The 141,062-nt window shown below is 40.4% G+C and overlaps 2 protein-coding genes across 2 annotated transcripts; one reads left to right on the top strand and one right to left on the bottom strand.

Moving 5' to 3' along the window:
* The first annotated feature begins 19,461 nt into the window (after window positions 1–19,461).
* On the top strand, window positions 19,462–53,552 carry copb2 (COPI coat complex subunit beta 2). The gene is made up of 22 exons (XM_072255505.1): window positions 19,462–19,569; window positions 28,318–28,455; window positions 31,236–31,322; window positions 32,393–32,519; window positions 32,647–32,795; window positions 33,032–33,178; window positions 33,591–33,690; window positions 34,681–34,823; window positions 35,609–35,808; window positions 36,784–36,894; window positions 36,978–37,066; window positions 37,862–37,968; window positions 38,990–39,133; window positions 39,348–39,478; window positions 41,562–41,769; window positions 42,601–42,711; window positions 44,188–44,402; window positions 46,272–46,364; window positions 46,459–46,642; window positions 46,738–46,809; window positions 47,185–47,313; window positions 53,150–53,552. Exons 1-22 carry the CDS (start codon window positions 19,567–19,569, stop codon window positions 53,243–53,245), a joined length of 2,784 nt encoding a protein of 927 aa, XP_072111606.1. The 5' UTR covers window positions 19,462–19,566; the 3' UTR covers window positions 53,246–53,552.
* A 966-nt stretch (window positions 53,553–54,518) lies between these two features.
* mrps22 (mitochondrial ribosomal protein S22) lies at window positions 54,519–91,003 on the bottom strand. Its single transcript, XM_072254624.1, has 8 exons — window positions 90,850–91,003; window positions 83,001–83,164; window positions 81,845–82,009; window positions 75,245–75,388; window positions 66,445–66,528; window positions 63,546–63,691; window positions 57,710–57,818; window positions 54,519–54,832 (listed from the first exon to the last, which is right to left on the bottom strand). The coding sequence occupies exons 1-8, from the start codon at window positions 90,956–90,958 to the stop codon at window positions 54,713–54,715; spliced, it is 1,041 nt and encodes a 346-aa protein (XP_072110725.1). The 5' UTR covers window positions 90,959–91,003; the 3' UTR covers window positions 54,519–54,712.
* Window positions 91,004–141,062: the final 50,059 nt, after the last annotated feature.

The raw sequence follows: 141,062 nt of genomic DNA, 5'->3' as shown, positions 1-141,062 counted from the left end.
GGAGATGTCAGGGTTAAGTTTTTTACTCAGAGTAGTGAGTACGTGGAATGGGCTGCCAGCGACGGTGGTGGAATCAGATACGAAAAGGTCTTTTGAGAAATTCCTGAACAGGTATATGGAGCTCAGAAAAATAGAGGGCCATGGGTAACCCTAGATAATTTCTCAGGTAAGGACATGTTTGGTACAGCTTTGTGGGCCGAAGGGCCTGTATTGTGCTGTATGTTTTCTATGTTCTATATTCTATGTATTCTCTGAGAAATTTTTGGAATGATTCTCTTTCCTCCAGTGCTGTTGTGGGTGTGTAGGAATCACTAACTACAGGCTGGGAATTAGATTCCTGTTCTAATATTGTCACATACCATTCTGCTTGCCTGACTGAGAGATGAAACCAGGGTGGAATGGTTAACGAATTTCAGCACCCAAATGTTTGCATTAAAAGATATTGCAACATATGACAAGGGGAATTAGTTAGGTGGGAGTTAGATAGTTATAATGCTGGGTGCTGATTTGCGAACTTCAGTGAGTGAAGTGATAAGGCAAATAATCACCATTAACTCAGTTTAGTCATTAACAACCTAATGCTTATTTTATCTTAGTCTCCTGTATTATATCTCTGATGAAAGCAGTATATTAGCCTCTATTTATCATTATTCATGTGAAATACATTTCCTGGTAGCCTATAAAATGCTGGATTATCCTGAAGCTGCATCCACAGAAAGGAGTCCTCAAGCCCATAAACCTTACAGTGGTGAAGTATTTCTAACAAGTAAACCTGGTCCAAAAGCTTCAGCAATATTTGTCATGAACTCTGCAATACTGGGAGTTTGGTTTCTTTAAAAAAAACATATATTGATAGGACAGGTTGAAATTCTATAGTGATCTCTGTTTCGAACAGCTAAGGTATTCTAGAAATGTGGAATTAACCAGAATGTGTAATTTGCTTCAGGCTGCCTTTCCCCTTCCTCATTGAGTAAAACTTGATTTAAGAAGGTACAATAAGAATGTTTTATCACTTGTGTAACTGCTGATAAAATATTAAAAAAAGAAAGAGAAAGCTATGACAAATTTTGGATGTCTTAATATATAGTAACTAAAGTATCTCTAAAATACAGTCATTAAAACATTTGAAGCTATTCAAAATTAAACATAAATTATTTTAAAAAGTAAACAAAATATTTTAATAAACCCAATTAATGGAAGGTAGATTGCCTGAAACTTCCTTCCCTCCACCATTGCCATTCCTTGCTGTGAATTAAATGGAGTAGTTGAAACTGTACCAGGTCCAATTTAGAAATGGATGAATAGACAGATTTTCTAGCATAAGTGCTGGGAAACTGGAGCAAATCTTATTGTATTGCTCCACCTTACAGACAATCCAGCATCAGACTTGGAGATGGCATTCATCACGATGGAACGTAAGGACTTGCGTGTTGATGAAAACTTTTGCGAGACTCCTGAATCTCCACATTCCTTCAGAGAAAAATGCTCCCAGTTGATGTACTGAACTGACAGCTTCTCAACCAATAGATTAGGACATCAATTTTTTGTTTGGATTGAAGGTGATTGAGGGTCAATTCTGGCCAGGTCACCAGGGATAAGCAGCTTGCTCTTTGTCAGCAAGTCGTCTTTGTGATTATGTTTATGCCTGTTCTGTTTTTGTTTTTTTTGTGCTGGGAGGAGGGATTTGGGGGTTGAGGATCGTGCTGCCTCTCTTTTCTTGCTTGGTTTCATGGCTAGCTGGAGAAGAAGAATTTCACAGTTGTATACATTGATCATAAATGAACCTTTGAATCTTGAAATTTGAACTTTGATTACATGCAGACAGTAGTACCCCAGCAATGCAAAACATCATCAACATCATCTAATGGAATGAGACTCTGAAATAGAACCAATAAGAACATAAGACATAGGAGCAGAATTAAACCATTTGACCCATTGTGTCTGCTCCGCCAACCAGTAATGGCTGATCCTTTTACACCCTCCTCAGCCCCACTTCCTAACCTTCTCCCCATAACATTTGATGCCATAGCCAATCAAGAACCTATCAAGCTCTGTCTTAATACACCCAACGACCTAGCCTCCGCAGCAGCCTGTGGTAACAAATTACGCAAATTCACCACACTCTAGCTGAAGAAATTTCTCACATACCTCTTTTAAATAGACACCTCTCTATCTTGAGGCTGTGCCCTTTTGTCCAGGGCTCACCAACATGGGAAACATCCTTTCCACATCTACCCTCTCTAGGCCTTTCAACATTTGAAAGATTTCAATGAGATTCCCCCCTCATCCTTCTAAATTCTAATGAGTACAGACCTAGAAATATCAAACTTTCCTTATATGATAACCTTTTCATTTCCAAAATCATCCTTGTGAACCTCCGCTGAACCCTCTCTAATGTCAGCACATCTTTTCTTCAATGACGAGCTCAAAACTGTTCACAATACTCAAGGCCAGGCCTCACCAATGCCTTATAAAGCCTCAGCACCACATCCCTGCTCTTGTACTCCAGACCTCTTGAAATGAATGCTAACATGGCATTGGCCTTTCTCACCACCGACTCAACCTGCAAGTTAACCTTCAGGGTGTTCTGTGCAATGACTCCCAAGTCCCTCTGCATCTCAGATTTTTGGGTTTCCTCTCCAATTAGAAAATAGTCTGCACATGTATTTCTAGTACCAAAGTGGATGACCATGCATTTTCCAACATTGTATTTCATTTGCCACTTTCTTGTCCATTTTCCTAATTTGTCTAAGTCCTTCTGCAGTCTACTTGTTGCCTCAACACTACCTGCACCTCCACCAATTTTCGGATCATTTGCGAACTTGGCAACAAAGCCATCTATTCCATTCCATCATCCAAATCATTGATATACAGCATAAAAAGACGTGGTCCCAACATGGACCCCTGCAGAACATCACTGCTCACTGACAGCCAATCAGAATAGGAACCTTTTATTCCCACTTACTGTTTCCTAACAACCAACCAATGCTCTAACCATGCTAGTAATTTTCCCGTAAAACCACGGGCTCTTAACTTAGCAAGCAGCCTCATGTGTGGCACCTTATCTAAGGCCTTCTGAAAATCCAAATAAACAATATCCACTGCATCCCCTTTACCTATGCTATTTGTAACCTCCTCAAAAAATTCAAACAGGTTTGTCAGGCAAGATTTTCCCTTAAGGAAACCATGTTAATATTGTCCTATCTTGTCCTGTGTCACAAAGTACTCCACTATCTCATCCTTAACAATTGAATCCAACATCTTCCCAACAACTGAGGTCAGGTGAACTGGTCTATAATTTCCATTCTGCTACCTTCCTTTTTTCTCAAAGAGTGGAGTAACATTTGCAATTTTCCATTCCTCTCGCACCATGCCAGAGTCCAATGATTTTGAAAGATGATTAGTAATGTCTCCACAACCTCTACTACTACCTCTTTCAGAACCCGATGGTACAGTTCATCTGATTTTGAGTGACTTATGTACCCATAGGTCTTTCAGATTTTTGAGCACCTTCTCCCTTGTAATAGTAACTGCACTCACTTCTCTTCTCTCACACCCTTCAATATCTGACACACTGCTAGTGTCTTCCACAGCGAAGACTGATACAAAATACTCATTTAGTTCATCTGCCATCTCCTTGTCACCCTGTATTATTTCTCTGGCCCCATTTTTAGCAGTCCTATATCCACTCTCATCTCTCTTTTATTTTTTATATACTGTACTTGAAAAAGCTTTCACTATACACTTTCATATTGTTTGCTAGCTTGCTTTCATATTTAACTTCTTCCCTCCTAATGATTATTTTAGTTGTTCTCTGTAGCTTTTTAAAAGCTTCCCAATCCTCTGTCTTCCCGCAAATTTTTGCTTTGTTGTATGCCCTCTGTTGCTTTTACATTAGCTTTGACTTCCTTTGTACTATTTTGCCATTTGAGTATTTCTTCATTTTTGGAATACATCTATCCTACACTGCCCTCATTTTTCCCAGAAACTCACACCATTGCTGTTCTGCTGCAATTCCTGCCAGTTCCTCATTCCAATTTACTTCCAACTCCTCTCTCATACCATTGTAATTTCCTTTACTCCACTGAAATATTGCTATGTCAGACTTTACTTTCTCTCTATTAGATTTCAAGTTGAACTCAATCATATTCTGATCACTTTCTTCTCAGGGTTCTTTTACCTTAAGCACCCTAATCACATCTAGTTCATTACATAACAGCCAATCCAGAGTAGCTGATCCCCTAGTAGGCTCAACAACAAGCTGCTCTAAAAGCCATCTTGTAGACATTCAGCAAACTCACTCACTTGAGATTCATTACCAACCTGATTTTCCCAATCGACCTGCGTGTTGATATCTCCTATGACAATTATAACATTCCCTTTTTGACATTTCTTTTCTATTTCTTCTTGTCCACGTCCCAGCTACTATTGGCAAGCCTGTATATAACTGCCATGAGGGTCCTTTTACCCTTGTAGTTTCTTAACTCAACCCACAAGGATTTAACATCTTTTGATTCTATGTCACATCTTTCTATGAATTTGATGGCATTCTTTACCAGAAGAGCTGCACCACCCCCTCTGTCTACCTCCCTCTGATACAACGTGTAACTTCGGACGTTCAGCTCCCAACTACAACCATCCTTCAGCCATGATTCAGTGATGGCTACAACATCTGTACCCGACAATCTGTAAAAGTGCAACAAGATTACCCACTTTATTTCTTATACTCCGTGCATTGAGATGTAACATTTTGAGTACTTTATCTGCTACGCTTTGTGATTTTTCATCCCTAATACACTGATAGTTACCTTGCTGGCTGCAATTTTGTCCTATTGTCTGCCTGCCCTTCCTGACAGTGTGACTGCACACTGTCCTTGATTGTTTTTACCATCCGTCCTATCCTGAGTCCCTTCATTCCTGCTCCCACCTCCCTGCCCACGAGAATATTGGTACCCATCTGATTCAGGTGCAACCCATCCCTTTTGTACAGGGCATACCTCTCCCAGAAGAAATCCCAATGATCCAAGAACTTGAGGCCCTGCCACCTGCACCAGCTTCTCAGCCACGCATTTATCTGCCAAATTGTCCTGTTTCTACCCTCACTAGTGCATGGCACAGGCAACAATCCAGAAATTACTATCCTGGAGATCCTGCTTCTCAGCTTTCTGTCTAGCTCGCTAATTTCTCTTTTCAGGACCACATCGCTTTTCCTTCCTATGTCAAAACATCTGCATTTTTATTGATTTAACTATAGTGATATCCAACTATATTTATAAGGTTTGGATCATTATTGCATGACAGAAGAATTCTGAGTCCCTGTGTTCTGATGAAGTTTGTACTGGTCTTGCTCAGGTTGGATTTAGGTAGGAAGAATGTGCTTCAAAGCATCTCCACTTGTTTCTGTTATCTCTTGAGCAATCACAATTTCTTTCCTGAGTAAACTGCGAGGAGAAATATTTGTTAAATATCAAATACATTGGTGGCTTGATGATCTCTACACCTTCCCTAGTCATTATTTTACTCTTAATATCACTATAGGCTACCCTTTTTGATTCTGAATCCCAAATGCCCCAATACTCACTCTGCTGGCTGCAATTTTGTCCTATCATCTGTCTGCCCTTACTGACAGTCTGACTGCATGCTACCTTTGTTTTTGTAACCATCTGTCCTAAACTGAGTCCCTTCACTCCGGTTCCCATCCCCCTGCCAAATTAGTTTAAATCTTCCCCAGCTCTAGCAAACCTGCCCACGAGAATATTGGTCCACCTCGGGTTCAGGTGCAACCCGTCCTTTAGTACAGGTCATACCTCCCCCAGAAGTGATCCCAATGATCTAAAAACCTGAAGTCCTGCCCCTGTACCAGCTTCTCTGCCAAATCATCCTGGCGTGTGGCACAGGCAACAATCCAGAAATGACTACCCTGGAGGTCCTACTTCTCAGCTTTCTGCCTAGCTCTCTAAATTCTCTTTTCAGGACCTCTTTGCTTTTCCTTTCTATGCTAATATGTACCAAGGCATCTAGCTACTCTTCCTCCCCCTCCAAGATGCTGTGGATGCGACTCGAGACATCCCTGACCCTGGCACCTGGAAGGCAACGTATCAGTCGGGTGTCCCATTCACGTCCACAGAATCTCCTGTCTCTTCCCCTGACTATTGAACATCTGTCTTGATGACGAGGCTGGTACCAACTGAACCATGATCCTTACAACTTCTTATCTCAAGTACCTTGGTGACAAAGATTATGGAAGTCATTGATCATTCCTGAGTCATTGATAAAATTTCAGTTAATGTGATGACTAAATGATTTTGTCTATAGCAAAACTGCTCTTGTCTCATTTAGATTACCTTGTTGGCAACGCAGGAGCGTTGGACTTTGACTCGAGCAATACACATGGAGCAGCAACAGTATCTCGCAATGGACCATAAAATAAAACAGACAACTCATGAACAACTGAATGATCCACCTTGCTGGTGATATCTATTTAAGATCTCAAAAGAGAAAGCACTTGCTATTTGTGTACTACTAAGGAATACATTCATCTTGGTTGTATTAAACTGAAATTAGAAGCTATTATATATGCTGTGATAGACTTACAAAGGACTAAGGTCAGGTTACACATGAATTACCGAGCACAATTGTGAAAAGAGAAGTAACTTAATAGATTTCTGTAAAATTAAGCAATGTTTGGATTAGGAAATGTGAGGGAAGCATTTCCATGTGGACGAACCCATTGATAAAAGCTACCAATATTTAATATTTATAAACTCAGATTTTTGCCAGAGTGGTTAGAATGTAAAATTTATTACATCAGAGATTTAAAAGGAAAATACTTCAGCTTATGGGAGAAGTTGGAGTAGAAAAGAATGTTGAAAAATAATGTGTAAGTTTGTAAGGATTACAAGCACCAGAACAAACCGAATGGGGCAAATTATTACTTGACACAATATTTTGTTGTCTCTATGTTAAATTCCTAGACGAAAGAATTTAAACATATCTGTTTTATGCAGATTATTCACCATTTTCTTTTATGTGAAGTTCAGTTTTACTCTTATGCATAATAATTCTGAAAATTTGTCTTCATGGGAGAGTGATCACATCCAGTCCTACTGTTTTCATTGAATATTAAAGAAACTGTAGATGCTGGAAATATGAAGTAAAAAACAGAAATTGCTGGAAGTGCTCAGCAGGGCATGCAGCAACTGTGGAGAAAGAAAATTCGTTTTTGTTTCCATCATTTTATTGTCGTACAAGTTCCCTTTTGATCCTCTTCTCCTTGGCTTTGCTGTCCTGCAGATGTATTTGAATGATTTGTCATTCAAATCCCTCTATTATAATCATAATCCCTCTATTGAATTTTCATCCGACTGTTCAAGACAGGTAAGAAATAAAGTCATATTTCCCTGTACATATATTCTACATACAGATAAAAATAGCTCAGGGACGTAAATTTAATTTGTTGTTTCACTTGGGCCCTTTGGTTGGATAAATCACATGTGAAAGTTTATTAACAGAGGTAAATGATGGCCAGCATAATCAACATTGAAACAAAGGGATTGAAGACATCTGAGGTCATGATCTGAATACCAGATAAAAGTGATCTCAAATATGAGTTCAAATTTTAGATTCTTTAGAGTAGATTCCTGGAAACCTGGGAGCAGAGGTGAAACATTTTAGACTGTGGTGGATGGAGAGATAGGTATAACCAATTAATAAAACAATTCACTGTAATAGCAGGAAGCAAAACTTCATATGATGTAACTCTAAATTTGTGAAACCCAATTTTTTTTCTCTGGGGATATATATTCTGGTTACCCCAGATTATAGGTTTTTTTTATTTCCTCTTAATATAACACTGTTAGAATCACTGTGCAATCTGCATCTCTGGAAATAAAAAAAGTAGTGAGGTAGTGTTCACAGGTTCAATGTCCATTCAGAAATCAGATGGCAGAGGGGAAAAAGCTGTTCCTGAATCACTGAGTATCTGCCTTCAGGCTTCTGTACCTCCTACCTGATGGTAGCAGTGAGAACTAGGAATGAACTGGGTGATGGGGGTCCTTAATGATGGATGCCACCTTTTTAAGGCATCACTCATCAAAGATGTCCTGGATACTATGGAGTCTAGTGCCCATGATGGAGATGACTAAGCTTACAACTCTCTGCTCCTTATTTTGATTATTTGCAGTAGCATCCCCCCCACCCCCATGCTAGATGGTGATGCAGCCAGTTAGAATGCTCTCTACAGTAGGTACGTAGAAATCTGTAAGCATCTTTGGTGACATACCGAATACAAACTCCTAACAAAATATAGCTGCTGTGTGCTTCCTTTGTAGCTGCATCGATATGTTGAGTCCAGCAAAGATCCTCAGAGATATTGACACCCAGGAACGTGAAATTGTTTACGCTTTCCACTTCCGACACCTCTATGAGGACATTAAGGAGGTCAGTTGGATCTTCCTTTAAAAGTTTAAGACAAATTTAAGATGGTATTGAATTAAATCCTTAGTTGTATACAGTAAGTAGGCTCATATCTCTAAAATTGAGATCAGTAGACTTCCATGGACCCAGTTTTGAAAGCAGAATGTAAGAGGAACTTGGTCATATGCGTTGGTTAATTTGAATTAAAAATGAGCAAACAAGAAAGACTTTAAGTAAATTTGAACTGCCAACTAATTCAAATATAACATGGGAATTTGTTTACCAGTCCTATATATTTTAAAGCAAATAACCAGCATGATTATTTATCTCTACAAAGATAAAACTAGCTGAGAATAAAATGCAACATAGAGTGAACCTTTACTTCCATTTGACAATGTGCAGTACCTTTCTGTTTTTTGCAAATATGTATCTGCAGTGTTTCGGTAGACTGCAGTTGCATAATTCAGAATGCATTGGAAGACAGATCCCCTTCCTGGTTGACAGTGGTAGTACATCAATTAGCAACTCTGGAGCAATTCTTACTGGTAAGCCTGCAGTGTTTTCTGTACATTATGAGTCTGCAGAAATAGTCATATACATTTCAATTATGAAGGAAATGTCACAGGTGTTTTACAGAAAGTAATTTTCTTAAATGAGGAGATATATCAGGAGCAAAACCATTTGTTAAAGTCAGAGAGAATGTTAAATCCTATTCTTCAAAGTAATATTATCTTATATTTTGGATAGATTTATGATCCTTTAGTATGTTCCAATTATTCTTGGCAGGAATTTCAGTTATTAACATTACCAAGATACATTGCATCTAGAGGAAGTGTCATGATTTAAGTACTGCTTGTAGGTGCCTTTACCACAGTGGGCACTTCACAACTGAACACATTTCAGGAGAAGATGACCACTGGAAACCTACTTGAAGAGGACCCAGGGTCAAGGAAACAAATTAGGGAGGATTTAGTCTCCTTTAAGAAGTTGCCAAAACCTTTATGTTGACAAATGTCTTCCAGTGAGTTGCAGTCCAAAATCCAGAGTAAATCAGGTTACCATTCACCTCCAGGTGAAATTACATCAATCACGGAAGTGGAAGTGACATGTTGGATGAACATTTCTGGGTGCAGATGCAACTACAGGAACACACTCCAATGTCATTACTTTCTTAGAGGGTTAAGGAGATACAACATACCACCTAATACTCTAAAACTTCTACAGATGTACTCTTGAATGTATCCTGACTGGTTGCATCATGGGCTACTAGGGCAATTTGAATGTGTAAGAACCTGCAGAGAGTAGTGGACTCTGCCCAATAGATCATGAGTACATCCCTCCCCACCATCTGTAGTATCAACATGAGGCAACCTCTATCATCAGAGAACCTCACCATCTGGACCATGCCACCTTCTCACAGCCACCACTGGGCACCAAGTACAGATGCTTGAAGTCCTTCACCACCAGGTTCAAGAACAGCGACTTCCTGTATGACCCTAATCACCACCGGCAGTATAGCAACACAGTGGCCATTTAGGATACTTTGCACTACAATAAACTTGCCTTTTTTTGGTCTAATTGTACCTTTATTTTAAACATTGTGTATAATTTATGGCTAATTTTTACTTTTCTTGTGAATGCTGTTAAGATGATGATAATGTGCCTGTGATGCTGCAGCAAGTAAGCTTTTCATTTTGCACATGCAAAATGTACGTGTGCAAATGACAGTAAACTCAAGCTTGACACTACTCTCACTATAATCTGTTACTTCCCTGATTCATACAAGCTCCTAATGATATCAATCATAATTTGGCTCACAAGGCAACCTCTGAAACTCTGTTCCAACAAAAGCTACTTTTTGAAGAATGAGCTAGTATTAATTTTATGGAGGCCTAAATGGTCTCTCTTCCCATGACCCTCTTCTCCATCTTTGTTTGACATGAGAGGGCCTTCATCCATCCAGATGCTATCCGTATTTCTGAAAATCCTATTTCTTCCATCTGCAATATCAGCTCTCAGTTTTGAATTGCAATGTCATGGGTTTGAGTTCCACTTTGATAGTATGATAATGTAATTCAGGTTGGCACTTCAATGCAATACTGGGAGGATGCTGAATATCACAAAGAACTAAAATGTATCAGAACCAAGCCATATTCCCCACTAGCACTTTGTCTTGGGTTAGTCGGTGTGAATATACATAACAACAATCACTTGTGGTCTTAACATATGTGGTTGTGGTTGGCATTAGTCTGTCTCGAAGGACAATGGGTGATGATAATAATCATCACAAGCCTGGGTGAAAGGTATGGAGATCCTGAGGTGTCCAGTCTTCAAGATCCCCCTCTCAGCCTCACCAGTGTAGTCCAAAGAAAAGCTTATGAACCAATTTGTATTTAAAAACGCAAACACAAGGAATTCTGCAGATGCTGGAAATTCAAGCAACACACATCAAAGTTGCTGGTGAACGCAGCAGGCCAGGCAGCATCTCTAGGAAGAGGTACAGTCAACGTTTCGGGCCGAGACCCCTCGTCAGGACCCCTTCTCCTGTCTTCAACCCTCCTCCTCTTCATGGCACCCCGCTCTGGTATTCTGCCTGCTCTGGATCTCTTTATTGCTAATTGCCGACGGGACATCAACCGTCTCGACTTCACCGCACCTTGTTCCCATTCCAACCTTACTCCTTCTGAACGCTCTGCTCTCCACTCCCTCCGCACTAATCCTAACCTTACTATTAAACCCGCCGATAAGGGGGTTGCTGTTGTAGTCTGGCGTACTGACCTCTACCTTGCCGAGGCACAGTGACAACTCGCGGTAACCTCCTCTTATCTACCCCTCGATCGTGACCCCACTAAGGAGCATCAGGCCATTGTCTCCCACACCATCACCAACTTTATCCGCTCAGGGGATCTCCCATCCACTGCTACCAACCTTATAGTTCCCACACCCTGCACTTCCCATTTCTACCACCTACCCAAGATCCACAAACCTGCCTGTCCTGGCAGACCTATTGTCTCAGCTTGCTCCTGCCCCACCGAACTCATTTCTGCATAACTCGACACAGTTTTATCCCCCCTTGTTCAATCCCTTTCTATCTATGTACATGACACTTCTCATGCTCTTAAACTTGATTTTAAGTTCCCTGGCCCCCACCGCTTTATTTTCACCATAGATGTCCAGTCCCTATATACTTCCGTCTCCCATCAGGAAGGTCTCAAAGCTCTCCGCTTCTTTTTGGATTCCAGAGCTAACCAGTTCCCCTCTACCACCACTCTGCTCCGTCTAGCATCCTTACTCTTAATAATTTCTCCTTTGGCTCCTCCCACTTCCTCCAAACTAAAGGTGTAGCTATGGGCACCCATATGGGTCCTAGCTATGCCTGTCGTTTTGTTGGCTTTGTGGAACAATCTATGTTCCGTGCCTATTCTGGTATCTGTCCCCCACTTTTCCTTCGCTACATCGACGACTGTGTTGTTGTTGCTTCCTGCACTCATGCTGAGCTCGTTGACTTCATTAACTTTGCCTCCAACTTTCACCCTCCCCTCAAGTTTACCTGGTCCATTTCCGACACCTCCCTCCCCTTTCTAGATCTTTCTGTCTCTGTCTCTGGAGACAGCTTATCTACTGATGTCTACTATAAGCCCACTGACTCTCACAGCTATCTGGACTATTCCTCTTCTCACCCTGTCTCTTGCAAAAATACCATCCCCTTCTCGCAATTCCTCCGTCTCCGCCGCATCTGCTCTCAGGATGAGGTTTTTCATTCCAGGACGAGGGAGATGTCCTCCTTTTTAAAAGATAAGGGGTTTCCCTTTCTCCACCATCAACTCTGCTCTCAAATGCATCTCCCCCATATCACGCACATCTGCTCTCACTCCATCCTCCTGCCACCCCACTAGGAATAGGGTTCCCCTGGTCCTCACCTACCACACCACCAGCCTCCGGGTCCAACATATTATTCTCCGTAAATTCCGCCACCTCCAATGGGATCCCACAACTAGGCACATCTTTCCCTCCCCCCCTCTCTCTGCCTTCCGCAGGGATCGCTCCCTACGCAACTCCCTTGTCCATTCGTCCCCCCCATCCCTCCCCACCGTTCTCCCTCCTGGCACTTATCCTTGTAAGCTGAACACGTGCTACACATGCCCTTACATTTCCTCCCTTACCACCATTCAGGGCCCCAGACAGTCCTTCCAGGTGAGGAGACATTTCACCTATGAGTTGGCTGGGGTGATATACTGCGTCTGGTGCTCCCGATGTGGCCTTCTATATATTGGCGCGATCCGACGCAGACTGGGAGATCATTTCGCTGAACACCTACGCTCTGTCCGCCAGAGAAAGTAGGATCTCCCAGTGGCCACACATTTTAATTCCACGTCCCATTCCCATTTTGATGTGTCTATCCACGGCCTCCTCCACTGCAAAGATGGAGCCAACCTCAGGTTGGAGGAACAACACCTTATATTCTGTCTGGGTAGCCTCCGACCTGATGGCATGAACATTGACTTCTCAAACTTCTGCTAATGCCCCACCTCCCCCTCATACTCTATCCACTATTTATTTATATACACACACACACATTCTATCTCTATCTCTCCTTTTTCTCCCTCTGCCCCTCTCACTATCCCCTTGCCCATCCTCTGGGTTTTTCCCCGCCTCTCCCTTTTCTTTCTCCCTGGGCCTCCTGTCCCATGATCCTCTCATATCCCTTTTGCCAATCACCTGTCCAGCTCTTGGCTCCATCTCTCCCCCTCCTGTCTTCTCCTATCATTTTGGATCTCCCCCTCCCCCTCCCATTTTCATATCTCTTACTAGCTCTTCTTTCAGTTAGTCCTGACGAAGGGTCTCGGCCTGAAACGTCAAATGCACCTCTTCCTAGAGATGCTGCCTGGCCTGCTGTGTTCACCAGCAACTTTGCTGTGTGTTGCTTGAACCAATTTGTATGGCTGCAGGAGCTGCTGGAAGGATGTTCAATGACATCCAGCGTCTAGGGGCTCCACTCTGGACTTGCTGTCTGGGTTTACTCCCGTAGGCTTCGTCTCTCCCGAGGCTGCCCACGAGGCAGTGGGGCTACTTACCCATAGCTGGGCGATCTGGTTCACAAGCACCAGAGCGTGTCCACACACCAATGAGCAGGGGCCAGACCTCCTCCCCGTCCTCTGTAGAAGAACTTAACATACGTATCTCTCACATATTTATATTTCAAGTTAAACACAAAAAAAATTCAATTCAGTTCAGTGACATGCTCAAAAAACACAAGGTAAGACTTATTTATTTTGACTTACAGACTGTGATCAACAGAACATTGGATTTAAAAAGAGAAGGTGAACATGTCACTGATAAATACAAGTATTGGTGAAAATCAGTATTTACACGAGGAGTGAAAATTGGAAAGTACAAACGTAATTCCGCAGAGGCAAAGGGAATACAATTGGGAATCCACAATATAATACTTCTCTTTCACGGCATTTCAGCCATCTTGGAATCACATTATTGGAATCTTGAGATGCAATTTTGTTGAATTTAACATTTTCTTTGCAACACAAGGTCAAATTGCATGGTTATAATTTGGAGAAATGTGGTTATAGCAGGGGTAGCACAGAGTGAAGAGCATCAGCAACAGATCTTGCACTGAACTGAGAGCAATGGCTGTATATCTCTGGATTAGCATTGCGAATCTGCTGTGATCTGCAGTACAGACTGGATGATGGTGAAGTCCACAGCAGTGTCGGACAGAGTCCAGAGTCATAGGAACTTGTTAAAAAGTGTCAAAGCATTTGTTATTAAAATGATTATATTAATTTAAAAACAAAACACTTAAAAACAATTGGGAAAATTTCAATACTCAATTCAGATAAAAATTCAAAAAAGAAAAAGTTGTGGGGATGGAACTGGACTCTCTGACGGTGGTGTCTGAAAAGAGGATGCTGTCCAAGTTGCATACCATCTTGGACAATGTCTCTCATTCACTACATAATGTACTGGTTGGGCAGAGGAGTACATTCAGCCAGAGACTCAGTCCACCGAGATGCAGCACAGAGTGTCATAGGAAGTCATTCCTGCCCGTGGCCATCAAACTTTACAACTCCTCCCTTGGAGGGTCAGACACCCTGAGCCAATAGGCTGGTCCCGGACTTATTTCCTGGCATAATTTACATATTACTATTTAATTATTTATGGTTTTATTACTATTTAACTATTTATGCTGCAACTGTAATGAAAACCAATTTCCCCCGGGATCAATAAAGTATGAGTATGACCATGACTATGACTAAAAAGTTTGATTTGACTTCTCCTGACAGTGGATCTATCCAATTCATTGCAGTAGGCCTGTTATACTTGCTCAAAAATAACCTGACCACAGTTCAATGGGGACTTTTCACAGATCCTGGCTACTTGAAGGTAAATAGTGTTTGAGCAAGAAGTTCACTCTACCACCATCCTAAGCAGGACATTCCAAATACCCACCACTCACTGTGCAGAGAACTTGCCCTGTACAGCTGCTTTGAACTTACCCCTTCTCACCTTAACTGCATGACCTCTGGTGTTAAACATTTCAACCCTGAGAAGAAGATACTGGTTGTCTACTCTATCTATGACTCTCATTATCTTATAAACCTCTATCAGATCTCCTCTCTGTCTCTGTCTCTGCCTCCGCAGCCTCTCCTTACACGCTCTCCAAACCGTGCTTCATCCTGATAAACTTCTTCTGCACTCCCTGCAAAAGCCTCCACCTCACACCTGTAATGGCGTGACCAGAATTGTATGGAATACACCAGATGCAGCTCAGATAGCTATATACAGCTGCAACATATCTTCTCAACTCTTGAAATCAATTCCTTGACAAATAAAGTCAATCATGCCATATGCCTTCCTTATCACCCTGTCAAACTGTGTCATCATTTTCAGGGAGCTATGATTTGGACCCCAAGATCCTTCTGCTCTTCAACACTGTTAAAGGCCTTGCTAATAACAGAGTACTGTCTCTTTACATTTAATCTCCCAAGGTGCAACATTTCATGTCTGGCCAGGTTAAGCTTCATCTGTGATTTCTCTGCTCATATCTGCAACTAATCAATATCCTGCTGTATCTATGACACTGCCAATCTCTGTATCATCTGCAAACTTACTAACCTACCCATCTATACTTTCTTCCAGGTTATTTATATATAATTTATACATCGATCTGAGTATGGATCCCTGCAGAAAATTGTTTGTAACAGATCTCCAGCCAGAATAAATCCAGTCGACCATTACCTTCTGCTTGTAGGGGCAAACTGATTCTGAATCCAAGTGATTGAGTCAGAGTGGATCCCATGCATCTTTTAGTTTCTGGATGAGCCTCCGATGAGAGACCTTGTCAAATGCCTTACTAAAATCCATGTGGACATGCACATATTGATCTTAATTGATCATCTTCCTTACGAACATTGAAAAAGTATAATTAAGTTGGTTAGACATGACTTGCCCTGCACAAAGCTATTCTGATATCCTATAATAAGGCCATAGTTTTCCAATTGCTCATAAATTCTACCCATAAGCATCCTTTCCAATAACTTCCCAACCACTGACATATGGCTCACTTATCTAGTGTTTCTGTCACCAGGTGCGGACATGGCCTAACTGCGGAGTGAGAGACAGTGAAGCAGGTCGATAGTTCACAGACTTTAATGCGAACAGTGTTAAAGGGAAAAGAAAACAATAAACACTAGACCAAACAAGGCCGTTAACTAAAACTCTCAAATGGAAAATGAAGCCTGCACTGTGGCTGAAAAGAACAACTAAGAATTAAACGAATACTGCTAGTCTTCAGATGCAGTTGACTCAACAGTACAATTTCTCAAGCAAGGCGGAATGCAGGCAGCGGAGTGTTGCTGTGTCCTGGGTTCAAGTCTCGACAAACATTACGACGGAATGAATGCAATTAAGTACTATCACAATGAAATAATAATTAGCTGTAATGTACATATTCACAAGCACATTTGCCAAATCTGCTGCGCTGCCGAATCCGTGGTTGTGACAGTTTCTGGGATTATACCTATTTCTGTTCTTGAGTAAAAGAACAACATTAGCTACTTGACAGTCATCTGAGACCTCTCCTGTGACTAGAGAGGACAAGAAGGTATTGGCCAAGGTTCTAGCAATCTTGTCTCTTGTCTCTCTCAATAACCTAGCGTATATCCCATCAATCCCTGGGGACTTAATCACTTTAATGTTCTTTAAGAGACCCAACGCTATCTCAAAGTTCAAAGTAAATTTATTATCAAAGTACTGTATGTCATCTTATACAACCCTAAGATTCATTTTGTTGCAGGCATACTCAATAAATTCATCGTAGAATAATAACCATAACAGAATCAATGAAACACTACACCAACTTGGGCATTCATCCAGTGTGCAAAAGACATCACCTTCTTCCTGATGGCAGCAGCAAGAAGAGAGCATGACCTGGATGGTGGGGGTCTCTGATGCTGCTTTCCTGTAAGACCACTTTGTGTAGATGTGCTCAATGGTAGGAAGGACTTTACCTATGATGGACTGGACTGTATCCACTATTTTTTTGTAGGACACTCCATTTTCATACCAGGCTGTGATGCAGCTAGTAAATATACTTTCCACCACACATCTCTAGAAGTCTGTCAAAGCTTTAGATGTAATGCCTGCCGAATCTTCGCAAACTCCCGAGGAACTGCGTGCACTGCTGTGCTTTCTTTGTAATTGCCCTAATGTGCTGGGCCCAGAACAGGTCCTCCGAAATGATAACACAGAGGAATTTAAAGTTTCTGAACATCTCCATCTCTGGTTTCCTTCTCCTGAAGTCACTAATAAGCTCCTTGGTCTTGCTGACATTGATTAAGAGGTTGTTGCTGTGGTACAATTCAGCCAGGTTTTCAATCTCCCTCCTATATGCTGATTCATCACTACCTTTGATTTGGCCTACAACGGTGGTGCTATCAGCAAAATTGAATACAGCAGTGGAGCTATGCTTAGCCACACAGTCATAAGTATATGTGATTAGAGCAGGGGGCTAAGTAGACAGCCTTGTGGTGCATCTGTGCTGATGGAGATTGAGGAGCAAACATTGCTCCCAATCTGACCTGACTGGGGTCTACAAGTGAAGAAACCGAGGATCTAATTGCACGAGGAGGTATTGAAGCTTATAGATTAGTTTTGAGGGGATGATGGTATTGAATGCTGAGCTGTAGTCGATAAAGAGAATCCTGGTGCATTGTTTCTGTTAAGATATTCCAAGGTTGAGTGAAGATCCAATGAGATGGCTTCTGCTGTGGACATCTCCTTGTATTTGCCTGTCCTCCTGGTCCTTCTCCTTCATGAATACAGTACTCAGTTATGACCTCACTGTTGTGTGTTCAATATTTCTGTAATATTTGAGTAATATTGTAAATATAATGTTTGATTAAGCATTCTTTGTTCATTTACATTATTATTATGAGTTATGTGTAAGAAGTACATGGAAGGCATACATTATGTCACCACTTCATATGTGTGTGCCTCGCTTAAAGGAAAAGAAATTAAGCACACTCATCCCAACTCCCATGTGTTTCTTTCAATTGGTTTTTGGAAGTAGAAAACAGAACAATTGAGGCAGTTTTAAAATGAACCTGAGACAACTACCTACCTGTTGAACCACAGCACGTGCTTCAGAAGGGGAGACACTTGAGTTGAAAAAAAAGATGCAGTACATTTTTCTTCAAAAGTGGAGAAGTTTGAGTTAAAAACAAATTGCAACATGTTTTCTTTGGAAGGAGAGGGAGACATTTGAGTTAAAAATAGGTAGAAAAAGGAAAAAATTAACAAGCAACAAGTACGGCCATAGGCTCATAAACAGTAAGTGCTGGGTGATAACAATACTAAATTTTAAAAAAGTATTGGAACATTGGAAATATAGATGCATTTGATTACACAACAGATAATTGGATGGTGTATGCTGAACAAATTGAGCAGTATTTTAAAGCAAATGGAACTGCCCATAAAAAACGAGCACCAGTGCTGCTAAGTGTAATAGGTGGAAACCATATTGTTTGCTTAGACATGCAGCTGCTCCAACCAAACCAACTGAAATGAGCTTTGCTGTACTGTGAACATAATGCAGCAACATTGAAGGGTTCCGGCCCGAAACGTTGACAGATCTTTTCCACGGATGCTGCCCGATCTGCTGAGCTCCTCCAGTGTGTTGTGAATATTGCTTTGACCACAGCATCTGCAGATTATTTTGTGTTTAGAACGAAATGTTCTCTTTATGACCTTGTTCCTTACCGTCTTTCCACATTGCAGTTTCTCTGTAACCCTTTATTCTGCATTCTCGTATTGCTTTACTTCAGAAAATTGTTGTAATGTATTGATCTGTATATAAATCAGTGTTTCTTTTACTACACTTTGGTACATGTGATAATAATAAACTTATTTACCAATTTAATTAACCTCCATAATTTAATAACTCCAGAATAATTTCTAACATATTGACCAAAAAGGCATTAAGAATGTAATATTTTGCACTATGTTTATTTTCATATTTTTATTTGAGTCAAGTTTACAGTTTAAATATTAGAAAGATCTTTTTTTATGGCCCAGTGTCTGCACTGTAGGTTTTTCGTCTGCAGGTGGTGCTCTGGACGCAGTCTGGAGAAGACTATGGAGTAAACGAAAGCCAGAGGAGTACCTGGAGAGGCTGCTGTGTCTGATCTTGAGCGCAATGCTCAGCAAGGGTGCTGCCCCTTCACTGTGAGCCTTATGTGTGTCCGGAAACGGCGTTTGCCCATACTGTGCGTATTTTGTCCCCTGAAAGGTTTGGTGTTTCTGGAGAGTGCACCACTGCTGCACTGTGAGCGCTCCGCCTGCAGAGGGGGCTGTTTGCGGAGAATGCTCTACTTCTCCTCCATGAGCGTTGGGCCTGCAGAGGGCGATGTCACTGGAGCTTCTTTTCGCCGTGAGCTCCACACCTGCAGAGGGGGGTGTTTCCGGAGAGGGCCCTGCTCCCGCAGGAGGGAGTGTGTCTGGAGTTCGTTCCCAGGGCAACTCTCGCGAGGTTGCTGAAGTCTCGCCTTTCGTGGCAGAGAGGAAGCTCCACGTCAGAGACCAACCGAGTAAGCGAACGGCCCGGCGTCTGAACGCGGCGGCTCAGCAGCCGAGGACATGGTGAGTGTGGGACGGTGCACGATGTTGTTGCTGTGAGGATGCGCGGGTGCTGGAGTGTCTGCAGCCCGAGCTGTGCCTGCGGTGAGACAGCGGCCTGCCTGCTGTTCCCGGGGTTCAGGGCTGGACCCTTGGTTCCCAGGCTGTCCACTGGGGCCTGTGCTTACTGAGGTTTTGGGTGACATCTGAAGTCTAAATGTCGGAGCTTTTTGAATATACCTGAGGTCAAAAAATTGAATCAACGATCGCCAGTCCTTTTATTTTACATTAAACGGCCTTCTCCGGAGCAACAGGCTGTTAGAATCCTGGTCCGTATTGACAAGAGGTCTGAAACGCAACAGAGTTCCCTTACACGTCCTTTGTGAACCTACTTTGTGTGAAATTTAAGTACTCATTTATGGCCCGGAAATGTCCAGGTTCGTGCTGTAAGTTGGTATTATGAAGTGAGCTGTATATTTGATCATGTTGCTTATTACTAAATGTTACTACTGGCGTGGATGTGCAGTTACCTGATGCAAGGTATTCTACTTTGTATCAGTCCATTACCCTTTGTTGTTTCTTTATAAAGGTGTGATACTTCTATGGAAAACAAACAGGTATGTTTACTGTTTGCCGCTGAGTTCCTCCAGTACTTTGCTTTAGTTGTATTTATGTTTGATGGATGTTGCCTGAGATGCTGCTCTTTATATTGACTGATCAGGGTTGTAAATAGTTGTTCCAGGCAAGGAACATGTGAACCTTAAAGCATTACTGTAACTGACGCTCCTGATGTGGCCTCCTTTATATTGGTGAGACCGGATACAAATTGAGTGTCCACTTCGCTGAGCACCTTGAGCCAAGTGCCTTCTAAGATCTTGCAGTGACTGGTTTTTAAATTCTATATCCTATTCCCAAACCAATATGTTTGTCCACAAATGCAAATTAATGAACCAGCACCTTATATTCCATCTGGTGGCATGACATCGACTTCTCAAACTTTCGGTATCCATTTCTCCCCTACCCCTATTTTTTTCTCCTGGTCCACCTCACCTCTTATCTCCTTCCCCTTTTCACTGTCCTCCTGATCCACCTGGCCTCCTTTTACTTTCTGTCCCATCTGTTCATTGCCAACACAATCCTTCAACTGGTTCCCCTCCCTATCACCCTCTCTATATTTCACGCTCCACCTCCCAGCTGCTGAGATCATTCTCACTCATTCTCCTCCTTTATCTATACCTGCCTATCACCCTGACTTCCCTGGGTCCACCTATCACCTGCCAACTCTTGCTTCACCTCTCCTCTTTCTTTCAGTTCAAATGAAGGTTCTTGACCTGTAATGTTGACAGTTCACTTCCCTCCATAGATGTTACAGTACTGTGAGCCATTGAGTTCCTCCTGTACTTTGCATTGGTTGTATTTATGTAGAATCTCTCTCAAATTTTGCATGTCTCAAACAAGTCTTGCAAAATAGCAACTTTCCTGACATTTTAACTTTTACCACAGTTGGATGTGTACATAATTTTCTGCAAACAGTGAAATAATCCTTTTGTAGTGATGTTGGTTGTGATGATGTATGTTGCCAAAACATAGGGAAACTTGATGTAAAATTAGTGCAATAAGATCAAATGTCCTAACAGTCACAAGAGTAGAATCAGGCTATTCAGCCCAGCGAGTCTGCTCGTCCATTCGACCATGACTGGTTTGTTGTCCCTCTCGACTCTCTCTCTTGCCTTTTCCTTGTTTGATGCTCTTACTGATCAAGAATTTATCAACCTCCTCTTTAACTATACCCAAAGAACTGGCCTCCACAATCCTTTGTACCAGCCTCTGGCCAAAGAAAAATTCCTCCTCATCTCTGTTCTATAGGGATGTCCTTGTGCTCTGAGGCTGTGCCCGCTGGTCGTTGACTCTCCTATTTTTGGAAACATCCTCTTCACTTCCAGTCTCCAGCCCTTTCAATTTTCAGTTGTTTCAGTGAGATCCCAGCTGGTACAGGCCCCAAGCCATCAAACGCTGAATATTTCACGGATGGGTAAGGGGGAGTGAGAGGGCTGGAGCTACACTGATGACTGGAAACCATGTTTATGCTGCTGATGCAGCACTAAATGATCAAACTAGTAATCTTACTGAGGCCCAGGCTCAAGTCCCACCATTGCTACTGTGGAATATATATTTAGTTTTTGTTATAACCTACGCCAGCAGTTGATTCTTCAATACCCCCTGAAGTGATCTCCCAAGCATACTCTGACTGCTGTGGTAAAACAGAAAAAGAATAATGCTGCATGCAGCACCTGGCGTGGTTCGAGGGACTGAATTCAGTCATGGCAAAATCACTTGTAACCTGCAAGTTTCCTCAAACATCTGTTTTAAGTTGAGATAGCAGTCACACAGATTAGACAAGCTACAGCCAAGTGCAATCTAACTCACAGGATCATAATTAATATAGTTAATGTGCCAAACTCCTGAGCCTTTGTCCTACTAGCAGAGCTAGTGGTGACTACACAGTGGTACATAGCTATTCATGTGGTGACTACACAGTGGTAAAACAGGCTGGATGGAGTAGATAGGCTCTTCAGTGTTGACTCCAGACCTCCCAACTCCCCCACTAATCTGTCAGTTCCCCTCTTAGTTGAATACTACCTTGACATTATTTCTTTATCATCGCTGAATGTAAATTCTGGAGCTCCCTGCACTGGAGTACTGTGGGAATATCCTCACCGGTATGATGGAAGTGGATCAGGAAGTACTGTGGGAATATCCTCACCGGTATGATGGAAGTGGATCAGGAAGTACTGTGGGAATATCCTCACCGGTATGATGGAAGTGGATCAGTAAGTACTGTGGGAATATCCTCACCGGTATGATGGAAATGGATCAGGAAGTACTGTGGGAATATCCTCACCGGTATGATGGAAGTGGATCAGGAAGTACTGTGGGAATGTCCTCACCGGTATGATGGAAGTGGATCAGGAAGCTAGCTCACCATCACCATCTCAAGGACATTTAAGGCTGGGCAATAAATGGTGGTTTTGCCAGCAACACCAACGTCACGAAAAGATTACCGATTTAAAAACTGTTGACTGATTGCAGCATACACATCAGAACCATGAGCCTCTGACTTTGTTTACTTAAGGAGCCAAAGCTGACAATTGCAGCAGATAGTCGTAGTAAACTACAGCATAGAACCAGCTGTTTGGCCCATCTAATCTGTACCAAACTATTTGATCTGCCTACTCCCACCAACCGGCACCAGGACATAGCCCTTCATAGCTCTACCATCCCTGTACCTATCCAAACTTAGCTTAAACATTGAAAACAAGCTCCCACGGATCACTTGAACTGGCAGCTCACGACCCTCTGAGTGAAGAAGTCTCCCCTCCTGTTCCCTTTTAAACTTTCACCTTAACCTATGAGTCCTGGTTGTAGCCCACCCACCCAACCTCAAGTGGAAAGAGCCTGCTTGCAATTACCCGATCTATACCCTCGTTATTTTGTATACCTCTGTCAAATCTCTTCTCAATCTTCTATATTCTAAGGAATCAAGTCCTATCCTATTCAATCTTCCCTTGTAGCTCAGCTCCTCTAGGTGCAGCAATATCTTTGTAAATTTCCTCTACACTTGTTCAACCTTATTTACATCTTCCCTGCAGGTAGGTCACCAAAACTGCACGCAATACTCCAAATTAGGCCTCACAGTTCAAAATATTTTATTGTCCAAGAATGTAGAAGTTATACAACCTTGAGATTTGTCTGCTTGCAGACAGTCACAACATAAGAAACTGAAAAGAACCCATTTTTTAAAAAGTCCAATATACACCCAATGTGCCGAGAGAAAAAAAATAAAACACACCATGTAAACAATAAAAGCAAGAAACAGCATTCAGGGCAAAAGGCCCATTGCCTCGGCCTTTGTTCAACAGCCAGCGGAGCAAGTCATCGGGCAGCTCACAGACACGATGCTCGGAGCAGTGTCAGTCTTACCGCCGTGGAGAGCGAAGTGAATGTCGCAGCTCACAGACATGATGCTCGGAGAAGGTTCACAGTGTCGGTCTTAACGCCGCGGAGAACGGAGTAAATGTACAGTATCAGAACCATTTCGACCTTCACCTGGTACTGAGACACCCTGCTTTTTCAATCCATCTGGTCTGGTATTAACGCCGCGGAGAGTGGAGTAAATTACAGAGCAGTAAGAACTGGTCCGACCTTCACTTCTGGTACCGAGACACACTGCTTTTTCAATCCATCTGGCCTGGTATTTAAATTGTCGAAACATTTCCTTTCTAAATCTGCATTGGGTTGTTTCCCGCACCGGGACTCGGGCCTTGCCACGTCAATCTGCTCTGGGCCTGGACCATGCTGCCTGTTCTAGACCATACCCGACCTTTTCAAGTCAATCCAGTGCTCAGACCTCGCCTTTGCTTTTGGTGGATGTGTTCCGAATCTTCTCCAGTTTTTCTGGTTTCTCTCCATCTCACGTGCCCCGGTTCAGTCTTGCCCATGTCTCCCTCCTGCTCTGACCACTTTTCCTCAAACATTCCTCAACCACCAATGTTTTATACAACTTCAACATAACATAAACACAAAGATCTTCTTTACTTTGATTCTTTGCCGCCTTTGCCTTCAAACTAGTTAAATTACCTGCATGTTATGTAGGTGATTAAGTGTCCTAATGGAGTAGAGTAGGGGTCGCCAACCCGTCAATCGCGATCGACCGGTCGATCTTTGAGACTTTCCCAGTAGATCCCAAAAAAAAAGAAAAATAAATACGCAAATACTGTTGTAATGTGAGCATTATAAAAATAAGTAATACTAATTAGGACAATGGTAATACAGCAATATTTTCGCTATTGAAAACTATTTGTAAAGAGAGATTGTTTCCAGGTTGCGGGGTTTTAGTTCCGTTCTTTCTGCCCAGTGCTCATGTGTATAGCTCCCCCACCATGCACCGTGTTTTCAGCATAGCCTGTGCTGCATCAAAGCGACCAATTAAATTAGGTAAGAGTACACACTGTCGCAAACATCAATATGCGGCACTCGCTGGTGATATCCTGCATGGAGCTCGCTAGCATGGCGGAGGCTCCACAAAAGAAGGCGAAAACGTACAAGTTCCATCCAGAATGGGAAGAGCAATTTCTGTTTACCTTTACCTTGGTGAAAGACAAGTGTGTATGTATGTTGTGCTACCAAACACAAGCACTGACTAAAAGGGGGAATCTGGAGCGGCACCACAACACCAACCACCAGAAATTTAAATACACCTACCCCCCCCCCCCCCACTCCAAAGAGAGCAGTTCGTGTCAGGAAAGTTGAGGAGCTGAAATCGGAGTTGAAGGCCCAGCAATTGTTTTTCATAAACCATGCTGCTCAAAATAAGGCTGCTATTGAAGCATCATTTCGTGTAAGTCACCTTTTGGCTAAACACAAGAAGTCTTTTACAGATGGCGATTTATTCAAGGAAGCAATGGCCATTACCACAGAAACTGTTTTTAATGGCTTTAAAAACAAAAACAACATCACAACTGCAATACATAATATACCGCTTGGCTCTGCAACAATGACAAGGAGGGTAGAGTCACTGTCAGAGGACATGGATCGACAAGTGTTAAAGGACTTGTCACTGAATATTTTTCGCTACAGTTCGATGAATCCCTGGATGTAATGCAAACAGCTCAGCTTGTTGTATTTGTCAGAATGGCTTTCCAGGATTTTACAACAAAGGAGGACTTCCTCACTCTTTTGCAATTAAAGAAGAGAACGAGATATTTACAATCAATTTAAAAAATATATCTGTGAAAATGACATCCCCATTCATAAACTAATGGCAATTACTACTGATGGGGCCCCAGCAATGCGCAGTGTGCGCGTTGGTTTTATAGCACTGTACCGTAATGACCCTGATTTTCCCAGCTTCCTGGATTATCACTGTGTGATTCATCAGCAGGCCTTGGCTGGGAAGGTCGTGGACTTTTCTCATATAATGACACTGGTGGTCAAACTGATAAACTTGATTCGAGCAAAAGCGCTTCAGCACCGCTTATTCAAGGCGTTATTGGATGAACTCGATGCCGCTTACGGAGACATATTTCTTCATGCTGATGTTTGGTGGTTGAGTCGTGGCAAAGTGCTGCAACGACTTCTTGACTTGCTGCCTGAGGTAAAGACTTTTCTGTCAACAAGAAACAAGGAGCACGAAGAGCTGTCAGATAATGCGTGGCTGCTGGATTTAGGGTTTCTGACAGACATAATGGTTAAATTAAACGCACTTAACAACGAGCTCATGGGAAAAGACCAACACCTAACCCACATGATAAGGGCAGTAAATACGTTCAAGGCCAAGTTCGGTGTTTGGATTTCAAATTTAAAGAATGGGAGTCTGACACACTTTCCCAACTTGGGAAAAATGTTACAGGCCATCAAGGAAAAAAAAAATGCTTTTCGCCCTGAGCAGTACTGTGCTCACCTAGACAAACTGGCTATAATAGAGTTCGATCTGTGTTTTGGGGAGTTAAACGTCATGAAAAATATTGCTGCATTTATTTCAAACCCATTTCTGCCGATCGATATAGAACAGACAGCTGCCATATTCCAGCAAGTATTTGGTGTGCCATGTGATACTGAAATGGAAATAATTGATTTGCAAAATGACATCAAGCTTAAAGCACGATCAAGGGATGGTGACTTTTGGGGGCTTGTCAACAGGGAGAAGTTTCCTCATCTCACCACGTGCATTAAAAGCCAGTGCTTACTTCAGTTCAGCTTATCTATTTGAAATTGCATTTTCACAGATGAAAATTATTAAATCTAAGTACAGGATCTCTCCTACTGACAGACATTTCACAGACTGTCTCAGACTGGCTCTCTGTAGTTATGAGCCAAATTTCAGGGAACTAGCAGAAAGTATTCAGCCCCAGTTATCACACTGAGTGTAACTGTCAATTTTTATTCATTTATTTTTTGTGTTGAAATAAAACTAAATAATGAAACTTAGAATTAAAGGTGTGAAGTATTGTAATATTCTTAAAGACAGGTATGGTCTGTTTGATATGCTAGTTACAGTGTTTTCTTGTTTGAACTAATTTGAAAGTTTGACCAAAGTACTTTGTGTAACTCAAACACAATTAGCCCAAATAAAAGGCCTCAGATTGGAAGTACAATCTGAGCTGTGTTTTCTCTAAACGATTTAGTAGGTAGATCTTGCCTTTCACTAAGGTCGAGGTTGGGGATCTTGGGCTTAAAAAGGTTGCTGACTACTAGAGTAGAGTAAAATGTTTGTGTTTATTTTAGTGTATTTGGTGGTGTCCAGGGAGGTGTAGCAACTCTGGTGAAGGGGCTTGTCCAATCTCGGGCAGCTCCTTCACCTTTGCTCCCCACCAGACGCTAAGCCCTCACCTGTTCCTTCAATTAGCTGTTTGTACGTGACAGCGGCCTCACCCTGGTACACCACTTCGACAGGTGAGCTAAACCAAGTGAGGGTAGTCGGCGCCGACATACCCTGGTGAGATGGGGACATTCCTGTGCTAGCACGCGAAGTCAGCTCCAGTGGACCTGCCGAATGAGATCTGCAGTGACATCCAGCTGCTAGGAAGGTGGTACTGCAAGATTCTGTGGAGAGTGAAGGCATGACAAGGCACAGAAGTCAACACAGTCATCCACTGCGACCAAGCAAGATCCCAGTTTGTGATGCTTAACCACTGGACCTAGGCTTCTGAGGTAGAGAGAGTGGAACTGTCCCAGTGCAAAGCGCTTTCTTTTCCACTTTTAAAAACTATCCTGCACAGGTTTCCTGTTATCATTGGATGTGATGGACAACTACCATATTAACTGAAGCCTGTTCCTGCACAGAGCTTTATTTTAGCTAATGGAAGCCCAAACAACTATGGGGTTGAATGCCAAACAAGAGAAAATCTGCAGATGCTGGAAATTCATACAATGCACACAAAATGCTAGAGGAGCTCAGCAGGCCAGGCAGTATCTATGGAAAAAAGGTACAGTTGACATTTCAGGCTGAGACCCTGCTGAAGGATATAGAGGACTTCATAGAAAACTGGTTGCTGGGGCCCTGAGTGACCAAGCTTGGCCTGCAGAAACTTGGAACATTTTTTTTAATTGGAACCTTTTATCACTTTTATTCCTTTCAAGGTGGAGGGAGTGTTTTGGAAATCTTAAAGATAGGGATGCAGGTTTGTTGATAAGCCAACCAAAGTGGGCATGAATGAACATGGAGTTGCGTACAAGAGAAGGATGGCCTCGTGGCCAGTCCAAGATAGCATAGTGGATGCCAGGGTAATTCCAATACAGCGTGCCAATCAAGGCTCTAATTGGTAGCAAGATTGATCTGACCTAATGTTATTGTAACAGTATTATTTTGTTTTACACCTTATTTGCTTTTTGTGCAAGATTACACATTCACCTGTTTTCCACGTGGACTGTATTAATTAGGCTATTAAATCTTCCAGTGCCCATAGGTACTAATTAACTACTGAAAGACTGTGATACTGGACTTGTTTGTCATTCGGAAGGTGCACATACCCAGGGTAAATGGGTCAGAAGAACTGTAAGACTAGAGACTGAATTAAGTTTTGTAGATGAGTTTATTATACAGTTGCATAAATTAAACAATTATCATGAACTTCATTAATTGAATTATTTTTATGAATTTAAAATGCTGGAGAGTAATTTGTCTCATGGTTACTTTTGCCCTGTGCATTTAAAAAAAAACTGCCTACAAACCCTGTGCTTTGGCATAATATTATTTTATCTTTGTTTTTATAGCCTCTGAGACTCGACATCAAGCGTAAGCTGACCGCTCGGTCGGACCGAGTGAAAAGTGTGGATTTGCACCCAACTGAGCCATGGATGTTGGCCAGTCTTTACAATGGCAGTGTCTGCGTGTGGAACCATGAATCCCAGGTAGGAAGTTTTTATCCTCTTCCTGGTGAATGGATTAATTGTTCCAGAGTGTTAAATACAGTATTTCTTTTATGTCTTGTTAATTGAAAGTCCAAAGTGTATTTATTGTCAAAGTACATGTATGTCACTATACACAATCCTGAGATTAATGAATAATGACCATCACAGAAAGACTGCACCAACTTGGGTGTTTAACCAGTGGGCAAAAGATAACAAATTGTACAAATACAAAAAGTAATAATAATAAATAAGCCATAAATATCGAGAACATGAGATGAGGAGTCCTTTTAAGGTGAGTTATAGATGTAATAACAACATCTAGGTTTCTGCATGTACAGTGCCTATAAAAAGTATTCATTCCCCTTAAAGTTTTCATGTTTTACAACATTGAATTATAGTGGATTTCATTTGGCTTTTTTTGACTCTGATCACCAGAAAAGGATTTTTATGTCAAAGTGAAAACAGATCTCTATAAAGTGATCTAGATTAATTTCAAATATAAAACAAAAAATATTAGGTAATTGCACAAGTATTCACCCCCTTCAAGTCAGTACTTGGTAGATGTACCTTTGGCTGCAATTACAGCCTTGACTCCATGTGAATAGGTCTCCACCAGCTTTGCATATCTGGACACTGCAATTTTTCCCCATTCTTCTTTACAAAACTGCTCAATGTCTGTCAGATTGCATGGGGATCATGAGTGAATAGCCCTTTTCAGGTCCTGCCACAACTTCTCAATTGTGTTGAGGTCTGAACACTGACTTGGCCACTCCAGAAAATTAACTTTGTTGTTTCTAAGCCATTCCTATGTAGCCTTGGTTTTATGCTTGAGGTCATTGTCCTGCAGGCAAACAAATCTTCTCTCAATTCGCAGTTCTCTTGCAGACTCCATCAGGTTTTCCTCCCTGAATTTTGCTGCATTCATTTTATCCTCTACCTTCACAAGCCTTCCAAGGCCTGATGCAGTGAAGCATCCCCAGAACGTGATGCAGCATGCTTCACAGTAAGGATGGTGTGTTTTCTATGTTTGGCTTATGCCAAACATTTTATTTAGTGTGATGGCCAAAAAGGTCAATTTTGATATCATAAGACCATAGAACCTTCTTCCTGCTGATTTCATGTGAGGCTGTCTCTTCACCACTCTCCCATAGAGCTGTGACTGGTGAAGCACCCGGGCAACAGTTGTTGTACGCGTGGTCTCTTCCCATCACAGCCACAGAAGCTTGTAACTCCTCCAGAGATACCATGGGTCTCTTGTTGGTCTCCCTCACTAGTCCCCTTCTTGCATGCTCACTCAGTTTTTGAGGGCAGCCTGCTCTTGACAGATTTACAGCTGTACCATGTTGTTTTCATTTCTTGATGATTGACTTAACTGTACTCCAAGGGCTATTCAGTGACTTGGAAATGTTCTTCTGTCCATCTCCCAACTGGAGTTTTTGCTAGGATATGAATCACCAGCAGTTGGACCTTCCAGATGCAAGTGTGTTTTTACTATAATCAATTGAAACACCTTGACTGCATGCAGGTGATCGCCATTTAACTAATTATGTGACTTCTAAAACCATTGGCTGCACCAGTGATGATTTGATGTGTCATACTAAAGGAGCTGAATACTTATGCAGTCTAATATTTTGTGTTTTATAGTTGCAATTTATTTAATCACTTCCTAGAGATCTGTTTTCACTTTGACATGAAAGTCTTTTTCTGTTGATCAATGTCAAAAGAAGCCAAATGAAAATGCTAAGTTGCTTTCAATTATTCATCGTACCTCCATAATATTGCCTGTTTCAAAACCATATATATGTGTGTGTGTATGTTTAGATAAGAACATGGATGGGAGGCGTATGAAGGAAGATGGTCCCAGTGTGGGTCCATGGGTCTTAATAGAATAACCAGTTCAGCGTGGATTAATTTGACCAAAGGGCTTATTTCTGTGGTGTAGTGCTCTATGACTCCATATGGGTTATCATTCCCCTGTTATGCATTTTGAAAAATTACATGTTTTTATTTCCTGATATTCCAACTTAATTTTATCTGTATGTTCCAGTCTTGGTCACACCTTGTAAAGTGTTAAAAGTATTAGCAAATAAATTATACTTTCTTGTTGTTCTGCCTGTTGGAATTATTTAGTCAGATTGACTGTTCATCCATTGTGATAGAAGCATTGTTGGAATCAAGACATTTCTTCAAATTGATTTCTCATGTTGGAATAAGTGTAATGTGCTCATAGATCGAATCTCTTCTAGATTTTTAGAATCTTTTTCCTTCATTTTACCTTCCCCTCCCCCCAAAAAAAATCTCCTTTTGTGGAAAACGACTGAGCTTTATCCTTTTAAAGCTCTTATAAATGTTTTATGTGCAACTTTTATATTGAAGTTTTAGAATTAACCTTAAGCTTTAATGATTAATCAGTGAATTGTTAAATATACTGGAAGTAACAGATACTATATGAATATGATACTTATGAGACTTGTATCTCATCTCTGATGGAATCTTGTGTTATCATGAAGGCAGAAGAATACTGCAAGGTATTTTAATTCTCCAGAAATATTAGTCAAATAAATTTCACTTGAAAGTTCATGAATAAGTAATTCCATCTCATGAATCTACATAATTATCTTCTGATTTACTCTGATAGTGTGGTACAGAATTTGTATAATTTAGTTGAAGGTTATGCATACAGTCTATTGAAGTGAATGGACAATTAACATTTATCAATGAAAGTGGGTTTTAGATAGTTCATCTTTACATTTCTGTACTACTTGTGTGTACTTTTCCAGACTCTGGTGAAGACATTTGAGGTGTGTGATCTGCCTGTAAGAGCTTCCAAATTTGTTGCCCGTAAGAACTGGGTCATCACTGGAGCTGTAAGTATCTGTCATTCTGACTGTCATAATCTGCTACATAATTATGGTTCTAACAAAGATGTGAATGAGTCCTGACGAAGGGTCTCGGCCTGAAACGTCGACTGTACCTCTTCCTAGAGATGCTGCCTGGCCTGCTGCGTTCACCAGCAACTTTGATGTGTGTTGCTTGAATTTCCAGCATCTGCAGAATTCCTGTTGTTTGTGAATGAATTCTAGTGTTTCGGAGCAATATGGATCTTTGTTAAGCTAATGAACACGTTCGCCTCACAATATCCAGAGAGAGGAAAATTAGAAATGATAATAGGCGTTGTTTAAACTTATGATCTGACCTGGCTTAGCTCAAATATCATTTGGTTTTGTGCAGTTGCTAAGAAAATCCAGAAATGGTTGTCAATGAAGAAAACAGTTGCTGAGGAGATTTTTTTTTTCATGGTAGTTTGGTAATATCTTTATTGCATATTATTTTTTTGTGTTATAACACCTCATACTGCAGATGTGATTATTAGTGAATCAAAGATGTGCCCAGAGTTGGTGAGAATATCAAATAGAGTATGATAGGCTTACTGTTAAAGAGCAGGAACAAATGGAATTTCATTTGAGGTAATGAAGTGAATTAAGTTGTGATTTTATGGACTTGGATGGATGTGCATACTTTGCGTTTAATTGGGAAATTGAAATGTATTATCTAGTTATTGTGGTTTGTAACTATTGTAAATATGGACTTCAGAATTACGAATAAAAAAAAATTACATCTGGAAGTAAGTCTTGAAATTCCCCCCAAAGACAGATTCATAGTATTTAAACATCAACATGTAATCATCTTGTAAAAGTTGATCTTCTGTTACACATTGCAATTTATGTGATCACTGGTCTGCCCCTCTGGGGTAGAGGAAAAAGATTAAAAGTAATGCTTCTGGTCTATAGCATATTTTGTTGGATAAGCATCTTAATTTTATTCTGAGACCAGTGGTCATAGGCCTGCAAATCTTAAAATTTCAACAAGAACAAATAAAGCCCAACTTAAAGAAGCAAATAATTTTTGTTTTGGAATTTGTTCTCTTATAATTTAGGATGACATGCAAATCCGAGTTTTCAATTACAACACACTAGAGCGGGTTCACATGTTTGAAGCTCATTCGGATTACATCCGTTGCATTGCTGTTCACCCAACTCAACCATATATTTTGACCAGCAGTGGTAAGTGTTCATTATTTCAATTTTACGCTGGAGAATAGAATTTTTTTCTCTGAAGACTTATTTGAGTGGTTATAGAATGTAGCTAAATTTATGAAATGGTTTCAAAGATTAATATATTCTTTCTTAGATGACATGCTGATCAAGTTGTGGGATTGGGAGAAGAAATGGTCCTGCAGCCAAGTATTTGAAGGACACACCCATTATGTTATGCAGATTGTTATCAATCCAAAGGATAACAACCAGTTTGCAAGTGCATCTTTAGATAGGACAATTAAGGTATGTGAACACACGTTGGAAGGAAGAACTGAGAAACCTTTCATGTTGTAGTTAAAATTGTGGAGGATAAAGGGGTATCCAACTAACGCATTGAAAATAATAAATATTTATCTTGTAGCCTAATATGTGGAGATAATCATATTACATTGAAGAAGCGTCACACAATTTGTTCTGAAATAATTGTAGAGTTTTGTTTTTTTATTTTTATACAGTAGGTTGTGTTTGTATCAATCTAGGTATGGCAACTTGGGTCATCCTCACCTAATTTCACCTTGGAGGGCCATGAGAAAGGAGTAAACTGCATTGATTACTACAGTGGTGGTGATAAGCCATACTTGATTTCTGGTGCTGATGATCGCCTAGTTAAAATCTGGGATTACCAGGTAAATATAATTAGACTGATGAGTGTTTGATCATGATTATGCAATTTATTTTATTGTAAAACACTACTTTACATTTAATAACCAAAGTTTAATTCTGCTGAATCATATATACATTTGGAAAGTAAATTGCTTTTATGGTAACACCCAACAAATGTATTAAGTTTTTCACTTGATCAGAAAGCAAAACCTCTAACCATTTGAACCAATAACTGATAAAACCACTGAACATTCTACCAAAGCTAGGTAAAGCAATAAAGCACTTTGAATAAAAAGTTCTCAATGTTTTTCAGGGAAAACTGCACATTGTTCAGTCTGCAATGCCAAAATCACAGTTAACATGAATAGTATTTTTGGCCTTGAAATAAATAATAACCATTATAAGTTTTAACTGAACTATGACTGTCATTCATAGAATAAGACCTGTGTTCAGACACTGGAAGGTCATGCTCAGAATGTATCTTGTGTCAGCTTCCATCCTGAGCTTCCAATTATCATCACTGGATCAGAGGATGGTGAGTATAATGTTGGTAATTGTAATTAGTATTTACAATGCAACTTGTCAATGCCTTGTATAGCTTAGTCTATAGTCAGATATGTAAAAATAAATTTGTGTGGTAACAACAAGTCATATTGGTAATGTTCTAATTTGTTCACTATTTCATTTAAATATATCATTTGTTACTCAGTTAAATGGTAGTTCGTCTTTTTTTTTAATGCCTTTTAACTATATCCATGAAACTTTGGCTAACTGGGCAGCTGCCTAACTGGGCCAAAATGAACTGGCCCCAATCTCTGCCAATTGACTAGAATCCACAATATTACTGTTTAACATATAAAGAGGAGGAATTAACTGTGATAGAGTATTAACAGGACCATTGTCTGATAGTCCAAAGTTCTACTACAATGCCATCAAGGTTACAGATTATTGGAGATTTACTACATAAAATAGAATATTTAATTCTTATCCTTCCTTTAAGTGGACAACCATTTTCAGCAGCAAGGAAAGAGGCATATTCTCTTTAGATTATAATAATAACCTAATGGAGACATGCATCAGAATATTTTTAATGAGAATTTTGGTGGCTGTTGCTTTTTTTGGAAAACAAAAACAATAAAGTAATTTTTGAAAATACTTTCATTGTTTTTACCTGTTTTATATATTACAAAAAGGGGAGAGGGTGTTGAAGTAACCCTTTATTCCTTTACTTGTAGTCATTCAGAAAAGAAATGTGTTGTAAAGCCAAAGAAATGATTGAGGGAAGGATAGTGTATTTTGTGGCTTACTGAGGCAGCAAATTAGAGTAGCGTAATTTTTCTATTGATGGCATAGAGGAGAAGACAAGTTTAAAAGAAAGCTGAAGAACTGAATTAATTCCTAATAATGAGATAAAGGGGCTGAATCATGTTTATTTTTTAAAACAGACTTTTGAACGTATAGTTTAGATGAACCAAAAGTCTTCAGCTTGAAATAATCATTGGACAATTGCATTTAATTTTTAAAGGTACTGTCCGTATCTGGCATTCAAGTACTTACAGATTAGAGAGTACACTGAATTATGGGATGGAGCGAGTCTGGTGTGTGGCAAGTCTGAGGGGCTCCAATAATGTGGCCCTTGGCTATGATGAAGGCAGCATCATCATTAAGGTATGCAAGTCGTACATTTTTACAGCAATAATCTGCAAAGTGGAGTGCCGTTCTTTTACGTGCACCAGTCATTTAGTAGTAATCTGAAAGCAGTGATTTTGTAGGATAAAATACTAAACTGATAACAAAGTCAAATTAATTAGTCTTAAAAAGACTAACTTCACTGTCTCCAGATGTATACCAAAAGTCATGTGCTTGGAATAGCTGATGGATTCATAATGTTATCATAGATAGTAGGATTGTGATTTTTCATTTATTTCTAAAGTAAACAATTTAAAATAGTTTTGCGTGTAACCACCTATTTCTTTATGCAGCCATTTCAGTTGTGTACAATTTAATAATTATACACTTAGTGATATTTGTGCTCTTCAAAAGGAAAAATGTTGTGAATATAGCATGTGTTTATTTTTTACACCCAATACATCTATTAAGTATTTTCAATTAGTTAACGGTGCACAATAGAAATTTATAAATAAGTTACTTCAACATCAACTATGCTGGCCCATTACGAAATTTATTGTTGCAGTTACCGTGTTATTCTATCTTCTGGGTGATTAGCCAAGCGGTGTACTAAATGTGCAGAAGAAACAAATGTCAGATTTTTAAAAAATCTCATTACTCCACAGATCTTCACTCTTAAGCCACAGACAAATTACAAGCATTAGAGTATTTGTATTTTAATTAAAAGGTTTTTTTTTAACTATTTACTGCATACTCTGCCCTCTAATTGCTTTCCAAATACAAAGGAAGAGGCTGACACTTAATATAATTTGCTCAATTTTTAGCTTGGTCGTGAAGAGCCAGCAATGTCCATGGATGCCAGTGGTAAAATTATTTGGGCTAAGCATTCTGAAGTTCAGCAGGCTAACCTTAAAGCAATGGGTGATGCTGAGATAAAAGATGGTGAAAGGCTACCTTTGGCTGTGAAAGATATGGGAAGCTGTGAAATCTATCCACAATCAATTCAACACAACCCCAATGGAAGGTATGTCTTCAAAACGTTCCAGTTATATAAAAAAAAAGACATTGTAGAACTAAATTGATTAGAGTATTTTATGTACTGGTACTTTTGTGAACTGACATATCACAAGCATATTTTTAACTATTAGAGGAATAAATAATTTACTGCCAATTTAAATTCTAGTTATTTCTTGGTTATAATTTATGTAAGTTGGATCTTCTCACCTAGGACTCACTTTTCCTAGTACACCATTAGAAGTTATGTAAAATAATCATATTTACTGTAAAGATTTTCTTGTTAATAGGAAAAATTAATATTTGTGAATAACATTTGCCACCTTTTCCCTCCCTTTTATCAACAAAGGCAATTAAAACTGTTGCCCCTTCTAATGAAAGGGAATAATAGACTCGCTGGTCTTTAGAAAACTGTGGGGGTGATGTCGTTGAAAGCTATTGAATATTGAAAGGCTTAGAGTGGATGTGGAGAGGATGTTTTTCCTTATAGTGAGTGAGTTTAGGACCAGAGGACACAGCCTTAGAATAGAGAGACGTCCATTTAGAACAGATGATGAGGAATTTATTTAGCCAGAGGGTGGTGAATCTATGGAATTCATTGCCCTGGATGGCTGTGGAGGGTATATTTATAACAAATGTTGAGAGGCTGTTGATTAACAGGGCATCAAAGGTTATGGAGAGAAGACGGGGGAATAATAAATTGAGAGGGAGAATAAATTAGCATAATCAACTGGTGGAGCAAACATGATGGGCCGGGTGGCATAATTCTACTCCAGTGTTTTATGGTCTTGTATTTTCAATGCTGTCATTTGTTGCCTTTTTTCGGTGCTAACTAATTTGTACAGATTTTTTGAGGTTGAGACTTGTACCCTACCATTCCAAATACTTCAAACTTTGCACTGATATTTAATCTGTTGAGTATCTAAACTAAGTTTTCTTAATGTAAAATGTATGTTCATAAAATAATTTAAATTTTGGTATTTAGATTTGTGGTGGTCTGTGGTGATGGTGAATACATTATCTACACTGCAATGGCTTTGCGAAACAAGAGCTTTGGATCTGCACAGGAGTTTGTATGGGCACACGATTCTTCTGAGTAAGTAATATTCAAGGTATAAGATTACTTCAACCTTTGATCAAAAGTGAATAAAGAACTAATGGATTTGCTTCCCTTTTCAGATATGCAATCAGGGAAAGCAACAGTGCGGTAAAGATTTTCAAGAATTTCAAAGAAAAAAAGTCATTTAAGCCTGATTTTGGAGCAGAAGGTAACAAGTTGATATCTATCACTCGGGTGTTTTTAAGAGGATTGATCGACAGAGTAGTGAAGACCACATTTCTTGCAGAAATTAGAGAATTTTTCATTTAATTATGACCATATCATTGAACTTTTCCCTGTTACCTCGAGAGCAAACAGTTTCTTTGTAAAGTACTTTATAACCTACTGTTGAGAATAACCTCATAGCATGAGAATGAGTAAATTACGTCATCACTTTAATTCAGAATATAAGCAAAAGATTTAGCATTTTTCTCTGTGGTGTTTCAAATTGAAGATACGCCTGGAAATTGGTATATGTTTTATCATATATAGTCTGTAATGTGTTAGTGATTATAGTTGAATGTAAATAATTTATTTACTTCAGTACTTAAGAAAAAGTTGATCTCTGACCTGTATAGAGGTTTTTAATGAGTAATGTGCTATTTATCTATTATGTGACATCTTTAACTGCATTTATTCAAAACTGTGAAGTATATACCGAATGATAGAAGACGTTTGTTTTGTAGATGTGCTCTTGAGTTGTATGATAGGGGAATGTGAATACAGGTCATCTGATAGAGGATTAAAAAGTTGATACGGTTGGATATGGGATTTATAAGGGAGTGCAAGAAGCAAACTATAAACAGAAAATACTCCCTGATTTCTCAGTGGCTTTAGCCTGATCAGCTAAACCTTTTTCAAATATATTTGCAAGCTTTTTGTCTTTATTGATATCCCATACTTTTATGAAATTAATTTCTAACACTCTAGAATATGGTAATTTCAAGGGTTCTCTTACTTATAGGTATCTATGGTGGTTTCCTCCTGGGGGTTCGGTCAATGAATGGCCTAGCATTTTATGACTGGGACAGCACTGAACTCATACGTAGAATTGAAATACAGCCCAAATATGTAAGTGACTTATCTAACTAATTGGCAGCCATGATTAGCGACCAGTAAGAGAAAATGATCCAGATTAAGTGCATTGTCCAGCTCTATTAACTTGTTGGGAATTTAAACTGAGTATATTTCCTTTAGATTTGGAGTAACCTATTTAAAATGTAAATTTATTGATGCAAGATGGTTGATTTGATCAGTTAACATCTAGTTCCAGCAATTACCAAGCTGATTTTTTGCTGAAGGTTTCTTAAATTGTCCAACTTTGTTCAAAGTTGGAGCTTGTTGGGAACAATTGCTTACATTTTTCAGCCGTGGTGCTGATGGAGGTTCAAGTGAAATGAATGAACTGTCTTTAGAGTCATGGCATGAATATCTGGAGTGACTTGTGCATGTGTTGGAACTTGCTGTGCACGTGATTGGAATTGTGCTGCAGAAAGAAATTGAATGAGATGAGAATTTTACTTGAGGGAAAGACTGACTTTCAGCAGTGATGAATTTTTGTAAATAATCTGCATTTAACTGAAGTAGAGATGTCCAATTCGTACCAAGTCAAATGGAAATGACCTACTTACTGCTGGATCAGAATCAATACATTAAGAACATTCTGTAATTCCAGAGGGTGAGCGGTAATCCAGTGAAATTTGCTTCATGTTTCATTGGCTTATTGTTTGCTCTTATCTTCAATTTTTCGTTGTTTTTTGAAAGAACTGATTAACTTTGGAACAAAAATTAAAGGATAGAGGGTGCATTCCCTTCAACTAGTCTTAACTGGCTTATTCAGTCCAGACAAGTGAGTGTTGGTCTGCTCATCTGGGGAACGTGGTCAGTGCTGACCATGTTTTCATGTATCCATGCTTAGCTCTCAGAATCACTGGATAGTTAATAACAGGTAGAGATTCAAGACTGGTTTTCTGTTCCGTTGGCAGGGGCACTAAGTATATTCATAATAAAGCTTCTGGTGGTTTATTTGTAGTAAGTTTGTAGTGATATTAATTATGTTGACATTGGTTGACAAAATATTATTTCTTTTCAGATATTCTGGTCAGATTCTGGTGAACTGGTTTGCATTGCCACAGAAGATTCCTTCTTCATTTTGAAATACCTTGCTGAAAAGGTGGCTGCAGCACAGGAAACACATGAAGGAGTTACAGAGGATGGTATAGAAGATGCCTTTGAGGCAAGTTTGGTAGCATTTAATATAACAAGTAGGAACTCAGTAAATTGAAATCTGTTTGAATAGACTGTATTCTCAGTTGCAGGAGTTTGCAATTATATTGGATAAATCCTTGATGTTCTTGTTTATTTTTTAATTCTAGTTGTTTAACACTGAAGAAGGTGGTTCATAGTTAAGTTACTTGATTTGTATATAACTTTGGGCATTTCTTTTCTAGGTTCTTGGTGAAATTCAGGAAATCGTGAAGACAGGATTATGGGTTGGAGATTGTTTCATCTACACAAGCTCTGTGAATAGGCTTAATTACTATGTTGGTGGAGAGATTGTCACCATTGCCCATCTTGACAGGTGGGTTGCACAGTTTTAGGAAGATTGTATGGAATTAATATAAAAATATTACACACACAGCAATTTTTGTAGAATGCTTTTACTGGTCTGGAAAATACTCTAGAACTTAGAAGTGTTGCATACAAGTCCAGTCCTATTTTCACCAACCATTATTTGCACTCTGAAGGCAGAGCAAGTAACTAAGATAGTTAATTGAATGTCAGCTTTAATTACAGGGGTTAAAGAGAATAAAAGTAGGAAAGAATTATTTTAACCTTGTAAGGCGCTGGTGAGACAGAACTTAAAATAACAAGTATAGATTTGATCAACTATCTCGTTATTACTCTTATATTAATCCAATATGTGACAGATGTCATTTCGAGATAGCTTCTTTAACCCACATGTTTTGGTCATGTCCCTTGTTGGAGAAATATTGGAAAGATATTTTTGATATTATTTCAACGGTCCTAAACATAGACTTACAACCTCATCCAATTACTGCTATCTTTGGACTACCAATGATAGACTTAAATAATTTAACCTCTTCATCACGAAGAATGATTGCATTTCTTACTTTAATGGCTAGAAGGTCCATTTTGCTGAATTGGAAAGAGATTAACCCTCCTAAGGTATTTCATTGGTTTTCACAAACTATGGTGTATTTGAATTTGGAGAAGATTAGAAGTGCAGTTTATGATCCTTCCATTAAGTTTGAAAAAACTTGGAGGCCATTCATTCAGCATTTTCATTTGATGTAATTTGATCATTTCCAAACTTGTTTTATCTCTCTGTACTGTTGTTGGAGGGGAATGTAGTCGTCGACACTAAGGTTTTCTTCTTTTCCATTTTTAAGTTGTTAGTTTTGCCCAAGTCTTTTAGTTTAGTTGATTAATTTTGTTTTTCTTTGGGGATGGGGTTTGCTTTGTTTTTGTTTTGTTTTTTCTTTTTCATGATTTTTTTTTCCAGTTTTTTTTTGCTTTGTATTATCCGTGGTTAGTTCTACATGTTTGGGAGCTTTGTTAATTTACACTACTTGGTTTGGCAATTACTTTTTTTTAAGTGTAACAGTATATCTCCTACTATTTGTATTATTGCTATGTTTTGTTTCTATACTTTGAAATTAATAAGAAGATTGAAAAAGAAAAGAAAGATTTGATCTCCACATTTCAGGAAGGATGCTTGTAATGGAGGCAGTGAAGATTACAACATCCTTCAATTTCAGTCCCCCACCCCAGGGATCAGTATACAAGACGTAGATCAAACTTGCTCTAAGGCAAGTACGTTGTTTCTTGGGCAAGGAAATCAAAACTATGCACCACACATTGCATAGGTGTTCTATTAAAGTCCTATGTGATTGCATAAGTTTTACTTTTTGATCTATATTCCTTTGTAACAACAGTTAGTATATTGCTTATTTTCCTCTTTTTGCTATACTAGTCTGTTACTTGTTAGAAGGTTATCACTTTTCTACGTGACTCATCTCACCATGTGATACGCCATGATTTTTTTAAAGGATAATGAATTGATTTTTGAAGGTAATGGTTCTTGTCTGCATTGAATGGAAGTAGTCCCAGTAAAATGGATGTCTCTGTCGTGAGTACTGATGCCACTAGCTCATGAATCAAATTTTCATTTTCCATACCATTCAACATACTCAACATGCAAATTTTTGAGCTAAAACTAATCTCAAAACAATCGGGATATCACCTTTAAAAGCTGCAATTTATTTTGTCCTTGCTCTGAAAGGCTCTCATTTGTTCTATGCCACTGATATCCCTGTTTTGGTGCAAGCCCACTTTGATAAGGACCTGTTCAGACTGTACAGCAACACAGTTTTTGTACCTTCAGTTTAGCAATGCAGAGAACAACCTCTCTTTGACTATGCCGTCCCTTATTATATAGTTTTTCACCTCCAATTTGAATGACTTCCAGTACTTCGGTATCGTGCAGAATTCTCCCTAACCAATATGGGCATTACGATCTTTGAATCAATTGGAAAATGCAAATAACTATAGAAAATTATTTACAAAATTCATAATGCCCATGTTTTTTCGTTAAGAACTTATCTGGCACTATAATCCTATTATCAATTTTATCTTTTCAGGACTATGTATCTTCTGGGTTATATCCCAAAGGACAATCGATTGTATTTGGGTGACAAAGAGTTAAATATTGTCAGCTATTCACTGCTCGTCTCTGTCCTTGAGTACCAGACAGCAGTCATGAGAAGGGATTTTTCCATGGCTGACAAAGTTCTTCCCACTATTCCAAAGGAGCAGAGGACAAGAGTAGCACACTTCCTAGAGAAACAGGTTAGTTGGTACTATAGAAGTTGGCCATGAACTCTGTAGGTGCAGTTTGTTTCGTGTCAGTTCTGAACAGAATGATACACAGCTTTTAGTGTTGGAGTAGTTTATAACTTAGAATAAAGAAACTGTGAAATTAGCTTTTGCTGTGGCTGCTAATAATTCTTTATAAATCTTGTAGAATTTTTATTTGTGATGTTAGCTATTTTGTATTGAATGATTGGAGGTTTTGTGGTCTGAGTTTCAAAATAACATAATTTCCAAATACTATAAATTCAAGCACATGTCACTGATTGTTCCAGTCAATGGTTGAAGAATGGTTGGTGGGTCCATTTAATATCCTAGCAAGAAATCAAACAGTCAAGAATGAATAGGAAAGCTGCTTTGTATTCATCCAGTTTGCATAAAGTAGTTTGGGATGTGGAAATCTAGATATCCAAGATAGAGAATCACAGGGATTCATATTTTGTTATTTGTATATACATCACTGAACTCAGACAATTTCATTTTCGAAGTAGTTAGCCTTGAGTCAATTTGCAATATTTTCTTCTGCTGAAGGTGCATAAATACAAGTTTTTCTTTGCCATTTTAGGCTATAGTAACTATTCATTAATGCCCAGATAAATCAGTATTTAAGATTCAGAGAATGTGAAGTAATTTATCAGTATATTCTACTGTAGGAAGAATCAAACCTCCTCTGAACAGGATTAAGACTGATAGAAACTACATCGCTACAACAACAATTCAAGCTGAAATTTTTTTTATAGTGAATAGGTTTGAAAATGAGAATGCATTTCTCACAAGAATTTTCAACTTGCTGTCTTTCGTTACACACAGGGTTTCAAATCACAGGCTCTTGCTGTATCCACTGATCCAGAACACCGCTTTGAACTGGCACTGCAGCTGGGTGAACTGAAGATCGCCTATCAATTAGCTGTAGAAGCGGAGGTAATTAATGTCCTGCTGCTTCAATAGCCATTGGCACTAGTGTTTGAAGCCATATTTCATTACTGAATTCAGTTAGAATGTATACTTTTTATGTTTAATTACATCACACAGAGTTAAATTATAATACAATAATTATTAAAAGTTTTTGAAGTGGGTTAGTACAAGATTGAAAAAATAGTATCTGACGATAGGTGGTTCTGGTTCTGAAAGGAGGATATCAGTGGACTTGGTCAACACGGAAATGGAATTCAATTTGCAGAATTAAGCTGTTACATTTGGGGATGATAAATCATATGTACATTGGACTTCATTTTTATATATAGCAAAATCGTTGGTGACACAGTGGCTCAATGAGTAAATCACTCAAAGGAACCCCATGTATTCAGAGGGAGAAATTGCAAATTCCACATGGAGAACACCGAAGGTCAGGACTGAATTTAAGTTGCTTAAGAGGTATGTTCAGTGTTGTCTGTGTGGAATTTGCATTTTCTCCCTATGAATAATTGGGTTTCTTTTGGGTGCTCTGATCTCCACCCAAATTTCATGGGTTGCTTGCTTAATTGGCCATGTAAATTGCCCCTAATGTGTGGGCAAAGGTTGATGGCTATGTGGGAGAATAAAATAGGATTAGCGTAAATGAGCATTTGATTGTTGGTGTGAACTTAATGGGCTGAAAGCCATGTTTCAGTACTTTATAACCATGATTTTATTGCTTTAATCTCAAAGTAGACACATTTTTAACCAATTATTCTTATGTTGTCATTTCTTAAATTCTCTAATTCCTTTGTCACTTTTTATTTAAATTGGAGATTTTGTAGAGTTTTGTCTTGGTTTCTGTTGATAAGTTCACCTCAGCTCATTAGCTTTAATTGTAAATCTATGTATGAGAACCTTGATGTAACATTCAGTGGTGTATTAAATCAATCTCATTAACCCTTACTTTGTGTTGGGAAATATTTATCAAGTTATTCAGTCTCTGGAGAAGCCAGGCAATATTTCCAACGCAGGTCAAAATTTATCACAGAGTAATGGAATTTTAAAAGCAAGTAGAATAAAGAAAGGCAGGAGTCAGATAAGGAAAATGTGCTTAACCTTAAATCAAAGAAATGGTAAAAAGACTTAATAGGTATTAACATGAGAAAGTTCAAAAAGAATCACAACCAGAATTAATTAAAAACAATGCACCCAAAATAGGTGAATGCTTATGACAGGGATTGTGATTAAGATTTAGAAATGGGAACACAACCGAAGTAACATGGTCTAAGAAACTGGGAATTTCAAAAGAAAATGATTAACAAGTTGGCATTTCTGAAAGGGCAGAATTCCAGCTGTGAATACACGTTTCAGACAGCAGCCCCATGTAAAAATGTAAATTTCAGGTATGATTTCAAGCCTGACTTCGCATAATCTTTCTGAAACTGTGTAGAATTTCAACATTTTATCTTTCATGCAAAATGTCCCATTTTATCTCTACAGTCAGAACAGAAATGGAAGCAATTGGCAGAGCTTGCAATCAGCAAGTGTCAGTTTGCCCTTGCCCAGGAATGTCTGCATCATGCTCAGGATTATGGTGGATTGTTGCTGCTGGCCACTGCTTCTGGCAATGCTCCAATGGTTAACAAACTAGCAGAAGTAGTTGAAATAGATGGCAAAAACAATGTGGCCTTTATGACCTACTTCATGCAAGGAAAGTAAGTACTCTGGTTATTGGCCTTAATTGACTTTTTATTTTATGTGAAGTGAAATGTTAAGTAGCAGCTGATGATTTCCATGACTATGTACATTTATGTGCAAAGTCTTAAGCACATATAAAAAGATTACGTGAAGATGCTTTCAAAAATAATAATGATAAAGTTCTAAATATTGAAAAATTTACTATGAAGACCAGTAAACAGTTTAAAAAAAAAACACCCTTTGCCTTTAAAACTGCATCAATTCTCTTAGGTATACTGTCTTGCAGTTTATTTGATTGGTTGTTCCAAACATATTGGAGAACTTGCCCCATTTCTTCTGCCGACATCAGCTATCTTGCTTGCTTCTTTCTGTCCAGTTAATCCCACACAGCTTCGATGATGTTGAGATCAGGACTCCATGGAGGCCATAACCATCTGAAACCATATAATAATCTAGGGTGCCCAAGTCTTTTGCACAGTACTGTAGATCTAATGCTTCCTATATCTGGATACTCCTATCACAAATAACTGCTGTACGTCCTCATCACCATCTGAAATTCTGCCAACTGTGTCATCAGAAAATTTATAGATGGTGTGAGCTGTGCCTAGCCACACAGCCTTGGGCATAGAGCGAGTACATGAGTGAGCTAAGCATACACCCTTGAGGTGTGCCAGTGTTAATTGTCAGCGAGGAGGAGCTGTTATTTGCAATCCGTGCTATCTGTAATCTATAGTCTCCCAGTAAGTAAGTCAAGAATCCAGGTGCAAAAGGGAGGTACAGAGGTCCAGGTTTTGTTCTTAGTTTACTGAACGGAAAATTTGCATAAAGGACCCAAGTCCTGTAGAAGGGTCTCGGCCTGAAACGTCGTTAATTTCCTCCTTTCCATAGACTCTGCCTGACCTGCTGAGTTCCTCCAGCATTCTGTGTGTGTTTTGCATTGGACTTCCAGCATTTGCAGACTTTCTAGTATTTGTAATTTACTATCTAAGTTTGTTTATTTTTATAATTTTAATGAATAATTTGGTGTTCTTAATTTTACTTTATTAATTTTAACTGTTTTTAACTATCGCATATTAACAAATCAATTACTTAGGCCCTTGACACATGAATTATCGAAAGCTCTCTGTGAGATGCTGGAGGCAGTGTCTGAGGATTCATTACCAGAATACTGATGGCTCATGCGTCTCACTCCATGTGCGGGACACCTTCAAAACCAAAGCTTAGTTTATTGGGGCTGTTGGGCTACAAAATTTTACTGCTGCTAATCTGGTCCAGTGATTCCTGTTGTTTTAAACTGAAGAAGTGGGAAATGATTAGTTTATAAGAGGACACAACTATAATTTTAATAAGAACACTACCATTCTGTATTACTTCATAATGGCTTGGATAAAATACATTTCTCATGAATGCCCTCAGAAATAGTTTAGATTGTAAATCTTGTCCTCTTGATATATTAAAAAAAGATTGTATTTTTGCTTTTGTGGAAATCTTTAACCAGGATGAGCTGCAATGCTCCTTCCCACCACTGTGCTCAATCACGCATTTTCAGATCTCTGCTTTAAGCTACTCTTATTCAGGCCCTCATCTGATGTCAGTATATAGCAAATGAACAGTTCACTTGGTAACAAAAGTGTGAATCATTTTCCCCTCCTGTGTTGCCTACTTCCAAACCCCTCCTCCTGTTTATAGTGTAGGCTATTAACTTGTAGCTTCTGTCAAATGAACTAACTCACTATAGTCTATAAGGAATTTAAGCATTTAAGGAATTTAATGCATTTATGCATTTAAAGAATTTTTAAAAAATTGATTTCAAGTTTAATTGATTAATATTTTAAAGTATGTTTAGGTATTCTGTATAAATCCTAACTATATCCTAATCCACATAGGCTTGACAGTTGTCTGGAATTGCTGATAAAGACGGGACGCCTCCCAGAAGCTGCCTTTTTCTCTAGAACTTATTTGCCCAGTCAGGTTTCCAGGTATGATATAGCTCTTTTATACCATAGTGTAATAGACGTTTATGCACAAAAGCACGTAGATTCAATTCTGATGTTGATTTTCCCTTTTTTTAAGAGTTGTGAAACTGTGGAAGGAGAATCTCTCTAAAATAAACCAAAAAGCTGCCGAATCGCTTGCTGACCCCACAGAGTATGAAAACTTATTCCCAGGCCTGAAAGAGGCTTTTGTGGCTGAGCAGTATTTGAAAGAAACCAGCAACACTAAACACAGACCTGCTCGGGATTACCCCCTTATCACTGTAAATAACAACAGTCTCTTACATTTTAGAAGTGCTGAGAATTTGAATTTGTGAACTGGCTAGTGTTAATCTTTTCAACTATTTTTGTTCATCAGCCAAATGAAGAAAGGAATGTTATTGAAGAATCAAAAGGCTTCGTACCATCTCTGCATGGAACATCAGCAGAGGTAGTTATAGCTTAAACACTTGGGTTGGAAACTAATGTAAATTCAGTGTAAAATCAAAGCTTCTAAAACTGGCCATGATTTTGAAAATGCATGAGGTTGGAAAGTAAAGTTTGTAATCCAGACCCTGCAGGTGTAAGTGGCTTAGTACATGCCTTCAACCACTAAAGGACTCTTAATAAGACACATACCGCAAACTCAGTGAGGGTCTCTGGTGGCAGAAGCTGAGCCTTGCAAGATATGTCCAGAAAAATTAAATAAGATACATACTTGGAGCATTGTGTTCTAAAATAGTTTCCTGTTCCAGATGTATGCAAAATTACTTGCTAGTGATATGATTACAATATCTCCACTTGATACAAATCTGTGATATTACAGAAATCTTCCAGTGAAGATGAAGCAGTACCAGCAAAGTCCACACTAATATCAGAAACAAAAGCAGTATTGGAATCATCATCTGTTTCTGGTCCAGTTTCAGCTGACTCAATGGACCTTCAAACTAAAAAGGTAATGAGCTGGAATATTCCATGTACACATCTCATTTCAACTATTCCTTGGATAAATGCATTTAAAATGACTAGATTAGCTAATGCTTGATTTGGTGAGAACATTCCAAACATAAATGGCTAACAGTGGAGGTGGTGCAGTCAATATAGCTGTATTGATTTTTCAGAAAAGGATTTGACATGCACTTTGATAAGTGGAATCAAAGGCAGATTATTAGCTACATGGAGAGTGACTGCAAATGAGTGAAGCACATAAGTGATTTGCGTGTTTTTCTGCATAAATCACAAAAAGTTACTCAGCAGGTCCATCAAAAAGTTAACAAGAAAAAGGGCATGTTGATCTATATTGTAAAGTTTAGAATTTAGAAATAGAAAAGTTTTGTTAAATTTGTATGGAATCTAAGTAAGGCCTCTCTGGATGACTGTTTCAGTCCTCTGACCGTGAAATGAATAAAATTAACATTACAGTCAGTCCAGAGTAGATTTACAAGGGTAAATTCTGGGTTGAGTGGATTGTGCTCTCAAGAAGCTAAACAAGTGTTGTCTAATGAACCTGATTTAATGAGGTAACTTAAAGTAAAGCAGCCCTTAGAAGGCAGCGATCATAAAATAGAATTCACCCTGCAGTTTGAGAGGGAAAGCTAAAGTCAGGTGTGTCAGTTGTGTAATTACACAGGGATCAGAGAGAAGCTGGCCAAAGCTCATTGGCTGGGGACAGTATTAGGGATGACGGCAGAACAGCAGCAATTCAGAAGTTGCAGGACAAATACATACCAAAGATGTAGTATTCTAAAAGGAGGATTATGCAATCATGGTTGACAAGAAGTCAAAGACAGCATAATAACAAAAGAGAAGGTATATAACATAGCAAAAATTGGGAAGTTAGAAGATTGGGAATTTTCTTAAAAAAGATAGAAGGCAACTACAAGAAGTCATAAAATGTAATATGAAGGTGAACCAGCCAATAAAAGTATACAAAAAGTTTTTCAAATATATAAAGAGTAAAAGCGAGGCAAGAGTGGATATCGGACCACTGGAAAATGATGCTGGAGAGGGAGTAATGGGGAATGAAGCAATGGTGGACGAACTGAGTAAGTATTTTGTGTCTTCATTGTGGAATATGCCAGAAATTTGAGAATGTCAGGAAGCAGAGGTGAATGTGGTTGTTAATACTAAGGAGAAAGTGCTTGGGAAGCTGAAAGGTCTTGAGGCAGATAAGTTACCTGGACCAGGCGGACTATACCCCACGGTTCTGAAAGACGAAGCTGAAGAGATTGTGGAGACATTAGTAATGATCTTATAAGAATCACGAGATTCTAGCATGATTTCGGAGGAATGGAAAATTACAAGTGTCACTCCATTCTTTAAGAAGGGTCGGAGGCAGAAAAAAGGGAAATTAGCGGGCAGGGACTTCAGTGGTTGGAAAGATGTTGGGAGTCCATTATTAAGGATGAGATTTCGGGGTACTTGGAGGTACATGATAGAATAGGCTAAAGTCAGCATGGTTTCTAAAGGGGAAATCTTGCAGGACTCATTTATTGGAATTCTTCAAGGAAATGACAGGCAGGATAGACAAAGGAGAGTTGTTGGATGTTGTTAATTGGATTTTCAGAAGGCCTGTGACAAGGTGCCTCACATGAGGTTCCAAAAAAAAGCAAAGAGCAGGAATAAAGAGGGATATTTCTGGTTGGCTGCCAGTAACTAATGGTGTTCCACAGAGTTCCGTTTTCAAACCGCTTCTTTTCATGTTCTATGTCAATGATTTGAATGATGGAATTGAGGACTTTGTGCCAAGTTTGCAGACGATATGAAGATAGTTGGAGGGGCCAGTAGTGTTGAGAAAGCGGGGGGTCTGCAGAAGGACTTGGATTAGGAGGATGGGCAAAGAAGTGGCAGATGGGATATTGTTTAGGAAAGTGTATGGTCATGTACTTTGGTAGAAGGAATAAAGGTGTAAAGTATTTTCTAAACGGGGAGAAGATTCAAAAATCAAAGGTGCGAAAGGATAATTTGCAGGTGATTCGGTGGTGAGGAAGGCAGATGCAATGTTAGCATTCATTTCAAGGACTGGATATAAAAGCATGGATGTAATAATTTTTTTTAAGGCATTGGTCAGACCGTACTTGGAAATTGTAAGCAGCTGTTGGCCCCTTACCTAAGAAAAGATGTGCTGGCATTGAGCGAGGTCAGAGGAGGGAGGTTCACAAGAATGATCCCAGGAATTAAAGGGTTAACATGAGCATTTCATGGCTCTGGGCCTGTATTCGCTTGAGTTTAGAACAGGGGTGGCGGTGGGGGGATCTCATTGAAACGTACCAAGTATTTGAAAAACCTAAGAGAGTGACTTTGGAAAGGGTGTTTCTGAAAGTGGTGTGTTCTAGGACCAGAGGACACAGCTTCCAAATAAAGGGACATACATTTAGAAGAGAGGTGAAGAGTAATTTTTTTTTTTTTAGCCAGAGGGTGGTGAATCTGTGGAAATTGTTGCCATAGACGGCTGTGGAGAACAGGTCATTGGCTATATTTAAAGCAGAAGTTGATAGTTTCTTCATTAGTCATGGTGCTAAAGGTTACAGGCATAGGTTGGTAGAATGGGGTTGAGAGGGATAATAAATCAGCCATGACGGAGCAGGTTCAATGGGATGAATGGCCTAATTCTGCGCTTTGTGTATTGTAGGAAAGGCAGATAAGCTCTGGGCATGGATCAGCATGCAGTATTACGACATTGTGGTCATCAGTGAGGCTCGGTTGCAGGAGGGATAGGGACAGGACTGGCAGCTCAGTATTCCAGGGTTCTGTTGTTTTAGACATGACGGGGAGGGCGGGCAATACTAGTCAGGGAAATGTCATGGCAGTGGTCTGTCAGGACAGACTGGAAAACTCTTGGGTGAAACTGAGGAATAAGGAAAGTATGGCCACGTTAATGGTACTATATTATAGACCACTCAACCGTCCACAGGATTTAGAGGAACAAATTTGTAGAGATTGCAGGCTGTTGCAAGAAACATAATTATTATGGTAGATGATTTTAACTTTCCATACTGTAAAAGACAAGATGGGGATAGAATTTTTTAAATGTGTTCAGGAAAGTTTCCTTAATCAGCACGTCGAAGTACCAATGAGAGAATGTGCAATACTTGATCTCCTGTTAGGGAATGAGACAGGGCAGGTGACAGAAGTTTGTGTAGGGGAACACTTTGCATCCAGTGATCGTAATGCCGTTAGTTTCAAAGTAAATATGGGAGGATAGATCTGGTCCTCTGGTAGAGATTCTAAATTGGAGAAAGGCCAATTTTGATTGTATAAGTAAGGATCTGGCAAGTGTGGATTGGAGCAGGCTGTTTTCTGGCAAAGGTGTACTTGGTAAGTGGGAGGCTTTAAAAAGTGAATTTTTCGAGTACAAAGCTTGTTTGTGCCTGTCAGAATAAGAGATAAAGAAAACAAGTTTGGGAAACATTGGTTTTCAAGAGATATTGAGGGGGAGAAAAGGTGTATGGCAGGTGTGGGCAGGTAGGAACAAATGGGTACTTAAGGGGTTTAAGAAATGCAAGAGAACACAAAAAGAAACCAGGAGGGCTAAAAAAAGGCATAAGGTTGTCCTAGCAGACAAGTTGAAGGAGAATCCTAAGAGTTTCTACAGATATGAATTGCAAGGGACAAAATTGGTCCTCTGGAAGATCAGAATGCATAAATCCAAAAAGGATGGGGAGATCTTAAATGGATTGTTTGCATCTGTGTTTACTCAGGAGACAGACACTAGAGTCTATAGAAATGAGGCAAAGTGGTATCAACTTTATGGACTCAATACAGATTATAGAGGAGGTGGTGTGTGTTCTCGAGGCAAATTAGCATCGACAAACCTCCAGGACCTGACGAGGTGATCCCTCGGACCCTGTGGGAGACAGGCACAGTAATTGTAGGGGGCCTTAATAGAGATCTGTAAGTTATCCCTAGCAACGGGTGAGGTACCGGAGGATGAGATGCTAGCTAATATTCCACTGTTTAAGAAGGGCTCTGAAAGTAAACCAGGATATTATAGGCTGGTGAGCCTGATATTAGTAGTGGGGAAAGTTATTGGAAGCTACTAAGGGACCGGATATGAGTATTTGGATAGGTAGGGACTGATTAGGGATAGTCGGCATGGCTTTGTGTGTGGTAGGTCAGTTCTAACCAATCTTGAGTTTTTCAGGAAGTTACCAGGAATATTGATTAAGACAAGGCAGTGGATGTTGTCTACATAGATTTGACGAGTGCAAGGTGTTGCACTTCAACAGAACCAACCAGGGTAGGCCTTACACAGTGAATGGTAGGGCACTGAGAGGTGCAGTAGAACAAAGGGATCTGGGAAGACATTTGGAGTATTGTGTACAGTTTTGGTCACAGGAAAGGTGTAAATAAGGTTCAAAGAGTTCAGAGAAAATTTACAAGGCTGTTGCTGGGAGTGGAGGACCTGAATTAATAAGGAAAGATTGAGTAGGTTAGGACTTTAATCCTAGGAATGTAGAAGATTGAGGGGAGATTTGATAGAGGTATACAAAATTATGAGGGTATAGCAGGGTAAATGCAAGCAGGTTTTTTTTACTGCGGTTGGGTGGGACGACAACTGGACGTCATGTGTTAAGTCTGAAAGTTGAAAAATTGAAGGGAGAATGTGAGGGAAAACTTCTTCACTCAGAGACTTGTAAGTGTGGAACGAGCTGCCAGTGCAAGTCGTGCATGTGAGCTTAATTTCAATATTTAAGAGAAGTTTGGATAGGTACATAGATGAGGGGGGTATGGAGGGCTGTGGTCCGGATGCATGTTGATAGGACTAGGCTGCTTAAGTGGTTCAGCGTACATGGCATGTTTCTGTGTTATCCTTTTCTATAACTCTGGTCTAAACATGTTTATTTGTATAGAACGATTGTAATACAGAAACAAAAGATCCCACAGAATATGGCAGTAAGTATTAGGATGTTTTCACTAGTAAGAGTTTCGAAGAACAGGTCATATTACAGAATAAGGGGTTAGTCATTTAAAACCAACATGTATAGATATTTCTTCTCAGAAGATTGTGAAATTCCCTACCCCAGAAAAATGCGGAGACTAGGTCATTATAATATTCAATGTGGAGATAAATTTTTAAAATACTGTGGAACTAAGGGTGTTGGGGAACTAATACAGAAGAGAAGTTTAGGGCTGGGATAGATAAGCCATGACTATAATTGAATAGTGGAGCAAGCTTGAGGTGCATGATGGCCTATTTTTGTTCTTGAGTATGCTATATACTGTAGATCAGAGTTAAGTTGTATGCATAAAGGCATTGTTAATTGTGTGTGTTATTCCTAGTTATATGCTGACAACCTGATGAATTGGGAAAATGCTTTTTAGCACATAGAAGTGAAGGTTCATAGTACAGAAAGGCTAATGATTACACCAAAAAATATGACAAAAATTAATGCATCTGCTTTGTACAATCTAGATTAAATATTGACAAATCGAATAAATCACTGGCACTTGGATTGAGTGTAAACTCATTGCTGAATCCCAAAAGGAGCTTAATAAAGTACAGAATGTGGGTAAAATAGCTACATCTGTTGATAAGTCTTTGGGAATGTGCCTCTCATTCTGCTTTCCTTTAAACTTGATTCCCTCAGTGTAGAATTCTGTTAAATCAACCTCAAGAAATTGGACTAGTGAATCGGAAATATTAGATGTGACTGTGAGTTATGTCAGCTGTCCTATTCTGTCAGTTTTGTAAAATATGATTGAAAATTTGTGGAATAGATTTCAATTGATTATTGCCTTACTGAAATTACAAAATATTGTATTTGTTAATTATATTCTCTTATTTTCAGTCTCTTACTGAGCTTGAAGATGATTTGGATAACTTGGAGCTGGATGACATTGATACTTCTGATGTTAACTTGGATGAAGAGTTCCTGGATGATTAAGTTGAAAATCAATATTTAAACCTGACCAAATTTCTATTAATGAATGCCTATCATTGCTTATAAAGAAATCTGCTAATTAAACTTTGGACAGTTCTAGAATTATAAATGCTAATTTGGCAGCAAGGTGACATTCCTAAATGCTTGTCCCACACAATGGGTGGTGCTGTTAGACCAGTTTAAGATCATATAAAGTACCATGGTTGCCACATACCTTCCTTGTAAAGTAGTGGAGTTTCATAACTGAATAGAAATGTTCATACTGTTGTGTTGTATTAACTCGAAATAAAACGTTTTTTAATGACTCTTGCACATCTGTAAATGTTCTTTTGCAGTGGAATATATATCTTCATTCCCAAAAATTTGAGACGATTTTCAGTACAGACTTATTAATTCTACTCTCATGAAAGGTGTTCAGCTTAAAGGAGTCTTCAGAGAAAAAGCTGTGGAAGCACTTTAATATCGATTTTTTTTGTATTTCAGAAAAGGCTAACCCAAATTTGATGAACAAATCTTTTGGTAAATTGTCCACCTTCTCAACTTATCAAAAGCTTCTGAAATGTCAGTCAGGGACCATTCATTCTTTTTCCAAGATAAGAAAAGCTGCTGAATTCAGGTGGTGGTTGAGGCATTTGATGATGTGGTGTTCGCCAAGCTTGGCAGTTAGCTTGCATGCATTTCATCACCAGTCGAGGTGACATCCTTGGTGCGCAGTTCCTCTCTGAGAGAAACACCAAGAAGCAGGCACAAGGATTTTTAGAAGTGTGGTTCTCTTCTGGTAATTCCATAAACAAACATTGAAATAGACACCATCTACGAATCCCTAAGAGCCAAAGAAATGTGAGCCAATAGAATTCAAAGGGCAACTGAACGGGTAGCCAATCAGGACAGAGGGTAGCCGATATGAACATGAGCACTACCAGCGAGAAACACCAACAACTGTGCACTGAGGATGGCACCTCGACTGGTGATGAAACATCTGCAAGCTAATTAACAAGCTCATCAAGCTCCATAACACCAAAAATTGTTGGACTGTCTCACAGCATTTATACATGCAAGTTGTACCACCCTGCATTCAAACATTTCATAGCATCTACTGAAAGAATTTCAATAGCAATTTATAGAATAAGCAGTTCAACTGCAAAACCAACATTGTTGTTTTAAAGCTCATTGTTTGAAAGTACAATGCTTTTATGACCTGGCTCAGTATACCAATTGACAGCATCAAAGCTTACCCACATTCCAACTGCAATAAGGAGGGGACTGGAGGCAGCAGATAAGTTAAATATTTAATAAATCACATCCCAAAATAGAAAACATTGGATTTCCTATGAAGATAACGTCTGTACAGATTAGCCACGATAATGCCTCAGTCAATGCATTTTCCAAAAGCAAGTGAATGGAAAGTAAATTTTTTCATCTATTGTTTTTACCAGGATCCAAACCAAAAAGTGTTGGATTGATTTAACATCAGTTTTGTTCTTCAGTCCTATGGAGATCCTGATTAGTAGAGCTGCTGAGCATTTCTTGATAAACTTGCAAAGCTAATTCAATATAGCCTCCCTTCTTAGAATCAGTTTGGGAAAATACCTAGAAATAGAAATTTATTATGTTTTAATATTCCAACTTTGTTTACATAATAACTAGCAAAAATTAGAGATCAGCTTTGAGATTTTGTATTAATAATTGTTTCAAAAGAAGAATGAGACAAATCTCTAAAAAGACAATTATTTCAATTCAAACTACTGCATTGGAACCTCAAGTCTCTGCTACTGAATTTTGGAATTGAATGACTACAGTTTCAATTCCCTGGCCCTGACTGCCTTACTTTCACCAGGGACATTCAGTCCTTATACACTTATACTCCGCTCAAGAAAGCCTCAAAGTTTTCTGTTGCTTTCTTGACAAAAGAAACAGCCAGTGCCCTTCCCACCACCGTCACCCTCGGTCTGGCAGAACTGGTCCTCAGCTTCTCCCATGTTTTCCAAACTCCAGGGGCAGCTGTCAGCACTCACATGGGCCCAGCTATGCCTGCCTCTTTGTCCAGGTTCAAAGCCTTCCTCAGTTATACTCAATTCTTCCTCTGCTATATTCATAACCGCATTGGTGCTGCTTCATACAGCCATGATGAGCTTGCCAATTTTATCAACTTTGCCTCTAACCTCCCTGCTTTTAAATTTATTTGGTCCATCTCTGACACCTCCCTCACTTTTCTCAATCTCTATCTCCATCTCTAGAGACAAACTGTCAACCAACATCCTTTATAAACCTGCTGATTCCCATGGTTACCTTTTCCCACCCTATCGCCTGTAAAAATGCTATTCCCTTTTCTCAAAGGGACATACAAAGCTGGAGGAAGGAGGGGTCTCGCTGTGGAATCCAGTGGCTGTTAGCGAGGGGCTAATGAGCTGCATTTCCAGAGATGCCCAGTAAAAGGGTGTTTCATCTGTTCCCAGGTCGTGGCTTTTCATTCCAGAACATCACAGATGTCCTTTCAAGAACGTGGTTTCTCTCTCTCTATTGATGCTGCCCTCCCCCGTATCTCCATTTCCAGTACATCCGTACTTGCCCCATCTTCCCACCACCTTAAATAGTCTTGTCCTTACCTACCTCTGCCTCCAACACAACATCCTGCAACTTCCGCCATGTCCAAACGAATCCTACCACTAAACACATCTGCCTGCTCCACTCCCCCCGCCGCTTTCCGCAGAAATCACTCCCTCTGTGATTACTTTGTCCATTCATCCCTCTCCACTGACCTCCCTCCAGGCAGGCCCTTCTGCAAATGGTCTAAGTGCTAAGCCTGCCCATAAGCCTTCTCCCTGACCTCGATTCAGGGCGTCAGGTAGTCCTTCCAGGTGCACCAACAGTTCATCAGTGAATTTGCTGGGGTTGCCTATTGTGTCCAGTGTTCTCAATGCAACCTCCTCTATATTGGTGAGACCCATCATAAACTAGGGGGCTGCTTTGTTGAGCACCTCAACTCCATCTGCCACAAGCAGGATTTCCCTTGCGCCAAACATTTTAAACCTGATTCCCATTTCCATTCTGACGTGTTGGTCCATGGCCTCCTCTTGTGCCAAGATGAAGCTACCCTCAGGGTTGAGGAGCAACACACTGTATTCTGTTTGGGTTGCCTCCAACCTGCTGCCATGAATATTGATTTCTCCTTCCAGTAAACACATTCTCCCCCCGCCTCCTCTATTTCCAACTTTGACCTTGTACCTCTTCTCACCTGCCTATTACTTCCCCCGGATCCCCTCCTCCTCCCCTTATTCCCATGGTCCACTCTCCTCTCCTATCAAATTCCTTCTTCTCAAGCCCTTGACCTTTCCCACCCACCTGGCTTCCAACTAGCCTCCTTCCTTTCCCCCCACCATTTTATTCTGGCATCTTCCCTCTTCCTTCTCAATCCTGAAGAAGGGTCTCAGCCCAAAATATTGACTATTTATTCATTTCCATAGATGCTGCCCGACCTGCTGAGTTCCTCCAGCATTGTGTGAGTGTTGCTTTGGAGTTCCAGCACCTGCAGAATTTACTGTAGCTTGCTTTTCAATAACTTTTTTCCTATCATCTTACAATATTCATTTTTAATTTGACTTCTAATTACACTTTTAACAGGCCTGGACAAAGCATTTGCACTTTTTTTTGTTGTTTGCTTGGGCTATAGCTCCATAAATGTTTGTATAATGTGCAATTATTTGGGCATCTATTTTGGCCCAATCACCTTCTTCCAAACAGTCAACGAAGTAAGCCTTAACACTTCAGCTGTCCAGTGTAAATTTGAATCAAGGTTCCTTTCAAATTACCATGCTTTTATTCAACACCTGTGCCCTGCTTTTACAATAGTATGATTGTGTATTTCCCAATTTGTACTCTTGCTGACGTTTTAAAAATAAACGTTATTTTCATTACACACAAGAAAATCTGCAGATGCTGGAAATCCAGAGCAACACACACAAAATGCTGGAGGAACCCAGCAAGCCAGGCAGCATCTACGGAAAGGAGTAAAGAGTTGATGTTCTGGGCCAAGACCCTTCTTCAGGACTGGAAAGAAAGAGCAGAATCCAAAGTAAGAAGGTGGGGGAGGGGAGGAAGAAGTACAAGGTGGCAGGTGATAGGTGAAACCGGGGGGGGAGGGGTGAAGTAAAGAGCTGGAAGTTGATTGGTAAATGAGATAAAGGGCCGGAGAAGGGGGGAATCTGACAAGAAAGGATAGAAGACCATGTTAGAAAAGGAAGGAGGAGGAACACCAGAGGGAGGTGATGGACAGGTAAGGAGATAGGGTGAGAGGGGGAAAACAGGAATGGGGAATGGCAAGTACCCAGGAAAGAAGACTTTAATCCCAGGTAGACCTGCTTGTTTGAGATTCCTACAATGCTGATGCCATGCAGATCACCGCTTAAAAACTGCAATTCTACAATCAAGATGAAGTAATAATAAAAAGACAGAAACTCAGAAAACTACCTTAATCAGTTCAATACCCTTGGCTTGCTGTTTGTTTGCCTCCTTTGCTGACTGACACTCTGGATGTAACCAGTGATACAGTTCAATCACACTTACAGCATCATCCATTCTGTAAAAAATATACATTGTGATTTAATTACAATAAAGGAAACTAGTTCATTAAGTTTAGCAGAAATTTAACTATCTGTACAAAGTTCAAAGTAAATTTGTCACCAACATACATATGTGCCATCATACACAAACTTGAGATTCATTTTCTTGCAGGTGTACTCAGAAAATCTAAGAAACAATAGAACCAATGAAAGTCCACGCGCAACAGGACAACCAATGTGCAAAAGACAACGAACTGTGCAAATACTAAAGCAAAAGAAAAATAATAACAAACATATAAGCAATATAGAGATGAAGACTCCTTTAAAGTGAGTCCATAAGTTGTGCGAACAGTTCAGTGATGGGGCGAGTGAAGTTATCTCCAGTGTTTCAAGAACCTGATGGTTGAGGGGTATTAACTGTTCCTGAACCTGGTGCTGTAAGTCCTGAAGCTCTTGTACCTTCTTCCTGATGGCAACAGCGAGAAGTGAGCATGACCAGGGTGGTGGGGTCCTTGATGATGGATGCTGCTTTCCTGCAATAGTGCTCCTTGTTGATGTGCTCAATGGTGGGGAGAGCTTTACCCGTGATATACTGGACCATATTCACCACTCTTTAGTAAGATTTTCCATTCAAGGGGATTGGTGTTTCCACACCAGGCACTGAGAGCAAAGAAAGCCCAGCAGCGTCTCTACTTTCTGCGAAGGCTGAGAAAAGTCCATCTCCCACCCTTTATCCTCACCACATTCTACAGAGGTTGTATTGAGAGCATCCTGAACAGCTGCATCACTGCCTGGTTCAGGAATTGCACCATCTCGGATCGCAAGACCCTGCAGTGGATAGTGAGGTCAGCTGAGAAGATCATCGGGGTCTCTCTTCTCACCATTACAGACAATTACACCGCACGCTGCATCCGTAGAACAAACAGCATTATGAAGGACTCCGCACACCCCTCATACAAAGTCTTCTCCCTCCTGCCATCTGGCAAAAGGCACCAAAGCATTCGGGCTCTCACAACCAGACTATGTAACAGTTTCTTCCCCCAAGCCATCAGACTCCTTAATACCCAGAGCCTGGACTGACACCAACCTACTGCCCTCTACTGTGCCTGTTGTCTTGTTTATTATTTATTGTGATGCCTGCACGGTTTTGTGCACTTTATGCAGTCTGGGTAGGTCTGTAGTCTAGTGTAGTTTTTGTGTTGTTTTACATAGTTCAGTGTAGTTTTTGTATTGTTTCATGTAGCACCATGGTCCTGAAAAACATTGTCTCGTTTTTATTGTGTACTGTACCAGCAGTTATGCTCGAAATGATGATAAAAAATGATGACTTGACTTGATGCAACCAGTCAATACACATCTATAGAAATCTGTCAAACTTTTGACACTGCCACGCTTTCTTCATAAATACACACGTGCTGGACCAAAGACAGATCCTCCTTTAATATGACTATCAACAATAGAGTTGTCAGCAAACTTAAATATGGCATTGGAAATGTCCTTAGCCTCACAGTCATATGTACGAAGTGAGTAGAGCAGGGGGCTAAGCACCTGTGCTGATGGAGATTGCGGAAGAGATGTTCTAACCAGCCCAAACTGACTGGCGCCTGCAAGTGAGGAATCGAGAATTCATACTTAAAATCAAGAGGCTGTAGATCCATACTTAAAAATTCCAATTAATTTTATTCCAAATCATTTCCTAATTTCCCACTTCACCCCCAATTCTTAATGGACAGTATTAATTGCCCTACAACTCTGCAAACTTCACTGAATTGATCCACCAGACAAGAGTTGGCATCAACTCCTCCAGTTAAAGATGGCACTACCGAAGGTGGGCGACAGCTTACTGGTGGTTTTTAAAGCTAGAAATATGACTCTGTACTCTATTAATAACAATTTTTATGCATAAAATTGTGAAAAATGATCACCACAAACAATGAAGAGTCGAACGAAGGGGAGGCCAATCCGAGGGTCAAGGCGAGATGGAGTCGAAGCATGGTAAAGGCGTGTTTGGGTGGCTGCAGTGAGGTTGGATCCATCTAAGCACCAGGCCGATTTAGAAACTTTAAGTACAGGCTGGAACGTGGGGCCTGGGGCCCAGAGCTGAGTGCGGGGTACAACCCAGTGCTTGGTCAATTTAAACGTGAAGCCAGGTGGACTGAAAAGCCAGTGTGTCGGACCAGTTCTGTTCTGTGATGTTTCACTCCACAATCCACAGCGCTGAGGCTGAGGCTGTGCCATACTCTGGGCTTAGTGTCTGCGAGCTTTGTGGTGATTTGCCCCGCTGTGTGATGAACTGAGACTGAGGCTCTGGGCCTACTCTGGTTGCTCCCGGCTTCGGACTTATGGATTCAATTTCATTTTGAATGTCGATGCTTGCTTTACTGTTTACATAATTTGTTTATTTTCCTCTCTTTGCCCATTGCATGTTAGTTACTTTTTAAAAATTGGTTTCTTGTTTTGTGGCTGCCTGGAAGCAGATGAATCTCAAGATTGTATAATTTATATATACTTTGATACTAACTGTGGTTTGAACTTTGAACTTAAAACATGAAGGTGTGACCCTGCACAGTGCACTGTAAAAGAAGTGATTTGCTCATACAAGTACATTTTAATTTTAATAAGGTTAAGTCTCAATGACAAACTTCCCATCTCTGAAAATTTACAAAAATTGGATCACAATCCATTACTTTTTTTTATAAAAATGGCTGGAAATTTAGTTTGTACGTACTTTCTCAAAATTTTTTTTGTTACTTCTGTGCAATTTTAAATTGAATATTCTAATGTCATTCTTGGATTTTTCAGTCACGATTAAGAGGTACTGTTGCCTGTGGAGGTCACTATGCTGCTGACAAACGTAGCTGCATAGGAGCTCACGGAATCTCGGTTTGAGTAATTGTAAGCAAAGGGCACGGTGAGCACAGTTAGTTTGCTGCTACTGAACATTTCAGGACAATACATTTTGTCTTTCATATTTGCCCAAATAATTATACAAATTCCATTTGAAATGTTTCTCCCACCCGATGCCGCTGTCACTTTAAAGTAAATGCCTAAATTATTGTAGCACTTTGGAATGGATAAAAGGTGATAATTCTGCAGCTCAGAAGAAAACTACAAATTATGGCTCATTTGCATACAGTTTGAAAACTTCCGTTCACACAGATGTTTGCAAAAATTAGCCAGCTCAACTTTATGCATATCATAACTCATTTAGTAAGGTGGGTAGGAGTATGCTTATGGCAAATCTGTGGGACAAGCTAACAGAATAATCTGCTGCAAACTGAAGCTATATTGGCACCATAGCTATTAATTTGATGCCAAAGTGACCACTTTGTACTGCAAGTTAACAAAAGTTATGAAGGATGACGCTCCAACATGATAGACATATGTTGAATTGGCAGTCTATGACATTGATCAGTGTGCAGTATTGATCTGACACTAGCCAGTCCAAACAAGTCAACTATCACACATTTTGTCCAAAGCCTTAACAGCAGGAAGGGCCACATCTTCCATGTTCTCCCCATCTTCTGCATATTTAAATTGCCGTAATTATTTATAGGAACGTTGATGATTGATTTGTTGGTTGATTGATATAAAGCATAATGTGCTTTGTGTAATCATTGCAAGAGGTCCAAAACAGGATGAAGAATACTGATCAAAATGCACAGCAGAGGATAGAATATAGGATTTGAAGATGCACTGCCAGACAGTGAGCACATGCTAGCTCACTGAACTTATGGGACAATGTGTTCAAAAGGTTCAAAGGTTAATTTATTACCAAAGTATACAATTCTTAAATTCTTCAATTCTCCGGGCAGCCATGAAAGAAAAGAAATGAAATGGAGGAGGAAGTGCCCTGTTTCCACATGGAAACAGGAAAGAAACAAAGAAAGAAGAGAAAGGCAGCACGATCATCAATCCCCAAATTCCACTCGCCTGAAAAAAAACGAACAAAAACGGATCAGGCACATTGACACCCTCCCACAACCCCAAATCCCTCTTCTCGTACAAAAAAAAAACAAAAGAGACGGATCAGGCACATCCACCTCCAAATCCCTCACAAACAAAAAACGAACTTGGAGTGCTTGAAGATGCATTCTTGCCATAGTGTGTATTGACATCTCTTCCCACATGTGGGAAGAACAGATTACAGGTTAGCATAAAACTAGGTGCTCAGTGTCCAGTGTGGGCCAGCATTTCTGTACTGCAGGTCCTCTCTGGGATACCAATGCCCAGCCGATGGACACTCACGTTTGAAACAGTGTTTGGGTGACTGACAAGCTGGATGGAAGTGAATTTGCTTTGAGGATGCCATGTGGAAACAGGGCACTTCCACTTGCATTCTCTCCTCCCGCCCTGAGCCACCATAATTAGAGCCAAGCAGAGCGGGGAAGTGCCGAGTAGACTTGCTTGCTCACTGAGTAAGAGGCCAGCTGACAGCCACTTAGCTGTTTCTGTGATCGCTCCTGCACACTTTTACTTCATTGTCAATTTATGGACAGTTTGATTTGCAAACTGTTCTCAGGAATGGAACCCTGTTGTAACTTCAAGCAGCAACGGCCTGTATGATTATTATGCAGTGTTTTGTTCTGTTTACATTGTTGGTGTGCCTGGAAGGGCAGTCCTGGTTCCATAGAAAGGTGACTTCTCTCCTCCGCATCAACCAAGGCCTCAGTTCGAGAAAATTGGGATGTTCAATTTCACTCTTGATCTGCCACTTTGAATGATTCCCATTCAATAGTTGTAGACACAATGCACCACCTCTTCTAGAGCTGGAGGCTGCAAGCTTGATTTAGTGCTAGCTTCTTGCAAAACTGCATCCTGTGGTAGTACACACAGGCAAACAGGGAAGCTACTGAAATCACAATAATGAGCAGACAGCATAAAAGCTTGTGCACAACCTGTACTAGATCATTGGGCATGGGTTAATCAAACACAAGAACTACAAAATTGAAACACTACAAAATAGAAACGCAAAAAGACCATCATAGATCATGGTTATTTTATCACTGCATTTTCACTCCACTTTTTTGCCGTAACCCTGTAATCTTCTGTAGACTAAAAAGTGAACCACAGCCTTAAATACACTTAATAATTTCATTACACTATCATCACCACATGCTTTCTATTGTCACTGAGGTTAGCTCCTCGTCGACTTATGAGAGGCCAGGGAAGAAATCGTGAAGGGCCTTCTGGAGACATTTGCTTTGCCATTAGTCACTGGCAAAGTTCCAGAAAGCTGGAGGGTAACAAGAAGGATGGCAAGGACATGCCAAGCAAGATGGATTCAGAATCAGCTGGATGATAGGAAGCAGAGGTTGGCGGTTTAAGGTTGCTTCTTCAGCTAAAGCCCTGTGATTAGTGGGTGCCCCAGGTGTGAATGTTGGAACCACTGTAATTCATTATGTAAATTATTTGGATATGAATGTACAAAGCACAATTAACAAGTTTTTTGATTATACTAATTCAAGGGTCCTTGTTGATAGAGAAGCAGGTTACAATGAATTACAAGGAGAACTTGATTAGTTAGGGAGAAAGACTGAGGAAAGGCAAATGGATTTCAATGTAGTTAAGTGTGAGTTGATGCATTTTGGATAGTCAATCCGGAGCAGGACTTATACAGTGAATGGAGAGGCAAAGAGGAAACCAAAAGGAACCTTATGTAATAATCCTGTACAATGTTAACTTCCAGCATGCTATATAAAACTTTGCAATTCTGATGAACAAGTAATTTAAATAGTACTTACAGATTTCTTTGAATCATGTCTATTAATAAACCATCAATTCTCATTCTGTTCACCAGATACCACACCAATCCTCCAAAGTGCCTGGTTGATCGGAGAAGATCATACTTGCCATATTTATCAATATATTCATAAGTCTGGTGGTGAACCTGATGGAGATTTACAAAGTCAATTGGTTTTCCAATGGGATCGTGTTCTTAACTTGCCACAATGACCATTGAAGTCAAGCATTTGAAAATGTTAGAATTCTTTAGATGAAATGTTGCTAGGGTAATACCTTGCAAATATATTGAATAAATTTCTTCCTGCTCCTTAGCCTACAGAGTAAAAACATGGTCCACTATGAACTGGCCAATAATGAGTTACTGTGTTGGTAGATGGAAACTGGCCTAAGGAATTCCTTAACATTCTTCTTCCTCATGGTAGGAAGGTGCATCTTACTTAGTGTCCCAGCTTAAACAATTCTTTAACTCCCCGCACAACTTCTCAAAGATATTCAAACAGCAACCTGGATATAGAATACAATACAAAGCTAAAGTCTGATGTATCAGTATTTCAGTGGAGTAAAGGAAATTACAAAGGCATGAAAGAGCAGTTGACCAGAATTGATTGGAAAAGGACACTGGCAAGGATGACGGCAGAGCAGCAATGGCTGGAATTTCTGGAAGCAATTCAGAACGTGCGGGACATATACATCCCAAAGAGGAAGACATATTCTAAAGACAAGATGACACAACAGTGGCTAACAAGAGAAATAAAAACTAACATAAAAGCCAAAGAGAAGGCATATAATAGAGCAAAAATAAGTGGGAACGTAGAGGACTGGGAAGCTTTTAAAAACCAACAGAGGGCAACTAAAAGTCATTAAGAAGGAAAAGATGTAATACGAAAGTAGCTAGCCAATAGTAGAGAATACCAAAAATTTCTTCAGATACATAAAGTATAAAAGAGCTGCTAGAATGGGTATCGGACCGCTGGAAAATAATGCTGTAGAGTGAGTAATAGTGGAGAAGGAAATAGCAGGTGAACTGAATAAGTATTTTGCATCCATCTTCACTGAGGAAGACACAAGGAGTATGGTGAAAGTTCGAGAGTGTCAGAGGTCAGAAGTGTGTGCAGTTGCCATTACTCTGGAGAACTTTCTTGGGAAATTGAAAGGTCTGTTGGTAGATAATCAACTGGACCAGATGGTGTACACCCCAAGATTCTGAAAGAGGTGGCTGAAGTGATTGCGAAGGCATTAGTAGTCATCTTTCAAGAATTACTAGATTCTGGAACAGTGCTGGAAGACTGGAAAATTGTAAATATCACTCCACTCTTCAAGAAGAAACACAGAAGAAAGGAAACTATAAGACAGTTAGTCTGACCTCCGTGGTTGGGAAAATGTTTGAGCCAATTGTCAAGGATGTGGTTTTGGGGTATTTGGAGACACATGATAAAATAGACCGTAGTCAGTGTGGTATCCTCAAGGGAAAATTTTTCCTGACAAATCTGTTGAAATTATTTGACAAAATAACTAGCAGGATAGACAAAGGAGATTCAGTTGATGGTGTGTACTTCCATTTTCAGGCCTTTGACAAGGTGCCACACATGAGGCTGCTTAACAAGTTAAGAGCCTATGGTATTGCAGGAAAATTCTGGCCTGGATAAAGCAGTGGCTGATTGGCAAGAGACACAGAGTGGGAATAAAGGGAGCCTTTTCTGACTGACTGCTGGTGACTAGTGGTGTTCCACATGGGGTGAGTTGAGACCACTTCTTTCTACATTATACAGTATGTCAAAGACTTGGATGACAGAATTGATAGATTTGTTGCAACGTTTGCAGATGATACAAAGTTAGGTGGAGTGGCAGATAATTTTGAAGAAGTTTAGAGGTTACAGAAGGACTTAGACAGATTAGGGGAGTGGGCAAAGAAGTAGCAATAGGAATACAGTGCCGGGATGCGTATAGTCATGCACTTTGGTAGAAATAAAGGGTAGACTATTTTCTAAATGGAGAGAAAATTCTGAAATCTGAGGTGGAAACGGACTTGGGAGTTCTACGCAGGATTTCTGAAAGATTAATTTGCATGTTGAGCTGGTGATGAGGAAGGGAAATGCGATATGAACATTCATTTCTGGAGGACTAAAATATAAAAGCAAAGATGTAATTTTGAGGTGCTATAAAGCTCTGGTGAAGCCTCATTTGGAGTATTGAGTAGTTTTGGGCCCCTTATCTTAGAAAGGATATACTGACACTGCAGAGGGATGAAATGAGTTCACGCTAATGATTCCAAGACTGAATGCCTCGTCATATGAAGAGATTTCATATTCACCAGAATTCAGAAAAATCAGGAGTGACTTAATTGAAATTGATCAAATGTTGAAAGGCCTCAATAGAGTGGATGTAGAGAGGATGTTTCCTATGGTGGAAGAGCCTAGAACCAAAGGACACATCTCAGAGTGAAAGGATGTCCCTTTATAACACAGATGAAGGTTTTTTTTTAGACAGAGGATGGTGAACCTGTGGAATACATTGCCACAGAGAGCTGTGGAGGCAAGTCATTTGGTATATTGGAGGCAGAGGTTGATAGATTCTTGACTGGTCAGGGTATGAAAGGATATGGGGAGAAGACAGGAGATTGGAACTGAGAGGGTAACTAGATCAGCCATGATGAAATGGCAGAGAAGACTTGATGTGCCAAATGGCCTAACTGCTCCTATATCGTATGGTCTTATGGTCAAAGCTGGAACCTTTATGTCGAAATGAGTTAGTTTCTACATTTCAGTGCTGTTCACTGCCTCTGATGAAACCACAGTGTACTTACCAATTTGAAATGGTTTTGACTTGCATGCCTATTATACATTTTCCACAGCTATTTTATTGTCTGTTCACATTTAATCGCATTGAAGGTATACTCACTCTGATGTAATCAGCAGAATTTGGCTCAAATTGGACAAGACAGAAATCAAGAATGTCTTCAAAATGATCCTGAGCAAAAACAACCTGTAACAGCCAAAAGTACTACCATTAAAACTAATATTTTATTAAATATTGTCATTTCGTACACATAGAAAAATTACAGCTGGGAGTGCACATGGGGGAAATGCAGTTATATCAGAAAGATCACATTTTTTCCAGATGTTTTTGGACAAATGTACTTATGCTTTGGCAATGGTTATGATTATGATTAGCTATCCATAAGAGATTCAGATGGATGTAAATCTTTAATAATAATTTAATAATAATAAATCTTTCTCATTTAAAAAAAAGTGGGATTGATTTGTGTTTAGATAAGTACAGCATGTTTTGCATCTGCCTGTTCCAAATTTTCTAGTTCTGGCCTTACTTTAATAATTTAGGCAAGCTTCCAGTTAATATACGTTATTTGGTCCTTTCCAGAGAAATGCTGGGCAAACCTAATACAAAGATGTGGCTGTATAAATCAGTTAAAAAAAAAGATGATATTCCTCAAAACTACTATAAATACTGCAGGTGATCAGCAGATTATTTTTACATCAAAAATAGCCTTTATTCATAATAAAAAATACAAAGAAGAAACAGTATAAAATTACATTCATAGTCATTACACTCAGCAGTGTTTGCCTATTTTTTTAAATCAATATAGCCCACTGGGATGATACTCCCCTTCAGTGTTTGAGGAACTTCCCCACCCAACTCAGTTCTCCTTGTCCAGTAGTGGAAGGAGCCTAGACTATGGTCCTTTCCCTGCAGAGTCCTCACGTGGCTAGCCGAGCTTCCGTGAATCCTTCAGCATGTACATCTGAATCCTGGAATACGATAGTCAGCAGCATTCTCCAATAAGCATCACGCTGGATTGAAAGACCAACAAGTTTCAGGCAGACCTAAAGGGATCTTCTACCGAGTTGATGGCCTGCCAGCAGCAATTGATGTCTGTCCCTGGGATCAGAGCACCTCTGTTATGCAGCTGCTGGGATGAACCAGGACAAGAACCCTTGCATCTTTCTTCAGGAGCACTTGGCAAATCTGCAGTCTGCAAAGAGGTGGGTGACTGTCTCTTCCCCACAGCCGTCCTGAGGTTACCGTGGATTGGAGATGATATGTTGTCAGTACAAGGAGGATCTGACTGGAAGGGCCCCTCTCACCACCAACCAAGTGAGATTTTGGTACTTTTTGGTGAGATCTGGTGAAGAGGCATTCTGTCAAAAGATTTAGAAAGATGCTCAGGGAACCATTCCACTGTATCCATAGAGTCCCTGTCCTGTAGAGTCTGCAGCACGGACCATGTTGACCACAGTTTGGAAGACTTGTGGGAAAGAGTGTTTGTTTAGAATAACTTTTTCTTAAAGGACAGGTAGTAGTTTGGCAAACAACCAGCTGACTCAGACTTAGCACAGCAAAAGAGCCAGACCTATCTTCTGCAACACCCGACAGGTCAAACCTCAACATGCAGTGATACCTGGTGCTCACATGCTAGACCACAAGACATAGGAGCAGAATTAGGCCATTTGGCCTATTGAGTCTGCTCCTCCATTCCATTATGGCTGACTTATTATCCCTCTCAACCCCTGCCATCTCCCCACAACCTTTGATGCCTTGATTATTCAAGAACCCACCAACCTCTGTCTTAAATATACCCAATGATTGCCTGCACAGCAATGAATTCCACAGATTCACCACCCTCTGACTAAAGAAAATTTTCTTCATCTGTTCTAAATGGATATCCCTCTGTCCTGAGGATGTGCCCTATGGCCCTAGACTCCCGCACTCTCGGAAACATCCTCTCCACATCCAGTCTATCTAGGTCATTCAATACTCAATAGGTTTCAATGAGATCCCCCCCTCATTCTTCTAAACTCAAGTGAGGACAGGCCCAGGTCCATCAAATGCTCCTCATATATTAACCCTTTCATTCCTGGGGTCATTCTTGTGAACCTCCTCTGGACCCTCTCCAACACCAGCACATCTTTTCTAAGACAAGGGGCCAAGAAACTGTTTACAATATTCCAAGTGCGGTCTGACCAATTCCTTGAAAAAAACCTCATCATTACATCCAGGGTTTTACATTCTAGTCCTCGAAATGAATACTAACATTGCCTTTGACTTCCTTACCACTGATCAACCTGCAACTTAACCTTTATGGAATCCTGCATAAGGACTTGCAAGTCCTTTGCACTTCTGATTTTTGAATTTTCTCCCCATTTAGAAAATAGTCCACACCTTTATTCCTTCTACTAAAGTGCATGCCTACACAATTTCCTACCACATATTCCATCTGTTATTTCTTTTCCCATTCTCCCAATCTGCCCAAGTCCTTCTGCATACACCCAGCTTCCTCAACACTACCTGCCCCTCCACCTATCTTCGTATCGTCCAAAAAACTTGGCCACAAAGCCATCAATTTCTTCATCCAAATTATTGATGTATAGCATGAGAAGAGGCGGTTCCAACACCGACCCCTGTGGCAACCACCAGTCACCGGCAGCCAAAAAGGCCCCCTTTGTTTCACTCTGCCTCTTGGCAGTCAGCCAATCTTCTATCCATTCTCAAATCTTTCCTGTAATACTATGAGCTCAAATCTTGTTAAGCAGCCTCATGTGCAGCACCTTGTCAAAGGCCTTGTGAAAATCCAAATAAACAACACCCACTGACTCTCCTTCGTCTATCCTGCCTGTTACTTCCTCAAAGAATTCCAACAGATTTGTCAGGCAAGAATTTCCCTCAAGGGAACCACGCTGACTACAGCCTATTTTGTCATGTGCCTCCAGTGCTCCAAAACCTCATCCTTAATAATAGATTCCAACAACTTTCCAACCACTGAAGTCAGGTTAACTGGCCTATAACTTTCTTCCTATTGATTCCCTCTCTTCTTAAAAAGTAGAGTGACATTTTCAATTTTCCATTCCTCTGGAACCACTCCAAAATCTAGTGGTTCTTGAAAGACCGTTACCAATGCCTCCATAACCTCTTCAACTACCCTTTCAGAATCCTAGGGTGGTAGTCCACCTGGTCCAGGCCACCTATCTACCTTCAGACTTTTCAGTTTCCCAAGAACCTTCTTAGTAATAGCAAACAAGAGAAAATCTGCAGATACTGGAAATCCACGCAACACACACAAAATGCTAGAGGAACTCAACAGGCCAAGCAGTATCTATGGAAAAGAGTACAGCCAACATTTCGGGCCAAAACCCTTTGGCAGTAATAGCAATGTGCTTTGGGTCTACGCGGCATGATGCAGCCACACACAAAGGAGATCATCAGGATGAGGGCAACATTGAGTACACATTCCCTAGTGACTGTGCATTGTGACCTGTTGGACGATCTCCACCTTGGACCTCTAGATAAAAAGGGAATAGGCTGCACCCATGCTAAGAACGGACAAGTTCTCCCCAGTTATTGACTTGCTGCCAGCCAAAATGATAGTCACATAAGCGTCTAGCAGGTCTGGGCCCACCCAATACCACAGAGTCAAATACAACTCTGCTGATAAGCTGTTGCTTCTGGGGGTTTTGTTTAAATCAAGGGAATGGATGGAGCCATTCAGCAGCTTTGGGAAGAAAGGCTGTTCCAGACTCCCCTGCTTGGTGTCATTAAACATCTCTGTGGTAGAGGACAAGAAATTCCAGAAGGCTGTCCTATATGTGGTCTTACTTGTCATACAGGCTGGTATAAAATAATATGCAGATCTTCAATATGCCTGTGAGGAATTTACTGAGCTATCCTCTTCCTTAACGCTGTGGACCACTGTAAACTTTTTCGATGAAGAACAGTGAGCACGTCTGAAACTGTTCCACAAAGCACTCTCATGCTGAAGATGATCTGGGAGGATTCAATACCAAATTCTCCAGCTTGCCTCTTCACCTCTTAAAGTTCCTCCCTCGCATTCACCTCCTCAGTGCAGCAGGTGGCACATCTTTAACTGGTTTCTAACTGGCTACTTCGTAGCCAGCAAGGTTGTGTGCTACCATCATTGTGAATTAACACAATTCAGTTCTGATGACAGCTGATCTCCCCATTATACATGAACAAAGAAAAAGAAACTCTAATTTGCCAAAGGAAGCATATTGAAACTAGCTTCCAGTGCATGTTGGCTTGCTGTAAATATTGGTATTGTGAGAGATGCCCACAGGTGTTTTGCTAAGGATCTTTTTATTTTGACATATTCTTGGAAAGTTTCCGTATTGTTTCTCGGTGATATTGAAAACAGCAAGTCAGCTGCTTTACATTACATTAATAATATTGGCACCATAGCCTTTCCCTGGAAAACTCAGGGAAATATAGAGAAAATCTGCTGGAAAAAAATCATATATCAAAAAGCAAATTAATGTCTTTCTCCAAATATCATTTGCAACAAATGGCCTCCAGCTTTTTGGAAATACGATTTGTCACAGCTTACTAAGAGTCCCTCGGATGTCCCCTCCCCCTCCCCTCACCTTTAAATTTGACTCCTCATTTCCTTTTCTCCTGTCTTGCTGAGGGTCTAGGCCTGAAATGTCAACTGTACTCTTTTCCACAGATGCTGCCTGGCCTGCTGAGTTCCTCCAGCATTTTGTGTGTGTTGCTTGCAAACTTGCCAGATTGTCTTTTGGGATGGAGGGAAGGAGTGGGTCGTAGAGAGTGTTTGTGACGAGAATACACATAGATTAAGATGTTAGCTGTCCTGTGCTGGCACCAGTGGGATCAGCAGTTGGGCTGCCACCTGTCTTCAGGAGAGAGAGAGATAAGGAGAACAATGGAGCAGCATTTGGAGATGTTAATGAAGGAACGGGAGAGTAACGGAAGGAGAGCTGTCAAGATCGGCTCACCCTTTGAAGCCTAAGCTGTTTGAAGTGATGGACAGGCGATACCCCAGCAGGGGGATAAAAAGGGACAGGTTCGCTAAGGCAGGACACACACGACACCCGAGGTAACGAGACCCTGGAAGCGGTGCGTCTCCCACAAGTCGGTGGGAAGTTTTGGAAGGCCGGTTGCGTGACCATGCCATAGACGCACAGGGTGGAAAGGCACGATCGGCGGGGACCTGGTGTGTGTCCACCCTTGCCTGGGTGCTGGATTCACCACAGAGAAATGATTGTATCTGGAAACGGAGGGGCTCACGGTCGGTGACCTCAGATGACATCACAAAGGACTCGCCCGAAAGCTGACTGCGAAGGTCTGTGTGGAAGCCGTTTTTGAATATTCATTCGTTTTGCTCTCTCTCTCTCCTTCCCCCCACTGTCCATCGTCACGGCAGCGTTTACTGTGAACTGAACTGAACTAAATTGAACTGAACTTTGCGTTACTTTGAAACTGGTCATTTACCCCTAGACAACGATAGAGCTTGATTGATCCTGTTATCTTAATCCTGTGCACATGTATGTTTATCATTGCTGAACTGTTGCATTCATTACCCTTTTGATTAGAGTACTGTGTTGCTTGTTTCTTTAATAAAACTTTCTTAGTTCTAGTAAACCAGACTCCAACTGAGTGATCCATTTCTGCTGGTTTGGCAACCCAGTTACGGGGTACGTAACATGTTAAAGAGGATTTATTTAAAAAGATTTCCAATTTGATTTCAGGTCTATGTCTGCCTATCCAAACAGTTAAACAAGGGACGAAGACTAGGTGATGAATTCCAACAAAGACATGGGGAAAGCAAATTTAAAGAAACAATTTAAACAGCCAATGATTCGTTATAAAATTGCGCTGGAAGGATTTAGTCCAAATCCATCTTAAAAAGTCTGGATAAAAGCTGAAACTCAGCATAACTGAGAAATATGTCATTTTTTAAAAAATCGAATTATATTCGAATAGGGTGATTTGACATAATCTATTATTATGTAAATAACAGTACATTTAATTTTAAGTAAACAAATCAAACAATGAAGTTATTGTCACACATTTCCTACTTCTACTTACAGCTGCAGATCTTGATCTTTCTGACACACTCAGAGAATCATTATGTACAGCACATATGTACACAGACCAAAAGACATATTTGAATGATTATATATTATTTATACCAAAAAATAGGAGTTCTTTCTCAAATGTGTTCAGCAGCTAGATGATTGATAGGATAACTGATAGTGTTTAGGACAGACTCTATTCTACTGTATATTCTGACTTAGTACCTCGATATTGAATGATATAATCAAATATGGGAGTTTGCATGCAAATACTGCATTATGGTTCTATGTAAACTAACAGTCCCTAGATAATTTATAAGAACAAAGTGAATCATTCACATCAAGATAAGCAGCCTGTCAACTGAAGCTCTTCCTTTGTTGAAACACAACCAAACAGTAACAACACACGTGGCACAGCGGCACACTGGAAGAGCTGCTGCCTGGAGTTCCAGTGACCCAGATTCAACCCTGACTGCCAGCGAAATTAGTGTGGAATTTGCATATTCTCCCAGCAATTGGGTGGGTTCCTCCCACGTGCTCCAGTTTTCTCCTACATCCCAAATGGGATAGTGGTTAATTCACCACTATCAATTGCCCCCAGAATATAGGTGAGTGGTAATCCCGTTGGGAACGAGGGGAGATTAAAATGATCTGGGAGGATTCAATACCAAAGACTTCAGCTTGCCTCTTCACCTCTTGCAGTTAGGGTAGGAATTATGCTTGACATCTAGCATGGATTAGGTGGAGCAAAGGGTCTGTTCCTACACTATTCTCTATCATTCTACAATGTATCCAAAATGTGCACCCGTTTTTTCTAAAATCATGGACAGCATCTTCAAATGAAGAAGTTTTAAGACCTGCTACAGAAATTCATAATTTGCAAAACAAATATGATTTAATATGAAAAATTAACAAGCAACTTTTTTTCATGTAGTTACCCTTTGCATTTATATTTTCTGGACTATTGATCTACATGCATATAAAATATTTAGTTATTGGGATATGGCATGGAATAGGTCCTTCCAGCCCTTTGAGCTGTACCACCTAGCAACAGCTAAAATCTGGATTATGCAATCAGCTATTGAGAAATAAACATAAAAGGAACAAGGTCAGGTAACAGTTCCAAGATTATACAGCTCAGTAATACACTCTCCATAATGTAGTCAGGTCAATGACTACAGAGAAAAGTGAATAGTTTAAACTATTTATTTCAACTATTGAACAGTATTTAAGGTGAATAAACTCTCCTCGGGCTTCCCGCCAGGTATTGGTATCAATTACAACCGACGTTTCAATGACAAATCCGCCAGCTTCATCAGGGATGACGCCTGGGCACCTCTAGTCCGGTAGTATTTACGCACCTGTGGTCCCTCCCTCCTGATTGGTTAGTCCTTTTCCAATCAGGTTTCTGCTCTCTGAACTTCTTTACAATTGAATTCCAGTTCTTGGAAACTGAGCACAGGATGTGTATCTGTTTGGGTTATCCAGAGAAATCGATGGTAGCAGAACATTGCATTTGCAATGGCCATAGGATTGACTTAGATGGCACAAAACTACTTGCTGCGCCTCAGCCTTTTGGGACTGCCTGCTAAAGGAAGCCATTAAAATAAAACTAGAAGAAAAGAATTTTAACAAAGACAAAGGTCTCATAAGAACATAAGAAATAGGAGGAGTTGGCCATCTGGCCCGTCGAGCCTGCTCCACCATTCAATAAGATCATGGCTGATCTGAGCATGGACTCATCTCCACCTACCTGGCTTTTCCCCATAACCCTAATTCCCCTAATATGCAAAAATCTATCCAACCTTGTCTTAAATGTATTTACTGAGGTAGCCTTCACTGCTTCATTGGGCAGAGAATTCTAGATTCACCTCTCTTTGGGAAAAGCAGTTCCTCCTCATCTCTGTTCTAAATTTCCTCACTTGAATCTTGAGGCTATGTCCTCTAGTTATAGTCTCACCCACCAGTGGAAAATAACTTTCCTGCCTCTAACTTATCTATCCCTTTCATAATTTCGTATGTTTCTATAAGATCTCCTCTCATTCTTCTGAATTCCAGGGGGTATATTCCCAGGCGATTCAATCTCTCCTCATGGTCTAACCCCGTCATCTCTGGAATCAACCTGGTGAACCTCTTCTGCGCCACCTCCAAAGTCAGTATATACTTCCTCAAATAATGAGACCAGAACTGCACGCAGTACTCCAGATGCAGTCTCACCAGTACCGTGAAGTTGCAACATAACCTCCCTGTTCTTAAATTCAATCCCTCTAACAATGAAAACCAACATTCCATTTGCCTTCTTGATAGCCTGCTGCACCTGCAAACTAATCTTTTGTGATTCTTGCACAAGCACTCTCGATAAGGAAGATGGTAAAAGAATCTCAGGACTCACACCACCAAGACAGGAATAGTTATAAACTCTCAACCATCAAGCTCTTGAACTAGAAGGGATAACTTCACTTGCTTCGTCGCTGAACTGTTTCCACAACTTATGAACTCACTTTTAAGAACTCTTCATTACAGGTCTTGGTATTCATTCCTTACTTATTCATTATTATTATTATTATTATTATTATTCCCCTCTCTTGTATTTGCAGATTGTTATCCTTTGCTCATTGATTGTTTGTCCAACCTGATGTGTGTGGTCTTTCATTGCCTCTATTGTGCTTTTTGGATTTACTGTGTATGCCCACAGGAAACCGAACCTCATGGTTGTTTATTATCAAAGTACATATATGTTATCATAAAGTTATTTTCCTAACTTTACTTTATTAAAGGACAAAAATATAGTTAGTTCCTTTTTCTAAAGATATTGATCAAATAGGGTTAGAATATAGAAGAAAAAAGAACTTTACCAGAAGATTTTCATTCTTAAAAGTTGGTGGTGGAATAATTCTGCGACCTTCACGAGGAAAGTAGACCTGTATCATCCTATCCCGTTCTTCCCAAGTTGCTTTGCGTAGCACCCCACTAGGTTCCCTCACCACGATAAACCGCTCCTTAGAAAAAAAAAAGTGAACATTTTAATTTATGACAATTAAAGACATGAGTGGTGAAAGCACAGAATCAATAATGAATGATGCTTTTTCTCTCTCTGTACTTTTAATTTCTGCTCATCAAGCCAGTTGTCATAGAGCATAGAAGACGAATGATTTCTATATCAGACATTGTCTGTTTCGGTATGTCCTTTAATGTATTAAGGGTGATTATCAAGTTTGACTGAGTAAATGCAATTTACCCACCTCTTTTGGTCATATATTATGTTCTGATAACATTATTTATTTTGGTAATGAAGACTATGGGATGAAACATGAAAATGCCAGGAATACAAGCGGCAAGGCTGAATTTGAGGAGGGGTTAATTGATTTTTCATTATTGTGGAAAAAATATCAGAGACTCATCAGATTCAAATAAGGAAGACAGAGACTGGGACAATGATGGGAGAGTAAAGGGAAAGGTACTGTTACATGATAGTGCTGAAGAGATTGAATGATGGTGCAGAAACACTGTAGGACTGGAGAAGGTGGAAATGGCAATAGCAGAATTATCACCAAATTGTGCCAAAAAATAAAAATGGAAAAGTTTACAATTAGGGAATATTGAACAAAAGATGTAAACGGCCTTTTGCTTGCAGAACTACATTGATTCTTTGCCTACATTATTATCCTGTCTGTTAAGAAATCTCTTTGCAAGGGCACTATATGCAGTTAGAATTAGGTGGCACCACAAATACGTGCAACAGCTCACTGGTAGTTATAAAGGCAAGAAATTTAACTAAAAACATCTCCAAGAACACCTTTTCTGAGGTAAATTGTGTTAAATTTGTGGCAAGTGTTGGCGAAGCGAGGTCAGGGATGAGCCGAGACGGTGTGTTGCAGAATCGATGCAGGTGGAGTGAGCTACTCAGAGACAAGGGGTTGAAGCAGAGAAGTTTCGATGTCCGTACAACTGGCCCTGGTACAATGTTGGATGGCTCTGGGCGCCGAGAGAAGTCGGGGCAGAGGAGATTCGATGCCTATACTGACCCAGGTGTGAGGTTGGATAGCTCTGGGCACTGAGCTGATTTGAAGGAGTAATGAGCTGGGAAGTTGATTGGTGAAAGAGATACGGGGTTGAAGAAGGGGGAATCTAATAGGATAAGACAGAAGGCCACGGAGTAAAGAAAAAGGGAGGAACACCAGAGGGAGGAGATGGGCAGGTAAGGAGATAAGGTGAGAGAGGGAAAAGGGAATGGGGAATGGTGGCGGGGGGGGGCATTACTAGAAGTTCTAGGAATTGATGTTCATGCCATCAGGTTGGAGGCTATCCAGATGGAATATAACGTGTTGTTCCTCCAACCTGAGTGTGGCCTCATCACGATTATAGAGGAGGCCATGGACTGACATGTTGGAATGGGATTGGAAAGTGGAATTAAAATGGGTGGCCACTGGGAGATCCTGCTTTTTCTGGCAGATGGCGTGTAGGTGCTCAGTGAAGCAGTATCCCAGTCCACATCAGGTCTCACCAATATACAGGAGGTAATACCGGAAGGACCAGATACAGTAGATGACCCCAACAAACTCTCAGGTGAAGTGTTACCTCCCCTAGAAGGACCGTTTAGGACCCTGAATGGTAGTGAGGGAGGAGGTGTAGGGGCAGGTGTAGCGGTTGTTCCGCTTACAAGGATAAGTGCCAGGAGGGAGGGGCAAATGGACAAGGCAGTCGCATAGAGAGTGATCCCTGCGGAAAGCAGAAAGACTGGGGGGGGGGGGGTTGCAAGATGTGTTTGGTGGTGGGATCCCGTTGAAGAGCTTGGGAGTGGCTTTGGGCTGGGTGGAGAAATCTAGACCAGGAACAAGGCACTGAGCGATATGGTCTAGGCCCCGAGCCCTTCAATGTAGCCAGGTCCAAGTGTGAGATACATCTGCTGTTTGGACAATTTAAACTCTGGCTCAGATGGAGGAGAATGCTGATTTCACACACTCTCTGTGATGTTCACACCTCTCTCCAGGGCGTCGGAGCCTTAAACTGTTCCATTGTTTGGTCAATTTAAACACTAGCCCACTTAGGCTGAAAAGACAAGAGTGTCAGGATCTGTGGGAAGAGCCGATTTTGCTCATTCATCACAATGGTCACTCCTCTCTCCATAGCAATGGGACTATGAAGACTGCCTCAGCTGCTGTACTCCATGCCCATTAACATGATGAACTGATCGGCAAGGCTCTGGGCCTATCCCAGGATTTGGATCTGAGGACTCAATTTGGTTAGGAATGTTGTTGTGCACTTCAATTGCTTGCATGATTTGTGTTTTTTTTTTCCTTCTTTCTTTTGCGCATCGAGTGCTGGTCTTTTAATTTTTTTCTTGAATTGCATTCTTTTGGGTTTCTTGCTTCGTGGCTATCTATAAACAAACAAATCTCAAGGTTGTATAATTCATAAATTCTTTAATAATAAATGTACTTAGAATTATTTAATTGCATGAAAGTTGTTGGCAAACATGGTTAATGGCAAAAGCTATGTGACAGGGATATGTGACAAGACCACATCTGCAGTATTGGCAGCAGATTTCCATGAGCTCAGAGAGGGTGCAGCCTAGATTTACCAGAATGATGCTTGGTCCTGAAGTGTTAAAACTTGAATAGAGATGACACAAATTTGGATTATTGATGAAACTTAGATGGGTATAGGGTGCTTCCTAGATATTATGGAAAATTGATAAAGTAAATTGAAACTACAGAAATGTGCAAAAACCTTAAGCATCCTACATTTTTCATATAAATTTTGTTTTAGACTTTTTTTGTCTTCTGCATTAGTGTGTCAGTAGAAGAGAGCATATTTTAGATTTCTAAACATGCATTTTCCAAAAACTATATGTTAGAGAATATTTGTATTTTATTAAAGTAACATATAAGTAGTAGATCACTTTTCAAATAAAAACTTGATTACTTTGTATGTATTTAGCTTAGTGCATGATTAAACAAAGATAACAAACAGGTTGCTAATGATCAATAACATAATGAGTTGAATGAACTATACGGATTAACTGAAACAGAAATGGGTATAGAAGGAATCAAACTGGGCGAAGGATAAACAAACTTAAAGGCAAAAGTGGAGCAGATGTGACAGCTTAACCTTCAAATCATCAATTCTTACACCGCGGCAAGAGTGAGCATAGCAGCAAGACACAAGGTGGTCATCCTGCATCAGCAAGGTGTCTCCCAAGCAGAGATTTCACGGCAGACAATGTGCTGCCCAAACTCTTCTGAAGCCCAAAAATCGGGCAAGGCTGAGGACCAGAAGCACAGAGGTCAGCCACGGAATCTGAGTGCAGCAGATGAGAGATACATCAAAGTGACGTCCCTTCTTAAATCGGAAAATGTCCATCACTGCTATCTGCTCTGATCTCACAGAAACCACTGGAACCCAAGTACACCCTTCTCGAGTCCGGAGAAATCTTGTCAGAAGAGGTCTTCATGGAAAAGTTGCTGACAAAAAGCAATTCCACCGAAATGGAAACAGAGCCAAGAGATTCACTCTCACAAGAAAAACACCGTGTCTGGGGTGCTGAGCAATGGCAGCAAGTGCTCTGGACTGATGAGTCAAAATCTGAAAAATTATGGCTCAAACAGGAGACAGCTTCTCTGTAGAAGAGCTGGAAAGTGCTACATGGATGAATGCTGCAGGCAGCAGTGAAGTACAATGGAGGTTCCCTGCAGGTTTGGGGCTCATTTCTACAAATGGAATTGTTGATCAGGTCAGAATTAATGGAATCCACAATGCTGAGAAGTACAGGCAGATTGGTTATTGATGAGGAACCGGGACATCCATGGGGCTGCTCCCTGAGGGTACACGTCGTCCAGGCCGATCCTGGAGATAGCCAGAGAGTGGTGGTAGACAGTTGCCTCTCTGACCGAAGGCATGTGGCTAGTGAAGAGCTGCAGGGATCATTGTTGGGACCATTGTTGTTTGTCATCTATATCAACAATCTGGATGATAATGTGGTAAACCAGATCAACAAAGTTGCAGATAACATCAAGATTGTGGTTGGACAGTGAGGAAGACTATCAAAGTTGGTTCAGCTGGAAAAGTGGGTTGAAAAATGGCAGACAGAATTTAGTGCAGACAAGTGTGAGGTGTTGCAGTTTAAGAGGACAAACCAGGGTAGGACTTACACAGTCAGCGGTAGGAAATTGAGGCGTGGGGTAAAACAGAGGGATCTAGGTATACAGATCCACAATTCCATGAAAGTGCTGTCACAGGTTGCTAGGGTCATAAAGAAACTTTTGGAACATTGGCCTTCTAGAACTTGGGGACATTGCCTCAAGATTCAGGGGAGAAGATTTAGGATGGAGATGAGGAGAAACTGTTTTTCCCAGACAGTGGTGAATCTGTGTAATTCTCTGCCCAGGGAAGCAGTTGAGGCTTCTTCACTAAATATATGTAAGAAAGTTAAATAGATTTTTACACAGTAAGAGAATTAAGGGTTATGGGGAAAAGGCAGGTAGATGGAGCTGAGTTTACGGACAGATCAGCCATGATCTTATTGAATGGCAGGGCAGGCTCGATGGACTGGATGGCCTACTCTTGCTCCTGTTTCCTATGTCCTTCATAAATCAATCTATTGAATGCAGGAGATGGGATGTTTGGTTAAAGTTGTGTAAGACATTGGTGAGGCCTAATTTAAAGTATTGTGTGCAGTTTTGGTCAGCTACCTACAGGAAAGATGTAAATAAGATTGACAGAGTGCAGAGAAAATCCACAAGGATGTTGCCACGACTTGAGGACCTGTGTTATTGGGAAAGGTGATGACTTTATTCCTTAAAACATGGTAGAGGAGAGATTTGATAGTGGTATACAAAATTATGAGAGGCATAGATAGGGTAAACGCAAGCAGGCCTTTTCCACTGAAGTTGGGTGAGATTACATCTAGAGGTTAAGGGTGAAAGTTGAAATGTTTAAGAGAAACATGAGGGTGAACTTGTTCACTCAGAAGGTGGTGGGAGTGGAACGAGATACCAATGCAAGTGGTGGATGAGGAGTTGATTTCAACATTTAAGAGAAATTTGGATATGTACATGGATTGGAGGGGTAGGGTCCAGATGCAGGTCAATGGGGTTAGGCAGATTAATGATTTGGCATGAGCTAGATGGGCTGAATGGCCTGTTTCTATGCCATAGTGTTCTATGATTCTATGACTCTATTCTCAATCATGCATCATGAAGGAATCTGATTGGATCCAACTTCATTTAGCAGCAGGACAATATTCCCAAATACAATCCAAGGTCATGAAGAACAACTTTTAGCGAAAAGACGAAGAAGGAGTTCTGCAATAGCGGGAATAGCCTCCACAGAACCCTGATCTCAACATCACCAGGGCTGTTTGGGATAATCTGGAGAGACAGAAACAGCAAAACAGCCAAACAGCCAAAGTCTGCAGAGGAACTGTGGCAAGTTCTCCAAGATGCTTGGAACAACCTACCAGCCGATTTTGGTATGACAGTGTACCTATGAGAATTGATGCAGTTTTAAAGGACAAGGGCGGTCATACTAAATAGGTACATTTAATGTCAGAGGAATGTATACAATATGCATCCTGAAAATCCTGAAATTCTTTTTCTTCGCAAACAGCCATGAAAACAGAGGAGTGCCCCAAAGAATGAATGACAGTTAAATTTTAGAACCCCAAAGCCCTCACCCTATCGATTTGATCTAGTTTCTTTTTTACTGCTTACTGTTCTTTATAGTATGTTTTTGATATTTAGAAACTTATCATTTCATTATTTTTGAAAGCATCTTCGCTTTACAGAATTCTTTTTATATGTGCCGAAGATATTTGCACAGGATTGCAGTTCAGTTGATTAGTCCAGAGTCAGGAAATAAAGTCAAAAAGGTGATGCCAGCATTCGAGGCATGAAGCTGGAAACCAACTATGTGCAATAACAGCTAGGAACTCTCTGAAACAATCAACAATTAATGCTGGGTCAATTTTTAGTTTCAAAACACAGCTTATTTTGAGTTAACCAAAATTATTAAAGAATATAGTGCACATCAACTGCGATCTCATTCCATAGCTGAGCAGACTTGAGGGGTTAAATGGACCATTCCTGCTCAAATTCCCTGGAAAATAATTACTGATATTAAGAATAACATCCTCATCCAACACAATCAATGAGTTGGTTCGTTTGGACTATTGATTCTACAGATTAGTTTAATCAATAAACAAAACATGTTAGCCTACTTTAGCAAACCAACTCCCTCCTCTAGCATACGACAAGAAATACCAGTGTTTCAATGCATTCCTATACATTCTGTCCTTAAATGCTTAGGAATTACTCTGATCCCAATAAATGGTCATGTTTTCAAACTTGATTTGCAATTTTGTAGCCCAGATAAATTAATTAAAATGCTGAAAAGGTGGTGTAATATGCAAGCTAAGAGTAGGAATGTTAGGCCTATTCAAACCCCAGAATACTTACTTTGTGTGGAATGTTATAGGTTATATCTGTGAAGACATATTTAGCCGTTTCCAAACCTTCAAGAGTCTTATCTTCTGCAAGTACGTCACAAATTGGTTCCCTTTCATTCAGGACTGGTGGCATGCAGAGACGATCTTTAGCTGCTTCCACAGCTTTAAGCCGAGTCTGGAGAAAATTCATCGTAATTATGTCAGCTGCTTTGCTCAATTATGAGTCATCTTACCAACTCTGTACCATTATGCACAATTATTGAAGGTGGCTTACATGCCATTTTGTTACTCACATGCCTTGCATTCACTGAAAATATGAACAAGACTTGTGTTTCTCCATGCCTGCAGACGGGCTAGTAGCAAGTTCCATTGTGATGTTTGAGAAGGTATTGGATAAATACATGCGGAGCAAAAATTTGCAAAACTACAGAGAAGTGGGGCAATGGGCGAAACTAGATAAAGGTGCCACATAGTCTCCTTCTATAGTGTAATAAATCTATACTGCTTTGAATTCAAGTCACTGAGAAAACAAATCTTACCTTGTTACTTGCCTGATGTGAGAAGTTTACACTCCTCTCAGTTATATAATTTATTGGCTTAGTGAGATCTCAGAGTGAGGGCAGTCATGACTTGACAAACCCAAATAAATACAGGGGAACTGCAGGATTCAATCCGAAAACACAATTTTCATCTCCAAGCATTGGCTAGACCCTAACTTTCAGCCAGTCAGGTATACCACAGCTATTTGGATGCACCATCAGCCTGCAGAACGAGGGCAAAGAAACTCAGCTGGTAGTCACTTTCCAACTGCAGCCGGATTCAAATCACATTTACTGTGCTGTTGTGCCACAGGATTCATATATGGAATCGTTGTGCTTGTCAAGTCTGACAGGTCATATTAAATACAAACATAAATTAATTTATTCCATGAGAATAAATTACACAATAGCAACTGTTAAAGAAATGCTTTCCCCAATAAATTAAAAAAATTTTTTACCATTTACCTTGCATTATATTTCAAAACAACTGCTATCTAAACAAGAACGAGGATTATCTCATCTTCTCCTCACAGACACTTGAGGTGTTGGAACAATGTCGATATGCGTTTGCTCATTTATTTAAATATAAATAAAAAATTCTGAACTGGCAACCGATGGTAAATTTACCTCTTCAAGCTGCTCATCAGTCATTAGTCTGTATTGAGGTGGCTTCAAATGCTGCTTCATCGACTTGAAGACCTTCTCCAGATTCAAGCCTGTTATTCTGGTAAGAATACTTTGGACATCTTTGTCCATGAATTGAGGTTGTCTGATACCCGCGGCTTTGACCTCTGTGAAACAAGGAGAGGGAAGAGAATGTAAAATATGTTTCATTTCTATATAATACTGCGTCTGGATCAAGTGAAATGTTGCCAAAACATTTCCATAAATTTCTGAAGCAAATCGTCATGACAGAGATGAAAAAATAATTCTCCCCCACACATTATTAATCTGTGATCACCAACATTAATGACTAAATTTGCATTGCCAAATCAAGGAATACATAAATCAAATCAGTTTCTGCATAGAAGCTTATCAGACGCTGAATGAAAATACATCCTCAGGTCCACAAAGGGCACAACATTTTGTCATTAGAAACAAAATTGAGAGCATACTTAAAGCATAACACACTGAAAAATGCTGTGTGCTTTTAGAGTTTTAACTGGACAAATGGCAAAATCAAAGTGGAGTGGTCCAATCATAAACAAGAGAAAATTTGCAGATGCTGGAAATCCAAGCAACACACTCAAAATGCTGGAGGAACTCAGCAGGCCAGGCAACATCTATGGAAAAGAGTAAACAGTCGATGTTTCGGGCCAAGACCCTTCATTAGGTCCTCTCATTTCCATAGATGCTGCCTACCCCGCGTTCCTGCAGCATTTTGTGCGTGTTGCTCAAAGTGGGGTAGGCTCTTTTAGCCAGTTCCACACTACGTCTTTGGTGTGCTCAAGTGTTAGATTAAAACAACTTATTCCTTTCAGATATCGAGTTCATATCTCAAAATGTATCAGTCAGTATTCGAATGGCAGAGGAAGCATAGCTTAAATCACTGCAGGTTTTGAGTATTTCCCCATATCTACAGCGCATAAAAAAACCTTATCACTCAAAAGCAAAATATATGAAAAAGGCTTTCAATTATGGAAATACAATTACTTCTGAAGACAAAAGAGACTGCAGATGCTGGAATCCAACAGACTGTCTATTGCCTATAACTGACGAATACGTCATCAACAGGACTGCCAACTCAGGGTTCCTGGATGTAGCCTCACACAAATCTCCATACCCATCCAACCCCATTATGCAATTTCCCTTCTGGATTTATTTTTTTACAAAATACAAAGCCTTCAAAAAATGGAAAAAAAACCACAGAATTTGTTTTCATTCATTCCTTCCTGGGTTTCTATCAACTTCTTTGGGTTCATTGTAACAACAAAATTGAACATGTGAAGGGAAAGATTGAGATATTTAAGGATTACTTTACCATAGGGAGTAACACAGGCGTGGGGAAAGCGCACACAGTTCTAATTTCATCAGGACAACTTTGCTCTATACATTGCTACAGCCTCGAGTCAAAGCATTCCAATAAGAGACCACTTGCCTCAACATCAAAGCAGCATTTGACCAATTACAGCACCGCAGAGCTTTAACAAAGCTTATATCAGTAGGAGACAAAGAAGTGAAGATTCATTAACAGGCCTAACACAAGGCAACAACTGCCTTTACATTCTCAAAGAGCAAAATGACAGACAATTGCCAATCAACTGCCACTTTGTGGAAGAAGGTGCAGCATTTAAAAACCATCTAGATAAGTCTGTGGACAGGCAGGTTTAGAAGGCCATAAGCCAAACACAGGCAGGTGGGACGATCTCTCTGTGCAACACAGCAGACAAAAGGGAAATGGAACAAATGGTTTGCTTCCATGCTGTAAGACCCTATGACTTGTCAGAACACCTTCTCACCTGCCACCCTGTTACCTTAACCAGACTGACCACAATTTTAAAAGCATGAGGGGAGTTGGGAATCAGTATACAAGTAAAACAAAACTGTTTCAGCAGTGGTTAAAAAACCCACTGAACTAATTTTAATTCTCACATGCCCAACTTCACTCAAATATTTAAGCTTATTTTGAAAAGACTGAATACCTTGTGCATGTTGACAGCACAGTGAATATAATTGAGTGCATTTGTATGAAAAGTTTATTTTGATACGTCTAAATATGAACTAGGAGCAGGCTATGTTTGAGTTGTGATGAGAATACACATAAATTAAGATGATTGCTGGCCTGGGATAGCACCAGTGGCATTAGCAGTTGGTCTGCCACCTGTCCTCAGGGGAGGGAGAGATAAGGCACACAATGAAGCAGCATTCGGAGATGTTAATGAAGGAGCCATCAGTCTGGGTATTGTCAAGATCGGCTCCCCCTTTGAACCCTGAACTGTTTGAAGTGTGATGGACAGGCGATACGCCAGCAGGGGGATAAAAAGGGACAGGTTCGCTAAGGCAAAACACACACGACACCACGAGGTAACGAGACCCTGGAAGCGGAGCCCCCCCGCAAGTCGGCGGGAGTCGTTTGGAAGGCTGGTTGCGGAACCAAGTCATAGATGCACAGGGTGGAAAGGTACGATCAGCGGGAACCCGGTGTGTGTCCACCCTTGCTTGGGTGCCAGGTTCACTGCAGAGGATCGACCGCATCTGGAGGAGGGGTCACAGTCGGTGACCTCAGGTGACATCACAAAGGACTCGCCCGAAAGCTGCTTGTGAGCAATATCGCAGGTCTGTGAGTGGAAGTAGTTTTGGATGATCATTCGTTCTTGTTCTCTCTCTCCTTCCCCCACATTGTCCATCACCACGGCAACGATTACTGCGAACTGAACTAAATTGGACTGAACTTTGCGTCACTTTGAAACCGGTCATTTACCCCTAGACAACGATAGAGCTTGATTGATCCTGTTATCTTAATTCTGTGCACATGTGTGTTTATCATTGCTGAACTGTTGCATTTATTATCCTTTCAATTACTGTGTTGCTTGTTTCTTTAATAAAACTTTCTTAGTTCTAGTAATCTAGACTCCAACTGAGTGATCCATTTCTGCTGGTTTGGCAACCCAGTTACAGGGTACGTAACAGAGTGGAATCAGTTTACCTGCCCTCTAACTTCACAACATGCAACTCCTGCACTTCCTCCTAATTTCATCCCATCATCTGGCTTAGCCCCTTCTTCACTGATCAGATGCCATTTGTGTCTCAGGTGGCACTAGCAGCAGCTGGAACAGTAGAGCCTTATCAAGCATGGCTAACTACACACTCCATTTTTACATGTTTTTTTTAAAATTCTGGAAAAAGTCAGTATGTAAAATTAAGTAATTTCTAAACTGCTCGATCAATATTGCAACTGTTGCGCCACACTCGTAAATTATGTTAAGATAAATATATGTATAAAGACAAAGCAGAGCATTGCTAAAAATACATTTATATTTCAACAGTTTGTTAAAGTTTAGAATTTGGAAAAAACCAGCAGGGATTCTTCCCATTTACCTGTATGCCCCATTCATTTATTACCTCTAAGAATTAGTGTGAGGTCAACTATTGTCTGGTATTGCAGGAAAACAGAGCTCGTTGTTGAAAAGTCTACAAAACAAGCTTGTTTGCCTGAGCAGCGCACACACGCATAATGCTGGAGGAACTCTGCAAGTAGAGCAGGTTCTATGGAAGGGAATAACGAGTTGTCGTTTCAGGCCAAGACCATTCATCAGCACTCGAATGAAAGCAGGCAGAATATGAAGGTTGGGGAAGAAAAAGAGTCCAAGTTAGCAGGTGATAGGTGAGACCACGTGAGGAGAAACATGGGTTGGTTTGGATGAAGTAAGAAGCTGGGAGTTGACTGGTGGAAGAGGTAAAATAGGAGAGGTCAGTGAACCATGGAAGAAAGGGAAGGAGGAGGGGAGCGAGAGGGAGGTGAAAGACAGCTGAGTAGACGAGGTGAGAAGGCAATCAGAATGAGGAATGGGAAGAGAGTTACCCTCACGAGATGTGCCCGACTTGGTAAGGACCTCCAGTATTTTGCTTGTGTTGCTCAAGATTTCCAGCACTGGCAGAATCTCGTGTTTAATCTCACTTGCCGGATGCAGAAATTTCTTCTCCATTTGGAAGCATCTGATTTAGTTAAGTACAGTGTTAGTTGGCAGAATCAAGGGTAATTTGTACGAATACGTCTGGAGCTTATCAGCTAAACCACAAAACTTTTCCAGCACAAAGCACCTGCAGGATTCACTCTGCTCAACCTACATGTGCATCCTACTTGTCAGTGCATTAGATTGTATTAGGTGAAGAACAAAAATCCTTAGACCAGTACCCACCGACTTTTCTGTCTCTGCTGGAGAGTCTGACTGGTTAATTAAGCAATAAACAGTGCTATCAGGTGTAAATAAAAAAGAATGGCTGCCCATTTAACACATATTAATTTTGTCTTCAAGGACTATTAACTCAGGATGGACAAATATAATTTTGAGTAGCTGTTAGGAACACAGATTCCCTGGTCCCTTCTTCTTTCCCCACAAATTGTTACCAATCCCATGCAATAATAGGACATACAAAACCTGCCCTTCTTCTTCACTTCTCACCATACAGCTATCTCTCCATAAGCACTTCTTCACTTGTGCTTCTTCCAATCCAGTGTACTACAGTGTTCATTATGAGGTGCTATCTAAGCTGCAGTGACAATAGGGTGACACATTGCAAATCAGCCTCATTCTGTCCATAGAAGTCACCCCAAATTTCTGAGTGACAACTATCTTAATCCTTCATCCACTCTCAGTTTCAACGACCTCTCTGCTCATCTTCCTGCACTTTCACAACGAGGCTCAACAAAAACTCATCTGCCTGGGCGCATTTCAACTTTCCAGACTCAATACTTAATTCTTCATCTTCAGGTAATTTACTATTTCTGTCTTAGGACTGAAGGAGTCAACCTTATGTGATTCTGGTTCATAGATTTTCTCTCTTCAATTGTACCTATCAGGCACTTCCCACAGCAAAACAAATGCTCCTAGTACCTATTTGACCTAATCTCACCATATCATAGACATTTCCTTTACCTACCAACCACCTACTCCACAAATCAACATCAACTTTTATTTACTATCTCTTTACCAATTCTGGGTCTCTGATCTGAAGTATTATCTGTTTTTCCTTTTACAGATGTTGCCAGTTTCCATCATTTACTATTTTAATACAAATTTCCTCATGTACAGAATTGGGTGCAACACTATTTATGTGAGTGCATGCTCATCATTCCTTTGATTATTGTACAGTATCGCCCAATACCCCAAAGAACTGGGATAAAATACTTTGAAGCTATTCATCTCCTTCCAGCTAAGTAATACCATTCAGTCAATGATGCGAGCAAATCTCTGACCAAAGCCCAAATATGGTCACTTGATTCACTATAGGTCAGAAGTGAGGATGGTTGTTGATGATCCAACTGCTACTCCTCAAAAAAAATGAAACAATCCTTGCCTGCATGAAACAAGACTCAATACAACATTCAGTCAGCAGTGATTCTGCAGCAATTTAATCTTTTCAAAGGCAATAGAGTGAGTAATAAAAATCAGATTTAAAAATACTTATTTTCTGACAATATCACTTTCTGTGGGTCATGGACAGAATCCAGTCAACAGGAGCAAGGTGCTCTTGTTACTTTATCTAAGAGCAGCAAGATTCATATCTCACAACTGCACTGCAGCAGCCACCCAAGACATTTTCCAGTTAATCTGGGGTTCAGAAATGAAGAAGACCTCAACAAATGAAGATAAATCTACTACCATCACGCTGATGATTCTCTTTGTGTGTGATTGGGTACGTAAACAAGTGTCACGACGCTTATGAGATTCAACTTGCCCCTAGTGTTGTGCAGAACAAGTCCAGCCACATTGCCTTGGAGTCCAGCTTTCAGATGGATCATTCTACGCCACCTGCCCTTTGTACATCTTATCCCAAACTACACTTTTGAAAACAAATCAGTTAAGCAGTGGTCTGCACAAAATAGATAAGACGGACGCTGTTGGGTATTATCAGTCATTTGACAGAATGCCTCATCACCAGTACTTTCAAAAGCACCAACACCTTTTTGGGCTGGCAGTGAGGAAGGCTTTCTGTTAAATCTTCCATGCTTGGATGAACACTGGCCAGGACAACGACAGCTGCACTGGAAATGAAACTACTGTACCTCTCCTTCAACAATACTCTTGCTTGGAAAGGCTGGGAAGAGATAATCAAAGTTAAACCCAAAAACCTACATTAAATGGGATTGTGTGCTATATAGACTGTTCCCAGGAACACAGGACAGATATTAATTGGGGGTCAGTGTGGACATGGTGGAGGATTACAAATACCTGGGGATTTGAAATGACAATAAACTGGACTGGTTAAAGAACACTGAGGCTGTCTACAAGAAGGGTCAGAGCCATCTCTATTTCTTGAGGAGACTGAGGTCCTTTAACATCTGTCGGACGATGCTGAGGATGTTCTACGAGTCTGTGGTGGCCAGTGCTATCATGTTTGCTGTTGTGTGCTGGGGCAGCAGGCTGAGGGTAGCAGACACCAACAGAATCAACAAACTCATTCGTAAGGCCAGTGATGTTGTGGGGATGGAACTGGACTCTCTGACGGTGGTGTCTGAAAAGAGGATGCTGTCCAAGTTGCATACCATCTTGGACAATGTCTCCCATCCACTACATAATGGACTGGTTGGGCACAGGAGTACATTCAGCCAGAGACTCATTCCACTGAGATGCAACACAGAGCATCATAGGAAGTCATTCCTGCCTGTGGCCATCAAACATTACAACTCCTCCCTTGGAGGGTTAGACACCCTGAGCCAACAGGCTGGTCCTGGACTTAGTTCCTGGCATAATTTACATATTACTATTTAATTATTTATGGTGCAACTGTAATGAAAACCAGTTTCCCTCGGGATCAATAAAGTATGACTATGACTATAATTGCTTTTGGAAAGAATCTAGTCAACAGGAGCAAGGTAAAACACCAATACAGCATAAAACGTTTTCTGAGATAAACTGATCCACATTGGACTTCAAAGAAGAATATTGTCCATGGCTATATGGTGCAAACTAGGAGACCTGTGTTGAGGTCTACCTGCTGAGAGATGTGCTGAAGTTGGCTGCTGTTACTGCAAAGATTCTTTAGGAGATGAAGCCCACAGTTTAAAGACTTCTGTCACTACACACTAATTGATTCAAATCTATTCACCTCATGAACTATTTGCTCTAGAATTGTACAGAACTGATTATTCATGTGATAACGTTGTGATTGCAATAACATAAATTGTGAATAAAATGTTGACTTGAAGATTCTTTTTATGTACATTTATTTTATGAATAAAGTATTTTTTTGAAATAAAGAACTGATGGGCTTAATAGCAACTAATCTTGCAAAATATTTCCCATCCTCAGCTCCTCTATTTCAAATTAAACCAGCTCCGACTTGATAAGCATTTTTAATGAACAGAACCCCTCCCCCCAAAAAGACCTGGATCAACACGTTAATGTCGTGTGGAGGCTTGCGTGCTTCAAGAACTCCAACAGGCGATGCCAAGTCAGGGCCACCCATGTTGGACCGGCTGTGGACGAGATAGATGCCAGACGAAGATTGTTCCAACCCAGGCTCCCGAACGGTCAGACTCGCGTCTGTCCTCCTGGGCCATGCCATACGAAACAATAACAATCAGCACAGCAGGCTATAGCCAGATACCATTCAGATAGAGGCCACAATTCATGGACTACACACGTTTTGATTCAAATCTGATCACCATGCCAGCAGGTGAACTTATCAACATTTATTTTATGTTGACAACTTTGTAATTAATAAGACTATAAATGTTACTCCAGCATATTGTGGGACCGGAGAGCTGCTGCGTTAAGGGTAGGCGCACAATGCATAGGCATTGCCAGCTTACCGGATTCTCCGGGGGTCTGGGCGCAAAGACCTCTAACATACGGCTGTTCCGCGCTTGCAAAAAGCCGGGCGCTTTGAATGATACACCGCGTTGTCCTGAGCGCGGCCATGTTCGCCTTCACTTCTGCGACAAGGGGGAGGGAGGTGACCTTCCTCTTTGAGAAACGTGGCAAAGCTGCATTCTGGGAGATGGAGTTCCCGGGCGATTTTGCCGTTGCGTCTCGGCAGTGCGATCGCTCGAGTCGAGTAAGATGTTATCCTCAGCTTTAAGCCTAGGCTATTGGTGGGTCCTCTGGTAGCTGTAGAGACAGATCCGGGATTCACATATTCTGCTGCAGTATGAATATGAGGAAGTGGTGTCTGTGATTAGTGGTTGGTGTTTTTTGGTTGTTCGTTCTTTCCTTCTGCAGCTGCCACTTGTTTTCTGCAGCACAGCGGAGGTAGCGCAGTTCACTCCCGAACGGATTGAGTGTAAAGTCTCTCCAGTGCTTAGATGCTGGATTTCTTCAGACTGATTTTGATTTTGTCTTTGAAGCATTTCCTAAACCCACTCAGGGTTTACTGACCTTCCTTCAGAATCGGGTTTATTATCACCGGCATGTGTCGTAACTTAGTAGCAGCAGTTCACTCCAATACATGATATAGAAGAAACAAAATAAAATAGTAATAACAAATAATTCAATCAATTACAGTATACGTATATTGAATAGATTAAAAATCGTGCAAAAAACTGAAATAATATATTGTGACGTTCTTGGGGGGGGGGTGTGGGCGACAGCCCGCCCCCGCATTTCTGATCGCGCAAACACGAGGAAATCTGCAGATGCTGGAATTTCAAGCAACACACATAAAAAATGCTGGTGAACGCAGCAGGCCAGGCAGCATCTCTAGGAAGAGGTACAGTCGACGTTTCAGGCCGAGACTCTTCGTCAGAACTAACTGAAAGAAGAGCTAGTAAGAGATTTGAGAGGGGGAGGGGGAGGGGGAGATCCAAAATGATAGGAGAAGACAGGAGGGGGAGGGATGGAGCCAAGAGCTGGACAGGTGATTGGCAAAAGGGGATACGAGAGGATCATGGGACAGGAGGCCCAGGGAGAAGGAAAAGGGGGAGGGGGGGAAAAACCCAGAGGATGGGCAAGCGGTATAGTGAGAGGGAAAGGGGGAAAAAATAATAAATAAATAACAGATGGGGTACGAAAGGGAGGAGGGGCAGTAACAGAAGTTAGAGAAGTCAATGTTCATGCCATCAGCTTGGAGGCTACCCAGACAGAATATAAGGTGTTGTCCTCCAACCTGAGTGGCTTCATTTTGACAGTAGAGGAGGCCGTGGATAGACATATCAGAATAGGAATAGGATGTGGAATTAAAATGTGTGGCCACTGGGAGATCCTGCTTTCTCTGGTGGACAGAGTGTAGGTGTTCAGCGAAATGGTCTCCCAGCCTGCGTCGGGTCTCGCCAGTATATAGAAGCCCACATCGGGAGCATCGGATGCAGTATATCACCCCAGCCGACTCACAGGTGGAGTGTTGCCTCACCTGGAAGGACTGTTTGGGGCCCTGAATGGTGGTAAGGGAGGAAGTGTAAGGGCATGTGTAGCACTTGTTCCGCTTACACGAATAAGTGCCAGGAGAGAGATCAGTGGGGAGGGATGGGGGGGACGAATGGACAAGGGAGTTGCGTAGGGAGCGATCCCTGCGGAATGCGGGGGGGGGGGAGGGAAAGATGTGCTTAGTGGTGGGATCCCGTTGGAGGTGGTGGAAGTTACGGAGAATAATATGTTGGACCCGGAGGCTGGTGGGGTGGTAGATGAGGACCGGGGAACCCTATTCCTAGTGGGGTGGCGGGAGGATGGAGTGAGAGCAGATGTACGTGAAATGGGGGAGATGTGTTTAAGAGCAGAGTTGATAGTGGAGGAAGGGAAGCCCCTTTCTTCAAAAAAGGAGGACATCTCCTTTGTCCTGGAATGAAAAGCCTCATCCTGAGAGCAGATGTGGTGGAGATGGAGGAATTGTGAGAAGGGGATGACATTTTTGCAAGAGACAGGGTGAGAAGAGGAATAGTCCAGTTAGCTGTGAGTCAGTAGGCTTATAGTAGACATGAGGAAATATAGTAGGCACCAGTGGATAAGCTGTCTCCAGAGATAAAGACAGAAGGATCTAGAAAGGGGAGGGAGGTGTCGGAAATGGACCAGGTAAACTTGAGGGCAGGGTGAAGGTTGGAGGCAAAGTTAATGAAGTCAATGGGCTCAGCATGCATGCAGGAAGCAGCGCCAATGCAGTTGTCAATGTAGCAAAGAAAAAGTGGGAGACAGATACAAGTATAGGCTTGGAACATAGGTTGTATAGATTGTTCCACAAAGCCAACAAAAAAGGTGGGCATAGCTGGGACCCACATGGGTGCCCATGGCTACACCTTTAGTTTGGAGGAAGTGGGAGGAGCCAAAGGAGAAATTATTAAGAGTTAGGACCAATTCCACTAGACGGAGCAGATTGGTGGTAGAGGGGAACTGGTTAGGTCTGGAATCCAAAAAGAAGCGGAGAGCTTTGAGACCTTCCTGGTGGGGGATGGAAGTATATCGGGACTGGACATGGTGAAAATAAAGTGGTGGGGGGCAGGGAATTTAAAATTATCGAAAAAATTCAGAGCGTGAGAAGTGTCACGAACATCGGAAGGGATTGAACAAGGGGGGATAAAACAGTGTCGAGGTGTGCAGAAATGAGTTCGGTGGGGCAGGAGCAAGCTGAGACAATGGGTCTACCTGGACAGGCAAGTTTGTGGATCTTTTACTAGCTCTTTCTTCAGTTAGTCCTGACGAAGGGTCTCGGCCTGAAACATCGACTGTACCTCTTCCGATGGATGCTGCCTGGCCTGCTGCGTTCACCAGCAATTTTTATGTGTGTTGCCTGCATTTCTAATGACCAGTACAGTTTATTGTCTTGTGTTAAAATGCTTTTATGGGATTATGGTGGGAAGTTCCAGTTCGTTTATTGTTACATTTTAGCTTGGGTTGTACAGTTATTTGCTTGTGTATTTGTGGGTCACCCTAACTGTGACCGGAGTGTGTGATGGTCACCTCCTCTGTCAGTGTGAGACAGGTTGAGTTCACTTTCTGGGTCATGGTGCCTGGTCTGTTTGTGTCTATCACAGTAAAACTGTTATTATGGAAAAAAAATAAATCTGTTGTTGAGTTAAAGAGCTTCCTCGTCTGAAATAATGGACCAAATGCTTGCCACAATATTAAAAAAAGTGAGGTAGTGTTCACAGTTTCAGTGCCCGTTTACGAATCGGATAGCAGAGGGGAAGAAGCTTTTCCTGAATAACTGAGTGTGTGCCTTCAGGCTTCTGTACTTCCTACCTGATGGTAACAGTGAGAAAAGGGCATGCTCTGGGTGCTGGAGGTCCTTAATAATGGACGCTGACTTTCTGAGACACTGGTCCCTTAAGATGTCCTAGGTACTTTAAAGGCTAATACCCAAGATGGAGCGGACTAAATTTACAACCCTCTGCAACTTTTTTCGGTCCTGTGCAGTAGCACCCCCTAACCCCCTGTACCAGACAGTGATGCAGCCTGTCAGAATGCTCTATAGGGTACATTTATAGAAGTTTTTGAGTGTATTTGTTGACATACCAAATCTCCTCAAACTCCTAATGTCTTGCCTTCTTTGTAACTGCATTGATATGTTGGGACCAGGTAAGGTCCTCAGAGATCTTGACACCCAGGAACTTGAAACTGCTCACTCTCTCCACTTCTGATCCCTCTATGAGGATTGGTATGTGTTCCTTCATCTTACCCTTCCTGAAGTCCACAATCAGCTCTTTCATCTTACTGACGTTGAATGCCAAGTTGTTGCTGCGACACCACTCCAATAGTTGGCATATCTCACTCCTGTATGCCCTCTTGTCACCATCTGAGATTCTAACAACATTGGTTGTATCATCAGCAAATTTATAGATGGTATATAAGCTATGCCTAGCGACACAGTCATGGGTATAGAGAGAGTAGAGCAGTGGGCTAAGCACATGCCCCTGAGGTGCACCAGTGTTGATCGTCAGCGAGGAGGAGTCGCTATCACAAATCCACACAGACTGTAGTCTTCTGATTAGGAAGTCGAGGGTACAATTGCAGAGGGAGGTACAGAGGCCCAGGTTCTGCAACTTCTTAATCAGGATTGTGGGAATGATGGTATTAAATGCTGAGCTATAGTCGATGAACAGCATCCTGACATAGGTGTTTGTGTTGTCCAGGTGGTCTAAAGCCATGTGAAGAGCCATTGAGATTGCATCTGCTTTTGAACTATTGTGGCGATAGGCAAATTGCAATGGGTCCAGGTCCTTGTTGAGGCAGGAATTCAGTCTAGTCATGACCAACCTCTCAAAGCAGTTCATCACTGTCGATGTGAGTGCTACAAGACAATAGTCACTAAGGCAGCTCACATTATTCTTCTTTGGCACTGGTATAATTGTTGCCTTTTTGAAGCAAGTTGGAACTTCCGCCCATAGCAGTGAGAGGTTGAAAATGTCCTTGAATACTCCCACCAGTTAGTTGGCACAGGGTCTCAGAGTTTTACCAGGTACTCCATTGGGACCTTCTGCCTTGCGAGGGTTCACTCTCTTTAAAGACAGTCTAACATCGGCCTCTGAGACAAAGATCACAGGGTCATCAAGTGCAGCAGGGATCTTCACAGCTGTAGTTATATTCTCCCTTTCAAAGCGGGCATAGAAGGCATTAAATTCATCTGGTAGTGAAGCATCGCTGTTATTCATACTATTAGGTTTCACTTTGTAGGAAGTAATGTCTTGCAAACCCTGGCGTAGTTGTCTTACATCCGATGCCACCTCCAACCTCAATCAAAATTGCCTCTTCGCCATTGAAATAGCCCTCCGCAAATCATACCTGGTTTTCTGGTACAGGCCTGGGTTGCCAGACTTGAATGCCACAGATCTAGCCTTCAGCAGATGACGTACCTCCTGGTTCATCCACGGCTTTTGGTTTGGGAATGTACAGTGAGTCTTTGTAGGCACACACTCATCCACACAGGTTTAACGAAGTGAGTGTAAAGGATCTGTTTGGAGTGACACGATTTATGCAACCGAATGACATCACCTGTCTATCAGAGGTGGTATTGCTTTATTGTGGTGGAGATATTATTCATATTGGCCTCCTTCCAGTGTGCAGGTGTTAGTGCGCCTGTCCTTCCAGCTGATCCTCGAAATCTTTCAGAAGGTTTTTGGTGGTATTGGGCCACGGTTTTCAGGTGTCTAGTGTAGGTGGACCATGATTCAGCTCCATACAGTAATGTAGGGAGGACGACTGCTCTATTTACAACAGGTTTTGTTGAGACCTGTAGTCACTGTTTTCAAAGAATTTTCCATAATCTTGCATAGGCTCCACTGGCACTATTCAGGTGGTGGTTGATCTCTGAGTCATTGTCTGCTTTTGGGGAGAGAATGCTGCCCTGATAGGGGAAGCGGTCATCATCTTCAAGGGCGATATTGTCAGCTTTTATGGAGGGCTGTATAAGTGTTTGGTTGGGCTGTGGCTGATATAGGACCTGTGTCTCTTTTATGTTCAAATCAAGACCCAGAGCTCTACATACCTTGGCAAAGGCATTTAGGATACATTAGAGGTCTTCTTCGGAGAGCAGTGCAATGGTGTTGTCATTTGCATTATGAAGGTCCATGATTGTGGTGGTGCTGACCATGTTCTTGGCTTTGAAACTGTTGAGGCTGAAAAGCCTATTGTCCATTCCGTACACAACTGGGATTCCCTGTGGCAGGTCGAGGCCAATGAGGTGAAGGAATTGCAGCTATAGAAGTTCAAAGTAAATTTATTATCCATGTACAATAACGTCAGCATATACAACCTTGAGATTTATTTTCTTGCAGGAGTCCATAATCGAATCAATGAGAGACTGCACCAACTTGGGTGTTCAGCCAATGTGCAAAAGACAACACACTATGCAAATACAAAAAGAAAGAAAGAAAAATAATAATAAATAAATAGGCAATAAATATCGAGAACATGAGATGAAGAGTCTTTGAAAGTGAATCCATAGATTGTGGGAATATTTTAATTGTGAAGTGAAGTGCCATGAAGTTATCCCCTTTGGTTCAAGACCCTGATGGTTGAGGAGTAATTTCTATTCCTGAACTTGGTGATGTGAGTCCTAAGGCTCCTGTACCACCTTCCTGATGGCAGCAATGAGAAGAGAGCTTGTCCTGGCTGGTGAAGGTCCCTGATGATGGATGGTGCAATGTTTCATGTAGATGTGCTTGCCAGTGGGGTGGGCTTTACCCGTGGTGGACTGGGCCATATCCACTACATTTTGTAATCCTCCATCCAAGGACATTGGTATTTCCATACCAGGATGTAATACAGCCAGTCAATATACTCTCCACTACACATCTATAGAATCTTCGTAAACTTATAAGGAAGTAGAGGTGCTGCTGTGCTTTCATTGTAAGTGCTTGACCCAGGACAATTCCTCAGAAATAGTAACACTGAGAAATTTGAGGTTGCTGTCCCTCTCCACCTCTGATCCTCCAATGAAGACTGGCTCATGGACCTCTGCTTTTCTCCTCCTAATAATCAGCTCCATCGTCTTGCTGACGTTGAGTAAGAGGTTGGTGTCGAGGCACCACTCAGCCAGAATTTCAGTCTCTCTCCTATATGCTAATGCATCACCACCTTTGATTTAGCCTATGACAGTGGTGTTTTCAGCAAACTTGAATATAGCATTGGACCTATGCTCAGCCACTCATTCGTAAGTGTAAAGCGAGTAGAGCAGGGGGCTGAGCACACAGCCTTGCGGTGCACCAGTGCTGATGGAGATTGTGGAGGAGATGCTTTTCCCAATCTGAACTGAGTGAGGTATGCAAGTGAGGAAATTGAGGATCCAATTACACAAGGAGGTAATGAGGCCAAGACTTGGAGCTTTATAGATTAGTTTTGAGGAGAAGTTGGTATTGAATGCCAAGCTGTAATCGATAAAAAACATCCTGATGTACGCATCTTTGCTATTCAGATGTTCCAGGGTTGAGTGAAATGCTAATGAAATGCCATTTGCTGTGGACCTGGTGCTCCAGTAGGCAATTGGAGTGGAACAAAGTCACTTCTCAGGCAGGATATGTTTCATCACCAACCCCTCAAACACTTCATCACCGTGGACGAGTCATTGAGGCAGGTTATTCTGGCATCAGTATAATTGCAGCCTGCTTGAATCAGGTGAGTTCCTCAGACTGCCAAAGTGAGAGGTTAAAGATCTCAGTGAACATTCCAGTCAGTTGATCAGCAGAGGTCTTTAGTACTTGGCCAGGTACCCTATCAAAGCTGTATACTTTTGTGGAATATCCCTGCTGAAGGCTACTCACACATTGGCCTCAGAGACTGAAATCACAGGATCATCAGGGACTGTAGGAGTTCGCAATGGCTCCTGCATGTTTTGATGGAAGAAGGCATTGAGCTCATCTGGAAGCGAAGCCCTATTGTCACTTATGTTGCTTGATTGAACTTTATAAGAGGTGATAGTGTTCAAGCGAGCCACACCTGTCAATCATCCTGTGTTGGTCCAAGTTTAGCTCCGAATTGCAACTTCGCCCATGAGATGGCTTTCCGGAGATCCTACCTGGACCTCTTGTAACTTTCTTGGTCACTAAACTTGGATGCATATGATATAGCCCTCAGCAGATGGTGGATCTCATGGTTCATCCAGAGCTTCTGACTGGGGAATACGCTGAATGATTTGATGGGGACACACTCACCGACAGCTGTTTTTATAAAGTCCATGCTGTATTCATTCAGATCAAGAACATATCTGCAGAAAAGTCCTGGAAAAAAAAAGGCCGGCAATATCATGAAAGATCCCACACACCCTACTCATTTGATTGTCCCATTCACATCAGGAAGGAGCCTATGTAGTATCCACATCAGGACCACCAGACTCAGTTACCTTCCTGAAGCAGTAAGGCTGATCAACCCCTCCATCCACTAACCAACACTACTTCATCATTTACTGTCAGAGTCGCCTAATGTACTGACACGTTGTGCCAAGTGGACATCCAGTCAATCTACGTATTATAAGCTATCTCATGCATTGATATTTATTGTGGTTTTTTTGCACTGCATTGGATCCAGAGAAACAATTATTTTCTTCTCCTTAACATTAAACATTAAGTAACATTAAAAATCTTGAATCTTGAACTGATGCTACATACTGAATAGTCTTTTTTTTGTTAACTGGTTGAGGGTGAAATACCTTGGGGCTGATGTAGTGGTCTGATCTGTATTCCACTTGTCAAAGCAATGTTGCTAGTTGATTATTTTCATAATATTTAACTAGATTGCTCTTTAATCGATAATATTTATCTTTGTTTACCATCACTGCTATTATTTTGACATGTGTACTGTAAGGATTAGACTTGGTAATCCCCTGAAGCAGATTCTTTACCTGAGGATTTTTTTCCTCAGTACTTGTTGACACAATCAGTTGAAGAGATGTAGGTTGTCATAAACTGTAAAATCTGTGAGTTGCAGAGTTTCTAGGATTGGCCCACTATCTTCCCTAGAAAACTTAGTAATTGAGTATGTGCGACGTGAGATGCATAAAGAGACTGAGTAGTATCAGCAGTTCTTGTTCTTCATATGAAGGTGGGCAGGCTGATAAAAGTACATACAAAAGACACTTTTTTTTAAGTGACATATAAGAGGCAGCGGCGGCAGCAGAAGGCAGGCAGAGCACCACCAAACACGGAGAGTTCTTTCTCCTTGGGTGGGGTATTGTCTTATTTTTTAAACCATAAAAGAGAGATAGGGTCTAGTGGCCATTGTCGGAGTGGGAGCTAGAGTCAGAGCGGAAACGTAGAGGCTTTGATGAGACGAGACTGAGGCCAAAGAAACAGGTAAGAAGGGTAGGGTTTTTATTTCGTTATTGCTGATTTGGTCTTGGTTGCTCATAATACAGTGCAGGCAGGATGGCAGATACGACAGTGGAATGCTTCTGTAGGATATGGGAATTCATGGAACCTGATGGTCTCCCTGATGACTACACTGGCGGGAAGTGCAGCCAAATCCAGCTCCTGAAAGTCCACATTAAGGAGCTGAAGCTGGAGAAGGATGGACTAAGGATCATTCAGGAGACAGAACAATTGATAGATAAGGCTTTTGAGGGGGTGGTTACACCCAGAGTGCAAAATTTAGGGCGTAGATGGTTGAACGCTGAGAGTGGTAAAGGGAGAGAGAAGTCAGTGCGAGGTTCTCCTGTGGCTATTCCCCTCAGCAACAGGTACACCCCCTTGGATACTGCAGAGGGGGTGATCGATCTGGGCAAGGCAGCAGCAGCCAGACCAATAGCACTGTGGTCGGCACTGAGCCTCAGAAGGGTAGGGTGAAGTCAGGCAAAGCAATAGTCATAGAAGACTGGATAATTAGGGGGACAAATAGGAGATTCTACAGCAGCAAAAGTGACTCCAGGATGGTGCAGGGCCCAGGATGTCTCTGAGCGGTTGCAGAATATTCTTGAAGGGGAAGGTGAGCAGCCAGAGGTCGTGGTACATATCGGTACCAATGACATAGCAGGGGAGGGGTAGAGGTCCTGCGCAAGTTTAGGGAGTGGGAAGGAGGTTGAAGAGCAGGACCTCCAAAGTAGTAATCTCTGTATTACTCCCAGTGCCACAAGCTAGGGAAGGTGAGAACAGGAAAATAGTGCAGATGAATGAGTGGCTGAGGAGATGGTGCAGGGGACATGGTTTCAAGTTCTTGGATCATTGGATCCTTTTCTGGGGAAGGGGTGACCTGCACAAGTGGGATGTGTTGCACCTGAACTGGACAGGAACCAATATCCTGGGAGGGAGGTTTGCTAATGTTATTGGGGAGGGTTTAAACTAGATTTGTAGGGGTTGGGAACCAAAGTGAAGAAGCAGGGGATGGAGTGGTTGCTGCACATGTAGTGACAGCTTGTAGGGAGTTTGTGAGAAAGGATAGGCAGATGATAGAGCAAAGATGCACTCAGCCAGATGGTTTGAGATATGTCCATTTTAATGCAAGGAGTATCATAAACAAGGTGGATGAACTTAAGAGTGTGGACCAATATGTGGAACTATGTCATTGTGACCATTACAGAGACTTGGATGTCTCAGGGGCCAGAATGGCTGCTGAGTGTGCTGGGCTTTAAATGCTTCAAAAAGAGAGGGAGGCAAAAGAGGTGGCAGTGCGGTATTCCTGGTCAAGGATAGTATCACGGCTGCTGAAAAGGAGGAAGTCATGGAGGGATCGTCTACTGAGTCATTGAATGTGGAAGTCAGAAACAAGAAGGAGGCGATAACTCTCCTGGGTGTTTTTTGTAGACCCCCCAATAGTAACAGAGACATCGAGGAGCAGATAGGGAGGCAGATTCTGGAATGGTGCAACGATAATAGAGTTGTGAAGGGTGATTTTAACTTTCCTCATGTTGACTGGCATCTCCTACAGCAAAGGTTTTGGATGGGATGTAGTTTGTCAGGTGTGTTCAGGAAGGTTTCCTGATGCAATACAGTATGTAGATAAGCCAAGTAGAGGAGAGGCTGTACTTAGTCTGGTATTGAGAAATTAACCTAGTCAGGTGTCAGATCTCTCGGTAAGAGAGCATTTTGGAGGTAGAGACCACAACTCTATCTCCTTTACCATAGTGCTGGAGAGGGATAGGAGCAGAATTTGGGAAAACGTTTAATTGGGGTAGGGGGAAATATGACACTATTTGGCAGAAACTAGGGAGCATATGTTCTCAGGGAAATGCATGGCAGAAATGTGACTCCCTCTGTCCCTCTGAATACACCTCTTGCCCATCCTCTGGGTCCCCCCCCCCCTTGTCTTTCTTCCCGGACCTCCTGTCCCATGACCCCCTCGTATCCCCTTTTGCCTATCACCTGTCCAGCTCTTGGCTCTATCCCTCCCCCTCCTATCTTCTCCTATCATTTTGGATCTCCCCCTCCCCCTCCAACTTTCAAATCCCTTACTCACTCTTCCTTCAGTTAGTCCTGACGAAGGGTCTCGGCCTGAAACGTCGACTGCATCTCTTCCTACAGATGCTGCCTGGCCTGCTGCGTTCACCAGCAACTTTGATGTGTGTTGCTTGACTTTCCAGCATCTGCAGAATTCCTGTTGTTCAGGTCACATTTTCATGGCATTCTGCATGGGTATGTTCCATTGAGGCAGGAAAAGGATGGTAGAGTAATAGAACCATGGTGTAAAAACGATGTAGGAAATCTAGTTAAGAAGGAAAGAGAAGCTTATGAAAGGTCCAAGAAACTATATACTATTAGAGCTCTAGAAAATTACAAGGTTGCTAGGAAGGAGTTTAAGAATGGAATTAAGGGAGAGAGAAGGGGCCATGAGAAGGTCTTGACGAGCAGGGTTAAGGAATACCTTAAGGCATCCTACAAGTATGTGAAGAGCAAGAGAATGAGACATGTGAAAATAAGAGCAATTAGGTGTGATAGTGGAAATGTGTGCATGGAGTCGGAGGAGGTACTTAATGAATACTTTGTTTCAGTATTCACCAGGGAAAAGAGCCTTGGTATTTTTGGGAATGACTTACAGTGGACTAAAGTGCTTGAGCATATAGGCATTAAGAAGGACAGTTTCTGAAAAGCATTTAGTTAGATAAGTAACCAGGTCTGGACGAGATATACTCTAGGCTATTAGAGACCAGCGAGTGTTACTTCAAAGGTAGACAAGTTGTTGAAGAAGATCCTGAGAGGCAGGATTTGTGAGCATTTGAAGAAACATAATGTGATTAGGGATAGTCAGCATGGCTTTGTCAAGAGCAGGTCATGCATTGTGAGCCTAATTGAATTCTTTGAGGATGTAACAAAGCACATTGATGAAGGTAGAGCAGTGGATGTAGTGTATATGGATTTCAGTAAGGTATTTGATAGGGTTCCCCGTGCAAGGCTCATTCAGAAAATAAGGAGGCATGGGATCCCAGGAGACCTCGCTTTGTGAATCCAGAATTAGTTTGCCCAGAGAAGGCAAAAGGTGGTTGTAGATGGTTCTGCATGGAGGTCGGTGACCAGTGGTGTTCCACAGGGATCTGTTCTGGGACCCCTCCTTTTTGTGATTTTTATAAATGACCTGGATGAGGAAGTAGAAAGGTGGGTTCGTGAGTTTGCTGATGACACAAAAATTGGAAGTGTTGTGGATAGTCTGGAGGGTTGTCAGAGGTTACAGCAGGGCATCAATAGCATGCAGAACTGGGCTGAGAAGGTTCAGATGAAGTTCAAACCAGATATATGTGAAGTGGTTCGTTTTGGTAGGTCAAATTTGAAAACAGAGTATAATATTAATTGTAAAACTCTTGACAGTGTGGAGGATCAGACAGATCTTGGGGTCCATGCCCATAGGACATTCAAAGCTGCTGTGCAGGTTGACAGTGTTATTAAGAAGGCGTATGGTGTGATGGCCTTCATCATCCATGGGATTGAGTTCAAGAGCTGTGAGGTAATGTTAAAGCTATATGTGACATTAGTTAGACCCCACTTGGAGTTTTGGGTTCAGTTCTGGTCACCTCACTACAGGAAGGATGTGAATACTATAGAGAGAGTGCAGAGGAGATTTAGAAGGATGTTGCTTGGATTGGAGAGCATGTCTTATGAGAATAGGTGGAGTGAACTTGGCCTTTTCTCCTTGGAGTGACGGAGGATGAGAGGTGACCTGATAGAGATTTATATAAGATGATGACAAGCATTGGTCATGTGGATAGCCAAAGGCTTTTTCCCAGGGCTGAAATGGCAAACACGAGGGGGAACAGTTTTAAGGTGCTTGGGAGTAGGTACAAGGGGGATGTCAGAGGTAAGTTTTTCATACAGAGAGTGGTGGGTGTGTGGAATGCACCGCCAGCGACAGTGGTGAGGTGGATACAATAGGGTATTTTAAGAGACTCAAACTTAGGTTCATGGAGCTTAGAAAAATAGATGGCAATGCAGTAGGCAAATTCTAGGCAGTCTCTAGAGTAGGTTACCTGGTCAGCTCAACATTGTGGGCCAAAGGGCCTGTAATGTACGGTAGATTTCTATGTTCTATGTTCTAAAGAAGAACATTATCAATGAGTAGTTTCTGCTTTCCAGGGAGCTATTTCTTAATGTATTTTCAAATAAGGCAATTCATAAATTTCAAGCTCTAGCTATGTATATATAGTTCTAACAGAGCCATTTGTGTGCTTTTCTCATAATTCTAATTTGTTACTAACTTTCAAAACATGTACATTCACCCTGGCTGTTAAAATAATTTGTTTATTCTGAGACTTCTGCTTGCCCCAAGACACATGGGCTAAAAGTTCCCTTTTGAGAATTTTCCCTTTTTCCCTTTGAACATTTGTTAATGCAGTTGAGTTTGGGAGTTCGGCTGGAGAACAGAGGCTATGCATATTCATTGAAATGCTATGAAAAGTTGGGGGAAATTTAGAAAAATGCATCCCGTACCCATGCCTCACAACACTTCAAAATGCTTCCGAATGTTCTATTCTGGCAAGATGCCAGCGCAACTGGTCAGAGCAGTTTCTACAGGGTCATCAAAAGTTGCTACTGTTCTACTTAAAAGTATGACTAATAATCGACAGATCCTGCTGTATATTAAGAACTTAAAGTACTGCAGGTCTACACCATCAGTGAGATGCTCATTGGCAGAGATAATGAAGGATCTGCGCAACGTGTTGATGTCTGAGTCGATGGAGGCTTACAGTCAAGTAGTGAGTGGCCACTATGATCGCTTTTCTTGTGCTCACACGAGCACTTTGGATATTGTTAATCTGGTATGCTGTAAGTTTGATTTGCTGATTTATTGGATGAGAACAGGGGCGGATGGAGGGGTCGTAGACCTGGACTGTAGCAAAGACTGGGCCTGAAGCCGTGGTGCCACCAGTTTGCAACCACATGGAGTGAAGGGTCGAAGCTGTTGCGCTTCACCAGGGGCAGTGTGGCGCAATGTCCACAAGGTAGTCAGAGCCACCCTACCAGGGTTTCGCTCGGCAGAAGACAAGTGAACAGCGGGTGTTTTTTTTGTCTGCATTCAATGGACTTGAGGCCTCAAGCTGTGGGGATACTTGCGTTTCAGCCCCCGGAGAAAGAGGTGTCCAAGCCATCATGCTGTACCAGGGTGGCGCAGATCAGTTGTGGCAGCTGAAGATGTCAACTGGACTGAGGGACCTGGACTATATACATATATATTTGTTTGATTAGGTTTTTACTAGTATTCTATATGCGCTTGTATATTCAAGGACTGGGCCTCAAAGCCAGAGATTTGCCAAGGGGGAGTCAGGTTTTGGGGCAAGGACTGGGCCTGAAAGCTACAGTGTTGCCTAGCGGGTGTTGGGGTGGTCGACAGATGATATCTGTGGGCTGGGGGGCCATCTGGACTCATGTGCACATTCTGCGTCTTTGTATTTTTACTAATTTTCGATATGTGTTTATTGACCTGTAAGTACGAGGACTAGGCATCAAGCCACAGCGTCGTGGGGGCTGGTTGTCGGGACTTATTACAAGATTGTGATCCTCTGTGTGCTTCCTGTGTGTGACTGTTGGTAATGTGTCTTTACACCTCGACCCATAGTAACGCTATCCTGTTTGGCTGTATTCATGAGTATTCCTGTATGGTTAAATGACAATTAACCTTAAATTGAATTTTGCAGTTTCATGAAGAAAGTCATTCTTGTTCCAAACATTTAAATGTTTTCTAGATGTGAAAGGGGTTTGTTTTTCAGCCTGTAACAGTTTGTTCATAACTTCATGTCCTCTCTTGACGTAACATACTTGCTATCTGCTTTTGCAATTAAAAAATTAGGACCAAATGAAGCAACTGCATCTCATAGCTTTGTTGATGTCCATCTCAATGATGACAAATACTAAATGAATCTGGGTTTTATTCAAAGTCTCTGGCAAGAAACAGATGACCTTGGTTAAGGTACTGCGAAAGTAAGTAAGCACAAACATGTACAGCGGGGAAGGGAACAGCTAGAATTATATGTGAAAATGTTTACTTTTCAACTCAGCCTCAAAATATCAAATTTTGATTGTTGAATGTGTTCTTCACTGATTTCAATAAGAAAGTAAACATAAATAAAGCTACTTAAGGAATAAATTTCCTTTAGTTTTCTAACATTTTATTAAGGATCCGATCTTCACCATTTTTCTGATTTGGATCCTTATATTCGCATATAAATAGATCATAAATTTTATGAAGATTTATAAGTTACAATGTAAAGCAATAAATTTCCTACTATGCTGTAAAATTCTGTCCTCTTATAATGATGCTACTTTAGAATATTTTAAATTATATCTCAAGCTATTTCTTTTAAAAGTTCATCTAATTGGTTTGATTTTAAACATTTTTCTTATCATACAGTATTTCTGTGCAATGTCTTTTAGACACCGAAAGTTTAATTAACTTCTCAAATAATGGTTCTTTTCAGCATATTTTACATATTACATGAGCAGGTATTATATTGAAAATTTAAATATGGAGTTAATATAAATTTAAACTCAAACAAGGCAGTTGCCAGAAATCTGAAACAACAGAAGATGCTTGAAACACAAATGTCAGGGGGAATGTACATGACATCTTAAGTCCAAAGAATCTTTGCCAGAGTTGGAAGCTAAGGCAGATGAAGGACATTAAGAAAGGCGTAGGGCAGGAGAAGGGGAACAGGAAAAATTGCACATGTTTAGGAAGAGAAACAGCATGACCTTGTTGTAAGGAAAGAAGGAGATGATTAGCTATCAGGAGTGGTGGAAATGCAAGATAGCAGGAGGCATTCTGAGAAAAAGCAAAAACAAAAATAATGATCTGTATGAGATGTAGAGAATGAGTAAATATCTAAAAAGAGAGGTGAAAAATTAAGTGGAGCATATTCAAGTTGCCTTATAGTCATGAACAAAAAATATTGCAAGTTCAGAGAACATACATGAAATGATTCTGTAACTGCTGCAGACGAGGATTTACAAAGTCAAAGAGTGCTGATGTGCCAATTCTTCAAAAAGCAATTTTCTTTTGGTTTAGGCTTTTCATTTCTGAGAATTGTTTGATTAGGTTAGGCAGCAATTGGCACGGCCAGTTGCAGATGGGCAGATCTGGTCAATAGAGGAACAAAAGTAATTTCCACAAATGTTTTATTTAAAGAAGCATTCGGCTAAAAGTGCAGTGGGACATGAGAAACACTTTGAGGAAACCCATATTTCAAATAAACTTGTAAGCTGTTGCCCTAAACAGGGCATCTGCTGCCCCAACTGAAGACACAGGTACATTTTAAGATGCCATTTGTCAGCAGCCTGAAATATTTCCATGGTTCCTGAATGAACATTCCATCTCATCCTTTTCCCAGCAAAAGATAGTTTTTTGACCTACATTTGAGAACCTTAAATTACATTGAATTGAGTGCCAGTGATGGACTCCTTGCTTACTCAGTCAATTAAATTTATTTATAGTCCTATTAATGATATAGGGTGCCAATCTGAACATAGTAATGTGGTTGCCAGTTGAGGAGGTAGGGCCTTTCACAACCTGATATATCAGCCACAGGAAGGTGAAGGTGGGATGAAAACCATTTTCCATTAGATTTTAACTCTGCTGGTAAAGAAAGTTAAAATGTATAAAGTAACTTTAGTTATTTTGCCTGTTAAAAGTATTCACTCAGCTTAATAATAACCATTCAAAATTCACGTTATTAAAAATTTCCATTTACACTAATTCTGTGCATAGTTTACATCAAATATTTTCAATTTGATTGTATTGTTTCCCTAAAAAGACAATTCATCGACTAGGTTTACTTTCAGATCTTAGCACCGAGATTTCTTTGCATTTGCAGGCTGAGCTGTAACAGTATGGAAATTAATCTACAGAGTAAAAATTCAAACTACATCGTAAAGATACAATTTGGTACCTCTGGATATATTTGTAAATAACATGAAATAATGAGTCATCCCCCGACACAATGGTGCCAAGAAAACAGCCTTTCCCTCAATGTTGCAAAAACAAAGGAGCTGGTTGTGGACTGCAGGAGGAATGGAGACAGGCTAACCCCTATTGGCATCAATGGATCTGGGGTTGAGAGGGTGAACAGCTTTAAGTTCCTCAGAATACACATTACAGAGGATCTCACGTGGTCTGTACATACCAGCTGTGTGGTGAAAAAAAGCACAACAATGCCACTTTCACCTCAGATGGTTGAAGAAGTTTGGCAAGAGTCCCCAAATCCTAAGGACTTTCTACAGGGACACAATTGAGAACATCCTAACTGGCTGCAACACTTCCTGTTATGGGAACTGTACTTCCATCAATCGCAGGATTCTACAGATTGAAGGATCATTGGGGACCCTAGTCACCCCACTCACAAACTGTTCCAGCTGCTACCATCTGAGAAAAGGTACCTCAGCATAAAAGCCAGGACCAACAGGCTCCAGGACAGCTTCTTCCACCAGGCCATCAGACTGATTAATTCACGCTGACACAATTGTATTTCTATATTGACTGACCTATTGTACATACTATTTATTACAAATTACTATAAATTGCACATTTAGACAACAACGTATCGTAAAGATTTTTACTTCTTATGTAGTGAAGGATGTAAGAAATAAAGTCAATTCAATTCAAGAACAGGGCTTAATAAAAAACTAAATTTCAAATTTATATTCTTGTGATTTGAATATATGTTCCTTAAAAATATGTAATAAATATGTCACTCCAATAATGCCAATGATTATTAGTCAATAAAGATTTCAGTCTCATTTGCTCCTTTACCATTATCTTTGTGACCTTCCTTGAACCCAAGAGATTCTGTAAAATAAATTGGGATGTCAATTTAGTTATGTATGGACTGCTCTGAAGCTGTTTGACAACAGGTAATATGCTATATAATCTCATCAATTTCAGTAGAGCAAAACCAATACCAATCCATTGACTGATGCAAAGGAGTAACTAAATTAACATGGTCCTCCTGATGTTTATCTGTATTCATATTCCAGAAAATAAATAAATATAATTTGTTATTTTCAGAAACATAGAGGAAGTTATTTGAAGAACGATAGACCAGTGAGTCTCATGTCAGTCATAAGGAAATTGCTGGAGAAAATTCTTAGGGATAGTATATACAACCATTTGGAAACACATGCCTAATTAGAGAGAGCCAGCATGCCTTTGTGCATGGCAGGTTGTGCCTTACAAACTTGACTGAGTTTTTTGCAAGGTGATGAGAGAGATTGGTGGGGGTAGGTCAGTGGATGTTGCCTGCATGGATTTTAGTAAGGCATTTGACAAAGTTTCTTATGGGAGGCTAATCCAGAAGATTAAGATGCATGGCGTCTGTGGTAAATTCGCTGTCTGGATTCAGAACAAGCTTGTGTGTAGAAGACAGAGGATAGTGGATGAAGGGGCTTATTCAAACTGAAGGTCTGTAATCAGTGGAGTTCCACAGAAATGTGTGCTGGGACCTCTGCTGCTTGTGATATATATAAATGACCTGGATGAAAATGTAGATGGCTGGGTTAGTAAGTTTGCAGATGATACCAAGAATGGTGCAGTTGTGGATAGTGTAGAAGACTGGCAAAGAATACAGCGTAATATAAACCAGGTGCAGATATGGGCAGAGGAATGGCAGATGGAGATTAACCCAGAAAAATGTGAAGTGTTGCACCTTGGTAGGGCAAATGCAAAGAGACAGTACACTGTTAGGGTAAGATCCTTAACGATGTTATTGAGCAGAGAGATCTTGGGATCCAGTTCATAGCTCCTTAAAAGTGGCTACACAGGTCAATGAGGTGGTTTAGAAGTCCTATGGAATGATTGTTTTTATTAGTTGAGACGCTGAATTAAAAATCAGGAAGTTATGTTGCATCTTTATAAAACTCTGGTGAGGCCACATCTGGAGTATTGCCTACAGTTCTGGTCGCCCCAGTATAGGAAGGATGTTGAGGCTTTGGAGAGGGTGCAGAAGAGGTTTACCAGGATGCTGCCTGGTTTAGAGGGCATGTGCTATCACAAGAGACTGGATAAAACCTTGTTTGTTTTCTCTGGAGCATTGGAGGCTGAGGGGAGATCTGATAGAGATCTGCAAGATTTTGAGAGGCATTGATAGAGTGGAGAGAATGTATCTGTTTCGCAGGATCGAAGTGTCTAATACCATAGGGCATGTATTGAAGGTGAGAGGGAGTAGGTTTAAAGGGGATGTGAGGGGTAAGTTTTTTACTCAGAGAGTCGTGGATGCCTGGAATGCATTGAAAAGAAGAATACAGCTGTGAAGATCCCTGCTGCACCTAATGACCCTGTGATCTCTGTCTCAGAGGCCAATGTTTGGCTGTCTACCTAGCAAGGCTCTGAAAACCTGTGCCAACTAACTGGCGGGGTTATTCAAGGACATTTTGAACTCCTCACTGCTATGGGCAGAAGTTCCCACTTGCCTCAAAAAGGCAACAATTATACCAGTACCAAAGAAGAATAACGTAAGCTGACTTAATGACTATCATCCGGTAGCACTTACACCTACAGTGATGAAGTGCTTTGAGAGAGTCATGACTAGACTGATCTCCTGCCTCAGCAAGGACCTGGACCCATTGCAATCTGCTTATCGCCATAATAGGTCAACGGCAGAACCAATCTCAATGGCTCTCCACATGGCTTTAGACCAGCTGGACAACACAAACACCTATGTCAGGATGCTGTTCATTGACTATAGCTCAGCATTTAATACCATCATTCCCACAATCCTGATTGAGAAGTTGCAGATCCTGGGCCTCTGTACCTCCCTCTGCAATTGGATCCTCGACTTCCTAAATGGAAGACCACAATCTGTGCAGGTTGATGATAACAACTCCTCCTCTCTGACTATCAACACTGGTACATCTCAGAGGTGTGTGCTTAGCCCACTGCTCTACTCTCTCTATACCCATGATTGTGTGGCTAGGCATAGCTCAAATATCATCTATAAATTTGCTGATGATACAACTATGGTTAGTAGCATCTCAAGTAGTGACGAGAGGGCATACAGGAGTGAGATATGCCAACTAGTGGAGTGGTGCCGCAGCAACAACATGGCACTGAACGTCAGTAAGATGAAAGAGCTGATTGTGGATTTCCAGAAGTGTAAGATGAAGGAACACGTACCAATCCTAACAGAGGGATCAGAAGTGAAGAGAATAAGCAAACTCAAGTTCCTGGGTGTCAAGATCTCTGAGGCTCTAATCTGATCCCAACATATTGATGCAGTTATAAAGAAGGCAAGACAGCGGCTATACTTCATTAGGAGTTTGAAGAGATTTGGTATGTCAACAAATATACTCAAAAATTTCTATACATGTACCATGGAGAGCATTCTGACAGGCTGCATCACTGTCTGGTATGGGGGTGCTACTGCACAGGACTGAAAGAAGCTGCAGAGGGCTGTAAATTTAGTCAGCTCCATCTTGGGTACTAGCCTACAAAGTACTCAGGACATCTTCTAGGAGCAGTGCCTCAGAAAGGCAACGTCCATTATTAGGGACCTCCAGCACCCAGGGCATGCCCTTTTCTTACTGTTACCATCAGGTAGGAGGTACCGAAGCCTGAAGGCACAAACTCGGTGATTCAGGAACAGCTTCTTCCCTTCTGCCATCCGATTTCTAAATGGACATTGAACCTTGGACACTACCTCACTTTTTAAAATATATAATATTTCTGTTTTTTGCATAATTTTAATCTATTCAATATACATATACTGTATAAAGTATACTGAATAAGATTTACTTATTTATTTATTATTATTATTACTTTATTTTTTTCTTCCATATTAAGTATTGCATTGAACTGCTGCTACTAAGTTAACAAATTTCACGGCCATGTCAGTGACAATAAACTTGATCTGATTCTGATTCTGAGTATGGTGGTAGAGGCAAGTACTTTAGAGGCTTTAAAAAACATTGGATAGGCACATGGATGTAAGGAAGATGGAAGGATTAGTGTTTGGCTGTTTTTGATTTGCTGTTTAACTGGTTCGGCACAACATTGTGGGCTGAAAGGCCTTCTAAAGGAAAACTTTTGGGAGAAGTAGAATATGTTTGTTTTAAAAGATACATTCTAAATATGTTAAATGCATTCTTGCATCCTATTCTAGAATGAAACTTTTCCAGAATAAAACATTCAAGAAACATTACTGATTGAGAACCGTATTTGGAAGCATGTTCTTATTTTGAACCATAGTTTTGAAGTATGTTTTTGAAGCGTACTGTGTATTATGTTTGGCTCCTCCCACTTCCTCCAAACTAAAGGTGCAGCTATGGGCACCCGTATGGGTTCTAGCTATGCCTGCCTTTTTGTTGGCTTTGTGGAACTATCTATGTTCCGTGCCTATTCTGGTATCTGTCCCCCACTTTTCCTTCGCTACATCGACGACTGCATTGGCGCTGCTTCCTGCACGCATGCAGAGATCGTTGACTTTATTAACTTTGCCTCCAACTTTCACCCTGCCCTCAAGTTTACCTGGTCCATTTCCGACACCTCCCTCCCTTTTCTAGATCTTTCTGTCTCTGTCTCTGGAGACAGCTTATCCACTGATGTCTACTATAAGCCTACTGACTCTCACAGCTATCTGGACTATTCCTCTTCTCACCCTGTCTCTTGCAAAAACGCCATCCCCTTCTCGCAATTCCTCCGTCTCCGCCGCATCTGCTCTCAGGATGAGGCTTTTCATTCTAGGACGAGGGAGATGTCTTCCTTTTTTAAAGAAAGGGGCTTCCCTTCCTCCACTATCAACTCTGCTCTTAAACGCATCTCCCCCATTTCACGTACATCTTTCCTTTTTAAATCTTTTTATTGAATAAGTATACAAAAAGGTAAGCCATATAGGCACTAGTACACTGTTAGAATATAATAAAATTACAGGAGATATTAATAAAAAAAAAATACAAACAATGTAATTTAAACATATCATACCAAGGTAACATAACAGTATACTAATTTTTATATATATCAATAGAGAAAAGGAAAAAAAACCCAAAAAAAAACCCACCGTGCAACTAACTAAAAGCAAAGCAAAACAATGGGCTAACTTGAAACCAAACAGAGTTTAAAAAAAACTTAAAATCACGTCCTCAATCCCGACCTCCATTAAAAACAGTAAAAAAAAACAAGAAGGGTATATATTACATTAAATGAAAATATTGAATAAAAGATCTCCAGGTCTGTTGAAATTTAAATGAAGAGTCATAAAGATTGCTTCTAATTTTCTCCAAATTCAAGCATAATATCGTCTGAGAAAACCAAAAAAAGGTAGTTGGAGCATTAAGCTCTTTCCAATGTTGTAAAATACATCTTTTCGCCATTAAAGTAAGAAATGCAATCATTCTACGGGCTGAAGGAGAGAGATTACTGGAAATTTTAGGTAGTCCAAAGATAGCAGTAATAGGGTGAGGAGAGATATCTATATTCAATACCTTGGAAATAATATTAAAAATGTCTCTCCAAAAAGTTTCCAGAGTAGGACAAGACCAAGACATATGAGTTAAAGAAGCTATCTGCCCCGGACATCTATCACAAAAGGGATTAATATGAGAATAAAAGCGAGCTAATTTATCTTTGGACATATGTGCTCTATGAACAACTTTAAATTGAATTAGGGAATGTTTAGCACAGATAGAGGAAGTATTGACTAATTGTAAAATCTGCCCCCAGTCATCCACAGAAATAATAGATCCCAATTCTTGTTCCCAATCTGACCTAATCTTATCAAATGGAGCTTTCCTAAGTTTCATAATAATATTATAAATAATAGCCGATGCACCTTTCTGACATGGATTAAGGTTAATTATAGTATTTAAAATGTATGTAGGAGGAAGCATTGGAAAGGAAGAAAGTATGGTACTTAGGAAATTTCTAACTTGTAGATATCTAAAAAAGTGTATTCTTGATAAATTATATTTATTAGATAATTGTTCAAAAGACATAAGGGAACCATCTAAAAAAAATCCAAAAACTGTGAAATACCCTTAGTCTTCCAAATTTGAAAAGCACGATCCGTAAAAGAGGGAGGAAAAAATATGTTACCTAAAATAGGAATCGCTAGCCCAAATTGGTTAAGATCAAAAAATTTTCTGAATTGAAACCAAATACGTAAGGTATATTTAACTATCGGGTTAGACACCGGTTTAAGGCGTTTCAAATCAAAAGGAAGAGAGGAACCTAAAATAGAGCCAAGTGTATAGCCCTGAACAGATTGTAATTCCAATGCTACCCATTTAGGAATGGATAGTATATCCTGGTCAAGTAACCAAAATTTCATATGTCGAATATTAATTGCCCAATAATAAAATCTAAAGTTAGGTAATGCTAAGCCTCCATCTCTCTTAGCTTTCTGTAAATGTATTTTACCCAGTCTCGGGTTTTTATTTTGCCAAATAAATGAAGAAATTTTGGAGTCGACTTTATCAAAAAAAGATTTTGGAACAAAAATTGGTAATGCCAGAAATATATATAAAAATTTTGGCAAAAAAAACATCTTAACTGCATTAATACGACCAATCAAAGTTAAATATAAAGGAAACCATTTAGATGAAAGTTGAATAATATGATCAATTAAGGGTAAAAAGTTAATCTTAAATAAATCTTTGTATTTACAAGTAATTTTAATCCCAAGATATGAAAAATAATTATTAATCAATTTAAAAGGAAAGTTATGATATAAGGGAAGTTGTTTATTAATCGGGAAAAGGTCACTCTTACTAAGATTTAATTTATAACCTGAAAAAAGACCAAATTGTGCTAATAGCTCTAAAACAGCAGGGATGGATTTTTGGGGATTAGAAATATATAAAAGTAAGTCATCAGCATAGAGTGATATTTTATGGGACTTTAAGCCCCGAGTTATCCCAGTAATATTTGGAGATTCTCGAATGGCAATTGCAAGAGGTTCTAAGGCAATATCAAATAATAAAGGACTAAGAGGACACCCTTGTCGAGTACCTCGAAAAAGAGGGAAAAAGGGTGAGCTTAAAGAGTTAGTACAGACCGAGGCCACAGGAGAATGATATAACAATTTAATCCAGGATAGAAATTTCGAGCTAAAATTAAACATTTCAAGCACCTTAAATAAATAAGGCCATTCTACTCTATCAAAAGCTTTCTCAGCATCTAAAGAGATAACACACTCAGGAACATTTTGTGAGGGGGTATAAACAATATTTAACAGTGTGCGAATATTATAAAAAGAGTAACGACCTTTAATAAAACCCGTTTGGTCTTCCGAAATAATAAAAGGAAGTACTTTTTCTAATCTGTTTGCTAATAACTTAGAAAAAACTTTAGAATCAACATTTAATAAAGATATTGGTCTATAAGATGCACATTGAGCAGGATCTTTATCCTTCTTTAATATTAGAGAAATTGACGCTCTATTGAAAGATTCAGGAAGTTTACCAAGTTTTAATGAAGCCTCAAAAACCCTACAGAGCCAAGGGATTAATGAAGGTGCGAAACATTTATAAAATTCTACAGTAAACCCATCAGGTCCAGGAGCTTTCCCCAAATTCATTGAGAAAATAACATTCTTAATCTCATCCGTGGTAATGGAAGTATCTAACATAGAAGACATATCCTGTGAAATCTCAGGGAAGTCTAGATTATCTAAAAAGTCATTCATATATTTAGAATCTCGAGGAGACTCTGATTGATATAAGGAAGAATAAAAATCACAGAAAGTTTGATTAATCCCCACATGGTCAAGTATCAGTCGGTCATTTTGGTTATAAATCTGATTAATTTGAGATTTAGCATAATTAGACTTCAGTTGATTAGCCAACAGTTTGCCAATTTTGTCACTGTGTACATAAAATTCACTTCTTGTTTTCCTTAATTGGTTTACAATCGAGGACGAAAGTAATAAACTGTGTTCCATTTGAAGTTCAGTTCTTTGTTTATATAACTCCTCAGAAGGAGCTATAACATATTTCTTATCAATTTCCTTAATCTTGTCCACGATTACCAACTCCTCCTGCTTCAGCTTCTTCCTCAAAGCAGCAGAATACGAGATAATCTGACCACGAATATAAGCTTTAAAAGTATCCCAAAGAATGTTCACAGAAATATCCTCTGTATAGTTAATTGTAAAAAAAAGATCAATCTGTTCATTCATAAAGTTAACAAAGTCCGAGTCCTGAAGCAACAACGAATTAAAACGCTACTGTCTCTTATTTTGTGTATTGGCCTGAATTTTAATAGAAAGCTTAAGTGGAGCATGATCTGAAATGGTTATAGAGTCATAATCACATTTAATCACTGAAGAAATAAGACGAGAATCAATAAAGAAATAATCAATTCTTGAATAGGAATGGTGAACATGTGAGAAAAAAGAAAAATCTTTTTCCTGAGGATGCAAAAAACGCCAAATGTCCATCGACCCAGAATCAGAGAGGAATGAATTAATCAAAGTTGCAGATTTATTAGGTAAAGTCCGTAGAGGAGCCGAACGGTCCAAAGCTGGAGATAAACAGGTATTAAGATCTCCGCCCCAGATCAATGAAAACTCATTCAAATTCGGGAACTGATTAAATAATGATTTGTAAAATTCTGGACAGTCCATATTAGGAGCATAAACATTAACCAAAACTACCTTTTTATTAAATAGTAGACCACTAACCAATAGAAATCTATCATTCGGATCAGAAATAATATCATGTTGTATAAAAGTAACTGAGGAGTCTATAAAAATAGAGACGCCTCGAATCTTAGCATTGGAGTTCGAATGAAACTGTTGTTCCTTCCAGAATTTAAAAAAACGTAGTCTGTCCCCCCTCCGCACATGGGTCTCTTGTAAAAATAAAATTTGTGCTTTAAGTCTCCGGAACACTTTAAAAACTTTTTTCCTTTTAATAGGATGATTAAGACCATTAGTATTCCAGGAGACAAAATTAATAATAGACTCCATAAACCCTAAAGTCAACCCGCATCAAGGAGGATCGACGATAGGCTCGACCCACGAACCCGGAAAGGGAACAGAACAAGTAAGAGGTACCGGGAAGGAGAACGCAACCAATACTTCAATAATGTACATAGCCCAAGAAGAAAGAAACTAAAACGTGAAGCCCCTCCCACCAACCCCCACCCCATGACCCCAAGGCTAAATCTAACGCAGACCAGCCCGAAAGAAGCAAGCACTAAAACTACCCCCATGACTTCCGGTATACGCTCCCTAAAAAAAGTGTACATATAAAAAAAGATCAGCTAATTATAAAACAGTAAGAGAATAAAAAAAAGGTAACTCAATTAAAACAAACACATAATATAACAGAGTAAAAGCCAAAAAATATTAAAAAAACGCATCAAACCCCAGACCCTATAAGTAAACAAAACAAAACAAAAAAAAAGGATGAGGCTTTTCATTCTAGGACGAGGGAGATGTCTTCCTTTTTTAAAGAAAGGGGCTTCCCTTCCTCCACTATCAACTCTGCTCTTAAACGCATCTCCCCCATTTCACGTACATCTGCTCTCACTCCATCCTCCCGCCACCCCACTAGGAATAGGGTTCCCCTGGTCCTCACCTATCACCCCACCAGCCTCTGGGTCCAACATATTATTCTCCGTAACTTCCGCCACCTCCAACGGGATCCCACCACTAAGCACATCTTTCCCTCCCCCCCCCCGCATTCCGCAGGGATCACTCCCTACGCAACTCCCTTGTCCGTTCGTCCCCCCCATCCCTCCCCACTGATCTCCCTCCTGGCACTTATCCGTGTAAGCGGAACAAGTGCTACACATGCCCTTACACTTCCTCCCTTACCACCACTCAGGGCCCCAAACAGTCCTTCCAGGTGAGGCAACGCTTCACCTGTGAGTCAGCTGGGGTGATATACTGCGTCCGGTGCTCCCGATGTGGCCTTTTATATATTGGCGAGACCCGACGCAGACTGGGAGACCACTTTGCTGAACACCTACGCTCTGTCTGCCAGAGAAAGCAGGATCTCCCAGTGGCCACTCATTTTAATTCCACATCCCATTCCCATTCTGACATGTCTATCCACGGCCTCCTCTACTGTAAAGATGAAGCCACACTCAGGTTGGAGGAACAACACCTTATATTCCGCCTGAGTAGCCTCCAACCTGATGGCATGAACATCGACTTCTCTAACTTCCGCTAATGCCCCACCTCCCCCTCGTACCCCAATCGTTATTTATTTTTATACACACATTCTTTCTCTCACTCTCCTTTTTCTCCCTCTGTCCCTCTGAATATACCCCTTGCCCATCCTCTGGGTCCCCCCCCCCATCTTTCTTCCCGGACCTCCTGTCCCATGATCCTCTCATATCCCTTTTGCCTATCACCTGTCCAGCTCTTGGCTCCATCCCTCCCCCTCCTGTCTTCTCCTATCATTTTGGATCTCCCCCTCCCCCTCCAACTTTCAAATCCCTTACTCACTCTTCCTTCAGTTAGTCCTGATGAAGGGTCTCGGCCTGAAATGTCGACTGCACCTCTTCCTACAGATGCTGCCTGGCCTGCTGCGTTCACCAGCAACTTTGATGTGTGTTGCTTGAATTTCCAGCGTCTGCAGAATTCCTGTTGTTTGTGTATTATGTTCTTTGCTTATATTACAGCATATAAACACTAGGTGGTGCTATTGTGCCACAATGACTGTCATGCAAGCTGTCATTGTTCTGACTGATAACAAAAAAGTTTTTGGTTATTAAGAGCAACTTGCAATCATTATGTAACTTTACTGAAGGAAAGCTTCTCAAAATACTTCACAGGAATATAATCAAACAAAAACTGATATCCCAATGAAGTGGGTTTTTTTTTTCATTTTAGAATAGGTTATTGATGAGAACTTAGTGATGCTACAAAAGGGGAATAGAATGGCACCAGGTTTAAGAAGAGAACGTTAGAGGGAATGGAGACATGCTTGAGGTCAGTTGGAGGAATGCAGAATTCATGGAAGTTTACATGAGGTGAGGTGACCACGAAAGTATGGGGTTAGCAATAGATGAGCCTCCGTTACCAACTTTCAAAAGAGCTACAATAGGCAGGTGCATTTCTAGACTTAAATCTTAAAATTGGCAGCAACAATGTTATTGGTGAAGCGCCAGACTTTTATATTATGAATGTGGGAACCTGTGGAAAATAACTTAGATTTCTCACCACATGGTTCAGTTCCACAGAATAAAGAGAACAAAGCAAGTTTTTGTTATTTTTGTTAAGAAATCATTTTTGTTATTGAATCCTTGTTGTCTATTAAATGCAAAGACCCATCCTGCAATAATACTGTATCTCTCCTGCCAGTAGTTCTCATACCTCCCTTCCCCTTCAGCCATAATTGTTCCCAATTCCCCTCCTTCCTCACATATTACATTGTCAAGGATAGTTTCAGTGGCTGTCCAATGGTTGCCAGCTATCCACTGCTTTTAACTCTTGCTTGCCGAGCTGTCACTTACAATGACTTTGCCCAGACATCGGTTTTGGGTTGCTGAAATAAAGCCAAAGAAAAATCTTCCAGGCCTCACACTTTGGGTTCCCAGACAGTTTGCCTTTGGCTATATAGCTGCACCCACAATTTCTAGCTTCATTAAAAAGCCATCCAATTCTGAAATATTAAAATGAACCATTACAGGCCAGAATGCTGAAAGTGAAAGCCTCCCTAAGTCTGAATATTGGTATTACCTTTAGCAGGGAGTGTTTGATTCCTAAATTAAAATCTGACAGAGAGAGATAGATCATCTTTGCCAAAACTCATAAGGTAAAGGTTACCATCACTCAAAGAATCACTGGAAGTTAAAAGTGTTTTTTTTTAAATTCAAAACTTCAGTTCCAGTAGTAACTAAAATAGTGGACATATTTAAGCAAGATTCCCAGAAATATTAAAATATTCAAAATTGCTTTAGTAATCCAAACCAAATCTTTTCAAGTAATTTAAGTTATGGCAACTGACCTTCATCCTACTGAGTCTGCTGAGAAATCTCTCCAGTACCATTGCCTGTTCTTTCCTCAGTGTTACAAATCATCCTTTCTCAAGCCTGTCCAATTCCCTGTTGCAGGCACTGATTTATTCTAAATCCACAATCTTCCCAACCAGTACATTCCAGATCCAAACGATTGTCTGAGTAAAGAGTTTGCCCTCCACATCCCCCCTGCAGCTTTTAGCCAAAGTTTTAAATTTGTGTCCCTTGATCCTTGAACTATTAATGAATCAAGCTAATGGAAACAGCTTCCATCTATTTCCCCTATCCAAACCAGTTATGGTTCTGTACACCTTTCAAATCTCCTCTCAACCTCTTAACTGCTTCAAGTGCCATTCTCCATGAGTGAAGGGAATTACAACTGACATACTGGTGGATGATTTGTTCCTTAGTCATACTTGAAATTTGCTTTGATTTACTGCAGATACTATTTCATACGGACATTAAAATGGAAGTATATCTGCAGTCTTGGACATCAAGGTTCAGGATGTCAAAGGCATTTCTTTGTATGTATATTTCTTAAAATGAACCAGGGCCGAAATATTCAGTGTGCTCTTATTGTGCTAAATTTTACTTGTTGCTTTCGGTGGGCGTAAAAGTCCAAATAACAAATATAGTTAATATTCGATAGTGAAATAAATTACTCAGTACCAGCAGTCTCCTTTCTCATTCATTCATCAACACTCTGGAGGAAAGTCAATAATTTTAATGAATAATGTATTTATTAAAGGAAAGAAGTTACAAAAAGCCGAGTACTTTATATTTTGTACCATACAGGCAGACTAGTTGTATACCGAAACATTTGCGGAAATTTATGGATATCAGTTAGTCACATTCTACATAGAAACATAGAAAACCTACAGCACAATACAGGCCTTTCGGCCCAAGTGCTGTGCCAAACATGTACTTACTTTAGAAATTACTTACGGTTATCCATAGCCCTCTATTTTTCTGAGCTCCATGTACCTATCCAGGAGTCTCTTAAAAGACCTTATTGTATCTACCTCCATCACCATCACCGGCAGCCCATTCCAGACACTCACCACCCTCTTCATAAAAAACTCCTGACATCTCCTCTGTATCTACTTCCAAGCACCTTAAAACTGTGCCCTCTCGGGTTAGCCATTTCACCTGTAGGGAAAAAGCCTCTGACTATCCACATAATTAATGACTCTCATCATCTTATACACTGCTATCTGGTCACCTCTCATCCTCCGTTGTTCCAAGGAGAAAAGGCCAAGTTCACTCAACCTATTCTCATAAGGCATGCTCCCCAATCCAGGCAACATCCTTGTAAATCTCCTCTGCACCCTTTCTATCGTTTCCACATTCTTCCTCTTGTGAGGTGACCAGAACTGAGCACAGTACTTCAAGTGGGGTCGGCCCAGGGTCCTATATAGCTGTAACATTACCTCTCGGTTCTTGAACTCAATCCCACGATTGATGAAGGGCAATGCACCGTATGCCTTCTTAACCACAGAGTCAACTTGCGCAGCAGCTTTGAAAGTCCTATGGACTTGGACCCCAAGATCCTCCTGATCCTCCACCCTGCCCAGAGTCTTACCATTAATACTAGATTCTGCCATCATATTTGACCTACCAAAATGAACCACCTCACACTTATCTGGGTTGAACTCCATCTGGCACTTCTCAGCCCAGTTTTGCATCCTATCGATGTCCTGTTGTATCCTCTGACAGCCCACCACACTATCCACAACACCCCCAACCTATGTGTCATCAGCAAATTTACTAACTCATCTGTCCACTCCCTCATTCTGGTCATTTATAAAAATCATGAAGAGAAGGGGTCCCAGAACAGATCCCTGAGGCACACCACTGGTCACCAACCTTCATGCAGAATATGACCCATCTACAACCATTCTTTGCCTTCTGTGGGCAAGCGAACTCTGGATCCACAAAGCATGTTCCCCTTGAATCCTATGCCTCCTTACTTTCTCATTAAGCCTTGAATGGGGTACCTTATCAAATGCCTTGCTGAAATCCATATACACTACATCTATTGCTGTACCTTCGTCAATGTGTTTAGTCACATTCTCAAAAAATTCAATCAGGCTCGTAAGGTACGACCTGCCTTTGACAAAGCCATGCTGACTATTCCTAATCATATTATGCCTCTCCAAGTGTTCATAAATCCTGCCTCTCAGGATCTTCTCCATCAATTTACCAACCACTGAAGTAAGACTCACTGGTGTATAAATTCTTGAGCTATCTCTACTCTTTCTTGAATAAGGGAACAATATCCGCAAACCTCCAATCCTCCAGAACCTCCCCCATCCCCATTGATGATGCAAAGATCATTGCCAGAGGCTCAGCAATCTCCTCCCTCGCCTCCCACAGTAGCCTAGGGTATATCTCATCCGGTCCCGGTGACTTATCTAACTTGATGCTTTCCAAATATCCAGCACATCCTCTTTCTTAATATCTATATGCTCAAGCTTTTCAGTCTGCTGTAAGTCATCCCTACAATCAGCAAGGTCCTTTTTCATAGTGAATACTGAAGCAAAATTCTTAAAAGGATAGATATCTGATGTTGCAGTACATGCAGTGTACATTACATCCCTATTTCTAACTACAAGAAACAGAAAGTTAAGTGATCCCTGTAATCCTCAGTATCACAGACCAGAATGGTTTAATCTCTTTGATATATCTGCAGAGTGCCTATTATCTTTTAGATGCCTCCATTTACCTTCCTCTACAATTCAGACTGTTTGTTTTCTAATTCTGGGAAAACACAAGTTGCATGTTCATCAATGAATTGTGACTGAAATAATTGCTTCAATGCATGCAGTCTTTTTATCCTGTGTCTTTTTCCAATCCTATCTACAGAATTATATTACTTCTGTGTATATTTTTAGCATTCTTCCGGTCTATGAATCTTTGGACTTAGCATCTTCAGGGAGCATTTTACAAATATAGTGGTGCTAGAAAGTTTGTGAACCCTGCAGAATTTTCTCTATTTCTGCATAAATATAACTGAAAATGTGATTAGATCTTCACGTAAGTCCTAAAACTAGACAAACAGAACCCAATTAAATAAATAACACAAAAAGCATTCTACTTGTTCATTTGCTTATTGAGAAAAATGATCCAATATTTCATGTATATGTTGAAAAAAGTATATGAGCCTTTGCTTTCAGTAACTGGTGTGAGCCCCTTGTAAAGCAATAACTTAAACCAAACACGGTGACCATTGATTAGTCCTGCACATCGGCTTGGAGGAATTTTAGGTCATTCCTCCTTACAAAACTGCTTCAGCTCTGGGATGTTGGTGGGCTTCCTTGCACAAACTGCTTAACCATATAACCATATAACCATATAACTATATAACAATTACAGCACAGAAACAGGCCATCTCAGCCCTTCTAGTCCGTGCTGAACTCTTAGCCTCACCTAGTCCTACCAACCTGCACTCAGCCCTTAACCCTCCATTCCTTTCCTGTCCATATAACTATCCAATTTAACTTTAAATGACAACATCGAACCTGCCTCACCTACTTCTGCTGGAAGCTCGTTCCACACAGCTACCACTGTCTGAGTAAAGAAGTTCCCCCTCATGTTACCCCTAAACTTTTGCCCTTTAACTCTCAGCTCATGTCCTCCTGTTTGAATCTCCCCCACTCTCAATGGAAAAAGCCTATTCACGTCAACTCTATCTATCCCCTTCATAATTTTAAATACCTCTATCAAGTTCCCCTCAACCTTCTATGCTCCAAAGAATAAAGACCCAACTTGTTCAACCTTTCTCTGTAACTTAGGAGATGAAATCCAGGTAACATTCTAGTAAATTTTCTCTATACTCTCTCAATTTTGTTGACATCTTTCTTATAATTCGGTGACCAGAACTGTACATAATACTCCAAATTTGGCCTCACCAATGCCTGGTAGAATTTCAACATTACAGCGTTGCTTCAGGTTCTTTCGCAACATTTCTACAGGACTAAGGTCAGGGCTTTGACTTGGCTATTCCAAAACACAAATTTTCTTCTTTTTAAACCATTCTGTTGTTGATTTACTCTTGTCTTTCAGATCATTGTCTTGTTACATTATCCAACTTCTATTAAGCTTTAGGTGATGGACTGCTACCCTGACATTTCCCTGTAAAAAGGCTTGATACAGTTTTGAATTCATTGTTCCTCAACAATTGCAAGCTATCCAGACCCTGAGGCAGCAAAGGAGCTCCAAACCATGATGCTCCTTCCGTCATTCTTCACAGTTGAGATGAGAGTTTGGTGTTGTTGTGCAGTGTCTTTTTCTGTCCAAATATTTCTGCCAAAAGGATCAACTTTTGTCTCATCTGTCCATAGAACATTGACCCAGAAGCATTGTAGAACATCCAGGTAGTCTTTGCAAACTTGAGATGTGCAGTAATGTTTTTGTTCGAAAGCAGTTGTTTCCTCCGTGGTGTCCTTCTATTGACACCATTCTTGTTCAGTGTTTTCCTTATAGTGGACACATGAACAGAGACGTTAGCAAATTCTAGATACATCTCTACAGTTCTTCTTCTAAGGCCCTCTGAAAGTTGTTTTGATCGAGGCATGGTGCACATATACAGATCTTTCTTGAGAAGAGAAAACTTGGTCAATAACCAGACTTTGTGTGTCTTTTTTACAGGGCAGGGCTCTTCTACAACTGACAACTCCAATCTCATCTGATTGATCGGAGTGCCTGACTCCAAATAGCTTTTGTAGAAAGCATTATCCCAAGGGTTCACATACTTTTTCCAACAAATACATGTAATATTTGATCATTTTTCGCAATAAATAAATGAATAAGTATAATGTTTTTTGTGTTATTTATTTAATTGGGTTCTCATTATCTAGATTTAGGACTTGTGTGAAGATCTGATCACATTTTAGGCCATATTTATGTAGAAGTAGAGAAAATTCTACAGAGTTCACAAACTTTTTAGCACCACTGTAGTTTTAATGTACTTCTATACACCAATGGCTTATGACTTACTGGTTTTAAATTGCCCAGCTAGATACTAATGGTTTGCCTTGAGAGGATAACAGACAAATTTCCTATGTCTCTGCACAAATATCATGCCTTACGTTTATTCGCTGGCTCCTCATTCCACAGAATTAGCCTTATTTGGCACTAGATACCTTGTATTCAATTGTTATATTGATCCTGACCTTGTGTCTGTCTCTCCACAAATCATTTTCTCTATTCTGTGGACTTCTGACGTTCTCGTCATTGGTGCATTGTCTGTAGAAGTGAATTTCTAAGACTCAGTTTGCACAATCTATGCAGGCCATTTCATTTCCAACTATTCACATTCCTGTCTTCAATACTTCACAGTTTCATTGATTTCACTTTCCCTTTTATGCTTTTGCTTTGCCTCATGTTACTTTGTCCATTCACTGACCAATATTTCTAGCCTGACTTCAGACAATTTTGTAGTTTTGCTTGTCCATATGCACTTTTCTTTAGGGCTGTCTCATTCAGCACTGCTTCTTCAAGCTGGTGTCCTAGATTGGATCCTTAAGGATGTTGTAGCTGGGTGTGGGACTGGGGATAAGCTACCACTACCTATTGAATGCTAGCAATGGTGTGCACCTCAAATGGCCTCTGACAACCAAGTCCAGCTCCTGGCCTTCACATGTGGCTGATCTATTAAGCCTAGTGGAACCATTTCTACTGACAGGAGAAGGGACAAAGGCAAGTTACTGAACCCTGCAAAGCAGTAAGGCCCACAGACGGGGCTTGTCAGCCATGGTTGGCTATCTCATGAGCAAAGTGGCAATTCTGGACTATACTTGAATCAATGAGGGATGCTTAACAGTTGTGGCAGGGCTTGAAAACTATCACCTTTTATAAAGTTGAATCAAGCAACATAGGTGATATCTGGACTTCGCTTCAAGAGGACCTCAATGCATTCTGTGTTCTGCTCATTTTGACTGTCAAAGCATGGAGGAGCCATCAGAGGCTCCCAAACCACAGATGATCCTGTGATTTCAGTCACTAAGGAAAGTGAACCTACGAAAAGCATTCAGCCCAGGTGGGATACCTGGCCAAGCATTAAAAATCTGTTTTGATAAGCTGCAGTGTTCACCGATATCTTTAACCTCTAGCTTCGGCAGCCTGAGGTACCCAACTACTTCAAGCAGGCTTCAATTATACCGGTGCATAGGTAATCTGCCTCCATGACTGTCATCCAGTAGCACCTACATCCGCAGTGAAGAAGTGTTTTGAGAGGTTGGTGATGAAGCATATCAACTTCTGTCTGAGAAGCAACTAGTTGGTGCATCGTTCATTGAGTCTATTGTGATTGTCATTCTATTATGGACTTATTGTGTATGCAGCAGGAAAATGAATCCTAAGGTTGTCTAAGGTGACATATATGTACATTGATAATAAATTTACTTTGAACTTTGAAAAATTAATACCTGAAAAAGGCCTTTTCATGCTACTTGGAATAAACATAGGGTTGGGACTTATTTCAAAAGTGCATAGATGGCTACGTTATTTCTTAAAATTTTTTATTCAGTCTTCATAATATCTTTAGGAAGTGGACAATGCTGCTTGCAGTCTAACTTGATTGCAGAACACAGCGATGCACACAAGAGAAAGCAGATATAGAGAGCTACTGGTGCTCATCTGGGCTTTACATTCTATAGCTACATTCCTTCAGGTACTGTAATATAATTGTTGCCTAAAAAAATGAATTTTGGCTCATGTTAGGGCCCATGACTGTGGTAACTCACTTTTCCACTGGGGGTCTTATACAGCTTGACTCTAATTCATTTGGATGTTATATCAGGACTGGACTTTGGTGTTGTCTTTGCTTATTCCCAGTTTTATGTCCAGGAATAAAATTTCCACATTACAAAAGCTATCAGCTTCAGTCCTACAGTTAGTATCGATGTGGTGTCTACCAGTTGTAGACACTACATCAGTACTACTGTATCTGGAGCACTGAAGTATCTCCAAAGCAAAAGTATACTCCAAGCTAATATGTTCACCAAGCTAATATGAAGCCCTAACCATGACTCTGACTTAAGACATCTAAAAACAGTTACATCATGAAAAATGCCTATATTTATAGATGGTGAGAAAAGGTGTGTGGTATTAGACCGGTGTACTCAAAATTCCCTGCTTGCTATTTTAATCAATATCCCTTAAAATATATGTGTTTTTACATGTTTATATTAAAACACCTAGGTATCATATTAAACTTCAAAGTGAATTAGCTTCTAGGTACTACAAACAATATAATTCAAAGTATACAATGATTCATTTATTATCAAAGTATACAAATCTGAAATTATTCTTCTCTAGATAGCCACAAAACCAAGAAAAAAAGAATGGCAACACTATTACCAACCCAAAATACCCCCCTCCCTACTCACAAAAACGAACAACAGAACAGGAACATCGACTCCCAAATCCCTCTCTTCCACGCAAAAAAAAACGAGAAAGGTCATGCGAAAACACAGACTATAGAAAACTACAAGACTGAAAAAAAAGTCCATAGTTCCTGGGCCAAATCCATATCCATAGCCCTATCCAAATCGCAGAAAACCTCGATCACATTCTCTGGGCAAGCTGCAGACCACACAGTCTCCCTCTCCAGCAGCGGAGCGATCCCACCAGCAAGCAGAAGGCAGGCAGCCAGTGCTCACCTTCCACATTCGCCTCGATCTTTGGATCGGCTTCTTCACTTTAATCGGCAAAATGGAGTTGATTTTGTGATACTATGATATCGAAACCAATTTTTAAATTTACATTGTGTGTTATAACCGGGGTTCTTGCATGTTCAGATGAAATTTACATTCAGTAAAACGTGTTATCAACTAAGCTCATTTACATTCAATTTGATTAGTGAATGCAATATTGAAGGCAGCCGCTTTGAGAATGTATTTAGGAGCAAATAGTTTCCTTGAGCTTTCTGAACCAATGTACTAGTTTTGGTTTATTCTGTGGTTTACATGGGATTAATAACTCAAAATAGCTATTAGCATGACAAAGTAGGCATATAATGTTCTTCTCAGAGTTAGCTGAAGCCTCTCACTTTGTTATATTTTTAACCCCATTACTGTATACAGCCTGTGTTAGCCTCAGTGTGTGGAAGGATTGATTTACTTGATCGTTTCTAATACACAGAAAATGAGAAACTCATTTATAACTCGAGAAAAAAAAATGGTGTTCAAAAACAAAGAATAACGTAGATATAAAGAACTGTTGATTCAGCTTAGTTTCATGATAAGTTACTTTCATGTGTTGGCTAGTTCAATGCACACGGAGTTTTCAGTGTTTGAATAATTCAATTATTGGTGACAAGGAAGAGATATGCTGAGAACTGTAAATCATAATAAATCCGGACAACTTGTTACACTTACCATTTGCCTTATTCAATATCATTCTCTTCATGAAGAAATTGCTGGATTTGTGTTATGAATGAAAATTAACACACATTGAGAGTTCAGCTCGGTACGTGGTGACAGTAAGCTATTTTCTACAATAGCACCCTACCCTTCCAGTCCAGAAGTACTACTCTGAGTCTAGTTCACTCTACTTCGATCTCTAACATTTCTCTTTCTTTCTTTGCCTTTAAATATGGGACGGAAGCAAGACCAGGCTGTTTGACTTAGAGATTATGTTCCTTTGATCAAAGAGATGATAGTCACACATCGTCAGAGCCTTTTCATTCTGTCCTTGTATTCTTTGATTTTTTTTAAGCCTAGATTTCTGATCATGGTCATTTGCGTTGGATAACTACAAAGGTTAATGAACTACTAAAACAGCATCTTTCTAGGTTCTAAATGATGTTGGATCCTGATGTTTTGCAATCCAAGAAGTTAAGAATGAGGCATAAAAGTTATTGGTTATGATCATTTTATTAAGTGTTACAGGAGCAAAGAATACCAGTGAAGGAAAATGCTGAGAGACAAAGGAAGAGAAAAAAAAACAAAAGAGAACAAACAAAAAACAAAGAGCAATGCGACAAAATGCTGGAGAAACTCAGCAGGCCGGGCAGCATCTATGGAAGAGAGAAAACAATCAAGGTTTGGGGCCACTCATCAGTCCAGTATGAGTCGAAGGTTATCAAGCTGTAGCTTCAGTTCCTTAATACATTCTCTTAGGAGCGGTAGCTCAGTTCACCTGTTGCAGATGTGTTTATCTAGGAGACTAGAGGTCTCCCAGACTTCTCACAACCCACACACAGTACAAAGCACTGCCCCTGGAGCCATTCTCACTGCACTACTATGCCCAGCATCACCATCATCATATACCGTATAACTGAAATTTAAATTCTATATTGAATTAATTGAGTTCATTCTTAATTTAATACTTAATATCATTGTTAAAATTCAGTCACATAGCAAGCACAGTTAAGGTAAATTGTTTTGTCTGTCCAATTAAGTTGTTCTCCAACACCTAATTTTCTACAATCACTTATCTTTGCAAATATGGAATAAATGGAATAAATGTATAAGCATTATTGAAAGAATACTATACCAACCACTACATCAATTCCACTGCTGCTTGTCAAATGTTCCAAAACATAGTGTTGTTTTTTTTTACAAAAAATGAATTAAGGCCAATCTCAGATTTTTATCTTCAATATTAAAATAAATATTGAATCCATTTAACTAACAGAAAACAATTCCTTAATCGGTATTGAATTCTTGGATTACAATGTTCCTTGCTATTTCAATAGTATTCAAATATCCAAACTAGAATTTCTGCCAGTTACTGGATTTCAAAAACCAAGGAAACATTAATGTCCAGAATGAATAGAAATCAAAATATATGGCTAAAATTCCAACATAAGAATAGAAGTATCAGCAAACAAAAAAATATGCAAACTGATAGCACTTTCTACTGCTATGATGCTACAAGAAATTTATTTGTTGATGCTGATTCAACTTACAGAAGCTGGAATAAAAGCAGGTGAATTAACTATCACCGATGATAAATTCGTACATTTCTATAAATACCTATTCAGTATAGGCTGGGCAATTATCTTGCTTGGTATTTTTGTTGGTTACTGGAATTAACATTATTGAAAATACAAACCTTGAGTCATGTAGTGCATTTATACAAATGCTATCCGAGCCATTCTTGCAACTATGGAGAAGACACAAGAAGGTGACAGACACGCTCAGAGATATCGAATTTCACACTAAATTAGAATCATTGTTTACAATCATTTACACAAAAGTTTAATCTGCGAAATTGCCATTGTGCATCCAAGATTCATACATAATGCACTGAAGCAGGCCATAACTGCAGACTTTACGTCCACTTTAATGTTCATTGAAGGAAGCCAAATGTTACTTTATCCACTTCTGTGAGTATGAAGCCTCCATTGATGTAAACATAGATTCTTCACTATCCCATCATTGCAGATGGCTGACCAGATCTTCCCTTGCACAAAATTAAGACTTAACCATCTCGTCCCCCATCACCCCAATCCCTGCAGTCCTGCCCCAACTTCCTTCTTCCACCACAGTTAATACCAGATATCACCTACCTCATCAACCACAGACCTCAACACTCCCCAGCCCATTCTCTCCTGCCCGACTCTATCTCCACAAGCTTACAGTCAATGGGAATTCTCCTTGAACAAAATGACTAAGAACCCCGTGCACAAGACCACTTTAAACCTCTGTAGAGTCCCCACATCTACAGAATGACCTAGGAATAGAATTTGGAATTTCAGTCTTAATAAGCATTGGGTTTCATCAAAGAGAGAGTTCAACCGTGGGTTATTAAGTAATATCATAATACTCATATACAAATCGGTTAACCTTTGAAAGTGACTTCACAACTCTCTGAAATCTTTGCAATTCTCCATTTCTAAAGATTCTGGGATTCTGGGGAAGTAGATTTGCTGGCCACTGTCACATAATTCTTGATCTTCTTAAGCAATGAAGCAAGTTCAAGAGGCCATATGCCCTACTCCTCCTCCTACTTGTTGCATTATTTAATATTGATCTTCGTTTCCCTGCCCCAAGTGGTATTACCTTCAACTGCCCCAGATGCAACTCTGAATTTTCTTTCCTTACTTCTCTCTCTCTCGCTGTCTCTCTCTCTCTTTATCTATCTATCTACCTATCTATCCATCTATATCTCTCTCTCTCTCCTTTGCAAAACTCTATCTTCATGCCGAATTCCAAGAATTCACTTCAGCCTGGAATGTATTTAATGAAATCTATGTTGTTGCTGTTGTTGTAAGTAAGTATATCTCAACACTCATTATTGTTGGATATGTTCATTTATTGGCAGCTATTGTGTTCCCTTGTAATATCGTTAACCTCCTTAGGCTATCATACAGCAGAAAAAAATACTTGCTTTTGTGCCTCCTTTGATGCAAATTTAGGAAAAGTATGTTATACAAATTGTCAACTCACACCTGACCAACTTAAAAAATATATGAAAATACTTATTTTTCATCTAATCTTGAGGTAAGCAAACACAGAGAGGCTGTTGATAAGAAGTAGTGAGGAATTAAGAGTTACGGTTTTGTTGACGTTTCCCATAAGAATAACTGTCACTCATGGTATCTTCGTGATCCATTAAGGCCACTTGTCCACAGATGTTCCTGAGAAATAATTGCAAAGGAACACATTCATGTTAACATCCAAACATTAATGCTGAACTTCTCTACTTTCATGCTCGCAGACAGTGTTTTGTCACCATTATCCCCTCCCCCTCCATATTAATCCATAGAAATATTATAGCTGACAAGCAGAGAATTAGAAAACCCCAGCCTACAACAAAGCGCCAAACCTCAGACTCCCACAAGCATAGAATATATAAATTTTGAAATTGGGCCTAGAATGTAAAATTATTCCTGGTGAACACCAGTTGCTTAAATTGATGCCACATGTTAAAAACTCATTTTACACCGCTAAAGGTGTAATTCTATTGTTGGTGCTGACATTATACTGTTCTCTTTTGGAGCAAAGTAGAGCTCTGCATACTGTATATATTTAAAATAACTCTATTTACTATCTTAACTACCATAAACATAATTTGAAATAATCAAAGCACTGACGATTCTATTAGATTGCTCTATGATATGTTCATGTTAAAATGCAGGCCAGCCAACCCACCAGAAAATTTCATAATACTGTTTTCTTTACAGTCTCGTGAAGCAAAGTAGTGCAGTAATGAATACTGAATATTTTTAGTTTGTATGTATACTAGCAGTGATAAAAGATTGTATTCATTCTTGACTACTATAGCTGAGTAGTTCATTTTGCATCAAGACAAGATACAAATTATTTTGAAATGAAGATATCTCAGCAGAGCAAACCCCCACTGATAACAAGGTGATAAGACCATAAGACAATAAGATAAAGTGGTAGTATTAGGCCATTTGGTCTATCTAGTCTGCTCTTCCATTCCATAATGGCTGATTTATTATCCCACTCAACCCCATTCAACTAACTTCTCCCCTGTAACCTTTGATGCCATTACTAATCAAGAACCTATCAGCCTCCACTTTAATTATATCCAATAGCTTGTCCTCACTGTGACTATGAGTTCCAAACATTCACAACTCTCTAGCTAAGGAAGTTCCTCCTCATCTACTTTCTAAAGGGACATCCTTCTATTCTGAGATTGTTCCCTCTGGATTGAGACCCCCCACTACAGGGAACATCTTCTCCATGTACACTCTATCTAAACATTTCAATATTCAATAGGTTTCAATGAGATCCCCCCCCCCCACCTTCTTCTAAACTCCAATGAGTACAGACCCAGAGCCATCAAATGTTTCTCACACGTTAACTGTTTCAATCCCAGGATCATTCTTGCGAAACTGTTCTGCACCCTCTCCGATGCCAGCACATCCTTTCTTAGATTAGGGGCCCAAAACAGCTCAAAATGCTGTAATCGCAGACTTATCAATGCCTTATAAAGCCTCGGCAATTACACCCTTGCTTATATGTTCTAGTCCTCTCAAAATGAATGCTAACATTGTATTTTCCTTCCTTACCACTGACTCAACCTGCAAGTGAACCTTTCGGGAATCTTGTATGAGGACTCCAAAGTTCCTTTGCTCCTAGCTTAGAAAATAGTTCATGCCTTTATTCCTTCTACCAAAGTGCATGACCATAAACTTCCCTACGTTGCATTCCATCTGCCGCTTTGCTCAATAAAAGTTATGGGTTAAAGTACTTGATAGGACTCTGGACAAAATTCTGCTTTTCATTGTATGATACCATAGACATTTTCTATCCACTTGAAAGAGCAAACTACTCCTTATTTTAACATTTCATCTGAAAATGGCCAAATTCGGCTGTGCAGGCATCATTACAGTGGCAGCGTCATCTGAGGATTTTATGCTCAGGTCTTCAGAATCGGATTTATATTGACTCAGATGTGAGAGTACTTGCTTCATTAATTCCTGGCAAAATTTTTTGCCTTTTGCTATTACTTCAAAAAGCACCAATGCACACCAAAATGAAATAGATTTATCTTCTGCCAAAAATGCAATTGATATGTCAGCAGTGAAGCAGCAATAGCTCTCTTAACTCAACCAGTTCACCCCATTGCAGTGACTCAAGCACATAGGGTTGATACTCGAGGTGCAGTGTGGAGGGACTGTTGCATTATTGGAGATATTAATTTTCAGAAGAGGAGTTAAAACATTGGCCCATCTATTCCATCGGGTAGTCACAAAAGATTTTGTTAAACTATTGGAAGAAGGAAAATTATTCACAGGGGAAATTGTCATCTCTGTTGATTGGTTAGTATAAACTCTAAAAGGGAAAAATATACACAGCTATTAGAAAGAACATGAGAGGATTGCATTAATTTGATGATCCTCTCAAGAACTGGCTCAAATGCAGTGTATGAATCACTGCTGTGTTGTGTTGCCTCATAAATCTTAGACCTATTTCACTTTTGTGTATAGACTGAAATTAATGTTCAAATTGATTGCAATAATATATGAAGCTATGTTGTATATGGTATTTTGATAATTGTTAGAAGCTTTAAATAAAATGTTGCATTGTCCATTTGACAATCTAACATACATCAACTAAAATTGCTGGGAAAATACTGTGTGAAAAATAATATCTACTTTTATAAAGAAAAGACATTTAGCCAGGCAAACTAACAAAATTCTGCACAAGGAAGGAGCCAAAGTAAGCTAAAGGATAAGGAAGTTCCAAAATAAAACCAGGAAATGCATTAAAAAAAATAAAGTTGGCTAAAGTAACGGAAGCACTGCATATTTGTTAGGAAAATGAGGTCCAGGCATTGTTTGGGGGAATACCAACTGGAGGTCCCTGAGACTCAGAGCTGGCCACATACAGTATTGTTTCTAATTTACATCAACCAATGCAAGGTTGAATAAAATAAAACAATTGACAGCAAAACAAGATGATGCTAATAAGTGAAAGATGACTTTAAGACAGAATTTTCCACCAATTTCCTGCACTGCAAAATGCAAGTACAGTCTTATAACAGTGCATTGGGGTCAAAGTGAGATCTGCAGAGTTCAGAGAACCAGGTGTCCATCTCTTTAATCAATTAGAAGGATTAAATGTCTTGCCTTCACTGCTGATACAAAACTAGGTTGCAATGTCAGCTGTGAGGATTTCACAGAGGCGTTAAAGGGATGGAGACTGCATCAGCTATTGGGCAAGAAGTTCAGAGATAAAGTGTGGAACTTATTCTCTTAGAGATAAAAGAGAATGTGAAAATGTGTAAATATAGGAATTCAGGATAACATTGGGGCTTTATGAGTAAATCAGAAAATAATAAACAAGCAACTAGGGAAGTAAAGTGGGACACAAACACTATGCTAGCATGTACTGCAGGGAAGAAATGCAAAGTTTGCTGGATTGATTCCTTGGATAAAAGGGTTATCTTGTAAAAAGGGGCTAAGTAGAAAATGTCCACTTTCTTTTGGAATTTAGATGTAATTTCATACAAACATGCCAAAACCTTACAAGAGTTTGATAAAACTAATATGTGTAAACTTATGCCATGTATCACCTCAAGCCTGTCTTGCCATCAAGTAAGGTCACAGCTGATCTGATCCTGGCCCCAGCTCTGACTTCAGAATCAGAAGCAGAATCAGATTTAATATCAGTGGCATATGTCGTGAAATTTGTTAACTTACGGCAGCAGTACAATGATCAATAAATATAGAGAAGAAACTGAGTAACATGAAGTATTAAATAGTTAAGTTAAAATGAGTAGTGCAAAATATCAGAAATAATGAAATAGTGAGGTAGTGTTCAATGGTTCAGTGTCCATTTAGAAATCAGACGGCAGAGGGGAAGTGGCTGTTCCTGAATCACTGAGTGTGTGCTTTCAGGCTTCTGTACTTCCTTCCCAATGGTTACAGTGTGAAGGGGGCATGTTCTGTGTGTTGGGGATCCTTAATGATGGACACTACCTTCCTAAGACACCACTCCTTGAAAATGTCTTGCTACTGTGGAGGCTAGTACACATGATAGGGCTGACTAATTTGTCAAGTTTCTCTAAATTATTTAGACAGGCAGATTGGGAGAATGGGCAAAGAAGTGACAGATGAAATACAGCGTCAGGAAGTGTATGGTCATGCACTTTGGTCAAAGAAATGAAAGGGTATTTTTCTAAATTGAGAGAAAATTCAAAAATCTGAGGCACCAAGGGACTTGGGAGTTCCTGTGCAGGATTCCCTAAAGGTTAATTTGCAGGTTGAGTCTCTACGATGTTAGCATTCATTTCACGAGGACTAAAATATAAAAGCAAGGATGTAATGCTGAGGCTTTATAAAGCACTGGTGAGGCCTCACTTGGAGTATTGTGAGCAATTTTTGGCCCATTATCTTAGAAAGGATGTACTGATGCTGGAAAGGTTTCAAAGGAGGTTCATGAAAATGATTCCAGGATTGAACAGCTTGTCATATGAAGAATGTTGTTTGATGACTCTGGGCCTGTATTCACTGGAACTTAGAAGAATGAGGGGTGACCAAATTGAAACTTATCGAATGATGGAAGACCTTGATAGAGTGGATACGAAGAGGAAGTTTCCTATGGTGGGAGAGTCTAGGACCAGAGGACACTGTCTCAGAAAGTAGGGGCACCTTTTCAGAATGGAAATAAGGAGGAATTTCTTTAGCCAGAGAGCGGTGAATTTGTGGAATTTGTTGCCACAGATGGCTGTGGAGGCCAAGGCTATACATATATTTAAGGCAGAGGTTGATAGGTTCTTGATTAGTCATGGCATGAAGGGTTACAGGGAGAAGGCAGGAGATTGGAGCTGAGAGGAAAAATTGATCAGCGATGATGAAATGGGGGAGCAGACTTGATGGGCCAAATGGCCTAATTCTGCTCTTCTATCTTATGGTCTTGGACAAAAAAAAGCAAAATTAACTGATTTAAAAATAAGGCACTGTTGCAGTCATGTGGCAAAGTAACTTAGAAAGACATGAAGCTGAGGAGGTGAAGAAGATTCAGAAAGAAACTAAAATCAGCAATTTTGTAGGCGTTTGAGCTGAGTGGGCTAAGCACACATCCTTGAAATGTTGACTATCAGTGAGATGAAGGTGTTATTTTTGATCTGCACAGACTATGGTCTTCCAGTGAGGAAGTCAAGGATCCAGTTGCACAGGGAGGTACAGAGGCCAAGGTTTTGGAGTTTTTTTTTACCAGACCTGTTGAAATGATTGTATTGAATGCTGAGCTGTCGTCAATAAACTGCAGCCTGACATAAGTATTAGTATTGTCCAGGTGAACCAAGACCGCTTGAAGAGTCAATCCGCTGTAGGCCTATTGTGGCGATAGGCAAATTTCAGTGGGACCAAGTCCTTGCTGAGACAGGAGTTGATTCCAGCCATAACTAACCTCTCAAAGCACCTCATCACTGTAGATGTAAGTGCTACTGGATGATGGTTGTTACGGCATCTCACCCTGTTCTTCATGGGCACAAGTACAATTGTTACTCTTTTGAAGCAGGTGGGAACTTCAGACTGTAGCAAAGATTGAAAATGTCTTTGAAGACACGTGCCAGTTGGTTGACACAACTATTGTTGCCAGAATTTCAGATGGTGATGGGAGGGCATACAGGATTGAGATAAATCAACTTGTTGAGTGATGTCAGAGCAACAACTTTGCACTCAGTGTCAGTAAGACCAAAGAATTGATTGTGAACTTCAGAAAGGATAGGATGAGGGAACACACACCAGTCCTCTTCGAGGGATCAGAAGAGGAAAGAGTGAGCAATTTCAAGTTCCTGGTGTCAACATATCTGAGGTTGTATCCTGAGCCCAACATATTAATGCAACTACAAAGCAGGCAAGACAGCAGTTGTATCTCAATAGGGGTCTGAGGAGATTTGGTATGTCACCAAAGACAGTTGCAAATTTCTACACATGTACTGCAGAGAGCATTCTAACAGGCTGCATCATCGTCTGGTGGGGGTGAGGGGTGCTGCACAGGATTGTAACAAGTGGCAGAAAGTCAGCTGCATCATGGGCACTAGCCTTCCCAGCATCCAGGACATCTTCAAGGATCAATACCTCAAAAAGGCAGCATCCATCACTAGCGACCCTCATCACCCAGGACATGCCCTCTTCTCATTGCTACCATCAGGGAGGAGATACAGGAGCCTGAAGGCACACACTCAGTGATTTAGGAACAGCTTCTTCCCATCTGCCATCCAATTTCTAAATGGACATTGAGCCCATGAACACTACCTCACTAAATTTTTGCACTACTTAATTGCTCAAGCTCACAGTTTTTATTAATATGTATTGCATTGTACTAGTGCCACGTAGCAACAAATTTCATGACATATACCAGTGCTACTAATCCTGATTCTGATTCTGATTCTGAAAAATGAAACATTTTGGTCAGTTTCTGCTTGAATTGGAATTGGTTTATTATTGTTATGTGTACTGAGGTAGAGTGAAAAACTTGTCTTTCAGATCAATTCATCGCACAGTGCCACGTGATAGTACAAGGTAAAGCAATACAGGTGACATTTATGTACTTTGAGAATAAATTTATTTTGGCCTTTGAATACAGAATGAAGTGTAACAGCAACAAAGAAAACTCACTGTATATAAACAATAAGGTGCAAAATCATAAGGTAGATTGTGATGTCAAGAGTCTATCTTTTTGTATCAGAGAAGCATTCAGTGGTCTCTTAACAGTGGGGTAAAAGCTACCCTTGAGCCCGTTAGTATGTGCTTTCAGGCTTGATGGAAGAAGGAAGAGAAAATGTCCAGGATGGAGGGCAGTGTCGAGGGAGGGCAGGCTGCTTTCTATGATGTACTGCAAACTTGTAGATGGAGTCAGAGCTGAATCTGTCCACACAGTCAGGAATGTACAGGGTGTAAAGTAAAGGACTGGGCACACAATCTTGTGGAGCACCGGTGTTGAGGGTAATCTTGGAAGAGATGATGCTGCTTATCATTATTGACTGCAGCTTGTCAGGAAATTGAGGATCCAGTTGCCAAGGGAGATGCTTACATCCATGTCTTGGAGTTTTGTGATGAGTTTGCTTGGAATTACCACGTTGAAGTTGGAGCTGTAATCGATAAAAGTTTGTCTTACATAGATGTCTCTACTGCCCAGTTTTTCCAGAGGTGAGTGAAGGGCAGGGCAATGATGGCAGCTGTAGAACTATTTTGGTGGCAGGCAAATTGCAGAGGCTTGAGCTTGGTTGGAGTTAATGCAGCTATGATCAGCACCTTGAAGTACTTCTTGATGGTGGATGTTAGAGCCACTGGGTAGAAGTCATCAAGGCATGTTACCTTGTTTTTCTCAGGTACTGGTAAGATAGTGGTCTTCTTAATGTAGATGGGAACCTCAGATTGAAGCAAGCAGAGGTTAAAAATATCTGCAAATCCCACCCCTCACCCACGCACAGCTGATTCACACAGGATTTAAGGACATGGCTAGGGACAATATGCAGGCCAGATGCTTTCTGTGGGTACTCCCTCTGAAAACTGATGAACATCTGCATCTGCAATGGTTACTGGAGACTTTCAGGACAGGTGCTGACATATCGGTCCCTTCTGTTTATAATGTACATAGTGTGCATTACGCTCATCAGGAAGGGATGTGCTGTTGTTGGCAAAGCTGCCCGGCTTTGTTTACCATCCATTATAACATGTAAACCCTGCCACAACTGACGGCTGGCCTGGAATATATTCTGAGAATATATAATGACTATCATTAATACAATTGAACCAACTATCTCAGTGGAATCATTAGGCACATTGTTTGAGGGAGTTCACTTAGGTACCATACAGTCATTTTTGCTCTTTGTCAATTGGGGGGAGGGGGAACGCTGTGTTGGGCATGTGGCCAAGTGGTTAAGGCATTTGTCTAGCGATTTGAAGGTCACTAGTTCGAGCCTCAGCTGTGGCAGCGTGTTTGTGTTCTTGAGCAAAACACTTAATCACACATTGCTCTAGTCTGTGCGAGGAGTGGCGCCCCACACGGATTTCCATGAAAATGCCTGACGTAGGCCTCTCATGGTCTGAGTCGACGTTCCCCCCTTTTGTCAATTGAGTTCTCTTATATTTACATTTCATGAGGTTAAATTCCACAACGAAACATCACATATGGTAATCAATTAAAACTGTTGTTTTGATCTCCCACAAACAAGAGAAATCTGCAGATGCTAATCTCCTGTTTCTCCAAACTAAGTTTTTGTTTGGAGTATTATTCATGAAGTGTCCACTTGACAAAATAAATAAACTATCACTAAAAATTTAATTTTTTAAAATTTTTAAATTTACTATTAAAGTGATAATTGAAGTTCTGTCAACATAATATTTCACTGAGTTCATAACATCAGTCACCTGCATAGAGTCTGAAAAAGACTGATGTGACATTTGTCTTTAATGTGGAACTGATTTGATGATGTATGAGAATAGAAAATTAAATTTCAAACATAGAAAGGAATAAATAACTTTTTAAGTGAGATGCCTTTTTGTACAAACAAGTGAAAATCTGCAGATGCTGGAAATCCAAACAACATACACAAAATACTGGTGGAACTCAGCAGGCCAGGCAGCATCTATGGAAAAGAGTACAGTCGACGTTTTGGGTCAAGCCCCTTTTTGTACAGCTATGCTTGTAAAAAAATGGCAACTAAAATCAGTATTTTATATGCAGGAAAATGGCTCAGTTTAGCTTTTTGTTTTCAGAAAGTATAGAATCAATTGGAACGGTTTTCATGTGGAGAGGAATGGGTCTTCACTGGGTTAAGGTTTCTTGGTATATGGCATGCAACTCCAAATATTGAGACAATAATGTAACAATAAATAGTAAATAGTAGAATCTGAAGGTATCTTCAATATAGGTGGAAGCAAACACTCAAGTTAATGGCTATGACAGCCAATGGCAACTTAGTCCTTTCCATGTACTGTGTTTAACTTTGTGGTTGTAATAAACTGCTGATTGCCATGAGGGCATTGTTAGTGAGGCATAACAATGTACATGTAGCTCCAGCAGAATTCGGAAAGAGAATTGCTTCCAAAGACCCAGGGTAAATGTGGCCTCTGGGCTCAGAACATTTCTTCCCTTCTCCTTTCTCTTCTAATAGTTGTCCTGTTTTGGGTGCTCCCTGCACAGTCTTCCGGTCCTTCTGTTCACCAGTGTGCTCATGTCTAGGAGTAAGTGGTTTGTGGAGCAACTTAAAGTCCTTCAGCATTTTGTCTAATCATTCACGTAATACTGGTGACTTTAAAGAACTCTACAAAGTATCAATAATTCTTAGACTGAAAGACTATAAGACATAGGAGCAAAATTAGGCCATTTGGTCCAGTGATCCTGCTCTGCCATTCAATCAAGGCCGATCTTTTTTTTTTCCCCTCCTCAGCCTCACTCACCAGCCTTCTCCTTGTAACCTTTGATGCTGTGGCCAATCAAGAACCTATCAATCTCCACCTTAAAATCACACAGCAAGCTGGCATCTACAGCTACCTATGGCAACAAATTCCACATATTAATCACCCTCTGCCTAAAGAAATTTCTCCACATCTCTGTTTTAAATGGACCTCTATCCTGAGGCTGTTCCTTCTTGACCTAGACTCCCCCACCATGGGAAACATCCTTTCCACATCTACTCTGTCTAGGCCTTTCAACATTCAAAAGGTTTTAATGAGATTCCCCTTCATCTTTCTAAATTCCAGTGAGTACAGGCTCAGAGCCATCAAATGTATTTCATAGGATAACCCTTTCATTCCCGGAATCATGCTTGTGAACCTCCTCTGAATCCTTCCCAATGCCAGCACATCTTTTCTTGGATAAGGACCTCAAAATTGTTCACAATACTCAAGGTGAGGCCTCAC

The sequence above is a fragment of the Mobula birostris genome, chromosome 4 (genome assembly GCF_030028105.1).
Source record: "Mobula birostris isolate sMobBir1 chromosome 4, sMobBir1.hap1, whole genome shotgun sequence".
Lineage (NCBI taxonomy): Eukaryota > Metazoa > Chordata > Chondrichthyes > Myliobatiformes > Myliobatidae > Mobula > Mobula birostris.
The sequence above is the reverse complement of the archived record's forward strand: the minus strand, read 5'-3'. Positions and strand labels throughout refer to the sequence as shown.

Coding starts and splice junctions, on each gene's coding strand:
- copb2 (XM_072255505.1), top strand. Junction 33,691..34,680: donor CATCACTGGATCAGAGGATG/GTGAGTATAATG, acceptor TAATTTTTAAAG/GTACTGTCCGTATCTGGCAT. Junction 46,810..47,184: donor TGCATGGAACATCAGCAGAG/GTAGTTATAGCT, acceptor GTGATATTACAG/AAATCTTCCAGTGAAGATGA.
- mrps22 (XM_072254624.1), bottom strand. CDS start 90,958: ATGGCCGCGCTCAGGACAACGCGGTGTATCATTCAAAGCGCCCGGCTT. Junction 82,010..83,000: donor CTGATGAGCAGCTTGAAGAG/GTAAATTTACCA, acceptor AATTTTCTCCAG/ACTCGGCTTAAAGCTGTGGA. Junction 75,389..81,844: donor CCTATAACATTCCACACAAA/GTAAGTATTCTG, acceptor TTTTTTTCTAAG/GAGCGGTTTATCGTGGTGAG.